Genomic DNA, 144,179 nt, shown 5'->3' on the forward strand with positions numbered 1-144,179 from the left:
AGAAAGGATCAAGCCATGACGGGGACTTACAACGTCAGCTGGGACAATGGATCAGCCGCCTATCCACAACCAGACGCCCTTTCCGCGAACCAACGACGCGCGAAAGAAAAGGGATCAGCCGCCTACCTTGATCAACACTCCGTGGGTTGCCCCTGCGGAGGCAGGCTCGTGAAAGGTCCCCGGGTGAGTGGGTGCCGCTGCCAAGCACCGTGGGACTCAGTGCATATCACGTGACGTTGACGTCAGCAAGATCCGGCCTAAAATTGTAATGGGCCTATTTAAAGGGCCCCGCCATGTACCTTTTATGCGTTGCATATTGCAATCACTCAGTTCAGCCCTTGGGCGCGGCCGGGCAGCCACCATTGAGGGTATGAGACATTGTTCATTGCTGCGCGTCTCATATGTGGGTCTATTCTCTTTTAAGTTTGCTATGTTTGTTATTAAGTTGCTTCTATTTTTATGCGTTGCATATTGCAATCACTCAGTTCAGCCCTTGGGCGCGGCCGGGCAGCCACCATTGACCTTTAGCGCAACCACGTGACGTGACGTCACGACAGCCGGAGGAAAAGCTGGGCCCCAACTCGCGCAATATGTAACGCATTCTTGGCTTAACCAAGCTAAGCCTGACCATTTTTTTATACTTCGTTCTCTTCTTCTAATCGTTCACCAATCATTGAATTAACCGTGCAAGTTTCGCACTAGAAGTCGTCTCGTCATTACCTGGTCGCCATGGTCTACCGGATGCCTGCAGCCCGCCGACAACGCCACGCTACCGAATAGTAACGTCGGTCGAGCTTCGATAATCAGGCGCCGCAACAACTCGGCAGCGGTGGGGTACGCAACCCTGGAGAACGCAACAGCAGCCGACGAGACATCACCAGAGACGCCGCAGAATGAAGAATAAAAAGCAAACGGCGGCGATGAAGCATATCAGGCCTCCGATAGTCCTGCAGCGGGCTCCTCAGGCGGTGGGAAAAGTAAGCATCGTTCGAATAGAAAAAGAAGACACCCGCGCATTGGCTTCCACCGACTGGGCGACGCGATGCCAACAGTATACGACAGGCGGTGCCGGGTAGCACCCGCGCAGCATTGTTTGGCACGGGCATCCGGAGGAGTGCACCTGATCGCAGCCAGCCGAGCTTCCGGCGCCGTCCTCCCAGGCCAGAGCCTTTGTTCTCACACGGCCCCGGCGCCGCGCATTGACACGTTTCTGCAGTGTCCCACCGTGGATGAACAAAACCCTGCACAGGTGAGCCGAGTCGTGGTCGGAACCCGAATGGCGGACACCTCGGAAACGAAGTCGGCAACTCCGCCTGATCGCCGCGCCAACCCGGGTCCCAAACCAGACCCTGTGCCTCCGGAAGAGATGCGCAGCCAGGGACACGTTGTGACCGAGCCGAAAGAGGAGCCGCCCACGCCGCCCAATACGCCAACAGGTATGGCGAGGAGCCCTCCCCCTCAACCTCTTTCTTCTCAACCAGCCGGCGCTACACCCCCCCCCCCCCTAGGGGAAAGAGCACGCCTATTTTTAATAGGTTCTTAGGTACATGCAAGCGTTTCCCTGTTCAGTAGCATTCTTATTGCATGACTACACCGATTTCGCGACGAGTTTCACTACGCCACAGCTACAGCAAAGCATGATGGTAGTGCTAGTCATTAGGTGGCTGAAAGGCTACTATAGGGTTAGAAGCGCGCTGTGTTTGTGCTATGACAAACCCGCTTGCCCTTTGACATCAAAAGGTAGAGAGGTGAGAACAAAAATATTCTACGATAGAAAGCGGGGCTTCGCAGACACACTCCCCAACGTCGCCCTAAAGTACCAACGGCATCATCTTTCACATTTCCCTCGATGTTGTCTTGAACACAAGTGCAGCGGAAAAGCGTCGATTATTATACTGTCACCATGGCCCCAACAAGGCCGCGGCGGTTGCCCTCTGAACGCCGTCTGCGGCGAGAGGTTTTTCGGTATTCACTGCGAGACCGGTATTCACCGCGTCATGCTGACGGGACGCAAGCTCTTAAAGCGGCCCTGAAGCACCCCTCGGGTTTGGTGAAGTAACATAGTCCGCGGGTAGCATACGCTGCTGTGAACGTCTCAGCCATGTTTTGCTGTTGTACGCGGTGCAAGCGGACTCGCAAGCGGATTCGCGAAGTCACCTTTCTATCAAACGTTCTCTCTTCAACAGAATACCCTGTCACTATGTTCTATATGCACTGTTGCGTCATCAGATGCACTATTTCGTCATCCCCTTTAACAGCTGCTATTGGCCGACAGCTGACATCAAGCTGCGGTCGGCTACATGGCGTAGATACCGCGACCGCCACAGGGGTGCCGCCACGAGTACACTGGCTAAGCGCACTGCGGCTTGCTGAGGGCAACTGCGTGTGGCTTATATTTAGCTCATCCTAGTCACCAAAGACGGAAGTCGTGGCGTCTACGCTAACATCCAAAATGAAGTTTGAACTGCGCGCCACTATGACGTTTAGAAGGCGCAACGTTGTGGGCCCGCCCCACTGCCCTGTAGCCTTCGTAGTGTGAGGCATTGAAGAAAGAACGAGGGCACAGCGGAGGCCGTGTTTGATTGCCAATAACACCGCTTTTGCTGAATGCATTGAAGTGTTTTTACGGCAAAGTGTTTTTGAAATAGCGTGTTTTCACTTAAACTGCCTTTGTCCACTTGGATGAAAAGTCGTTCAGAGCCCTTTTAAGGTGTGGTGTCTCCGTGGTCTCGACGGCATATGAACACAAAGAAAGGAAGAAACGACCAAACAATGTTGCTAGGAATCCGATAGCGGGAGATTGCCGACACCACGCCTAACTGGAAGTGATTCAAATTTTTTATTTCTCTCACACTTTGCCTCTCCACCTTTTTGCGAGAGTTACTCTGTGGGCATTAGTGTCCCTGCAAAAGTTTACCATACAGGGACACTACTGAGGATTATTATTGTTATTTCTGCAGCTACGTTCGCTCGCATTCTTCTAAAAAGAGTGCTGCAGATGTATGTCTCGTTGATGAAAATGGCGATGTTGTCTCGAACACTGCGGATGCCCTTGACGAAAATATCGCTCCTGTATTTGGCCTAAAAGGTGCTACTACTTTAATTACCCTTCATTCTCAGTTTGGTATGCTGTGTACGCTATCGGCCAATGAAGACCGTGTTGTAAAGCGTATAAAGCGCCTCAAACCATCCCTTTCTTGTGGCGCTGATGGTATCACTCCCGCACTGCTTATTACGTATGGAAGCATATTTGTCCCTGTTTTAATAATAAGTAGTAATGTGTATTGCAACTAATGTGGTGAGTACCGTTATCGTCTGCGATTGCAAGAAGGCTCATCCTATACCCGTTTCGGTAATGCAGCATTAAAGCTTCCATAGAACTAACTTCTTCCTCGGAACTTGCGCGACGACGCCCGACGACACTAATGCGCGGAAGAACACCGCCAGTCGCACGCAGGCCCAATTATGGGGTGCTATTTCGGATTTGCGAGACGGAGCGGTTGTGTCCCGGCGGCAACTTTCATTTACAGCGTTATTCGCTGCTGTAAGGTGCAACCAGCGGTGTGGACTGTACGGCTCCTCTGTCAAAGGATTGCACGGTAAGTTCGAATGAAATTGAAATCTTTGTTGTGTCGAAAAGCTGTTCATCTGCGAGTCACGGACGCCCGTGCGCCTGCCTTTCTATAATGGCACGCTTCCTTGCTATAAGTTAGCTTTCTAGGCCTCATGCGAGTGCTTTTGTGACGTTCAATCGTAGACATACTTTCTGGGCATGCAACTGAACGGCTTAGCTTGCGCTGTCGCCCTGGAAATTAAAATGTGTCGCCGAATCGCCGGCCAGTGCTGCTCATTACGAGCTACAACCCGCGACGGCTTCGCCACGCGCTTGAGCGTAGTAGCTCGTACTGAGCGCGATAGTATGTAGTTGAGGTGCCTTTAGCCCTGTGCGGGGGTGACTTACGTAGTGTGTTGTTGCACGATATTGTATCGGAAATGACGGTGTGCTCATGTCTCCTGCGTATACCTCGCCATTGCTAATAACGCGCGCCAGCGCGGCTAGGGGCGTCTTGCGCTGGAGTTTGAGATGTAGTAGCGGCGCCTGGTGGCGGCGCGCGAAACGTTATCTGGGTAGTACCAGCTTGGGTAGTATTGAGCCTTAGCTGTGGCGAAGCACGTTTCTAGCCCGAGTTCTGCATCGATTCGGGCTTTTTTCTGCCCTGTTGCGAGTGCGAAAAAGCTCGTCACTTCTCACAGACCGCGCCGACCACGCTGCGAGCTCGCCGCAGCCTATTGGCCTCGAGCTCCACCACTGGAAAAGCTGGCGCCACCGTCGGCGTGACGTGCTAGGAGGGATCACGTGGACATAGCGGCCGCGTCGGCTGCTTCGGGCGCGCCGAAGCGAGCTGAAAACGAAATTAAATTCCCTCGTACGCTGCGGTTTTAATTTAGTGGCGAAATTTTTACGCTTGGAGTGTCTCCTTTACAACGCTTGAAAGCACTACAATAGGTAGTGGCTGCCTTTGAAGGCGCGCAACATGGTAGGCTACTGCTCGGTGCCGCAGGGCCGGACGCACGTAACGTAGGTTGGTGTCAGCCTTATTCACACGTAGCCGCAGGACAAGAAGCTGCGTGAAGCTTGGCTCGCCAAACATAAAACCGGCAAACAGCCATCGGCTACAGCTCGGGTATGCAGCAACCACAGACGCGAGGAAGATTTCTGCTACGGCGCCCGGTCTGCGATGTTCTGGAAACGCGCACTGAGACGCTCGCCCCGAGTCCGCTGCCCGACTAATGTCATGACGGTTTGGTCTATGAACTTGTCGATGCTATAGATACTGGCAAGTTCAGTGGAGTGGAAAGGCAGCGGTAGGAAGCACATTTAAAGAAAGCATGGCATATGGTCATGTTTGTGTTATGAATTAATGCACTGGATTACAAAAAAGGAGCAGCGGGAAATTGCACGCTGAGAATGCCGATAAACATACAGTGCGACGCAACTCGAGAAATAGTATTGAAAGGTTAAAGAATTTAGAAGAAAAAAAGATTGAATCGTCGCGACGGCACATCACAGTCCCGTAGGCGTCGAAGTCTCTACAATGAAATTATTTTTGAACAGCTCTGATAGCGCCCACGCAACAATGGTTGCTTGTATACTGTCAAATGCTCATATTCTGCGGCCTTAAGCTCACGGCACGGTGCGAAAACGCGCGCGCGCAGAAAGCGAAACAGTGCGCGGACAAGCATGCAGACGCGCAGTCGGTCGCTGCGAATCTGCGCGATCGCTGCATTGAGGCTTCATTCTATTACGCTCCATTTAGTTATACAAACACTATAAGAACATATTTCACATAGTTTGCTCTCAGCGTTTACCTACCTTTCACGCAAGAAGCCGGCGTATGTTTTGGCACCGCAGCCGATATCTTCTAGATTACGGAGAATGGCTTCATGGCTCACGTTATCAAAGGCGCCCTTTACGTCTAGCGCTAGAATGGAAGACTTGCTGTGTTTGCTCAAATGGTCAAGAATATCTTCTTTTAGCTGGAAGAGGACGTCCTGCGTGGAGAGCATCTGGCGGAAGCCGAACATGGTGTGCGGATAGCGATCGCTTCCCTCGAGATGTGTGGTGAGCCGCTCGTTGACCATGTGTTCAAACAGTTTCCCGGCGCAGGACGTAAGGGAGATGGGGCGGAGGTTTGCGATGGAGATGGGTTTGTTTGGCTTGGGTACCATGGTTACCTCCGAGTGTTTCTAGGCTGTTGGTAGCTCGCCCTTAATCCAGCAGTCCTTATAATACCGAAGGAGAGCCGTCAACGCCCGAGGGGGTAGCTGTCGAAGGTGCTTGTGGGTTACTCTGTCTTTGCCCGGGCTCGTATTGCGTGTTATCCTAGAGAGGGCCGCCTGCAACTCTGCCTGTGTGAAAGGCTGATCTAGCTCTTCGTTCGGCGCTCCTTGGTACTCCCTGGAGGTGGAAAGGTTGGTGGCAGTGGTTTGCGGGTTAGCTGAGCCATGTAGCTTCGTCTGAAGTTCTTGGAGTAGCTGATCCTCTGTGCCGCCATAGTTGTGGATTAGTTGGTGAATTGTATGTCTTTGTTGGGTTTTGGTGTGGGTGTCGTCGACCAGGCATCGAAGTATATGCCAAGTCTTCTTTGTGCTGAGGGTTCCTTGAAGTTGGTCGCAGAAGGATCGCCAGTTCTGACTCGCTAGCTGTTCAGCGTACTCCTGTGCCTGCATGCTTAATAGGGCAATTCGGCGCTGGAGCTTGCGGTTGAGCTTTTGGCGTCGCCATCGTTTGAGGAGCGATCGCCGAGCCTCCCATAAGTGCAGTAGGTGGTTATCGACCGCCGGATTGTCCTCGTCTAGTTGAATCGTCCTGGTGTGGCCGTCAGCCGCACTTACGATACCGTTTAGCCAAGATTCGACGTCTTCGATGTTCGAATCGTTATCAAGGTCATTCCTATACGCATTCCAGTCAGTGAGTCGCGCCTTTCCTGTCTTGTGTGCGCGGTGAGATTGTTCAACCTCGATTTGAATTATGTGGTGATCGCTCCCTAGCGTGTCCGGGAGTCGGGTCCACGTGGCCTTTCGCACGTCTCGAGTGAACGTGAGATCAGGATTGGTGTCCCGGGACGCGCTGTTGCCCACTCGGGTGGGTTGGAGCAGGTCATTCCATAACGTAAGACCGTGCTGCTGTGCGGCATCGTGAACCCGTGCCCCTTTCTTGGGGGTATTGGGGTAGCCCCAGGCCGCGTGTGGGGCGTTAAAGTCCCCTGCTACAACAAGCCGGTTGCCGTTTACGTTCTTGCGAAGGTCCCGGACGAAGTGGTCGTAGTGGAGTAGCTGCTCCCGCGGCGGGCTGTAGAGATTGGCCAGGTATAGGTTCTGTTGATTCTTGCGAGTCGGCAACACCTCCACTATGGTGTGTTCGATTTCAGTGTCTTCAATTTCGTGAGGCTGTGCGGTTAGTGTCTTCTTGACAAGAATTGCGGTGCGGGCAGTCTGTGCCATAGTGTTGTAGCCGGGGAGCTTTACTTTCATGGTGTTGGTTTCCTGTAGCGCGATTATGTCAGGATTGTTTGCTTTGAGATATTCTTGCAGGTTGGCCGAGCGGGGTCTATAGGATCTGCAATTCCAGTGCCAAATGCGGAGGGTGGGAAGCGGCTCGGTATGTCTACGTTTGGGAGCCGCCATGTTGGTGGTTATTCTCCACCTGGAGTAGGTGGTTTGGCGTTGTCGAGCTAGAATCCTCCGCGGATTCCCCTCGTACTGTCCTTCGTCCTTTTCGTTTGGTTCCTAACTGCTCCGCCAGACGTTCATGAGTAACGAAATTCTTGTAAGCATAGGTCATGAAGCTGTGTCGTTGTGCCATGAAGCCATCCAGTTTGGCGTCGAGTGTGCTGACCGTACGGGTTAGTGGCTCTACCTTTTCCATGATTTTAGTTATCACTGTCTGTACGGTCCTGTCTACTGATGCGAGAAGTTTTGTAGTGAGGGTTTCCTCGAAGACTTGAAGGCATCGTTCCACAAGGTCAAGAATCTTCGCTTCATGTGCTTGCAGCCGTTCGTCTACCCGCTTCATTATTCTGGTTTCTACATGTTTTAGTATGCTTTCTTCTACTCTCTTCGCTACTCTTTACTCGAGTTCTGACATGTTGCACTCGGCTACCGGTTGTTGTTGTATCGTCCTCTCTAGATCCTGCACTTTATGTTCGAGAGTCCGTATCGTCGCTGTCTTACCCGAACTGCTCGGGTTGCGTGAGGAATTCGAGGCGCTGCTTCCGTTCGCCGCGGCGACGTAAGTGATTCGCCTAACGGAGCGAGACCGTGACCGAGAGCGGGATGTAGAGCGCGATCTTGGGATAGAGCGAGAGCGACTCCGGCCAGGTCTTTGTCGAGGCGAGGGCCCCCGTGAGCTATCTGGTGTGGTAGCCAGCGCGGGGAAGTCTTCGGTGCTCGAACTCCAGTGATTCTCTCGGGCGTGAGCGTTGTCAAGTTGCTGTCTTCTTACTTGGTAGGGAGGAGGGTTGTTACGGAGTTTCTTCTTACATTCCTTGCCTGCCGTTTCGTGGTCTCCGCCGCAAATTTTGCACTTCGGGTGACAATGGTGTTCTTCCGTGACCCCATCGCGCCCGCATGTGTAGCAGAAGTTGGCTCTCGGCTGAGGACATATATCCTGTCTGTGTCCGATGGCGCCGCAGGTTCTGCAGTATTGGACGGATTTTCGGTAGGGCTTGCATCTGTAGTCACCGCTCTGGTACGTTACGTAATAAGGGACGTGCTGTCCGTCGAAGGTGATAACCGCGGCTGTTGAAGATCCTAGCATGCGCGCGCCGAGAACCGTGTATCTTGAGTCCACTCGAAGGCCGGCAACAATCTCCGCGGGACTTGTACCCGGTTCGAGGCCGTATATCACTCCGCGGCACACATCGTCTGGGTGCCGGATGTGGGGATTTACTTGATAGACGCTTCCGCCGAGTTGTATGGTGTTGATATGCTGCAGTTTGGAAGCTCGTTCCGTACTTGCCGTGCTCGCGATGATCACATTCTCTAGTTTCTGCACTTGTATTCGGACATTATCGTGAAAGTCTTGCTGGACCAAACCACTGGATCTTCCGATGGCATGTGTCACTGCAATCAGTGTGTGTTTCGAGAGGTCAAGGCCTGCTTGAGGGCGGAAGACGATCTCAAAGTCGTCAGTAGGGAAGGGGCGCATCTTCGGAATGCGTTGACGCTGCGGCAGTGGTTGTGCTTGAGGTTTGGGGTGGGTTTCAGGACTTCCATGGCGCTTTCCTCGGTAGATTTATTGTCTTCTTTTGCTGATCTGCCTTTACGACCAACTTGTAGCCACTCGATGTGGGCTTTACCCGTCGTTTTTCCGCTATTCGCGTCGTATGTCCACTGTGGTATGGTATCGGTGTTAGCCCCGCTCACCTCCATTCGCGCCGTTGTCGGCTCTTCTTGTGAAGCGTTCGCCATCTCTGTTTCCAGAAAAGCGGGCGCGCTTCGCCCCAGATGCTGGTTCTGCGCGATTCACTCCTACTGCGAGAGCGCCGTGCGCGTGCACCGCGGGCATGCAGGCGCGAGCCGCTGCTCTCCCGCTCGTGCCACGGGTGCCCCGGCGTTAGGGTTATACTGGAGCGCAGGGTCACACAATGTTCAGGGTTCTATAATTCGAGTAAAGGTCCACTCACTGCGTCGTGGCTGGTGTCAAACGATGCCTTGCAACTTCAGGAATCCGAGGTTACCAAATTCGCTGAGTTTCCAAGCAATGTTCCGCACAAGATAGCGAGAAAAGCAGAAGCCCATGTGAGGTACGACTGTGCTCCTCGCCCCCTGGCGGTTTCTCCCCTCTTTAATTAAGAAAAACACAGAAATATATATACTACAATATCATTTTCTGAAAACTGAGAAAACTGACATAGTTTCTTTCATTGCACCCAGCAATTTGCAGGTATAGCTGTACCCTGTGCTTTGAAGTAATTTGATGAGAAATAATTTAAATATGCACTCTTATGGAACATTTTGTGTGAAGCATGTGCATTAAAGTGCTATAAAGCCTTTCAAGTGTTACTTTGGGTGTTTGCTTTCATAGTGCTCGAGTAGGTACATAGTTGAAGGAAAAAACCAGTCAAAAAACACAAAGGACAAGAGGAGAGGTTCACACTACAACGACTCGACTATCAACTGAGGTTTATTAGAAACGGCATAATCCCAATCCCAAGATGGTGAACGTAATGGACATGGGTGGCATTGCATTTAAGAATATATTTACTATGTACATTTATGATGTTGCAGAAAACTAAAAATACAGTAAAAATGTTAGTTGTACTATTGCACTAGGTTGCAGTCTGGCAAATGGCACAGTGGTTGCAACACAAAAGTCAAGAGGGAAACCCTGTGTTGAACCTCTCCCCCACCCCTCTATAGGCTTCCCCAATGAGTATATTCTGTTACCAAATTATGAGCTGCGAGGCAATTGAGAGCGTGGCATGATAATACAATGCTGCTGCTTGGTGATAGCAAGTCATGGGGATCTCGAGAGTTTTGGGCCTTACTCGACAGATGTACGTTAAGAAATCAATTCATTAGAGATAATATGAAAACAGGATTGATCTGTCAAACTTGATATTTTCAGCCGTAGACATATACAAGAAATTAACAAGAATATATCTGTTTGTAGGACATTGATCTGAACAATTAAGCATAACTAAAGGCTCCCACATTTAAAGCCCTCAAATCCATTTGCCCCCCTTTTTCTCGCTACAAAGAAACTTCCAACACTGGATACAGCAGTTATGTCGTATAAACTAGATGTAGTTTGCCTGCAAGGTTTGAAGGTGGCCTTCGTCTCAATCTCGTCTACATAGAATAATGACAAGCCGAGCCTGATGTTTCAAGCCAGTAAACACCATGTTTAGTCCGTTAACATTTTGTGTGTAGCCAGTAGGGTTGGGCGTCGATTGATTAAAAATGTTGGATATTAGCCAGCCACTAATCAACCAAAATGGTCCGGCTTGTTGATGTGCACAAAACCTAAAAAAAGATTATTCCACATTTATACATTGCATTAGATAGTTGTTTTTCCTCTTACAGACGTGCAACATGCATTTCACACAATTACAGAATAGGAGTTCAGTTGCAGTGGCAAATTTTGCTAGTATTTTCCTCCTATAAAAAGCTTCATATGCCAGAGCACATTTGAGTTGCACCAGAAAAGTTGGCAATGCGTTGAAATTCTTCGAATGTACATCTGTTTGGGCACTGGCTCTATGCATGAAAGAGTGAGATTGTGCTTAGTACACCCTGCAAAGTGTTGTATCATCACCACTGTGGTTTGAAATCAAACACCACCTGACAAGTTGTCTGCCTTCTCACTTTCAGCAGAATACATATATATAGCTGCGCTCGAAATCCTGCTGTGACGAAAAGATGGTGATTTCAACGCAGAAATTAAACTTGCATGTATAAAGAATTGCATGTATAGCTTTAAGAGGACATGCTTGACTAATTAATCACGGATGACTTGCACCGATTAACCTGATGCAAATCTAATAATGAATAAAGCGTTAGCCAATAATATGATGGGGCATCAATAAGTCACCTAGCCCACATAGTCAGCAGGCCCAAGCAGGCTTCTCATTGCAATGCAGAATTATTGTGGGGCTGTTCCTTTTCTAATTTCGTCATTCTTTGACGACATATCTTTTGGGGGAGGACAAGCTCCCGGTAATATCGGTAGAATGAAATAAGCCATCCTGGTTTGTCAAACAAATGTGTAGCTTGAATTAGGGCTTAACTTTTCGTTACGAAGGTAAAATACATATGTTGCTGATTGGTTACAAGTATGAACCCACGTTTTCAACCAACAAGGACGCAGCACCACCATTGCTCATGTACAGTACCGACAAGGGGCTAACAATATTACATGTGTGCAATCCTTTCAACATTATTGCCTTAACCATCGTGAAAGAGGAACACTAGGAGAGCAGCTGCTTGCCGCCATGCCAAAGTGACATCCAGTGCAAAATTTCAATTTAATTGAGTTTGAAAGTTCCTTATGCGCTGACTTCATGCTGAGCTGGCTGATTGAAAATTCTACACCCAAGTGATGTCATTTAACAAAATGAAAAGCAATGCACACTTATTGCAGCTATAGGAATTGCAGTAGTATGCCTACTAAGCAAAAGAGCTTTTACAGCGAAGCTATATATGGCTAGGCAAAACCAAAATCTGTTCGTCCAATGGGCGCAGAAACTATCATCAGCAATAGCTCGAGCGCCGTTGTCTTCTTCCAGAGCTGGCACAATTCAGCGCAACTGCACGAACACACTCGTGCCAATTCTTGTGCGTTCGTCATCGTCTTCTTCCGCAGCTGGCTCCGTTGTGCAAAAAGCTATCAGCATCAGCAATGGCTCAAGCGTTGTCTTCTCTCACAGCTGGCTTCGTTGCCGCGCACCATTCCAGAGTAGAATTTCACTTCTGTTGTCGTGATGGGGAGGCCACGTTTACGGGGGTATGGGGATATGAGCCATTCATTGTCTTACGTGACGGACAGATTTAACAACAGAGGTGATATGCTAATGTATGTGCGCACCTATCGGCACGATGACCACCAGTCAGGACAATAAATATGTTCGTACTTTGGTAAAAATTATGTCACCTCTGTGTCGTGCGCTAAACAGCTTCGCTGGTCACCCACCTTCACAGATTGGAGTGGTTCACGATATTTTTTTTCTTGAAAGGCGGATTAACAGTAAGCCCACTTGTGTTTTTTGGCGGTGCAGCTGTAATTTTGCAGCTTAATTCAGGGGCAAGAAGGGCTGCTGCAGTTTCACAGTGCAATTAGTTGAAGTATCAATGAGCATACGTGGTCCAGTTGTACAGCTAGTTCCATATTTAATTAAATTGAAATAAGACATCTATTCAATTCTAACAAGTTGCTACAAAGACAACCCATACGGGTTTCTCCATAGTGGAGCTTCGTAGTTGAAAAATTCGCAAGGTGGAGTTCTACACCTACAATGTGAAGTAATCCACCTTCTTTCCACGTTGTTGGTTTCCACAATATTTCGTTGTCAATTTGCGTTGCTTTGAGCTTTTAATGAGTTCGAGTAAATGCTGCCATCTGCTATCCACCTAGTTAGTTTAAACGGTGAAGTGATTGCCCCGGAAAGAAAGTAGGTAGGCCTTTGTTTGAGTCCCAGAACAGGATGAATTTTTCCTCATCTGCAAAGTTTTACCTTCGAGGAACCTGTATGGGTCTCCTTTGTGGCAATTTCTTATAATTTCCACTTCAATATTTACTTCTCCACCTTGCATGTTTCACAGAATTCCTCTATCAAGTTCCACTCTCGTTTGACCAATTTAAGGCTCTTTTGACTACATTGCTTGTCGCCCTGGTATTGCATTCTTATTAAACAAGCAACTATGTATGTGTCTCTTTTTTTAAGATGGTTGTGAAACTATAGAGCAGTAATAACACCATCAAGAAACTCGCAGTTGTGAGCTCGCTTGATGCCGTAAAAAGGAAAGCTGTGGAAATTGGAATGTGTCGCAATGAGGACCTGAAGGTTTGTAAATGTACTTTGAGCTTATGCTCACGACTCTCAATATATTCTTAATTCCATGGCAAACTGGAAGATACATATAGGAAATGCATAGCATCTTTGGTTTTCGTATTTTCAGGCTGTAATTTGCTTCTGTGAGTGTAGTTGGTGTAGCTGGACTCATTGTTGCTTACAGCTGTCGAGGCTGTCATTGCATGCCTTTTTTCTTCATGGTCTGCCTTGGATAAGCAGCACTGTAATTTCGTTTTAATCCAATAAAAGCCATGTTACATGAAGAGTTGTACCGGGTATGGATTAGCATCAATTTATAGCACCAGGTGGCAGTCTGAAGGGGTCAGCTGAAGGTATTAAATGATGCCAAGTTTGGGATGGCCTGTCATGGCTGCTGCTCATTTTTAGAAGCATTGAATGTCGTTGGTGGCTGCTCCTAAGAAATGTGCCTTGTGTTAGTGTTAGTTTCTGTTACGTTTATTTATAATTTAGTGTTTGGTATACAAAGTGCAGACTACAAACGCAAATGATTTCATTTGAGCTCTCAGGGCTGTGCGATTGGTGTTTTTTGTGCAGGATAAGGAGGTTCATGTGCTCAACCCTTCGTAGATTTCTGAATGTGGCTAGAACTCACTTGGGGCAAAGCCTGAAAATTGTGTGCATTTCATTTCTGTGTAGAAGGTAATAAATAATCTATGCTGCTTGCAGGTCTATCTACTTGATGGAACAGAGGTTGATGAAGAGGCTTTCAGCTGCTTGGCTGAATCCGTTGAGAGTGGCACTCATACATTCACTGTGTGCAGTGGTGAATGGATTTCAGGCAAGTCTATTCAAGCATCACTACTTTTACTGAAAAGGCGCACAGGCTAATTTCAGGTACACTTTGTATACCAGACGTTATGGTGATGTTGTTATGGGGATGTTATGGCGATGATGAAGTCAGGTCGTCGAGCAGCAGAGACCTGGCACCATCTTTTGTTTCTAAGGTAGAGCTCTCTTGGAAAAACCTTAGCCAGGATGTGCTGGATGCCTTAGACAAAGGTGCATTTCTTCGGCCACCAGAAAAACAGGAAGTAGTGAGAATGATAGCAGCTGCATGCCGAAAAGTGAAAGACCGACCTTCTGCGAAAGAAATCAGGAACATCGCAAACTATGCTGTCGGCAAATTCCCACATTCACTTGGTGACCCTAACTCCAGTTCAAACTCAGTTTCCTTGGTGGGCCTAGCCTACAAGATTGAAGCAAGAATTGAGAACACCCGCAGAGACTGTAAGCATCTCGCAGAGGCACTCTCTCGTAGCACAAAGACAAAAAACAAACCTCGAATTCTTCGCATGGCTGCATTGATTGGCAGCCTGCTACTGTCACATTAACGCCTGATGAGCTAGAATCATCAAAGAAAGTTTTGACTGAGCAAGCATCGGAAGCACCATGTGAAGAGGACATCCCCCTCCAAAGGAAGGAAATGGGAGAATGCTACCCTTTGATCAGAGCCTTTATAAATTCTTCAGAGCCAGTACACTTAGCCAAGGAAATTAAGGAGATGTGGCCTTTACTGTTTAAGAAGGAACATCTTCTCGACCATTTCCAAAGGTATATGTTTCATTGAACTACTAGGGGACCTTTATTCATATTGTGTAACTATAGTAGTATTAGCAGCAGAAAAGAGAAACTGAAATGGTTGCTTAAATTGAACAAAAGTAAATTGAAAAATTGAGGAAGTTGGTAGTAAGTGATTTCACCATTTTTCTCTGATTGGTCCAATCTCAGCTTGAGAATACACAGCTTAACAGCTCTGCCCATGTGAGTTCCAGGAGCAAAGTGGAAGTGGCGAGCTGAGTGAGAAAGTAAGTAGAAACATGTCGCCGTCGGTTCCAGCAGAAGTGCAGTCGCCTTTCAGCCTCTCTTCCTGTGTTTGCTTCACACTAGCAGTACCCACAGTGACCTCTGTGGTTTCAAGCCGGGGTATTTTGAAGTAGTGCAGAGGCATTCTGTCAAGGCTGTTTGTGGGGCAGTGACTGCCATAACTGCTGTAACATAGCTCTGCAGTATACTTCAGCAACGTCGACTACAATAGTACTCTTTTACTGTCCATATGTTGTGAACAGCATTTGAAGCAACTGCATCTGATGCTGGGGCGAGCTTTTAGCTTTAATGTAGCTGGAAGCAGCTCAGAGTACCTTTATGGACAAAATAGCAGCAAAGAGGAATTTGCCTCGTTCTTTGGCCATGGCGACAATATTTCATCGCAGGCAAAGAAGTTAATTTAAGTGCACTTCAGCAAGATTGATTGATTGATTCTGGAGTTTTACGTGCCAAAACCAGTGCTGATTATGAGGTACACTGTAGTGGAGGGCTCCGGATTAATTTTGACCACCTGAGATTCTTTAACATCAGCAAGATCCAGACAGAAAGGCTGAAGTACATATAAGCTAAAGAATTTCAGGTTTTCTGTAACTTATATCAATTAGAAATTTTTGCACATATGCATACTCGAAACGAAAGAAGCATGTAAAATAAGGCAGTTAAAGTTGTACGGGGAAAATTGCCCTTGCATTAGTGTATGCAAAACCACGTATATATCAATGTTTATGCAGCGCAGTTAAAGCATGCTGAAGCATACAGAGTTTGGAAGCTGTAGGGCATAGAGAAAGCCACTTAGGTCTGGATGATGCAAGAATGTAGGTTATGTATACCCACAGTCTGCAAACCTGCCCTCTAGCTTGTGAATTGGTCGGTGATAGCAGGACTGGACTGTTTGGGACTGTTTGGGTTTTTGTAGGAAACGAAAATATGCACAGTTGCTTACTTGCAACTGAACTTTCAACCATGGATTGAACACAGTGCAGCAAAATCATGTGTTGATGCAGATAACACAAATGTGCTAAGATTAATATAACAGGCTTATGCCTCTACAAGTATTTCTTTGATGTACCAATGTGCCCAGCTCTTTATTCTTCCATATGTAAGAAATATATGAGTACATAATCACATTTTATTCTCTGCATCTCTTTTTTTAAAACTTATAGGGGTGCGAATGGATGGAAGGCTGAGCAACATACCCAGAGATGTAGTGCTGCTGCTTACACGGGGAATGACGCAGTGCTGGAGTGAAGCTTGAAGATAACGCAAGCTGAGACCAGTTTGAGTGACAAGGATGCTGCATCGGTCAGTCTTATACCCCTTGTGGTGTCCTACTTCAAAGATGACCTCAGCCAACTCGTACACGTACAAGAGGTAAGAGCCGGTGTTAACATGCATGCATTGTATGCAAGTCACATGTGCACAAGGTTTAGTCAGTTCTTGGGGTGTAATGTTGGCAGTAAGTGATTGGTTAGTGGTCATTCTTTGATTTCTGCTGCATAAGTGAAAGATTGATTATTTTTGCTTTTTTTACAGTTGTATGTGGCTGTACCTTGAATGTACAGCACAATGTGCAGCCTGTAGTTATGTTTTACAGTAGTTTCCAAATATATAGCACACGCAACAAATCTCACCCTTTCTTCCACTCCGGCAAACTCGCTGCCAAACAAACAAATTACAGATTTCACCTAAAAACTTACACTAGCTGCAATAAACACAGGAAAATCCCAGAAGACCTTAGAAATAAGGTTAGATATGCCCTCCGCTCTTTACTCTTCAGACTATTATTGAAGTGGAATGCTGTCTTAGAAAATGTGTAGCTCTCTTTAATTTATATTCTCAAACACTGCCGGGAACAACTTATGATAATTACTAATCAGCTTGACAGCGTAAATTAATCTGAACTGGAAAAAAGTGAACTTGAACAATTCGTAGAAACTAGGGAGGAAAACCTGCTAGATAAATACTAACACAAAGGTATTGGAACCACAGATCCACCCAAGAAAACTGCTATGACTTCTACAGCACATAGCTCCATCGATAGTGCTACGAGCGAGCATCCAGAGCACTGCAGCAATGTAGTAGACATATCACAGAGTTGAAATCCCGATGAAGGTAATCTCCTCAAACGTGGTCTAACATTTTGTCTCATGAACAACGCAGTGAATGAGTATGACCTCCACAAGGATATAACAGTTTTCAAGGTGCATGCACATCAAGGGATTCTTTTTCGATAGGCCAGACGTAGGAAAACAGGATAAAGACTCTTAGACCACCTAGCACGTGGACACCGGAAGTCGAACAGTGCCCTTACTTCGATTTGTGCATAAAGCTAATATCAAAGGACATCCTACAGTCAACGCGGCGTTGCCGCTAGAGCAAAAATTTGTCCCCCGCTCAACACCAAATTCTTAAAAAAACTTGTGGAAAGAATGGATATTGTAATAAAACCGGCAGACAAATGCGGCAGTATTGTAATCTGGCCTATAGAAAAGTACGAAAATGAGGCCTTAAAACTGCACAACCATGCCCATTACACAAAACTTGACTCTAACCCGACTTCAGTTTACAGCAACCTTGTGCAAAGTACAATAACGGAGCTCCTGTACCAGGCACTGATCACCCAGTCTGAATATAGCTTTATGATGCTCAAGAACAAAGAAGCAGGCCGCTTTTATCTTCTTCCTAAAATACATCAGGTTGCCGTAGAATAACTGTTCACAGCAGAAATCCCAGTTCGGCCTATAGTGTCTAATAACAACACACCTACCGAGTCACTATCTAAATTCTTAAATCACCAGTTGTCAAACATCCCGCCCACCCTCCCATTTTTCGTTCAAGACGCCTCACTTCCTTTGAATTATCGACGGCATTAACGTCAACCAAATCTTCTCAGACAGTGCTATTCTAGTAACTTTAGATGTTTGTACCCATTACACTAACATACCCATGAGTGAAGGAATTGAAGGTGTATCAAAGTCCCTCACAGTCAGTCCTCAAGCGCACGCTCCTGAAGTTTACCTGTCACTCCTTAGGTTAGTTCTCACACTAAACTATTTCGAATTTGTTTCTGCTCACTACCTGCAAACTTTCGGCTCAAGCATGGGAACACCATTCGCTCCCATGTATGCCAACATATTTTCATGCGGCAGCTTGAAGCAAACCTCATATAAATCATACCCTTTAAAACCCCACACCTATCTGCGTTACATTGACGACATATTTATAACATGGGAACATGGCATAAGCGCGCTAACCGACCTAATTAGCCATTTCAACCACTTTCACCCGAGTATTAACTTTACAGCTCGCCACTCTCCTAGTCAAATCAACTTGCTCGACACGACGGTCTACATAGAAAATGGAAAACTGATAACAACACTACCGGAAGCCTACGGATAGCCAGCAGTATCTGGGCTACACCAGTCATCATCCGTGACACTGCAAGCGAGGAATTTTTGGTGGACAAGCAAAACCAAGAAGAATATTTAGCAAATACAACGATTATATGCACCATCTAAATGACTTAAAGCAACGCTAGCAGAAACTATCCACACATTCCTCTCGACAGGACTTATGACGTCGCACCAAGATTGAACAGGCAGCCGGAATCAGCTACGAAACAGCCTACATCAGAATCTGAGAGCCCACCAGTTTTTATAACAAAATATTCTAATGCACTCCCGAACATAAACAACATCCTACAAAAATAGCACCCAATATTGTCAAGTAATGAGCATCTAAGAAAAGTGTTCCTGGTGATACCAAGAGTGACCTATCGCCGTGACGTTAATTTTAAAGAGATGTTGGTGCATGCAAAAGTCAGTCAACATCATTCCCTCGTAATAAAAGCATGCTCTCGCTTCAGGTGCAAATACTGCAGGCACCTTCAAAGTGACCTTAAAATTAAAAACACCGCAAATGGCTATGTACACGAAGTGAAAACTAGCTCTACTTGCACTAGTTCCGATATTGCATGCTTGAGTGTTCCTTCTGTAAGAAATAATATATCAATAAAACGGGAAAATCAAAGAACGTCAAGTTAAACAGACATCACACGGACACAGCTAAAGAGCTTCCCAAAGGCGTCACCGAACATTTCAACCAACCAGGTCATAACTGATGAACTTAAGCTCTATATCCTACAGTCAAATTTCCATTCTGCATGATACAGAAAATAGAACGAATCATACCTCATCCATAAATTCAAGACATTGCAACCGATTGGTGTAAACGTTTGAAAGGGAGATTTAGAATTTATTCGCTGTGCTAAATTTCAAAGTGTGTGGGCAACAGCGCTTATTTATCACTGGTTTGCCCTGTACCCCCTCACCCCCCCCTTTTCAATATACATGTACGTAGATATTTTGTTTTGGTTGTCAACAGTATTCCAGCCTCCCCTCCCCCTTTACGTATATTTATTCCCCACATTCGTTCATTTATTATTCATTACTTTTTCTTCCAAGAGCTACATTTTCTGCCACTAATTTTATTTTCTCTTTCACCGAAACGATAGTTCACTGACCTCCAGTGAAGCCGATAGTACCCCACCCGCCCTTGTTGTCCAGGCCCCTTCCACGAAAAATGGAACCTGCAATGACACGTCAATTGGCTCACACACGTTGCTTCCTCCACCGACGTTGAGAGCACAACTTTTTCCTGAATTCTACACCCTCGCCGCTAACCCACCTTCAGTAGTTGCCTTGCCAACCCGCCTTACCCTCTCTCCCCTTTAGAAGAAACAAGCCTATATATATACTGTGCCGAAGAAAGCATATGTCGCCTTGAAAAAGACAAGTCCACTTGGTTAAACATTGGCTCCGGCATTCACCTTGTTCTAGTGTTTCTCATCATCTTGAATTTCCATCTCCCGCATTCCCCTTGTTTTCCCAGCACTTTTCAAATGTAATTGAGCTAGATTAATCTAAGTATCTCTGTGCCACACTGCCGCATTATATTTCTCACTCTTTTTACATTATGATGCAGCTGATGCCTGATACTAGAAGCACTGTCATTCAGGCAAATATTTCCACTGTAAAACCAGTGGAACTGTCAGGCTAAAGCTTATACATTATTGATAAGGTTCAATTTTCAACACTTAAGCTGGAAAAACAGTCAATACATGCTTATGCAAGCAGGAAAGGTGGTGTTATTACTTGTTACTTGTGACGTCATTCTTTCAATTGGGTGTAGGCACCTAAGGTTGTACCATGTTCAACCATTATCTTTCTAACCGCAAATGATTGGATATATTTTACTACAGATTCCCAAGCAATATCACAAAGGGCCTTTTCGTGAATGTTAGCCAAACTAAACAAGTCAATCTCACAATTGTAAGGATTTAAGCACACAAGCTGATCAGTTCCCTAAAGCAGTGCAGTTATAATGAGCATGCGGCTCTGTTTTGAACCGATCAGAAGAAATGCTATGATATGTTTGCTTTGTTCCTCAATTGTTTTGCATTTCCAGCACACACAGACAGGCCTAGAGACAAAAGAAAGACCTAATCAGCAAGCTGCTTCTCTCGTATGTACTTCTTGGTTATAAAAATAAGACATGCATTTTTAGATTGTAAAAGAAGCAGACTTCTTGCCGCACTGACAAGGTTTCCTGGTCCAGACACTAAGGATAGATCTACAGCAAATGTGTTTCAGTTGGAACTAACCTACGTTTCACATATACAAAAATGTTTCATTCACTAAAATTTATGTGATTACTTTAAGCTGTGGTTGCACTCTTTCTTGTTTCAGGCATCAACAGAGATGTCTGGCAATTTTCTTGACACCCTGCCCGTTTGCCCAGTCATAGTTGCACTTAATGAGCTTTCTCAGCTCACATTTACCAATGTTTTAGAATACGTCCTATAACCAAAAGTCCGAAATGCACTCTTCATCATGAAGAAAAGCAAGTAACTGCAAAGGCCGTGAGGGAGTTTCTGAATGGCTAGATGGTGTATGTCACCAAATGCTACTTAACAAAATCATCGTAATCTATCTAATGCCTATTGCCACAGCTGTGGCTGCTTTATGGCCCAATGACAGCTGTTGACTTGCTTGGAAGCTGCTTACCAGTCCGACTGTCGATACCAAACTAAAAATAAATGTAATTGCAACAAAGTATAGAAAAATGGCCCCTGGAAAAAAGTTAAACCTGAGACTGTGATTAATTTCTTCTACAGAAAGCTAGATTAGCTTATTGCATTAAGATCAATCAGCATAAATGACTAGGTATGTTTGTGGCTTGCCTGTCACGCTCTTTGGTTTATGTTATGTTCCTAAACGAATAACTTTCCACAAAGCAGGCTTTATGCAGTTGGTAATGTTGAAGCACCTGTTGCTATACTCTTATATTTTTCAGCTGAATATGTTGAAACAAATAGTGAGCTGTCGCTTTTCTCAGGTGCCATTCCATCAGAGTTGAGAGGGTACTTATTTGTGACTAATTATGGCAATGTGCAGCCAGTAGTAAATTGATTTGATGTAGACATTGCTGCAGCAGTTGCTGGTACTTGGAATGGAGGCCCTTGTTAGGATAAGGATCTTCATCTAGAGTTGCCAGCTCTGTTCACCACCAGTGACTTACCAAGAGCCTTTCAGCTCATTCATCAATGCTGAAGCAAGGTGGAGGGCACAGAGGTCTCACACCTAAGTACTCTTGACAAAGCTGAGACTTGAGTGATCACCTTCGTAGTTACAAAAAACAAGCTGCATGATGGACTTTGTTCCTATCATTTAAACGATCTGGAACGTAACACTGCATCTCTGAATGTTGGGGTTGTTTAATGCAACATTTAACATTAACGTTGTTGCAGTTAAGCACGATTACTACAAAGTGACCTGAATAATCAGAAGAGCAGCAGGGTTTGGCTAGTGTTTTATTGTATTCATATATGCACTGTGAATTTTAGTATATGAAAACATTTTGCAATGACTAGCAAAATAAACTGTACATTCTTTATCACGTAAAGGGGTTCAGGACAAACACCAGAACACCCATATGCCCTTCTTGTTTTAACTTCGCATTGTCAATGAGCAAGCCAAGTGAGTCCGCCGGATACGATGAAAATACATGTGTATCATCTAGCGAAACACATCCCCAAAATTATAACCTATAATGCTTCAACTAGCTCAAAAATAAAACATTTTGTGTACCAAAGATTTCTCCAAACTAGTTTTTCAGTGGAAGCCCTAGTAATCTGCATGCAACCACTTATGTTAAATCAAGGAGTGAATGAGACAAGAACTTGTAGTTCCAGGATTTGCCTCACACAATAGAACCTTTATAGATACGCTATAATGTGGTTTTTCGTTTAGTTTCTTGGCCCTGATGTCACCGGTACACTGCTCAAGCACTCAACTGCCACAAACGTTTATCAAAGGAAATGTGAAATGTCTTCAAACTAACAGGATTTTGTTACACGAATAGAAGGCGTCGAAGAGACTTTGGTTGCAGCTTGGGACAGTGAGCAAACGAAATCAATGCAGCACAGGTGTTTCAGGAGATCACGAATAATGTCAGGTTCAGACGTAAGCTGCAGTTGAAGAACACCGTTCACACGGTTGACAAGTGCAGAGTGGACAGACAAGAAGTCCTGTCCAAGGACCACATCATGAGGACACTGCTTAAGAGCGACAAATAAAACAGTATCCTCATGAACACTGTTACTGACGGGAGTGGTGCACATTCTACCATAGGCATACTTTCATCCGTGGCTCGTGCGGTGCGCTGTATAACAGGCATGAGCGCTTTTCTCAACTGACTATTACGGTTATCGTTCTAGGCTGGTAGCTGAGTGGCAGTGTTGATGAGGGCAGATAAGTGGGAACTTGGAGAAGATTTTAAATGTTCTGAGCCCTTTTAGCTAAACAGTTGTATTCATTTTTTTTATTTGCACTCCCCCACTTCCAGATTGACTAATTTCTGATCAGCCTGTAATATGATACAGCCAGATTTTACTGAAATACCCTGGTTCAGGTCAACTCCTTTCTTTATATTTTTTATTTATTTAACAATACTGTAGGCCTTTGCACAGGCCCAAACAAAAAGTGGATTGTAAAAATACACATGAGCATGGGAAAAACAGGAAAAAAAGAAAAATATAGAAAGCAAGAAAAACACTGCCATACAACAGCACTGGTATTCAACACAAGACACTTTCTTTGTTTCTCATGAATCAAGGAATAACAAAAGTGCTCAAAACAATTGCAATATTAGTCGTATACATTCTTGTAGTTATCGTAGGTCTATAGAACACCACTATTCAGCACATTGCTATATTTACATTTGAAATCATAAGGCAGTATGCAATCACACGTGCACTTGTGCCCAATCACTCAACCAACGCATTACCTTCGAACTACGCACTCAAATACTTTCATGAACAACCAAATATAGCTCCAATTTTCCGACAAAGCCATCCACAGAATCTGATTCTAAGATTTCCTTTGGCAACGAATTCCAGATTTTGATTCCCCGCAGGGGCGTCTGCGTCAGCAGGCGTTTGGTGTGTTGCGACACCACGTACCCGAGCACACGAGGGTTGGGCCCTCCCGCGTTTAACCGTGCGTGGCTTAGCCGTGTCCGGGGAAAAGGGGATCCTGGGGGTTGAGCCGATGGCGGTTGTTTGGACCTTTACGGCCCCTCGGCGGAGGCAACACACCCCTTTGGCCTCGGCTTCATGTAGACGGCACCCCCGGACTGACCCACCCGGGGCAAATCGGTAGTTGCCTTTTCCTGTCTCTCTCTCCCTCCAACCTTCGTCTTTTTCTCACTTTCCCATCTTTCCTGTCTTCTCCTAGCTTCCCTTACTTCCAAGTTTCCAGGCAGCAAGGGTTAACCTTGTGTGAATAGCCAACCTAGGTTATTTCATATTTGGTTATAGTGATGACGTACAGCTGGGGTTTACAGGACCTGTTCATAGTCCCTGTAGCGTCCCCTCGTAGGGCTCCATGGTGGGTGGCTGGCGTTATTGCCGAAAACTACATTTTTCTATGGCAAGTTCTTTTCCTCCAATTCCTGATCGCCCTCAAAAAAGAGGGCGCACCGAAGATGTATTCCAGTTCTTTGGTCGTCAAAGACCGAACTACCCACGGTACAATGTCATCCACTCTGAAAAATCGGATAAACAAGTATGAAATATCTCCCCTTTTCTAGTTTCCAAGTCCTTAACTGATGTCCTTGGTCCAGGCTACAAGGTACCGAGGCTGGCAAGTGGTGATCTCCTGTTAAAACTGCATGATCAGAAACAATACGAAAAGTTGCCCAGTCTAGTGTCATTTGGGGATGTTCCATTGACAGTAACTCTTCACCGCACTCTGAACACCACCCGCAGCGTTTTTTCTGATGACGATTTGCTCCAGCTGACAGAGGCTGAGCTCTTGGAGGGCTTCAGTGAGCAGAACATTGTCAATGTCAGAAGAATTATGACAAGGGATGGCAAAGAAATTCAAACGAAGTACCTAACACTCCCATTCGGTTCAAGTATTCTGCCCGAGTCTGTAGAGGCCGGGTACATCAAGCTCCGTGTCATACCAAATGTGCCGAATCCCCTAAGGTGTTTCAAATGCCAGCGTTTCGGCCACAGCTTGCAGAGCTGCCGAGGCCGCCAAACATGTTCGAAATGTAGTGCCCTTGAACACGCCACTGAAGCATGTAATAACTCTCTCCACTGTGTAAACTGTGACGGGGATCACGCCGCGTACTCGCGGTCGTGCCCCTCATGGAAGAAGGAAAAAGAAATTGTAACTATAAAAGTAAAAGAGAATATATCGTTCAAAAAGGCACGAAGGCGGGTTGCATACCTGCCAAAGAAAAGCTTTGCCGAAGTGGCGCGTCAGGGGGCAGCGTCACAACGGCCTCGGGCGACTGTCCGACCCACAAATAGTGAGTCGGCAGTCACGCCATCTGCCCCCACAGTGGTCGCAGCTATCGCTGCTCTACTAACCGAGCAAAAGGGACTACCAACCCCGAAAATGGGCGCAGGCGAGACTGCCCCAACCTCCCCCGCCCCTTGCAGCGCTGGCAACAGCCGGCGCAGCCAAATCCCTCAGAAAGCCCCATCGACCTCCGGGCTGGTGGGCGCAGGGGTCTTGCCCTCCAAGGCGGGACTCTCTCGGGAAACATCTCGCTCGCAAGAGCACGTGTCCGGCGCCTCACAAGAGGCAATGGACACTACGCCTATTCTCAAGGTGCACCAAGTGCCTAAGGAGCGGCGAGGCTCCCTCAAACGCTCCAGAAAGGGCAGAACCCCCGTTACAGGGCCTCGAAAGAGCTCTGTAACCTAAGGCATAACCTCCGTTTCCGTAAACACAGCACCAATTTTTCTTTAAATATGGATACACAAATCATTCAATGGAATGTCAGAGGTCTTCTTAGGAATCTCGATGATGTGCAAGAACTTATCCATAAACACAATCCAAAGGTGCTGTGTTTACAGAAAACACACTTAAAATCAAAATACACAAACTTTCTTCGACAGTATGTTACTTTTCGCAAAGATCGCGATGATGCTGTCGCATCATCAGGCGGTGTTGCAATTGTAATTCAAAAAAGCATAGCCTGTCAACGTTTACAACTACGAACGGCTCTTGAGGCAGTGGCGGTTCGAGTTCTTCTGCTAAACAAACTTGTCACTATTTGCTCGCGTTATATACCCCCACACTACAAACTAAGCAAACATGAATTTCAGTGCTTTATAGATGAATTGCCAGAACATATGTTGTTCTTGGCGATTTCAATGCACATAACTTCCTGTGGGGCGACCCTCGTATAGATGCGTGAGGACGTCTTGTTAAACAGTTCCTTTTTTCTTCTGGTGCGTGCCTGTTGAGTAACAAGGAACACACATATTACTCTCTAGCAAACAGAACCTTTTCTTCAATAGATCTTAGCATAGTCTCCCCGTCTGTACTGCCTGAACTTGAATGGGAAGTTACCGACAACCCTTACGGCAGTGACCACTTCCCTATACTGCTAAGGTCACCTAAAGAAAACGAATATCCTCCACAAGCTCCTAGGTGAAAGATTGAGACAGCTGATTGGGAGAAATTTTGAACTCTCACTAGCATCTCATGGGCTGACATGTCTTCTTTAGAAATTGATGCTGCAGTGGAGTATCTTACAAAATTCATAATAGATGCTGCATCAAAATGCATATCCGAAGTGAGTGGTTTAGCATGGAAACGGCGCGTCCCATAGTGGAACGACGAATGTAGGACCGCCCGTAAGAAACAAAACAAAGCGTGGGGGTTGCTACGCGCCCCTCCCACTGCGGAGAATCTTATTAACTTTAAAAAAGCAAAATCCGAAGGCAGGAGAATGCGCCGACAGGCCAGAAGGGATAGTTGGCTGAAGTTTTTATCGAGTATTAACTCGTTTAGAGACGAGGCCAAAGCCTGGAACAGTGTTAATAGGATTAGAGGGCGCCAAACATATTTACTCCCTCTGGTAAACACACAAGGCGATACCCTGCAAGATCAGGCAGACTCACTTGGGGAACACTTTGAGAGCGTGTCGAGCTCAACCCATTATTCTCAGTCCTTTCTCAAACATAAACAAATAGAAGAACGTAAGCCAATAATTAGAAAATCAAGACACAATGAACCCTATAACCGGCCTTTCAGTATTGCCAAGTTGAGAGCTGCCTTGAACACATGCAAACGCACTGCACCGGGACCTGACAGAGTCATGTATGATATGATCAGAAACTTACATACTGATACACAAGTTACACTACTCACACTTTACAACAGTATTTTAGCTGCGGGATACCTCCCATCTGCATGGAAAGAGGCGATTGTGGTTCCTGTCCTGAAGCAGAGAAAAGACCCCTTCTTGGCAGCAAGTTATCATCCGATAGCTCTTACGAATTGTCTGTGTAAGCTCTTTGAAAAAATGATTAAACACAAACTCATACACTTCCTTGAATTCAACAATATACTTGATCCCTATCGGTGTGGCTTCAGACAAGGGCGGTCAACAACAGATCATCTTGTGCGCATTGAAGGATATATTCGTGATGCCTTTGTACACAAACAGTATTTCCTCTCCATATTCCTCGATATGGAGAAGGCATGTGATACAACATGGCGCTACGGGATCTTGCGAGATTTGTCGGGAATGGGCATCCGTGGAAATATGTTGAAAATAATTGAAAGCTATTTGTGCAATCGTACCTTCCGTGTAAAAGTCGGCAATGCACTGTCACGTCCCTTTACCCAGGAAACTGGTGTACCCCAGGGAGGCGTGCTCAGCTGCACTCTCTTTATCGTTAAGATGAACACACTACGTGCTTCACTACCACCTGCCATTTTTTATTCCGTATACGTAGACGATATACAAATAGGCTTCAAATCCTGCAACCTCACAGTACGCGAAAGACAGGTACAGCAGGGCTTAAACAAAGTTTCCAAATGGGCAGACCAAAACGGATTTAAGGTCAACCCCCACAAAAGTTCTTGTGTTCTCTTCACAAGAAAGAGAGGCCTGGTCCCAGATCCTTGTGTAGAACTGGGGGGACAACAAATTCCTGTCAACAAAGAACACAAATTTCTAGGTGTTATTCTTCACTCCAGGCTCACTTTCATTCCTCACATAAAACATCTTAAAGAAATATGCCTTAGAACAATGAACTTACTTAAAATCCTATCCCACACAACGTGGGGTAGCGACAGACAGTGTTTATTGAATATTTACAAGAGCCTAGTTCGATCACGGTTAGATTATGGTGCCGTAGTATATCACTCTGCCGCACCGAGCGCACTTAAGATGTTAGACCCCGTTCACCATCTGGGTATCCGTCTGGCCACTGGCGCATTTAGAACAAGCCCTGTTGAAAGTCTATATGTAGAGTCAGATGAGTGGCCACTCCATCTTCAGAGAACAAACATCAGCTTAACGTATTTTCTAAAGGTTCCCTCTAATAAGGAACATCCGTGTTTCGCAACTGCTAACGACTTGACGTGTGAAACACTTTTTCATAACAGACCCTCTATGAGACTTCCTTTCTCACTGCGTGGAAGAGAACTTAGCACGGAAATGGATGTCCCAGTTCTCGAACAACGCCTAATGCCTCCAGCTAAGCTAGTACCGCCCTCTGAGTGGCAACTGATAGAGTGTAACTCATCCTTTGTAGAGGTCACTAAACATGCGCCAGAGACATAAATCAAAATGCACTTCTTGTAGCTCCAGTACAAGTACTCGTGCACAGAGTTTTACTCAGGCACTTTTAAGTCGCATGCCGGGGTGTCCTACGCAGCCATTGGTCCATCCTTCTCGGAATCCGGTGTACTGCACCTTGAAACAAGCATATTTACGGCTGAGGCCCATGCACTATTGTCGGCTCTGAAACATATCAGAAAATCAAATATTCAAAAAACAATTTTATTTACAGACTCCTCAAGCATCGTAAAAGCCTTGAAGTCACACTGTAAACACAGAAACCCCGTAATTAATGAGCTCTATTCCATTCTCTGTAGAGCGTATATGTCTAACCAGCATGTCATTATATGCTGGGTGCCTGGACATAGGGGCATCGAGGGTAACGTTCTAGCGGACCAGATGGCCACATCAATTTGAATGCTTGCAGTTAATTCTACTGCTTCGGTCTCTGTCACAGACCTGAAGCTTTTCTTAAGAAGAAAACTGCGAAACTACTGGCAACGCTTGTGGGACCTGGAAACAAATAATAAACTGCATGTAATAAAGCCACAATTAGGTTTCTGGCCTCCTGTAACAAAATCCCGCCGGACAGATGTCCTATTCTTCCGTCTAAGAATAGGACACACTTTTGGCACACATAACTTTTTACTCACGGGAAACGAGCCTCCAACCTGTGTAGATGCGGGGAGAGGCTGACCGTCCTCCACGTCCTACTGGAGTGTCGGGAAGCCGAATCTGAAAGAAAGAAACATTTTCTCTTAGCATACCGGCAGCACATCCCCCTTCATCCTGTTATGTTACTTGGTCCAGAACCACTCTTTGACACCAACGCCGTCCTAGGTTTTTTAAAAGATGTTGTATTGCATGTTATTAGCCCCACACGTTCGTAGCGCTTCCTCTCTTCAGAGGATGCCGCTGTGATAATTATATTGAATAGCACATGCCTCTAGGCCCTTGTGGTTCAAGGGCTCTGGCGAGGCAGTAGCGCTGCAAGCAATTTAACATCTCGCATATTTTAAACAATGCATCATTCTTCTACGATGGATTTTAATGTTCATAGTATTCGTCATTAGTCATCGCCATAATTTTATAGCACGTAGATTTTACGCACTTTACAGCGACTATTTTTAGGCCACTTTACAGCCAAGTCACATCTTCCATAATACATCGTTTACACTACCACTTCTCATGGCGCTCTTTGGCCAAACCTCGCCCTTGCGCCGTAAAACACCACACATCATCATCCAGATTTCGATTGCCCATGGGAAATATGAATATCTAAACGTGTCGCACTGTGTCGGATACTGCCTGATGTGTTTATTATGACAAGTTCTGTTGGAGTGTCGGTGTGGTGGCTGCACGTAATCTCGCTTATCTATATTAATGTTGTCATTACATAGCATAAAAAGAAATTTCAAGACACCCACACGACGCCAACAAACAAGGGTAGGCAGTGCTGCCTGGCTTCTAAGAGCACTTACGCTTTCGTGTCGAGAATACTTATGGTATATAAATCGTAACGCTTTATTTTGAATACTTTCTAATTTCTGTGAGAGACCTTTCTGGTGCGGGTTCCACACTACGCTACCATACTCAAGAATTGGCCTTACTAAAGTTTTATATGCTGTTAGTTTCACATAGGATGGTGCTGCAGTTAATTTTCTTCGCAAGAAACCAAGTGTTCGGAAGGCCTTCGTATATGTATTATCGATATGGGTATTTCATTTTAATGCGCTTGTAAAGGTTATGCCTAAATATTTTACTGTGTCAGTTTGTATTAAATCGTTGCCCATTAATGTATAATTGAACCTAAAGATCCACTTTCTGTGAGTTATGGTCATATACTGTGTTTTCTTGAGATTAATTTCCATTCCCCAAATGTCACACCAGCGGGCTATATTGCTTAGTGTAGTATTTAGTCTAAGCTGGTCCTCGATTCCTTGCACGCTTGTATAAATTACCAAGTCATCGGCAAAGAGCGGCAATTTTACTCCATTTTCTGCACAATCAGCGATGTCGTTAACGTGGATGAGAAATAATAATGGCCCCAATACGGACCCCTGTGGTACCCATGAATAAACTTCGAGTTGGTCCGAGTCATAATTATTTATGGTAACATATTGAGTTCGGTTTGACAGATAGGCTGCTATCCATTCTACTACATTGTGTTCAATTCCAATAGACTATTTTCTCGATTAGTTTACAGTGCACGACGCGATCATAAGCCTTCGAAAAATCTATAAAAATAGCATCAGCTTGGAATTCGGATTTAATTATTGATGTGAAGTCATGTGTTATTTCTAATAATTGTCTTATAGTTGACAAGCCTTTTCTAAAACTGTGTTGCTTAGGATATAATATGTTATTTTCTTCTAAGTATGTCATGACGGCTTTACTTACTATGTGTTCCAATAATTTACAGCAGCAACTGGTTAGTGATATTGGTCTATATGTTTCCACGTGTAATTTATTGCCTTTTTTATGAATGGGGATTACTTTGGCACACAGCCACTCCTTGGGAAGAGAGGCTGTACTCAGCGATTCAGAAAATATATTCTGCAAAAAGGGAGACAGCTCCTGCGCGTATCGTTTCAAAAATATATTTGATATATTATCGGGCCCCAGCGCCTTCTTGGTATCTATTTCAAAAAGCAAGTTTAATATGCCCAACTCTGTTATCACAACTCCGCCCATCCGGGTGTCAGCGGCTGTCACGGGCGCACTCGAGATTGGCCAGCGTGTGAAAACGGATTGGAAATAGGTGTTAAATGTATTTGCTACAACGCGCATGTCTTCTACGACCAAACCTGCCACTTCTATTTTACTGCTCATGCCTTCTGGCTTCGACAAGTAGTGCCAAAACTTTTGCGGTTGATTCCTTATGAAATTTGGTAATTTGTTTGAAAAGACATCGTCTTTTGCAGCTTTTATTTCTAATTTCATTTGCATGCGAGCTCTATTATCACCGCAGAATTTATCTTTTTTCTTTGATGTCTCTTTAGTTTTCGTTTTAGGTGAATTATGCTCCGCGTGATTCACGGTGTTTTCCGCTCAGTTCTTTTGAATTTTGTAGGTATGAAATTATTTTCGCAATGCATTATAGCCCCTTTTAGTTTTATCGAAAGGCCATTAACGCCTCCGCAGGATTCAGCTGAGAAACCATCTAAGGTTTCCTCTAAGTAGTCAGTAACACTCTCATCATTAGCTCGGCTATAGTCCTTGAAAGCTATTCGAGATGGTTTGGTCTTGCACCCAGCGCTCATATGCAGAGTAAAAAATGTTAGAACCCGCATCTTATGATCTGAAATCCCTTCTTCAACGCGTATATGTAGTGTTATCGATTGCGATACCAAAGCAAGATCAAGTACTGAACAGGCATTTCCTTGGACACGCATAGGTTCTTTAACAATCTGTGATAAACAAAAACTAAACATTATGTCAAACAGGCGCTCGCAGTTCTTTGCATCTCTGTTGCCGATAGTTAACTTATTCCAATCTATCCCAGCTAGATTAAAATCCCCAGTTAATAACAGCTTTGTACGGTTATTAATTTTGCTGAGTAGGTAATCATGCACTTTCAAAAGGTATTCCTCGGGCGCTCCAGGGTGTCTGTAAGTAGCACCTATTAACAATGACGTATTATCAAACTGAATTGTGCACCAAGCACTTTCATGTTCAGCTAATCCAGGCTCTTCTTGAAATGTTAAACTGCTTTTTATCATAATAGCTACGCCGCCTCCGCGGCCATCACGATCTGTGCGTATCAATGAATATGAGGCAGGCGCAATTTCAGTATCATGTATATGGGCATGTAGCCATGTTTGGGTAATTATTACAATATCTGGACTATACAGTATGATTATCTCTTCTAATTTATCAATTTTATTAATGACACTTCGAGCATTCAGGGACAATATCGAAAGCAGCGCAGAAATCCGTTGTGTCTTGTTACCTTGTCATTTCTTTCTGCGTTCTTTCGTGCTACCCTGTGCCGATGACGAGGTGTGGGAATCACTGAGGGTATGTGTAATGTATCTTGTTATTTCTACTCTGGTGCGTTTATCGGTATCCCACGTGTAAATATGTCCATTTAGTCTTAGTTTGTCAAATGATAGTGAGGCTTTTGTACCGTTTGCCCGTTCAACTGCCGTTGAACGCCACAAGTTAGATCGGATGTCTCTTATTCTTTTTGAGAAATCTTCTGATACTGATATCTGTGTGCCCTTGAGTTTTTTACAGCAAGAAATAATTTTGGTTTTTTCCCTGCAATCGAAAAGTCGAAGAATGATTGGGCGTAGGCGCTGACCGTAACGATTGCCAATCCTATGAATTTTTTCAATAGATTTAACTTCAAGGCCGAGTATATCCTTGAATATACCTTCTTTTATTTTGTTTTCTAGTGTTCTCGCCTCCTCATCTGAGTCCTCAGTAACGCCATAAATTACTATGTTATTTCGGCGGCTTCTATTCTCCATATCATCCAATTTAATAACGAGTTCATGCATTTGTTTGTTCATGCTTTTGCAACAACTTTCACATTCTGATATTGTTTGTTCGCATTGTCTCAATCGAGATAGCTCATCCTCAATGGCCGTCATTCTTGTTTGTATGCCGGCTACTGTTTTTTCCACTTGCTTCAAGTTAGAGCCCAAATCCTTCTATGTCTTATTTGTTTTACTTTGTTCTTTTAGTATCTTCTTCAGTAAGTCAGTGTTCGTGCCTTCATCACCTTCTGAGTCAGAGTGTGGTCCTGGATTAAGTTCTACATCTCCTGACATTAGCAGTAACAGTCTTATAACATCACAACATTCACACACCAAACCAGCAAGAAATCGTGGACTCGGTAGCACCGTCAGGGTTATATCATCATCTCGAACAGAACGAAATACTTGTCACCAACCTGAGCAACAAGAAAGACGTGCATGAACATGTGTCCCGAGAGAGTGCCACCAAGTCCACTGAAGGGCTCGGCATGAAGATCTGCTTTTATATCCTGGGGTGGAAGTGGGTCTGCTGACGTCACTGGCTTCGGTAGTTGATAGGCGCATTCTTGAGCTGCGTCTGTGGTCAGTAAGTCCCGAAAATTTCCTTGGAATGGCCGCAAGGTGACAGCCATTGTTGACTGATTACTTCCCGGCGAGGCATGCGTGGTTGATCCGAGGGTAATACCGACTTGCCACCACGCAACCTGTGCAATAAGAAAGACGTGCATGAACATGTGTCCCGAGACGGTGCCACCAAGTCCACTTCTGATTAACCACTGGAGAATAAATGAATAATACTGCTCAGCATGTATTAACAAAGATATATGTTTCTCACTGTGTTTTTTTCCAGGCCAGTCCATCTTTCAATGCACCTGCCATCTGTTTGTGGATAGGGAGCTCATAATACCAAACATCGGCTTGAAGCTGGCTATTGAGCACCTGTTTACTGTCCACCACTGCTTGAACATCAAATATGATGCATGTGTAGGGGCAACTCTTGAATTTCTTCAGAGGTAAGTACCTCTTGCTTCTTGAGACATTTGGAGAAAAAAAATGTTCTAATAACAAAGCAGCTCTTTTCAAGACTCCACACAACCTTAGTCTAGAAAAGCACTAAAGACATTAGCATTCAACAAGGCGAAACACTTCTATGAGTGGTATAAACTGATATACATAAATCAAAGCTGAGCCTATTGAAAAAATGAAATGTGCATCTGCTTTGGATTGTATGGTAGTCATAATTAGCAGAGTTCAGTGCAATTAGTGAAAATTGAATTTTAAGCGCTCCAAATATTTGTAATCGGGTTTAAAACTGGCTATTGGTGTTGGTAATTTGTTTATTACGAGTATTTCTACTACTGTAGCATGTCCTTACAGGCTTACTTTCACGACTTAGAAATAAGACACGAAATTTTCGTTTTTTTGTAGAGTTCTTCCTCTCTTAACTGCAATATCGCCTGTACATTGCAAATGCGCCATTGCACATCCCGCATAAAACCATGTATCTGCCGCCTGCACATACTTCTTTGTACCCGAAATCCTTCGTTCAGACGGCCGCCGATCAAACTGCACCATTTCAAGGCCACTATAGAATAAATTTTTCTTTATCGAACAGAAGCCCGCCCGTCATGTAATACTCTGACAGAGTTGTTTGAGGAATTAACAAATTATTTGAACACAGCAGACAGTAGGTATTCCACAGAGCTAACATGGAACACAGCTATGTATCGCGATAGATAGACTTTATTAGCCTGTTTAATCGCCTTGCTTTTTATAACATGTGCTATTAGCACTAAAAAGAAGGGTGAATATAGGTGACCTACTTGCTGTAAAATGTCTGCTACAGTTGGCAGTTCTCAACTTTTTTTTCTGTAAAAGTTCCTTCTAGCCGAGACTGGCCAAGGTAACACTGCATGGTATTACCTTGTCTGTTATGCCCTGCCATATACACAGCTTAACCACAAAAAGCAGGTAATGATGGTCTGAGGGAAGCATGTGAGGCTAGGCAGTGTACTTTGCAAGTTGTATCTGCAAGTTACAGTGACATGTGACGTGTATTGGTGTGCTTCATCTCCCTTGCACTTGTACAGATAACATTGCCTGTCAACACTATTACTCAAGAAAATGAACACAAGGCAGATTTATTGGACTAGTGTCCTTGGGTTTTATTTCCATTATACTGATTTTAACTTCTCCATCAGGAAGACATGCCATCTTTCATTTCTGCATTGTGTTACATTGAAAGTATCGCTTTTTCTTTGCTGAGATTTGGCAGTTTTAAGCTAAAAGTTATCATATTATCACTTCTTGTATATATAAGAACAAAGGTTTCAGTTGGTCCATCACTGATTATGCCTGTTAAGGATGCAGGAACAGATATACATATACAAGCTGTTCATTACATGGATACTGTCATGGCTGCACATATTTCCATTGCAGCATGGGATAGCCTAGCATGAGTGCCCAAATTTGGATAGATGATTGTCTGTAGCTGCGGATATCTGTGTGTATCTACTGGTAGGGGCTGAAATTACGTGCCAAGCTTAGTAGAGGATGTAGCACCAACCTGGAAATTTAATTTAGTTACCACAATGGTTTTTTGCATAGCTGTTTTAATTGCATTTGTCACCTGCCTATCTCTTATTCACTCCGGATACCTCGTCGGCACATCAGAATAGGAGGGCACACGCCAGGAAATCAAAAGGTGCAAAGGTGCCCGTTCGAAAGCTCTGGCGGCGTGCGCAGAGATTGCGTCATTCAAGAAGAAATGGAGCTCTGTGAGTCTGTTATTATTGCTTGGTTGACTTCAGGTACTGACTTGCATTTCCTGCTGTTCGTTTCCAGCTCCTCTGATGGCCGAAGACAGGCTCATGTTCTGGCTGACGTGCATGTTTTTTGAATACACAATTGAAAATTGACCTTCTTGTGTCTGTCTTTTTTCCAAAAACTATCCTGAGTATTCATGTAACCTTTATGGAGTATCAATTATTACTCAATTTGAACCATCCGCGCCAAAACCGACTAGTTCACATAATGTCCACGTGACCTCGCTCTATGCCGCTCTCTGAATTAGCCAGTGATGACGTTTCTAAGGGTGCAGCGGTGGCGTAGAGGTAGAACACCCGCCTCGCGTGCAAGAGGTCCGTGGTTCGAATCCCGGTGCCGGCAATTTTCCACCAGATTAAAAAAAAAGAAATCCGCGTGTTGATAAAATTGCATAAACAGGCCTGGAGTGTGGCCTGATCCCGGTGACCAGAACCGGTAACGCACTCCCTGACCAGAGCAGGATTGGCCACCCTGGTGCAGTACTTGGCCACAACCTCCTATATGAACACAACAATCAAACCCCGGCCCTCAGTCCCCAGTAGCTGCGAAGCAACTGACCACGGCGGCGGTCAGACCTGCAACGCAGCAGAGGGTGCTAAGAATCACTGGCACCGGACAGGCCGCCATTGGAATATGAACCTGGCAACGTTTAACGCTAGAACGCTATCTAGTGAGGCGAGTCGAGCAGTGCTATTGGAGGAATTAGAGGGCAGTAAATGGAATATAATAGGGCTCAGTGAAGTTAGGAGAAAAAAAGAAGCATGTACAGTGCTAAAAACCGGGCACGTCCTGTGTTACCGGGGCTTAGCGGACAGACGAGAAGTAGGAGTCGGATTCCTGATTAATAAGGATATAGCTGGTAACATACAGGAATTCTACAGCATTAACGAGAGGGTGGCAGGTCTTGTTGTGAAACTTACTAAGAGGCACAAATTGAAGGTCGTACAGGTCTACGCCCCTACATCCAGTCATGATGACCACGAAGTCAAAACCTTCTATGAGGACGTGGAATCGGCGATGGATAAAGTCAAAACAAAATACACCATACTGATGGGCGACTTCAGTGCCAGGGTAGGCAAGAAGCAGGCTGGAGACAAGTCAGTGGGGGAATATGACATAGCCTCTAGGAACAGCAGGGGAGAGTTTTTAGTAGAGTTCGCAGAACAGAATATTATGTGGATAATGAATACCTTCTTCCACAAACGGGATAGCCGAAAGTGGACGTGGAGGAGCCCGAATAACGAGACTAGATATGAAATAGACTTTTTACTCTGCGCTAACCCTGGCATCATAGAAGATAGGGACGTGCTCGGCAAGGTGCGCTGCAGTGACCATAGGATGATAAGAACTCGAATTAGCCTAGACTTGAGGAGGGGACAGAAGACGCTTGTACATAAGAAGCCAATCAATGAGTTAGCGGTAAGAGGGAAACTAGATGAAATCCGGATCAAACAACAGAACAGGTATTCGGCCTTAACTCAGGAAGAGGACCTTAGTGTTGAAGGTATGAACGACAATCTGATGGGCATCATTAAGGAATGTGCAATAGAAGTAGTCAGTGGTAACTCCGTTAGACAGGATGCCTGTAAGCTATCACAGGAGACGAAAGATCTGATCAAGAAACGCCAATGTATGAGAGCCTCTAACCCTACAGCTAGAATAGAACTGGCAGAACTTTCCAAGTTAATCAACAAGCGTAACACAGCTGACATAAGGAAGTATAATATGGATACAATTAATAATGAAATAATAGTAATATGGATGGAATTAGAATTAATATGGATAGAAGGAACGGAAGGAGCCTAAAAGCAGTGAAGAAGAAACTAGGAGTAGGCAAGAATCAGATGTATGCGTTAAGACACAAAGCCGGCAATATCATTACTAATATGGATGAGATTGTTCAAGTGGCGGAGTTCTATAGAGAGTTATACAGTACCAGCGGCACCCACTATGATAATGGATGAGAGAATAGTCTAGAGGAATTTGAAATCCCACAACTAACACCGGAAGAAGTAAAGAAGGCCTTGGGAACTATGCAAAGGGGAAGGCAGCTGGGGAGGATCAGGTAACAGCAGATTTGTTGAAGGATGGTGGCCAGATTGTTCTAGAGAAACTGGCCATCCTGTATACGCAATGCATCATGACCTCGAGCGTACCGGAATCTTGGAAGAACGCTAACATAATCCTTATCCATAAGAAAAGGGACGCCAAAGACTTGAAAAATTATAGACCGATCAGCTTACTGTCCGTTGCCTACGAAGTATTTATTAAGGTAATTGCAAATAGAATCAGGAACACCTTAGACTTCCGTCAACCAAAGGACCAGGCAGGATTCCGTAAAGGCTACTCAATAATAGACCATATTCCCACTATCAATCAGGTGATAGATAAATGTACGGAATATAACCAACCCTTATATATAGCTTTCATTGATTACGAGAAAGCGTTTGATTCAGTCAAAACCTCAGAAGTCATGGATGCATTACGTAATCAGGGTGTAGACGAGCGATATGTAAAAATACGGAAAGATATCTATAGCGGCTCCACAGCCACCGTAGACCTCCATAAAAAAGCAACAAAATCCCAATAAAGAAAGGCGTCAGACAGGAAGATACGATCTCTCCAATGCTATTCACAGCGGGTTTACAGGAGGTATTGAGAGCCCTGGAGTGGGAAGAATTGGGGATAAAAGTTGATGGAGAATACCTTAGTAACTTGCGATTCGCTGATGATATTGCCTTGCTTAGTAACTCAGGAGACCAATTGCAATGCATGCTCACTGACCTGGAGAGGCAAAGCAGAAGGGTGGGTCTAAAAATTTATCTGCAGAAAACTAAAGTAGTGTTTAACAGTCTCGGAAGAGAACAGCAGTGTACGATAGGTAGCGAAGCACTGGAAGTGGTAAGGGAATACATCTACTTAGGGCAGGTAGTGAGCGCGGATCCGGATTATGAGACTGAAATAATCAGAAGAATAAGAATGGGCTGGGGTGCGTTTGGCAGGCATTCTCAGATCATGAACAGCGGGTTGCCATTATCCCTCTAGAGAAAAGTGTATAACAGCTGTGACTTACCAGTACTCACGTACGGGGCGGAAATCTGGAGGCTTAGGAAAAGGGTTCTGCTTAAATTGAGGATGACGCATCGAGCTATGGAAGGTTGAATGATGGGTGAACGTTAAGGGATAAGAAAAGAGCAGATTGGGTGAGGGAACAAACGCGGGTTAATGACATCTTAATTGAAATCAAGAAAAAGAAATGGACATGGGCAGGACATGTAATGAGGAGAGAAGATAACCGATGGTCATTAGGAGTTACGGACTGGATTCCAAGGGAAGGGAAGCGTAGCAGGGGGCGGCAGGAAGTTAGGTGGGCGGATGAGATTAAGAAGTTTGTAGGGACAACATGGCCACAATTAGTACACGACTGGTGTAGTTGGAGAAGTATGGGAGAGGCCTTTGCCCTGCAGTGGGCGTAACCAAGCTGATGATGATGAACGTCTCATTAGAGGTACAATAGTCCACAGTAAGTGGCAACACTCCTATTTTCCATTTTTAGTCATTTCCTCGCTTACAAAAGCTCTGTTCTCGCAACGAATGACTGATTCGTTGTTACAGAAACCTACTCTTTCATTCAAGCCCCACTGACTGTTTTCTTTTAGTGTCCATTTATGCTGATAGAGTGATGGTAACGGAACCCAAGTTTCTTGAGGCCCGCAGGCTTACGGCTGGTAAGGCGTCTGCAAGATCTTTTCATCGGGCGAGGAGGAAAGGTCTCAAACCAGTGTGCACGAATTCATTGCTATTTTCTGACTTGGGTTACGTTTTGCGTATAACAAGTCAGGCAGAAAGATTACTCGAAAGACCCTGCTCTACAGAAACGGTGGATGGATTCCTTATTTGTTATGGTTGTCTCGAATGGTTTCCGGTCTCGCGGACGCCCCGCAGTGTTTACAGGCCCCTTTGTGTGTGTGCATGAAAACCCTTTCCGCAAACTGTCCGACTCTAGGAGAGGCCCTTTTCCGCGAACCAACGTCGCCCAGAAGAAAGGATGATCCACCCATCCAGGTCTCGCGGGTTGCCGCCGGCTGGGGCAAGGAAGGGTAACGTCGCCTAGGAAAGTGAAAGCAGCCGCAAAGCAGCGACGTAGACGTGCAACATCGCCGAGGAAAGGGGGAGCAGCCGAAAAGCAACGAGGGGGACTCAGTGCCTGTCACGTAACGTTGACGTGGGCAAGATCCCGCCTACGATATTATTGGGCCTATTTTGGGGCCCCGCAATGTATCTTTCAATTCATTCATTCTCTTCTTATCTTTCACCAACCCATTAGAGACCGGTTTCTTTTTTTTCTTGCTATCTTGAAATAAATCTAATATATTAGCTTACCTTTATACTAATAATTCACACGCAAAAAATTATTACTCTTGCCTAATTAGTTTTCGAAATATAGCCCGTGACCATATGGTCACACTGGGCCCTTACGTTACAGCAAAATACGCGAAGTTATATACATTTATTTCAAGCCATGAAACATCACAAAAAACATACATGGCGAATAGTCGAGCACTTATTTAGTGTGATACGGCTTGAATCATGGAATACACATGCCGACGTCATACTTTGGGCATAGTGTGTGCACCACGCTGTTGCAATTATCTCATGCACACCTCCACCTCTTCTCATTAGGTATTGGTGCAACAAAGTGGGCCACTTGGTCGTACCGTGTACCATTCAGGACATCACCAGTCTTTGGGATTCTGCGTTGACCAGGTCCCCTAGGCTTATTGTCCCATGGCATCAGGTATAGCTTTGTGAAATTTGCCTGCGGAATTCCACCTGCGTGACGTTGAACCCTTGTCAAGAATGGCGAGCTTCGAAGCAAGATTGCCACCTTGCCACCCGATTACGACAAGGGGTGCAAGACGCGCACCTCTCCCTCTCCGTCGCTGCAGCTGGGAGGCGTTCAAAGAAGCGGCCTTTGCGTTGGAATCCGCCGCCTTCCTCCAGCCCCTTCGACATTGTGACGGAACTAGTTCGGTGCGTGAACAATGATTCCGGAGTTCCCCAACGCGGAGCTGATTTGAAACGCATGGACAAGCTGCCGTGGGGACGACGCATTTTGGAGCGTCTCACGCTTCGGCCTAGCACGGAACAACGAGCGACCCTCGATCGGCGCCGATAGTTTCCCGGAACGGCACCCCGCGCGGTTGCCTCTGTGTACAGAGCGCGGTTGCCTTTGTGTACGTAAACTGGTCTGCAGAGCAGCGGCGAGTTGGTGATGAGTAAACGAACAGTCGCCGCGTCGTAGGACCGGCGCATCGAGTGTATAAAAACTGTGGTTGTGCGAATGCTGAGGACACTTCTCTTGAGCAGTCATGTTAGACTGAGTCACTTCTCTCATGCAGTCCTGTTGGACTAATACTCTTTTTCTCAAGCAGTCATGTTAGACTGATTTAATTTCTGTAAATAAACCCTTTTCCTCGTTCTCGATGAGAAGCAGTTCTTCACTTCATCAACGATCTCAGCGTAAATAAGTTGGACGACGGCATGGGCCAGCTACCTCCGAATTCATGCCGTACTCCAATCTTGGCAAAGGACCACGGACGATGGGATTGAGCCCCCAATCCTGACAACTGGCTGACAGCGGTGAGATGGACTTTGCGACATGGTGCTGTATCTGCGGTGAGTGCTTGGTTTTTGCTTTGACTCTCTAGGCTTCATTGTGTGGCTGTTCTGTTTAGAACAGTAGGGAAGCTAGATTGTTGTGTGTTAGCTAGGCTGTGTTTTCCTAGCTAGATTTAGAGAGCAGAATCAAGGCAGTAAAGCAGCAGTCATGGAGTTAAGGACACTGCTGAGAGACGAGTTGTTGATTGTTGGTGAGGAACTGGGCCTAGATGTACGCAAGGAAATGCTCAAATCGGAATTATTGGAGCTAATTTCCGAAAAGGCCAGTGAGGAAGAAATTGAAATGGGGTTTGAACTTCTGAAAAAGAGAGAAGAACGAGAGAGAAAAGAACAAGAGAGAGAGGAACGCGATAAAGATCGCGAGTTAAGAAAAATGCAACTGGAACTTGAAAGCAAACGTTTGGAGATGTCTCAAGGAAGTGAAGGCGCTCTGGGACGATCAAGTGAGGCAGAATCGTACCGCATGGACAGGCTATTAAAGCCATTTGAGGTCGGGACCGACATAGGCTTGTTCCTAAGCAATTTTGAAAGGACTTGCGAGAAGATGAACTTCGGCCCGAGTACATGGCCACAGCGGTTGCTGTCTATGTTGCCGTGTGAGGCGGCGGAAGTAATCGCCAGACTAAGTGTGCAGGATGCATATGATTATGCAAAAGTTAAGGCTAGTCTCCTGAAGAAATACCGCCTTTCAGCCGAAGCTTTTCGGCAAAGGTTTAGGAGCACAGGCAAGAAAGATAGCGAGGGCTATCCGGAGTTTGCATATAGCTTAAAGGCCAACCTAGTCGAGTGGCTTAAAAGCGCGGAAGCGTACGACAGCAGAGACATGATCATTGAATGCATGTGTCTAGAGCAGTTTTACAAAACCATCCCCCAAGCTGTGAAACTGTGGGTGCAAGACAGAGGTAATGTAAACACTGTGGAAAGGGCGGCTGAATTAGCCGAAGAGTACGCAACCCGTAGAAAGTTGAACGCCGAGGAGGGAAACTGGGACGGTCGAAATGGACCGCGGAAACCATTTCCGTTCAAAAAGGGTGCGCAAACTAGACGATCCGAGCCTGTAGACATGGCGGAAAAGCCCGCAGAAAAGAGCGAGGAGAAACTTAACGGAAAAACCGCACAAAAAGAACAGAAAAGAAAATTCGAATCTGTTAGACCAATTCGCTGTTACAAATGCCACAAACTGGGACATATAGCTGTAAACTGCGAGAAGTCTAGCGTAGCTTTTTCCTACGTAGAGGAAAAAGATGAGAATATGGAACTTTTAAGTCCATATCTCCACGACCTGCAAGTTAATGGAAAACCATGCCGAGTGCTAAGAGACAGTGCCGCCACGCTGGACATTGTCCATCCGTCTTACGTGATGGTAGATGACTTCACCGGAGAAGTAGCATGGATAAAACAGGTTGTAGAAGAACACAGCGTGTGTCTGCCCATGGCCAAAGTCAAAATCAGTGGACCATTCGGGGAGCTAGAGACTGAGGCTGCAGTTTCCAAATTTTTGTCACTGCAGTATCCCTACATCTTTTCGAATCGTTCGAATCAGTTACTGCGTGACAGAGGGCTCAAACTGGGAGAGGGCATAGTACAGGCATTGACCAGAGGCCAAGCTCGTAAGATCGCGGCGCTTTCGGCTGAAAATGCTCAAGCTCCTCCAGCTGAAGCAGAAAAGGGGATAGCTTCAATACCCGAATCCGAGCTAGGCCCGAGGGACAAAAGAACAGTTGAGGAGAGCCTGCCAGCTGACCAGCTCAATGAGAGCGTAGCACTAGAGTGTCAGAGTTCTAGCCTGCAGGAAGAGCAAGCAGACGCGCTCACAAGCGAGACAGGGTCGTTATTATCACCGGCCTCAAAGAACTTTGATCAACTCTTACGCGTGGATAGAGAGTCACTGGCAGCTGAGCAAAAGAATGATGAGAGCTTAGATAAATTACGTGACACAGCTAAAGAAGGCATTGCTAGGCGCAACGTAACGATACATGAGAGAGGAGGATTGTTGTATCGGCACAACAGAGATCGAAAGGGTAGGATTTTAGATCAATTAGTCATACCTACTGTTACGAACATCCAACCGGTGCCACCAGTGTTATGACATCCAACCGGTGCCACCAGTGTTACGAACTTGTACCGCTGCACCACGATTACGGCTTTGTGGTCCCGTAGCGCTCGTCACCCGTTTCGTGACAGAGCGTTGGTAGCGATGACTCCGAGCCTGGCGTCGATGAGAATAACAAAAGGGACTTTATACATTATATACAGGTTATCATACAGGACATGAACGGGTCGGCACTGGGGCCGAGTGCTCACAACAAACGCGACTGTTCTCGCACGACGACGTCCGGCGAAAACGCGTTACACATCTCACCCCAGTCGGGAGCGACACTCTCTCCCGGTGGGGTCGGCAGATCCTGTTTCTCAGGCAGCGCGGTGCTGCTTTTATAATCCCCGAGCACCATTGTCACTGAAACGGCCCAATACAAAGTCAGCACACGACGGTCGTCCGAGGGGTCCAACCAGCGACCGCGCTGGCCACCCGGTTCAAAGTTCGCGCGCGCGGTGACCTCCAGGCAAGGGAGGTGCGGCGCCGGGCCGTCGGGCACACGCGGACACGTCAAAACACGCTGCTCCGCCGAGGCTTCTCCCGCACGAAGGCGCAGCATCTTGACTTGTGAAGCGAGAATTATGGCGCTCGCAGGATAGATTCCGCATCTTGCAGATTCGGAATCCGGGCTTGTGGTAGTGGCACAACAGCATCCCCGCCCTCAGATAAGGCGCCGGGAAGACGAGCTGCCTCCACGTGGCTCGGATGCCAGGCGCGCACGTTCGTCAGGCTCGTCCAAGTTCACGTCCAGTGTCGGGACGCCAGGTAACATCACGTGCCCAGGTCCGACTCGCCAGGACAGGAGCTCTGCTCACCACGTCGTCGCCAAGGCACCTTGACCAGCTCCGCTCGGGTCGTTCCTAAGACCTTGCTTCTCGCCACTGGTCCCGCTTGGTCGTTCTGCAGCTTGCAAAATCGACCGGCAAAAGGCAACACCCAACACGAACAAGTGCCCTCTGTCTCCCGTCAAACACCAGACAAGGCCATAATTCAAATCAACCTAACTAAATTGTTTTCCCCTTTTTTCTCCCGCTGCAACAAGAGGCAGGTGTACGATCTAGCACACAAGGCTCAAACAATCAGTTTTCAAATCAACAACACACCAAAACAGAAACAATTATTAATCAGCAATAATAATTACAAATAGAATGGTCCCCTTGAAATCGCTTTGGACCGAAAACATACTTCTGAGGAAGCAAATGAGGTCATTCATTTTTCCCGGCGATATTTTCGCGGAATCTGAAGCTGCTTATATTTGCGACCCTGCTTATCCGTGTAGCGGCGGTACAATAAGCCAGGTTCCTTGCCAAATGAAACCCCCTTTTTTTCCACTCCCCGTTTGACGCTCTTCCTCAGATCGGCTAATGAACAATCTTCCTGTTGCTCGCGAATCAGACTTTTTCTTTCAACTGCAGCCTGCTCCTGCCGGCTGGCGGAAACCGGAGCGAGTGCGGAGCCCGCGTCGCCTAATTGCGGCGTCGAGTCTATATCGCGGCTAGCACTGCACGCGTCACTCCCACTCACTTCCAGGACCCGCTCGTCTAGGCCAGCCTCCGAGCTCTGCCTCTCCCGTGACTGCTCGCCACTCAAGTTACCGTGATCGGTCCGTGTGCCGCACCGCCTTTCGCTCACCGACGCAAAGTCAAGTTCCCTCGACAGCGGGCGCGCTTTGGATCGCCTGGGGGCCATGTACGCCACGTCGGCAAAGAATGATTTGCCCTGATCCCTCAGCAGCTGCTCCGAGCTATTTGAGAAGAGGTAGGAAAATTGCTCCGGGAGGGCGGCTGACACAGCGGCTTCGGTGTTAAGTTTTCCAAACTCTCCTTCAATGATAACCGTTGCGATCGGTAAACAGACACTCTCCTTCTCGGCCACTTGCCGTATCCTAACGCACTCTCCCGTAAAATCACTCGAGGAGACGAAAGACGGGTGAACAACGTCCATAGTTGCTGCAGAGTCCCGCAGTGCTCGGCACTTCTTGCCGTTTACCTTAATTTCCTGCACATAGGGCTCCAATAGACGTATGTTTTTGTGAGTTTCCTGTATCGTTGCAAAAGCAATTCTCTCTGGGCAGCTTGCAGCGATGTGCCCTTGCTTTTTGCAATTGTAGCAGGTTAACGGTCTCCGTTTTTCAAAAGAACGCGTCATTTCGTTTCGCTGTTTCGGACCATCGTCATCATTCTGAGATGCATTCTGTCCATCCCTTACAGTTTCTTTGGGAAGGGACTCGTCTTTCCGAAACTCGCGACGCGTGATTTGCTTCCGTTCGTCGGACTTCCCGGAAAACACATCTCTTCTATCTGCTTTTTCTACACGCACTGCCTTGCTGTGTAAGCTGCGGCGGGTGTAATACTCTTCCGCTAACTCTGCTGCCTTGTTTAGCTTAACCTCCTTTAGCCTATCTTGCAGCCAGAGCCGGACATCCTCATCAATGCAACGGTAGAACTGCTCCAACGCGATGCATTCGACAATTTTGTCGCGGTCGTCGTAAACCTCTTCGCCCTTCAGCCATTCCACCAAGTCGGCTTTTAGACGAAACGCGAAGTCAACATTCGACTCCTTACCCTTTTTTGCATACCGGAACCTCTGCCGGAAAGCTTCGGGCGACAATTTGTACTTCCGCAGTAGCGCTTCCTTCACATCACTGTAGCTCTCAAACGCCTCTTTCGATAAGCAAGTTATTACGTCTGATGCCTCCCCAGGAAGCAACGCTAACAGATTCTGTGCCCAAAGGGATCGCTCAATGCTATTCCGTTCACACACGTGCTCAAATTTCACGAGGTATTTGGCCATATCCTCTCCGACGACAAAGGGTGGAAGTTGATCGCGTATTCTTGGAACATTAGAAGTGAGACTAGGCGCCGGCGAGTTATTTCGGATCTCCAACTCTTTCATTTTAAGCTCGTGCTCACGTCGCTGCCTCTCTCTCCTTTCCTCCTTTTCCTCCTCGCGAAGTTCCTTTTCCTCCTCGCGACGTTGCTGTTCTCTCCTTTCCTCCTTTTCCTCCTCGCGACGTTGCTTTTCCTCCTCGCGACGTTGCTGTTCTCTCCTTTCCTCCTTTTCCTCCTCGCGACGTTGCTGTTCTCTCCTTTCCTGCTCGCAACGTTCCTTCTCCTCCCTTTCCCGACGTTCATTGATACCCGCCAAGGCCTCAGCGGCTTCCTCAGCCGTTACGTCCCCAGTCCTCATGACCTCAAGGATCGCATTCTTTCTTTTGGTTGAGCCCAACTCAATGCCCAACTCCTCACAAATTTCGAGAAGTTCCTTCACCTTGTACTTCTCCATCGTTCACACTGTCCTCCTGCTGTTTACCCTTTTTGAATATACCTGTCGTACGCTACTATAACACTACTAGTAAGACATATGCAAGTATTTCACACACTGCCCTGTTTACCCTCTCAGCATCCCCTGGTTTTCAAAACACTCTTACTAGGCTTGAAACACACAAGGTTAAACACAATGCAACACCAAGTCAATCCCTGAGCTACTATAACCTGTGTCAGAGAAAGTCTGGTGTTTGAGGTAAACTTCAGGCACTCACCGCGCCGAGGTAGCTGATGCCGGTCAATCCCACCGCTGCCACCAGTGTTACGAACATCCAACCGGTGCCACCAGTGTTATGACATCCAACCGGTGCCACCAGTGTTACGAACTTGTACCGCTGCACCACGATTACGGCTTTGTGGTCCCGTAGCGCTCGTCACCCGTTTCGTGACAGAGCGTTGGTAGCGATGACTCCGAGCCTGGCGTCGATGAGAATAACAAAAGGGACTTTATACATTATATACAGGTTATCATACAGGACATGAACGGGTCGGCACTGGGGCCGAGTGCTCACAACAAACGCGACTGTTCTCGCACGACGACGTCCGGCGAAAACGCGTTACACATCTCACCCCAGTCGGGAGCGACACTCTCTCCCGGTGGGGTCGGCAGATCCTGTTTCTCAGGCAGCGCGGTGCTGCTTTTATAATCCCCGAGCACCATTGTCACTGAAACGGCCCAATACAAAGTCAGCACACGACGGTCGTCCGAGGGGTCCAACCAGCGACCGCGCTGGCCACCCGGTTCAAAGTTCGCGCGCGCGGTGACCTCCAGGCAAGGGAGGTGCGGCGCCGGGCCGTCGGGCACACGCGGACACGTCAAAACACGCTGCTCCGCCGAGGCTTCTCCCGCACGAAGGCGCAGCATCTTGACTTGTGAAGCGAGAATTATGGCGCTCGCAGGATAGATTCCGCATCTTGCAGATTCGGAATCCGGGCTTGTGGTAGTGGCACAACACTACTAAGTATAGGGAGGACCTTTTGAGTCTTTGTCATGGAAATGGGTGGTCCGGCCACCTGGGCATAAACAAATCAAAGGAAAGATTGCTTATGGAATACTACTGGCCTGGCTGTTTCAAAGATGTAGAAAACTTTGTAAGATCATGCGACGCCTGCCAGCGTTCTGGTAAACCAGGAGAGACTTGGAAAGCTCCACTGAAGGTAGTGCCCTTAATAACAGAGCCTTTCAGACGACTTGTAATAGACACGGTAGGGCCTCTTCCAAAAACAAAATCGGGCTACAGGTACTTGTTTACTATGCTGTGTCCGGCTACCAAGTTTCCAGAAGCAATCCCTTTGAAAGAGCTCAGCTCCACCGAAGTAGTAGACGCGCTTATGACAGTGTTTGTACAAGTTGGCTTTCCAGCCGAAATTCAGGCAGATCAAGGGTCAGTATTCACGAGCGCACTGACTTCCACATTCTTGCAGAAGTGCGGGGTAAAGTTAATACACAGTTCTGTCTATCACCCTCAGTCAAACAGTGTAGAGAGGGGGCATTCGGTGCTTAAGCGAGTTTTGCGTGCGCTCTGTTACGAGCACAAGGAGGACTGGGAGAACTGTCTGCCGGCAACTTTGTTTGCTTTGCGAACGGTTCCACATGAAGCGACAGGGTTCTCACCAGCAGAACTAGTGTATGGGAGGACACCCTGTTCTCCCCTGAGAATGTTAAGAGAGATGTGGGAGGAAAGAGGGGAGAGTCCAACAGTGGTTGAATACGTGCTAAATTTACTGGAACGGCTAAGCGCAACACAAGAACTAGTCGGAAAGAACATGGCAATAGCTCAAAAGAACGCCAAATTCTATTACGACAAGAATGCGAGGCTTCGTACGTCTAACGCTGGACACCAGGTAATGATCCTCAAACCTTCAAGAAAGAACAAGCTTGAAGTTCACTGGGACGGGCCCGTTAAAGTGTTGCACAAACTTTCAGAAACTAACTATGCTTTGAGAATGCCCGGTCGCAGGAAGGAAGTGAGGATATATCACTGTAATTTGATGAAGCCGTATGTAGAGCGGAGCGGAGTCGTTAACTATACCGTCAAAGAGCCGGATGGCACTAGTAACAAGTTTGACGAATATAGGACGACCTGAAACTCTGAAATCGGCCTAGAAGAAGTAGTAGAGCACTCGGTAAGCTCGCACGCTCTAAAACCCGAGCAGCTAGATGAGCTAAAAGGGGTGTTAGGGGAATATCTCGACAGATTCAGCGATCGGCCGGGTAGAACCGAGCTGATAACGCATGAAATTGAGCTGACCTCTGCCGAACCAGTAAGATCAAAACCTTACAGGGTGTCTCCAAGACAGAGAGAGATTATGGAGGCAGAGATACAGCGCATGCTAGAGTTGGGAGTTATTGAGCCCTCTGAGAGTGACTACACGTCACCGCTAATACTCGTAGAAACCCCTAACAAGGACCCTCGTCCGTGTGTTGACTACAGGAAGTTAAATGCGATCACTAGGGATCAGCTGTACCCGATACCCAACATTGAGGAACGAATTGAAAGAGTTAGCGCTGCAAAATACATTTCAACTATAGATCTCGTGCGGGGGTACTGGCAAGTTCCCCTTTCAGAAAGTGCCAGCCGCTATGCCGCATTCATCTCGCCTGTAGGCACTTTTCGCCCTCTCGCACTCAGCTTCGGGCTGAAGAACGCGCCGTTTAGCTTCTCTAGGTTAATGGATATTGTCCTAAAGGACTTGCAGGAGTTCGCCTTACCTTATCTTGATGATGTGGCCATTTTTTCGGACAGCTGGGAACAACACGTATCGCACCTCAAACAGGTGTTCTCACGGTTGAGGGAAGCCGGCTTAACGATGAAAGCGGAAAAGTGTAGGTTTGGTTGTTCGCAGGTTACTTATCTGGGCCATGTTGTCGGTCAGGGCATGAGACGGCCGGCTGAGCTGAAAATAGCGACGATTGGAGATTTTTCTCAGCCACGCACGAAAACGGACCTTCGTTCATTTTTGGGACTTGTGGGGTACTATCAACGGTACATTCCGAATTACTCGCAATTGGCAAGTCCATTAACAGACGCCCTCCGAAAGGGAGCACCGAGTAACGTACACTGGGATAAGGACAAAGAGAACGCTTTTCAAAGTTTGAAAACGCTATTGGTTTCTCGCCCTGTGCTTCGCGCGCCAGACTACACAAAGGAATTCATAGTTCAATGCGACGCAAGCGACAGAGGTATGGGCGTGGTACTTAGTCAGGTCGGCGACGATAACGAGGAGCATCCTATCCTCTACGCCAGCCGTAAACTAAATGTAAGAGAGGAAGCCTACAGCGCTTCAGAGAAGGAATGCGCTTGTTTGGTTTGGGCCGCCCAGAAGTTGTCGTGTTACTTGTACGGAGCGAAGTTCATCTTCGAGACCGACCACTGTCCTCTGACGTGGCTCAATCAAATGTCACACAAAAACGGCCGCTTGCTCCGATGGAGCCTCACTCTCCAAGAGTACAACTTCTCCGTTAGATATAAGAAGGGAAAGTTGCATAGCAATGCGGATGGTTTGAGCAGGCTAATTTGAATTCTGCGTTTGAGTGTCCCGCCTAAATTTTAGGGTTACTAGTGTTAGCTTTTCTTTAGGCGAAGAAAATCCCCTCTCATTCAGCAGAATTCTCTCCAATAATTGCTGAATTTGTCAGCAGGAATTTGCTTCAGAAATTGGCATAGTGAAATGTAGCATTTTTTTTTGTTTCTGCACTTATGTTGTTGTTTTTTTTTGAAGCCTAGCGAGTCTAAAGTGAGAGCCAATGCACGTCATCTCGGCGCAGAGCCGTGTTGTGGGGTTCATTTTGCAGTTGCCTGTCCTTGTTGGATGTTTTGGGGCGGTGACATCAATGCACAAGTGGTCGCTGCGAGCCAAGACATCAATCCCCCCCTGACCAGCAGCCGTTCTCTTCCTGCCTAGCGGTTGTCAGCGCTAGACAGTCGAGACTTTCCGGCCCATGGAGGCGCTGTCAAGAATGGCGAGCTTCGAAGCAAGATTGCCACCTTGCCACCCGATTACGACAAGGGGTGCAAGACGCGCACCTCTCCCTCTCCGTCGCTGCAGCTGGGAGGCGTTCAAAGAAGCGGCCTTTGCGTTGGAATCCGCCGCCTTCCTCCAGCCCCTTCGACATTGTGACGGAACTAGTTCGGTGCGTGAACAATGATTCCGGAGTTCCCCAACGCGGAGCTGATTTGAAACGCATGGACAAGCTGCCGTGGGGACGACGCATTTTGGAGCGTCTCACGCTTCGGCCTAGCACGGAACCACGAGCGACCCTCGATCGGCGCCGATAGTTTCCCGGAACGGCACCCCGCGCGGTTGCCTCTGTGTACAGAGCGCGGTTGCCTTTGTGTACGTAAACTGGTCTGCAGAGCAGCGGCGAGTTGGTGATGAGTAAACGAACAGTCGCCGCGTCGTAGGAACGGCGCATCGAGTGTATAAAAACTGTGGTTGTGCGAATGCTGAGGACACTTCTCTTGAGCAGTCATGTTATACTGAGTCACTTCTCTCATGCAGTCCTGTTGGACTAATACTCTTTTTCTCAAGCAGTCATGTTAGACTGATTTAATTTCTGTAAATAAACCCTTTTCCTCGTTCTCGATGAGAAGCAGTTCTTCACTTCATCAACGATCTCAGCGTAAATAAGTTGGACGACGGCATGGGCCAGCTACCTCCGAATTCATGCCGTACTCCAATCTTGGCAAAGGACCACGGACGATGGGATTGAGCCCCCAATCCTGACACCCTGTGCTCCGAATTAGCGCCCAAGCGTTGCTGATAGATACATAACAAAGTCAAGTGAAAATCGGCCACCACCACTTTTTGCCACGGATTGCAATCCAATAGGCGCCTACATTTGCATTCATCTGGTCCGTACCTCCTATAAAACTTGTGCTGAGCAACAGTGTTTGGATGGGCCACCTTGATTCGTTTCTTCTCAACACGAGAGTACCTGTCTGCAGATGACATTGGCTCTACGCCGTGAATGGTGCTTACGATCGGTACTACAGAACTGTCTATCCAGCGGACAACAATTATCCCATTGTCGCTCAGCACGCACGGGATCTTCGTGCCTGCGAGGTTGGTGCTTGACGAATTCTGGTCGAGCGATAGGGCACTCTTTGGAAACACGGTTCTTCTTCGCTGTGCCCGTTCCTTCGTAGCCCTGTGCCTTGAGATGCCTGAGTAGCTGAATGCTTGTGAATAAATTATCAAAATCGAAAAAGAAAAGAAAGTCGTGCGTCTCTGCTGCGAGTTCTTCCACCATCTGAAGAAGTGGCGCCGCTGCTTTTCCGAAGTCCTTTTCATATTTTTTCAGATGTTCCGGGATCCCCTGCTTGCCTTGATACACTTTGAAGTTTACAAGGTATCTGTTCTTGGCATTTAGGCACCATACTTTATAACTGAAGCTGATAGGCTTTCCGCGCATAAACTGTTTACAGCCATCACGACCATAATACTCGATCATACTTTCGTCATAGCTCAGGTGACGCACCGGTTGAAAATGCTCCAGAAACATTGCATTCAATAGTGTCATCAATGGACGCAACTTTGCCAACTTGTCACTAAATGCTAGGCTTGCATTTGGCACAGTGCAGGAATCGCATTCTCTGAACGAAGCGATTTCTTCGCACAGCTTTGTAGGCCATCATGTTTCGCATATCCGTGCCGCTATCCCAAAGCACTTTTTCCCTGGCAAGCGGTTATAGCCGGACAAAACGAGCACTCCAAGAAAACTTAATTCTTCTTTGGTAACCTCCGGATCGGGCATATTCAAAAATAACACATACGTTCTTGTTTGTTCGACTTGCAGCTCCACGACGGCTTTGTCAAAAAGTTCGAACAACTCAACAGGTGAAAAGTCCTTGTAAGCAGCAAAGTTTGGGTCGGGAAATATGCCAAGGCTTATCTGGAGATCACCCTTCGTCCATTAAGAAACAGTGGATAAATTTGCAGGAATGGCCGCATCAACTACAGAAGAAACGTCTGACGTACCGTCACCTTCCTCGCCGGGGTCATCACCGTCCGAGTCGCATCCACCATTGCGGCGTCCGTCAGAGAAAACAGTTTCAGTGCCGGCTCATAGGTGCCACCTGCTTAGATTGTCAATGAGCTCACCTGAGTCTTCATCGGCCGAGTCTTCATCCGAATAGGTGCTAGCCTCTGGCGGCTCGATATAAATCACTGACACGTCGACATCTTCCTCTACGACTATCTTCGCTATTTCTTCCAACATCAACCTATCCAGACAATAAAATAAAAAATAACCACTGCGAGAACGCGCCAGCAGCCGTGCAAGAGATGAGAATGCAGTAAAAAAAAAGTTAGGTAGCCTAAAAGCCTAGCGTGACCATATGGCAACGCGCAAGGTAACACGCTCGTTCATGGATAAATCAAACATTAATCTTTCACAAATGCTCATCGAAGGTCACATATTCAAAGAATAATACGGAGGTAAGGATATCTGACTATTGCTTAAAGAAGTAGTGAAAAAAAACACGCTTTCCCTTTGGAGCAATGCATGGCAACGCTACTCCCACAGTAACACTTATTCCTGCCTTTGCGAGGGGCTCCCACAACATGACTGACAGCTGCTGCCACTTGGTATCCATAAAGGCAACTCTAATCTGTCAAACGGCACGTCAAAGGTGATTTTGGTGCCGTTTTGTTAATCGTAATTAACTGAAACTCAGTGTGCAGACTACTGTGACCATATGGTCACGCTGGTCTTTAATGGGTTAAATAAACAGTGCAAGTTTCGCACTAGAAATCGTTTCGTTCCTGCCTGGTCGCTATGATCTACCGGACGCCTGCAGCCTGCCGACAACGCCACGCTGCCCAATAGTAACACCGGTCGAGCTTCGAGAAATGAACTGTGAACTGTGAACGAGAAATGAACTGTTGTGAACGTGAAAGCGCTGTGTTTGTCTCCCCCTCATTCTGGTCCTGTCGTTTAGCGCTGTTTGAATTTTATTGTTACCATGCAACACCAACTCGCCCAATCCGCTGCCCTTCTGGAGCTTCGAGAAACTGGCGTCGCAACAGTTGCGCACGTCGACGCGACAAGGTTAAAGCTTGCACGTGACCAGAAGTGATCTGTAGATGGTTTATCTCGTTCTGTGAAGCTGTTACGTGATGACAGCTTGCATATAAAGTCATAGGAGAACCACCTTTGCAGTCTTTGGTTGCAGCAATAACTACAGGAAGTAGAAACTCTTGGCTGCAGAAACGTGTGGCGTGCATCTCTGCTATGTATGGTGTGTGTGTGATTGTGAACTATTCCGGCTGTATCAATTCCCGCTTGACGAAAGAACAGTGGCGTCTATGGATTTATTCTATAATATGTACAGCGTGACCAGGCAAAAACGGCTCCATCACTTCGTGTGGAAACTTAAAGAACTGTGCTCATGTACGGTAAGTTCAGTGTAAACCTGCAACCTCTAAGCGCCAATCGTGCACATACTTGGGTCAGCCACCAGTATCGTTCTCGCGCATTTAAAATCTTCGGTGAAATACGTTGCCATTCCTGTATGAGGGCGACGGCGCAACTCAAGACAGCGGTCGCTAAACGGCTGGCAAACCAAGACTTAAGATGTGCTTCAGCACCGACCTTTGCCCTGCAGTGTAAGCCAGTAATGCCCAATAGGCGCTACCTCAAAATAATGTGAAGATTCTTTGTGATAACACGATCCCCGAAAACCGGGTGGGTGCGTCTAGGAGAGTGGATCAAATAGAAAGATAGGTTTCTTCTTTTTCTTTTAAATTGCCATGCGGTTTCTAGGGCGTGCTGGTAGATGAAACACTAGTTAAATTCTGGGATCCCACCTACCAAACTCGCGATCTGCGTATCAGCCACGCCGTAGTGGAGGACTCCGGATTTATTTTCATGCGCAAATGTTCTTTAACGTGGGCCTACATCTAAGTGCAAGGACATTTTTACATTCGCTCCCATAGAAAGAAATGCGGTCGTCGCGGCCTGGATCGAACCGGCGACATCGAGCTCAGCAGCGCGACGCCATAGGCTCCGTACAGTCGAGGATGGGATAGATGCATGCATAGGCGCGCTTTGTTTCGTCCCAGTCACCATGTCTTTCTCTAATGAGCAGAAGGAAAACATGATTCTTGCCTTCAGAGCTGCAAATGACAACAAGAGAAAGGCCGCAAATATAAATCAGTTATGGAAGTGTGGCGCTATACCAAACGCATCGACTACAAAAATTATGAAAACCTGAAACAAACCGGCAGCTTCCAGAAACAGCCGCGGAGGACTCTACCTTTCAGTTCTAGCCTACGCACGGATGTTCTAGCATATATTCGCACTTTCCAGCGCCTATAGGTGGCGCGGAGAACGTTCCAATATGGCGGGGATAGAGGTGATGGAGGCGATACGAAAGCGTCCGCATCTGCAGAAGCAGGCGGCTTACGGGCCTCTGGCATCTCTAAGCGCGATCCTTAACATTGCTAAGGAAGCGCAGAGATGTGTTGTAGAGGGAGAGGCTACGTTTAACGCTGGCCATATAATATGGTGTGAAATACGAAAGACGACAAGCGCGGGTGTTCAGGTCGAGTAACTCTGCCTGCAGACAAACGCCGTGAGAGGCCCGCCGCATACTATAAAAGTTCAAGTCTGCAGTGTAACCGGCGCCGTAAAGGTCACTATGTATCCTTACGTTTCGTAATCTATACGCGATGTACAAGAATTGACACCAAGCAGTTAATCGGTAGCGCTCAGATGTAAACAAAGCGCAGTATGCGCTTTATGCCGCTGCATAAGGTAAACGTTGGGTGCATTCACGATGAGATAAATGGCTCGACGCACCGGCTTATATACGGAATGCTTGTTAATGATGCCAGATAATACGTAAACATTTCAGTAGTGCCGATTTACAATATTTGAGTGACACTATGACGTGTGCCAGCGCGCCCCGTTTTACAGCACGATTAATGTTTTCGCGTGCTGTAGGGAAGCTCGCATGCGCATTCTTCATCAATGACCGCTTCAGGTACGTAGTCCTGGCCCTTGTTTCTTGCAACATTGTTATAGAAGAGATACTTTAAGACCAAACAAAACTACAAAATCAGAAACACGTGCGCTCGACCCCCGATCAGTACACACCTTTGAATACAGCAAAAGAAAAAAAAAAATTCTGCGAACGCCTTGTGCATGGACCGCCTGTTTCGTTCTCACACAAAACGACTACGAACAGTTGCGGAATAGGTTCTCTAGTTTGCAATGCTCGCAACGCAGCGTCAGGCACCGTCGCAGAGTATTTGCCGAAACAGCGCGAGTGCAGGCAGAAAACTTAGTAAGCGGTGACACTGGTGTACTTAAGTTTACTTTGGGAATCTGTAGAGGGCCTTCTTCGGCCAACGCTGGGTCTCAGTTACACCATGGTCTCAGTCTTGCTTCGTGGGACCGCAGCGGGATCTTTTGCGAAGGCACAGCGTTTCTCTTCAGCCGCTTTCGTAAGAGCTCGCCACAAAAATAAAATGAAATCATTGAGCAACAGTCAAGTACACTCACCAAGGTGGCCCAAAAGAAGTTTTTGTTGAAATTCTCGCTACATATGACTATTTCTTCGCTCACTTGCTTCCCGATGCGGAGCTTGATCACCCACAACTTCCTGTCTTTTTTTTTCTTTTGGAAAGTGGTGCTTTTCCCAATACTTTTCCCAATATTGCACGATTTGTGCATTGTGGCACACTGCACATGCGGTTGCTCTTCGCTCGTCTACTGTTTTTTTTTCCCATATCAAAGAGTACCAAAGCGCCAACACAGCTGCGGAAACCGCGTGGGCGGAAAATCCATCACCCCCTCCCGGGTTCCGAAAAAATCCGCGCGGCGGCGCTAGCGTATCTGGAAAGCGCGAATAGCCTCAAACCCCCATGCTAGCCTACGGGGCACGTGGCCGCCCAGGTACCAATTTCCAAGTCATCAATTTGGAGGATTCTAAATCACTCGGCCTTTCACTCGTACCACCTTCACCAGCGCCAGTGCTTAGAAGATAGGGTCCTGCAGAATCGTCTTGATTTCTTGAATTGCGTCCTCACAAAAGCCGATGAGTCAACGGAGTTTTCGAGCAACAGCATGTGTACAGATGATGCCAATCTTTGCAGAAACGCCCAGGTAAATTTGCATAATGCGCACTTTTGGAGTGACTCCAATCCACACTGGGTAAAGCGTACTCGGCACCAGTACTAGTAGGTGTTCAATGTGTGGTGCGGAAATTACTCCGCTGAAATAATCGGTCCCACCTTCTTCGAATACATACTGATTGGACAGCGTTACGTGGACGAATTCCTTGAAGGAGTAGTGGATGAGTTTCTTAACGAAGTCCCGCTGTCTTGTCTTCCACTGCTGTGGAATCAGCCTTATGGGACACGAGCACACAGCAGCAGCCGAGCACGAAACTGGCTGTATGCGTCTTCTCATGTGCAATAGATTGGAAAGCACAGGCCTGTAAATTGGCCGGCTAGGTCACCAGAGTTCTCTCCGCTCGATTTCTTTCTTTGGAGCTATGTGAAAGATCGTGCTTACATGATTGAGATGGACGTCAGCTTAGTTCAAGACAAGGATAACGGATGTGTGCCCTAGCATTCGAGCGTTGGTCGTTTAACACCACTGAAGATGTGATAAAGCGGACTCAGTACTGCTTAGCTGCAGGACACCTGTTCGAACAAGCCCTCTATGCAACAGCTGGTGTTTGACAGCGCTTACGCATTCACAGATATCAATGGCCACTGAAATCTCATGGTTTTATTATTATTATTTTATTTTTTGTGCAGACGTCCCGATTCCCAATTCAGCTCATCTAGAAGTGGTATATTTACTTTCTTGAACGCCATCGGTTTTGCCTCTTCTCTACACGTGGTTCGCTTCCTGGTCTTTTGATTTCGCTTTTATTTTTTGCCACGAGCTCGTTTTTGCAGCATGTAAACACTGTGATGAAAACTAAAACAGTCTCTTTAGTTTGCTTTTATTCCGAAGCAAATTTTTGGCGCAAAATATAGCTGCACGTGCACTCTGTCGATGTGGTGCAAGCAGAGCCGGGATTTTTAAACATTCTATGCCTATTACATTGCTTTCCACATTTCGTGCATGGTCAGAGCGGTGCTTCAGCCGCGTTATCAAGGGGCTTTTGTTATCAGTCGATCAGTCGACCTTGAGATACGGATAATAAGTGTGACATACAAATGAGAGGAATGAATATAGCTGCGAAGCTGCGAAACCTGCTGTTGCTGCTCCTTCCGTATCATTATGGAGGGGATGCTCTGTCTTTTCCTTCAGGTTTGAGACAGGCAAAGCAGTTGCTTTCAGTCAGCTTATATGATGGCGCATGCTTTATGATGCGGGTGAGAGCACAGTCATATGGTATTTTTTATAATTAGTGGGGTTTCTTTACCACTCGAAAAAATTAGTACGCAATTAGCACATCGCTGAAAATACCGCAGTTAGATGTCCCTTGGCATCGCTTTCAAATGGCTCATTAAAATTTTCATAATCAGGACAGTACTTCTTGAGTTATATAATGAACTGCAATACCCTAATTAAATCTCATTAACAAAGAATTACTGCCGGCTACTCCACTGTACTGCAAACCACATGCACTAGGTTTTCCTCGAGTAACGCAACTGTTCTTTCTTGAACACTTAGTGCATGATGGTAGGGACATCCTGCATTATTAACTAAATCGCCGAAATAATGCCAAGGCGGATTCACTCCAAATCAGAATCAACAGCACTCATGCGCAACAGCCCTTATACTCGGACTCACCGTAAAACAAAATGAGAGAGAGAAGTTGCAGTTTCTCCCGAAAGGCCAAGCTGTATTACTGATAGCGAAGTAAACGACAATTCCACGAAGGAAGATTACGCCACAGAGAGACGCAAGATGCTTGACGAGGCAAGAAGACTCGGGCTGTGAAAGTAAACTGCCTCTTACTACAAGGTCTTGTAAATGCGCATGTATTGTTGCTGTAAGGAGATTGCACTCGCGACAAATCAACAGTACATGTAAAAAAAAATAGCGATTGGGATGGTTGTAATGGGTTCGCACATGCAGGGTGTCCCACATAACTTGAGCCAATAATTTAAATATGAAAGGTGCATGGGAAGCGAATTGAACCGAACGCATACTATTCGCAACAGCCTATATAGTAAGTCAGACGTCTATTTTTTTGGTTTTCTCCATAACTAATCAATTAAGTTTAATTATCCACCTTCTTAATTATTGGCTGAGGACCCCAAGTATGATGTGCAGATTTGTAAAGCACCTTTAGAAACCACCGATCAAGTTGTTTTCTTTACTATACATCTCACGTAGTACTTTTCTCCGGATTGCAAAGAAAGCCCGCGAAATATAAAAAAAGCCACGTGACAGAGTGTTTGTACAGTGGTACTGTGCTGCCTCTCAAGCGTGCGACTCTTTTCTTGCGAAATAGCCTTGCAGAAGCAAAGCACATATGCAAGCGAAATCTGCCCTTGTGAAGAGGGCATAATGAACCTCAATTATTGCACATGATGAAAAACGAACATTTGCGTCACATAAATTCTGATCTTGGGGTCAGTAAATCTCATTTTTCAACTGCAGATGGCTCAGAATGGGTCACAAATGAATCAACCACGATATGGTCTAATCATTTCGTTAAAGGAGAAAAAAAGCACAATCGAAAGTCATTGCGACAACAGCCCAGTGCTTTTTCCGGACGTTTACAAAGTGCAGCAAGCTGACTAGAATAATTTGACAAATAAAACGATCTGATAAATAATCCAAGGTTAAAGACTGGGCGTGCTGGTATAGAATATAGCTAATATGCTATACAACACGCCCAGTCTTCAACCTTGGCAAGTTGTCACAAGCAAGTACGGTTCTTCAGAGACTGCCTCTTCTTACGTGTGCATGGGTCAGGTTCATCAAGAGGCGAGCGGGAATGGCATAGTTTTAGGAACCTGGAGGATGCGGCAGCTGAATTCATGTGGATGCAGACGCTTTTGCAGCTATGAGCGTCGATGAAACGAAAGACTGCCTCTTCAATGGCTCCCATCCACATACAAGGCAAGATGACACTACCGGAACTCATCCAGGACGTTATCTCGAAGGCACCAAAGTTTGCCGTCCAACCTAAGCTCTCACCGCCGGCCCTACTGGGTATCATCAAGCACGTCTCCAAGTTAGCACCGGATAGTGAAAATGACCGCTGTTTGTCCGAAGGCATCGACGATTTGGTGAGATGCAAGACACCTATCAACATTGTTCCTGTCAAAAAAGCGCTGTCCTTCCTTAAGGAGCAGTCGCTGGCATTAGTTCCCGCGGATAAAGATGGAAGGCTTTTGGTGTTACCTAGGGATTGTATTTATCTAAAGCAGGAGAAACCATAAGAGTGACTTTTGACTGCTGCACCAGTGTCTGCATATATAAAGTAAATAATGAAGCTAAGAAGTTGTGCGCCAGATGGAAATTAGATAGTCTGAATATGTCACTTGATAAAAAAAGAAAATTAAGCTTACAAATGTCCTTCACAACAAGGACCCATAAAGTTGACTGCCTGCTTAGGGTAATTGTTACTGCTCAAGACACCTGGCAGTTGCCGGTAGCCTCGCTCCTGCAGAGCAGGTTAAGATTACTGAAAGTTGACGACCCCACTATAATAAAAAAATTCTAAGCAAGCTATTGCATTCTTACAAGGAAATTCTGACAAGCGGTATTTGGCTTACTCTTTTGACGCTCAATACTTATATTACTTTATTTCTCACAAAGAGCTCTTGCTGTGTATTGAACAACGTATTGACAATTACGAAAACGTTGCTTTTCAATATGATTCACAGATGCATGTTGAAGCCTTTCTAGAGTTGTTGTCAATGTATTTAAGATCCATTTACGTGTTTTGGAACGAAGACATGTTCCTTCAGAAACAACAAGGAATATGTATACTGGTAGGTTTCTGAGGGACTTGTTCCCAGCCAACATTGACAGAACCCTGGAGGAGCGCCTCCTGAATTCACTGGTTGCTCGTGTATTCAGCTTTCTTCATGATTGCTTAAGCCGCGTTTGCATGAATGCGACAGTGTCGCATCGCATCGCATTTCTAGCGCATCACATTCATGTAAACAGCAGTAATGCGCTAGGAAGGCGCATCGCATTAATGCGCCAGGCGAGTGTAGATTTACGGGCGCGAGTCTACTTTCACGGAGCATGTAAACGCAGGATCGTCGCATTAGGAATTATGGGAAGGAATTAGCCACCAACATGGCAGCGGTCCCAGCTGCCCGCTTCGAATTGAATTTGGCGTTGCTTTTGTAAAATGCACTTCGTTCGCAGCAAATGATTGTGCAAACGGCTTTCGCTTAGTCTCAGGCCGCTTCGACGACAGAGTATTATGGATAACCTTGTGGTGTTTTCGAGATCGCTTCTCGTTTTGAACGAGTCGAACCCTAACGAAAGAAACATTCGAAGTGTCAGTACTACCTGTCGCTAGAGTCGGGAAATAGCCGCAACGACGGCATATGGCCTCTGAGGTCCAAAGATCTCGCTGGCCACCGAAAAGTGTAAAAAAACGTGCGCTGCTTCTCGTGCGCTACACTATAGCGTATAGCGTACGCTATAAGTTGCGTACGCTAAACTAAAAAAATTGGAGGACGCTTAAGCTTCGCCTTCAAGAGTGGAACGCGACAGCGTTCCCGTCGACCCGCCAAGGGGTGTAAGACAATGGGCTACGGCACAGCGACTACGCGCCCCGCATCGGACGCGGTGAGCGTCGAGCCATATGGTCGAGCAACGTGGCGTTCGGCGCAGCAACGAAACGTGCGCCTGAGCAAGCGGAACGAACCGAAGAACTCGGTATCTCGGAGGGGGAAATGATGCATGCCAGCCAAACGTCGTGATCGGCACGGGCAGAGAGATAGACAGATAGCGATCTAAAGAAAGGAAGGACGCTTGATTCTGCGGAGGGAGCAAGGCGAAGCGTTGTCAGGGGAGAGAGAGTCCGGGCAACGAACCCCCTCGCACCAGTCCTTCCACAGCTCCCATAGAGTTAGTAGAACAACTCTAGAGGAAAAGCTGGGCCGGAAAAGTGGGAACCTCTAGGGCGCCGCCCTGTTGCTACTGGTCAATGTGGCCAGCGCAATTACTATTGAAAGAGCTGAGAACAAGTACAGGTCACCTTATGCTTTGTCACCTAAAAACGCATACCTGATGGCTTTATGAAGGTGGTACGTTAATATTAAGTTTACAGAAAGCGATCGCTAAGTCCATGATTTATGTAAATCACGATGTACGCATTCATGCAATAAAGGATGACGCGAATTTCAGTTTCGAATCTGTTTTTTGGATGCGTAGTAGTTTTGTTTGACATGCGATCGCGCGTCGACATCGGACGCTATGACACACTCGTGCCTTATGTGCCACCGAAGCCCCGAAGTGGTCTGGCATATACCTTCACATGTAAGTAAACGAATTTATCTCCTTGTTGAGAATATCACGCGAATAGGCAGCTCTTGTGGTACATCACAATCGTTCGAGAAGCGTCACAGTAGAGCATTTTTCTGCATGCGGAGCGGTGTTTTTATTTGCAGGTTTCCCTTCAGTAGGAAATTGCTGGACAGGCGGACCAGCGCACCGGAATTGTACTGGCGAAGCCACAAGCAACTCAAAGAATCTGTTTAATTGTTGCACTTTGAACAATCATGCTTCTACAAAGGCCACAGCAGAAAAACAGCCTGATGACCGAGTATTTCTGTGCCACGAAGTAATCAAGAGGCGAGTGCCTAATGCGGACGAAATAGAGTGCATCGAGACTTAGAACGACAGAAAGCTGAGCTAGTTCGTAAGGATTCATTATGCAAAACAGAGGTGAGGCGTGCAGACAGGACACAAGAGTAGAGAAGTGGGCGGCGCGCGTGTTGTTTGCTTGTAAATACTCTACTCTTGTTTCCTGTCTGCACGCCTCACCTCCATTTTGCATAACGAGTGCATCAAGCCACATATTAATAGCTTAGGCGTTTTATTAACTGTGCAATATTTTCAACACTTCCTTGCATGCCATTTCATGTGGCATATCTTTTCTGGTCACAAATTTGTGCAGCGAATCTATTTGCATGATCGACTCCGGGCCTGTGGGACCGTTCACTTGCACTTGATGCTGAGTCTTTTACATGTACCCATAAACTGCAGATATGCACATCAGATCCCTGCGAGCACTTTCAAAATTCAATTATTTTCGACAACAGGCACATATGCAATACTGACATAATCCGGAATACCACTAAGCAGCTGGGACACATTTTTGTTGACCATACTCGCAGGTAAAATAAGTACATCATGTGGACAGCTCCAGCTCATTTTCCTTAAGTCAGTGTGTACAAGGGTTATGCAAAAATAATTTTTTTCTCGCGCACCGATTATTTTGCTTTATAAGCAAGAGAACCCACCACGTTAGTGTAAGGTATCTTGTGCATCACACTAATATGTGCTTTCATTTACCAAGTGAGATGAGTTACTTTTATGGCTCATTCAGTCATATCACACTGCAAGCTGCATTCATCAATCTTCAATGGGATTTTGCAAATGTTTAATGAAACATGTTTCCCTTTTATGCAGATATGCAATGGCAAGCCCTTCCGTCTGTTCCAAAGGTAAAATTTAAGCTCTAAATTAAAGAAGACATTTCTAGTCAGAAACAAGCAAAAATAGTGAATGCAGAGTATCAGAAGCCCAAGGTACAGAAATTATGAGAAGTGTCGAATGATTTTAAGGAAAGAGTCGTATTTAAAAATGCAAGACCCTTTAGTGGAGGTCAAACAAGTCAATATAGGTAGAATACTCTGCAAAATTATGCGAGTGAGGGGATGTCAAACAATGGGTCAGGAAATGCATTGTTTTTCTGCAAAACAAAAGCTGATTACCATTACATAAGTCATGATAAATTCAGAAATAAACCAAAAAACAAGACACGCAAAAATAAACAAAACATTTAATGATATTTCTGCAGAACGTTTTGTTGGGCTAGTTGGTGCATATTACTGAACTACTATAGCGCCAAACAGACGACACAAGAAGAAGAGACACGGACATAAGCGCTCGTCCGTGTCTCTTCTTGTGTCGTCTGTTTGGCGCTATAGTACTTCAGCCATTTAATGATGCTCTCTCCACACTGGGATAAATAAAAACAAACACATCACATCTAATGTGGACATATCAGATGCCTTGTGAAACATAAAGGAACAATTCAGTTTCGAGCTATGGCACTTGCCGCATAGATGTGGGGGGGCCTTGCACCAATAGTGATAGTTACCACTGCATTTAGAAATTGAAAGCATTCGTGCAGACAAGGATGATTCTTTATATTTTTGGCTACCACTTCAAATGCCTCCACCAAGTGTTACAATGCTGCACGCAGCCATACTAAGGATCTCGCAACAACACCTGCAGGTAAAAAGCAGAAGCAGTCAAAGTGCTCTTTTAGGCAAGAAGAGTGCAAGAAGCAGACATAACTGCATTTATTTCCATAATTCCCCATTTAAATGGCCTTTTCTTTTTGCTTAGACAATGCCTACGCCTAGCCACAGCAGCTCCCTCATACAGACTCCGCAAACCAAGAGGCCGTGGAGGCAAATGCAGGTAAGAGGCAATAAACAATAGCACTGGTATCGACATTCATCTAATTTCTTTTTATTTCGTTTAGGCAGCCAGCACACCTCGAACAGCCACCTTGACTGCGGGTGTGTCACCCTAGTCGCCAAGGAAACATTTGAGGGAAAGTGACAGGCAATGTGAACAGCCACTCCTCCATGTAAACAATACTCTTTCTCTCGGATGACTCCTACGCCTCACCACGCCAGCACACTTGTGCACAAAGATGCCGCAGAGGCACGTGCAGGTCAGAGGCAAGAAGCAGTGGCACTGGTGTCGACATTTACCCAATTTCTTTTTCTTACACTGAGGCAGCCAGCACACCTCGAACAGCCACTTCGACTGCGGGTGTGTTAGTTGATCCCTGTTGTACATATCCTCATAATAAACTTCAGTAAACTTGAACTTCATAATAAACTTGAAGGCAAATGGTACATTGATACATTGTATTTTTGAACATTTATTGTACACATACAATATATGTTATACTTTGCAGTGCTACAGAGCGTATTTTGAAGCTTCCCCCTATATTTTGCACCTTTAATTACGTATGTGTTGTGTGGCCCTCAATGCAGTTCATGTTGTAGCAGCTGCTTTGTCTGTGTATCGCACATTGGCTTAAGCTCGTGATATCCACATACTTCTCTCACATATACAAAATAAAGTTCTATGTAGTCCTCAGTGTTACAACAAAAAATGAAAGTAAACAATCCGATCGTGGAATTATGTTTATTACAGTGATTCCTACGACAGTTACTGACAAGTTGACAACTTGAACTGGTCAATCGGTCCATAGCCTCCTCTATTTTTCAAAAATAAAGGAGGCTATGATCCGTCATGGCAAGGAATTGTATGTATACATAAAAAAAGGGGGTATGTGTGTGTTTGTAGTGGGGGTATAGGATTAGGGCGGTACGAAAAAATGTACCAACACCGTCCTCTAGACCTATTCCGTTGAGGTACCGTAACAAAACGTATTATGCATAAAGTTCATACAACCAACTCTGATATTACTACAGACGCCAGGCGACGCGAGCTACATTTGTCATGATGCATTCGCGACTGCACCGGATGCCCTCCACATTATTCTCGTTAATCGTGCTCACTGCGCCGAGGCAAAGGAAAGACCATGGGCGCAGGTGCCTTTAAAGTATCTCGACCTTGCGAGGCACGGCTGCGCGTGCCAGGGGAGCTGTCCGTGCGAACACTCCCTGGCACACACCTGCCTCGGCGGCCCCAACCTACGTACCGTTCTGCTTCGAGCTTTGATCCCCCCACTGTCCCTCGGGTGCCCTGGAGTTCCTGCGCCGCCTGCTCTACTACTATCTCAGGTGCTCTCCTGAGACTTCCGTTTGTCGGTTACATGTGCCCTACAGCTGGATAATTACTTATAATAATAAAAAACCCGATCTATCGTCACGACGATAGATCGCGAAAGCGGCTTTTGCAACATACAGCGCCCGTGCGAAGATAATTACGGAACGCCAACGAGGAATCTGACCACAGCTTCGAGCTCGTAACGTCGTCGAGTGACACTCCTGCAACAGGCGTGACCGCTGAAAACCGCATACCGCCAGAAGCTTGAACAGGATCATCCCTCGGTTGCATAACTGCCAGCTCTACGGCCAACATGGACCACACCCACACCATTCCGCAACATAGAATAAAGAACCGACTTATGAAGCCCAAACACACGGCTGCACGCACACATCACAACACTTCAAGCGAGACGCCATGCTGCCACGCTGCTACTGTTGCCGTATTAAAACTGACTACTGTCACCAAGTCTAGCAAGCGTCTCAGGAGCTGGCAACCTCGGCGCGTAGCAACATGGCGGCGCTCTTGAGGTTCCCGATTTTAATGCATGGGCCCTATGGGTAGCTTGTCCTCTAGAGTCAGTATAGTAACTCTATGACAGCTCCAATGCGCGCATGGCGCGCCATCTGTCGAGGCAGCGCCCTACATGGAGAGGAGGGGGTCTTCTGTGTTTGCCGCAAGATGGCTCTGCGTGTGCGGAAAGCGCAGAAGAAATGCAGCGGAAACGCACTTCGCTACTCGTTTAATTGCGACTTCTGGAAGTTATATGTTCATAATTACCGATATACACTGCAGTATAACTTTCCGCGGCTCGTTTCGAAGGCAACACCGCATTCACTAGAGCCGCGTTTGTACCGCTTGGAAGCATCACACTCGTGGCTGATTGGTAGCGTCTCCGTCTCACACTCCGGAGACCCTGGTTCGATTCCCACCCAGCCCATCTTGGAAGTTGCTTTTTATTTATGAAGTGCCTGCCGTGATTTATCGCTCATGGTCAACGCCGCCGACGCCGACGACACCGGCTTTTCTGCGACACGAGCTCCTTAACGCTATCGCGTTAAAACTGTCTGTTTCTCGGCACTCAGCCACCAACGTGCGCTCGGCCCACTACCGGAAACCAGTTACACCGGAATTCGGCTGCACTTCCCTTATACGACACCACGTGGCGCTATGTTCTCGCGAGAGTTAATGCGCTACATGTCAACCGCGTCGCATCTCCTTTCCCAAATGCGCTTGGAAATACAATGCGCCACTGTCGCATTCATGTAAACGGGGCTTTAGTTTTAGTGGAAAATGTTGAAAACAAGACTCAGTTGCCGTTGACACACCTAGAATTGTCAGAGACAGTCTAGAGCCACTGGTGATTACAAGTGAAGAGCCAGACAGTGGATCAATGAGGTTTGTCGACTTAAAGCTAGGTCTGGGCTTGGGTCATTGTGATGGCAATATGAACCACGCCCAAATAAGCCTCTTTTGCATTCAAATCTGCGCATTCTAAAGTCGTAAAACGAGCCATAGTTAAGTTTTGCTACACAAACGCATTACAAAAATCGTAACTACGAGTCGGCCTAGTTGGAACAGATTCATTATTTAAAAATGTTTTGTGGCCAAACAAACAGGGACAAAGAAGAAAGCGCTCGTACAAGAAAGCTTACAAGAAAGCCCGTAGACAAGCGCACAAGAAAACCCGTACAAGAAAGCGCTCGACCTTGTGTTGCTCCTCTTCTTTGTCCTTGTTTGTTTGCGCACAAAACGTTTTTAATTAACAAAAATCCTGCCATTATAGGATTGCTGACAGCTTTCGGGAGCAAACATGCAGGCTCATGGCGGCTGGTTATCCTTTCCATGTATTAGTATCTGTGGCACAATGATTGCTCAAGGAAATCGGAACCAGGGATCGTCATCGGGGAGGGAGCCTTGCGGTCCAAGCACTCATTGAAAAACAGTGGTGATGCCGTACATTCATTCGATCGCGCACCGTATAAAGAAAATTGGTAAAAGATGCAATGTAAAAGTGGTGTTTTCCGCACCGGGAAAATTGCTGAGCATGTGTGCGAAAGTAAACTCAGGTGCCACGCAGAAACGAAGTTGTGAAATACAACACAGAAAGAAGTTCGTCGACTGCACTAAAGGAGTGGTATTATTCTATTCCACTTCAGTGCGGAAGAAAGTACATCGGACAGACTGGACGATGTTTGAACGAAAGATTAAAGGAGCATGATTATAATGTTTCAAAAGCAGTTGCAGGACATATTGCGATACATTGTAGAGATTGCGGATGTCGGCCATTCTTTAAGAAATGCAAGATTGTGGGCAACGATGGCAGCCAATTGACGCAAGAGATAATTGAAGCCGCTGAGATTGCATGTGTGGGAAGCATGTGCGTAAGAATGCCTTCCGTCTCCCTTAGTGCAAAAGAAATAGATTTCCTCACGCGCTAATCTGAAATTTTTTATCCTTGTTCGTTTTTTTTTGCGATGTCGAGTGCAGCAAAATTGACCATGTGACAAAGCCAGCTTGGCAATGGTGGATGGCCCTGTTTGTGATGATTTTTTCGCTCTCCCCCTTTGAGTATTTTTCTGTATTTATTCGACTGACTAGGGAATAAAACTATTGTTGCAAGTAGCGCTCTGTGGTGTGTGTTTCTCTTCTGTGTCTCGCCAAAATGTTGCACAATCCAGCCTCTAATATGATAAATAAGGGCGCGTTTGTCTCACTAGCCGCGTGAAGGGACTTGTAGTTGCACCAGTTACGTAGGCAAGTAGGTCCCGGTTCTGTGTTCAGCAGTGAGCCATGACAGACCGTTTACAACTGCTTCAAAACCGCAAAAGCTTTCGTTTGGTGCCATGCCAGACGATGAAACACAAAACGTTAGATTACCGTGGTCTCACACAGTCAATTTCAATCAAGATCATGCCTGACCGAATCAAATTTTTCAATTTCGATCAAGCAGGATCACTGCTACATGGTCCAATAATGCAAATCAAGTTAGTTTAGCTCACTTGGCAGGACGGTGTTGGCGACAGCCTACGATCGCGATCACCAAGCTCGAACTCCAAGCGCGGATCGCGATCGACTGAACGCATATCGAGCAAAATCGCTATCCAATATGACGGTGTAGCTGTACCCGGTCTAGGTCGAGCTGTATGACGATCTAAGGTTTCAATGTGACATGGGCATCTAATGATAGGCCGCAGTTTACAATGCGCCGGTGTGTAATGAGGCATGCATCACCAAAAGCGGGGCGTTGATTAAAAATTGCTCAGCCTATTAGAAACACAACGTTTTCAGGGTGCCAGTTTAGTAATTTCAACGTTAGTATCACAGTAGGCTTTACTGATGCGGATGGCCTTGTACAGTTGTTTTCTCTGCTGCGAACGGCTCTTCGTCGGAATGTCCAGGCCGGCCACTTCTTTCGTGGAGAGAACATGTGAATTAGCGTGCAGCTTGTCTCCGCTGGTTAACGCAGCAGCATTAAAGTACTTTCCGATTCTTTTATTATACCTAAACTGGAAAAAAGTATTTGCAACATCACCGAGGACTCCGCTAGCACCTTCATGTACACAAAGAAATCGGCGAATCACAGATATACGTGCGACTTTCAGAGACATGTGCGCGAAGTGTAAATTTCGCAGTCTTCACACCTTCCCAGTGTCACGCCGCTCGCCATAGGCGGCGTTGAGCAGCGCAGCACCGCGGCTGCTCAGTGGCACCGCCTGTTCACTGGATGGAGCATATAGCTACTATAAGCTACCGCAGCGGGTTGGCATGCTGCTATTACCAATCGTGACTGTTTTATTCGGAGACAAGAAAAAAACACATCTTTCTAACGAAACAGTCACGCAACGTATCCACAAACAATAACTTGGACGCTTGTTGAAGCAAACAGCAGAACGACACCTACACTGTTACCATCATCTCGTATATGTTTCTTCAACTACTCCGGCTCTAGACGGAACACAGCCAAGACGAACAAAGGGCGAATGTTGCAATAAGGGCGCATTCTTAAAACGAATGTTTCTGAATAGACACCTGATATCCGCGGAGGTTAAAACACGCGCACGTATCGCACTGGGTCCGCCTCGATAGCAGCACAAACTCGGGCCATGTCGAGTCAAGTCCCTTCAATACGTTTTACAGAATCCTGTCCAACGTAGAGACGCCAGGCCATACTGAGCAGACTGCGCCAGCCCGAAAACAATCACCTGCAACTGCTGCCGCGCGCACCTGGCGTACGACACAGATCATTCGCTCAAGACAGCATGATGATGATGACGATGCACGTAGTGTTTTGTGGCGCAAGGGCCATGTATGATCAAAGAGCGCCAGGCCAAGGGTAACTAGTTCAAAATGAAGCGATAAATTACGAGCAATGGATGGGACAGGGCTGTAAAGTGGCCTAAAAGATGGTCGCTTTAAAGTGTGTAAGAGCTACATGTAATAAAGCTACGGCAATAGCTATGAAGCGGTGCCAAGGACACGTAAAATGCATTGTGAAAAAATTACAATGTACTAATATTGGTCACAGGCTAAAAATTCCAAAAAAGCACTACTGCCGTTACAGAGCCCTTGAAGCGCAAGGACCTGAAGGCATGTGCTATGCAAGGACAGCTATCACAGTTGCATCCTCTGGAGAGAGGATGCGCTACGAAACTATTGGGCTATCAACATTCAAGACCACATCGTTGCAAAAACCTAGGACAGCTTTGGCGGTAAAAAGGGGTTGTTCACCAAGAAACATAGTGGGACAGAGAGGGAGACAATAGCGGTATGCTAGAGGAAAATGTTTCCTTCTTTCTCTTTCGGCTTCCCCACACTCCACGAGGACGTGGAGGACGGTGAGCTTCACACATCTACCACAGGTTGGAGGCTCATTTCCAGTCAATAGAAAATTGGGAGTACCGTGTGTCTTATTCTGAGTTGACAGACTAGGACCTAGGACTAGGACTAGGACAGACTGTTTTTGTAACGGTGGGACAGAAACCTAACTTAGGCTTAATCATGTGGAGCTTAATATTTGTTTCATTTTCCGACAAGCGTTACCAGTGACTTCGTAGTTTCATTCGCAAAAAAGGCTTGAGATCTGTGGTAGGAATAGCAGCGGTAGGATTAGTAGCTTGCGATGCAATTGATGTGGCCATTTAGTCTGCCATCACACTGCCCTCGAGGGATCTATGGCCAGGAACCCAGCATATTGTCACACGTCCATGAGATGAATAAGTAATGCACAAGTAAGAGTGAAGCTAAATGAAAACAGGATTTTTGTGTTTCCTTAAGGATATTAGTGCTTTTACAACACTTAATGAGTTCGTGAATATTATTGCGTTCTTTGTCAAAAGTGTCAAAAAGTTCTTGGTCAAAATCTTTGTCAGTCAGGCATTTCGCGACAACAAAAGGTGATACTGTTCTTATGGTCTTGTCGGGGGATTTGCTGTGAGTCACCTGGAAACATGGGAAAATTTCAGTGGGCTTAGTAAAGAAGTCGAAGAATTCATCGATGCGCCAGCTCTTTTTGTGAGAGAGCGATCAGGGAGCCTGGGGAAAGAGAAAGTCATACAAATGGGCGGCTGGCGGTGATACCAGCCGCCCACCGCAGAGACCTACAAGTGGATGCGACAGGCCTTGTAAAAAAACAAGGCCTGCCAAAGCCAGCTGTACACAACCACTATAACGTAGGTTGGTTATTGCACACAAGGTTAACCCTAGCTGCCTGGAGGATCAGAAATTCATAAGTGAGAAGTCAGGAAAGGTGAAGTGAAAGAAAGATGAAGGTTAAAGGAAGAGATATACAGGAAAAGGCAACTACCGATCTCCCTCGGGTGAGTCAGTCCGGGGGTGCCGTATACGTGAAGCAGAAGCCAAAGAGTATTGCCTCCACCGGAGGGCCTTAACGGTCCGAACACCCAGGATCGGTTCAACCCCTGCAGGATACCCTTTTCCCCGGACACGGCTAAACCAAGCACGGTTAGGCGCTGGAGGATATAACCATCGTGTGCTCGGCCCACTGAAAATTCCTATGTATTGTCACGTGGTCGTGACGTCAAGGAACACAGTAGCAATACTGTGAAAGGCAAAAACTAGCTTTTATTGGGCGAACCTGTGCCCACAAAACAGGCTACACTTAAAGCACAACGAGAGCGGCGAACACAGTCGGCGATCGTCGTAAATCTGATCAGCGGGTCAAGCGCGTCAGCTTTTATACAGGAGTCATCGAATGTTCCAGACTAAACGTTGCGACCCGCATGCCTTCTACAAAGTTCTACACCATTCGTGTCAAGCGATGAAATCAGATAATACAAGGTTCGGCGACAACAGACAGCGGATAGAAGCATCGATGACTTTTCAGAAACTTCTTTTACATGCATGCGCCTCCTGCGCTGCACGATAACATTTGCTAGGCGGCCAAACGTGGTCGCCCGATAAAGATAAGTACACGTGTCATTACCCCCCTCTTAAAAAGCATCGACCCGATGCTGCAAACAAACGAAAGTAATAAATAAGCACTCGTAGCAAAGAAAACAACAAAATAAGGGAAGTTCGTTAGCGTCGTCCGGAAAACTAAAAGCAGCAACCGATGGAGGTGCGGTTGCTGTTCGTCGAACTGACGAAGATCCTCCGCCGCCGACGAAGACGACGAAGAAACCATCTCGACGACCTAATGACGACACGCCGCCGTCCCGACGAAGTCTGGAAGCCAAAACTACACCGACGAAAGACGACTTGACGACGCGACGTTCCAACTTCAGTTCAACACGACGCAGCCGAGATCCGACGCCAAGACCCAACTGCAACGCCAGACAAAGAACCACCGACCTCGACGTACTTCTCGACGGCCACGCAGTCACTGCCTTAGTCGACACAGGGGCCGATTACTCCGTAATGGGTGGACACATCGCCGCCCAGTTGAAGAAGGTTAAGACTGCATGGGAGGGCCCCCAAATTTGGACCCCCAATTCTTCTTGGTCTTCTCAGGTAGAAGTCCGTGCTCCAAGGGCAGCTGTGGAAGACGGCGGCTTGCTCGATGCTCCGCGACTACGTTGGTGTTCTCTTTTCGGTCCGGGCTTGGATCACGGCTTGCCGGGGGCGTCCGGTACATGGACGAAAAGCACCTCCACCAGATGTCACGTGGTCGTGACGTCAAGGAACACAGTAGCAATACTGTGAAAGGCAAAAACTAGCTTTTATTGGGCGAACCTGTGCCCACAAAACAGGCTACACTTAAAGCACAACGAGAGCGGCGAACACAGTCGGCGATCGTCGTAAATCTGATCAGCGGGTCAAGCGCGTCAGCTTTTATACAGCAGTCATCGAATGTTCCAGACTAAACGTTGCGACCCGCATGCCTTCTACAAAGTTCTACACCATTCGTGTCAAGCGATGAAATCAGATAATACAAGGTTCGGCGACAACAGACAGCGGATAGAAGCATCGATAACTTTCCAGAAACTTCTTTTACATGCATGCGCGTCCTGCGCTGCACGATAACATTTGCTAGGCGGCCAAACGTGGTCGCCCGATAAAGATAAGTACACGTGTCAGTATATTGGACTCCTACATACGACGTTATTGGATATGGGAGCATATGGGTGGTATAGGGGCATACGGGTGATGCGGGGGCATACGAGCAATATGGGGATGCGGGTTTTTTTGTGGAGAGGGGTTATGGGCAACGTGTAATATACAGAAATGTGAGTTCTAATCGTGTGTTCATGTGTGCAGAACAGAGTGTAGATGTCTGCAAAAATAATTGTGCACCATATAGAAGAGGCCTAAATTATTTCGCCTGAGCACTATTTATTTAAATCAATAATCTTCTCTGTGATAAATCAGTTCACTATCTTTCGCAGTCAGTTTGCTGCTGGCACTTCCGAGGCTTTCTTGTCGACGTAGGCTGTAAAGCCATCTGTTGAGAAATAGGAACGTGCAGCACGTTTTCAATATTTAAGTCAGTTGCTCATCTATCAAACAAAGTAATACAGCAAAATATGCTAGGTGTAAAATACTCACTCGCAATAGCCTGCAGTTTTCTCTTTCTTGTCTATGTACTTACATGCCATGAGAGCCATATGCATATTTATGGATATGCCTAAATGCACACAGTAACATCTGACCCAAATGCAAATGCACTTTTGCTTTACAAAGCAACAGCGCTAGTTGACTTCATCTCAAGCTTGCTCAAAGATTTCAAAGCCACAGGTCATTTCAAACCCGAGGAACATGATCCAGAAGAATGGCTTGTCCATTGTCTACACTCCCATGAACATCAGTTCAATTAAAAAACTAAATGGATGCAATCATTGCACAATAGAAGATATGCTTCCGTTGGCATTCATGCAGTTTATTAATGGTTGGATATTGAAACCTGCAGTTTTAATTGAACTGCAAAGCACCTGTTTTGTAAGACAAAATACAAAAAAACAGAACTTCATTTCTCAGGTTCTAAATGGCTCAAGCACCATTGGATTATGAGGCACACCGTAGTAAGGAGCTCTGGGTTAATTCTGACCACCTGCTGTTCCTTAATGTGGATCTAAATCAAGATAGACTACATTTACTACATAAGTTCAGCTAAATAAAGATTGTATTGACACAGTGCGTTCAAGGTATGCTGCATAGAACCATGTGTCACATTGAACAATGCTTGCCTTCAAAATATTTGACTGCCTGACTATCAAGGGAACACTAAACATATGCTTACTACATTAACACATTTTTAATTACTAAATGAATCCACAAATCATGTATTTATTTTGCACAAATGAAGTGTGGGGCTACAATTACCGTCATTTGCGATTAATTAGCATTTGCAGCATCGAGCATCTCACGGACTCCTTTGCGAAGAGTCCACAGTGCAAAACGGCCACACCTTCATCTGAGAGGTGCTTCCTTACAGCGTGCACATTCCTATGATGTTTTTGTTAATGACCTGGTCGGAAACGGATTGTGTGTCCATAGCAATGTAGCTGGCAGAATGGAAGCCAGCGTGCAGGCCACGGTAGAATAAGGGCCGTATAACGTAAAACTACAATATATTTTTATTCCAATCTCCTGATGTCCAATTTGCGTAACCGCCGACGCAAGCATCGGGCGGTCACCCGCAGGGTTGTCTAAACAAACCAATCAAATGCCCCCCTCGTTCGTAGGGGGTCACTTTTGTTTGCTTGAAAAACGAATAACATTGCCTGCACCGAGTGGCTTATCTTATCTAATTGGCTGACAATAAGCGAGGAGCATGCTCAAGTGGAGAGGGATTCGATGGGGCTGAGCCACTGCAGTGAATATTGATAACCGGATGAAGAGGGTGGTGCCGGCGTCTGCGATTGGTCCGCTTTCTCTTACTTAACTTGCGGTGGCTCGTCGGCAATCACGGCGGCATGCAACGGAAGATTGAGAATGACGCTAAGACGGATCCCCAGCAAAAAAGAGTTGGCAGAACGTGGTCGTAAACATGCCGAAAGTTCGCAAAAATGTTACACGGCCATGCAAAAAGTTTTATTACACGCAAATAAACCCATGCTCTCCGGCAGGGGCGAGTAGCTAGTGCCGAAGCGATTGGCAGCAGCCATCTTTTATTCCTTTCGGAACGGGGCAGCCTGCGGCTATTCAGAAGAAAATTCACTTTTGTTCGGCATATTAATGCATCTTTAATGTGTGCACGTCACTTTGACGCGGTAAGCTTTTGCGGTTTTGTGACGTCGCGTGAGAGGCAGGTGAAGTGGGTGCTGTTACGACTTTGCACCGCTGCCACCACTATTACGACTTTGAGGTGGTCCCGTAGCGTCGTCACCCGTTTCGTGACAGAGCGTTGGTAGCGAAGACTCCGAGTCAGGCGTCGGTGAGAATAACGAAAGGGACTTTATACATTATATACAGGTCATTATACAGGACAAGGTCGGGTTGGCACTGGGGCCGAGAGCTCACAGCAAACGCGACTGTTCCCTCACGGCGACGTCTGGCGAAAACGCGTGACACATCTCACTCCACTCGAGAGCGGCACTCTGCTCCCGGTGGGTCGGCGGATCCGGTTTTCCAGGCGACGGCGTCGGCTTATAATGCCCCGAGAAACCATTGTCACTCAAACGGCCCAATAGGGGTGGTTTCTGTGGCAGCGTAGGTTGTAGTGCCGGCATCTCCTCTGGCAGTTGCTCGTGGGACTGTGGAAGCAGGAGTGGTTTTTGTGGCGGCAATGGGTGTGGTACCGGCCTCTGCTCTGGCAGTCGCTTGTGTGGCAATGGCACATCTTGGCAATGGCTGTCAGACTGATACAAACATAATCAGCAATACCTAAGTACAACCTTAATTATGAAATCATAAAAAAGCGGAAGAAAATGCGTTATAAAACTTAAAACATATTGAAAAAATACACACAAATAGCAGAAAAAATGGTAGTCAGTAATGGAACAAACTAGAGTGCTATCCTTTAAATCACTTGTTGATGTGACAAATATAAAAACAAATTAATATGTAAATGACTACGTGCAATATTGTCGACTTACCGTTTTACAGTCATGAATTGCAAGAGAACAATGGGGGGGATTCTGCTACACACAAAGTGTTGTACATGTGGTCAGCACACCATATTTAGGACTGAACAATTACGCCAGAACATTTAGAAATTTGTTGGCCTGTTGGCCATGCCCTTTCCCTCGTTAAGTGTGTACTTGTCAATCACACAAGTGCGATATGTGCAGAACAGTTTTCTACACCCTAATGGCATGGCGAATTGCGTGCTGTCAGTCCCCCCTAGTATATACACACTCGATAGCCTATTAGTCTCCATCCGTTAATTCAACTCATCTTAATTTGATATTTCATTTAATTCTATCCCAATGAAGCCCATACATTTATATCCGGGCAAACTTTCGTTATATTGTTAGTGAAATTAGTCTTTGCTGGATAATTTGAACATTGCTGGATAATTTGAACTGGTCATTACGCACGCACCTGGCCATAGTGGTGACTGCAATGGTGATGACAATAGTGGCAGCATCCGTCTTGGCGGTGCTTATGGTGCAAGCCATGCATCAAACAGGCATCATCTCCCTATGAAGACACCTACTTTTCGTGTGACTCTTCAATCACCTGAAACTAGTTGCAAGAAGCAAATTTGTTATTACTGGAGGTTGCTGAGAATTCACTAAACAAATTGGGGCCCATTTTTTATACGGTATTCCTCACCAATTTTGTTGGCCGAATGGTGGCAGTAGGTGAACAAAACAGATGAACAGTCTAAATACGGTATACAGCCCCAGTCGCTTCAATGCATGGTCAAGTGGGGCCAACACACTTAAGTGAATTATGGCACATGTTGAGGCACTGACCAGTCAGCGCTATGCACATTTGACCAAATATACACATGGTCACAGGAACAGACTCAATTAAATTATGGGGTTTTACGTGTCAAAACCACGATTTCATTATGAGGCACGCCACAGTGAATTAATTTTGACCAGCTATGGTTCTTTAACGTGCACCTAAATCTAAGAACATGGGCGTTTTTGCATTTTGCCCTAACAGATCACCATATTTCACTCAAAGTACCGGTATGCTCGTCCGACTTGTCCGTGCATTACCAAGACGAGGCTTCGTGTTGGATTAGGATTGTTGATCTGTTTTCTTCCACAATGAAAAACTCACCAGTCAAATCAGTGAGGCATACGACATAAACAGCAAGATATATGTGAGTGACACTATTAATGCATGATGAAAAGGCATCCTTTCTAGATCACAAGGAATCGAAATCAGTCTGTGCCTATTTTCTACAGCAGTAACTGCAGCATAGTAAATATTGACCTTCATATTCATTTTCAAGAAATTCAAGCTATTCAAATGTGTATTTGCCAGTGGCTATTATTCTGGAAACAAGGCAGAAATAACTGTAAAGATAGCAACGGTAAACAAAGGTGTGCACGCTGCATGCTTAGACCTGTGATATATTTGGCGCACTAGACTCTGAATTGTTACATGCACAGAAAACTGCACAAGCATGCAGCACAGAAAATACAGAAATAAAATCGCAAATCGTGTGTGCACAAGATGCAGCTTGCCTTTGACAATCAGATTTCCCGTCTTAAGACGGCAGGGTTCCCTGACTCGATGGTAACGCCAGTGGTGGAAACCCTCCTGCAGAAGGTAAAAGGATCTAGGGGCAAAGCAAGGGTGAGAACGACTTCTATGGCCATAAGACCTGAAGTAGTGCCGTATATTCACAGGGTCGCTCACAACCTAAGGAAGGTGGCAGGCAGGTTTGGAGTCCCCCTTGTCTTTTCAGCCCCTTTTAAGCTGGCGCGGCTCTGCCCCCGCACCTCCCGTGATCCTAAAGGAAGGCAAGGTTGTGGTAAGAACCACACCAAGCCGTATGCCAAATGCAATGTAGGAGTTGTGTATGAAATCCCCCTGCCGTGTGGCAAGTCCTACATAGGGCAGACTGGACGGTGCCTAAAGGATCGAGCCAGGGAGCATGAACAAAAGTTAACGAAAGATGAATTGGCGCACTTACCTGCGCACTGCAATGCCTGTCGCTGGACCCCTCTTTTTGAGGAGATAAAGATTCTGGGGAGAAGCCATGACCAGACTGCACGTGAACTGATGGAGGCTTACCACATAAAAAAGAAAGGCCAAGATTGTGTTAGCGATACCTCGATTAGGTTGTTTCAAGCGGAAATAGATTTTTTTGATAATTGGTTGCCACGCTAAGCTGATGTGCATTCTTGTTTGCTGCGATCTGCGCATGTTCTTTTTGCCTATATATGCCCACTGGCTGCTATGAATAAAACAGTTGAAAGTTACCGCCCGTGCTGTTTATGTGTTTTCTTCCTCTGTCCCCGTCTTATTTGCCGTCATTATGATTTGCAGTAAATACCACCTAGGCCAAACTGAAGTTCTGAAACTACAAAATGCGTTCTGTGTTAACTAATAGTGGCGCGATAACGCTGTCATATCGTGAACACATGCAAGGAGTACCCAAAAATAGTCCCGAAGACAATGTCTGCACTACTGCAGAGTGGCAAGAGAGCAAAAGGTCGAAATCATTGAATAACATGACAACAGGGACCTCTTCACCGAAGTAATATTTTGGACACGCCGCAGCAGCACATTATGATGTTATGTGTCTTTTTTTTTCATTACTTATTTTAAGCAACATTCCCTTGTCACAGGCACGTACCCAGGGGGGCCCGGGCCCCCCCCCGATATCATGTGGCATACCCCCCCCCCACCCCCCCTCCCCACCCACGCCACCACTCCTCACACATTCCTAAAGCGCCGCCAGTTTAATGTTGAGACATGGCAGCTGTTCATCGGTCAGCCTTATGCTGCCTTTTTCACTCCTTTTAGATGGCGGTAGTTATCGACATTTCTTGTAATGTGAAGGACAGTTTTCTCATAGATTCCGCACCCGCGCGATTAACTCGAGATGCGCTCAGTTGTCACCATCTATTCAACCGTCACGCGCATAGCTGTGGCTTTTGTTAGTTCAACCTTCTTTGTTTAGGCTGATTCTGGGACCAGGAGAGGGATGCCGCTGTTACTCAGCTGGTCTGTACTCTCATGGAACGAGTTGCGGCTGGAGAAAACACCAATGACGTTTAACTTTTCCCTTTGCTTCATTATTTTCTTGAGTTACGGCTCGCCGCGACGCTGACAGATGCCCGGAACCACATACACGTGATATGGGTTAGATAAGGTGGGAAATAAAATGATGTGAAAGAGCGTCCATCATGAAACCCTGCAATAACCCTTAAACCCATAAGCAAGATGACTGTCGCCAGTTACCTCGTCTGTTTTTCCTTAATTGTATAGCACTTTTCCTGCAAAATTGGAAACCAGAAACAAAAATCGCAAGGAGTTGAGAAATTAAGCGATCTACTAAGGGAGAGAGCCAAAGCAACAACCAAACTGCAAGCAAAAGCGAATAAAAATGTTAACCGTTGTTTATGAGAATATTTATGGATCAACAGCTTTTTATTTAAGAAGGAAGTAGAGAAAACGCCACCGGAAGTGGAGAATAATTACTTGCTTTGAATGACGCTTCTACAGTTATCGGTCGAACCGCCTCACGTAGCCACTTCTCTGCTGTGCTTATGTGGGTGTTTTTCTAACCTTTCTCTGTGAGCGCAGTACGTCTAGAATCGCAGAGTCCTGCGCTCTACGTGGTTGTATGGGACTGGTGGCCGCACAGCGTTACGCAATTCGCGGAACTGTCAAAACTGATCCACAAGGCGAAAATAACTGATATTCAAAACTATAACATGTGAAAGACTGAAGAAGCCGTAAAAAAATGAACGCAGCCTGAAATCAGTAAAAAAGAAACCTGGCATAGGACAAACCATGATGTATGCACTAAAAGATAAGAGGGATAATATCATAAGCAATCTCGAAGATACAGTAAAAGCAGCGGGAAAATTCTAAGCTGACCTGTATACAGTACCCAGAGGAGTCACGATACCTCACTTAGAAACAGTAATGAACAGGATACAGAAACTCTCTTATAACTAGCGATGAGGTCAGAAGGGCGCTGCAAGACATGAAACGATGAAGAGCGGGAGGAGAAGGTGGAATAACAGTCCATTTAATCAAAGATGGAGGAGACATAATGCTTAGAAAACTGGCGGCTCTTTATACGAAGTGTATATCGACTGCAAGGCTCCCAGAAAACTGGAAGAATGCAGACATTATACTAATCCACAAAAAAGGAGACGTTAAAGCATTGAAAAATTATAGGACCATTAGCTTTCTCCCAGTATTTTATAAGATATTTACGAAAATAATCTCCAATAGAATAAGGGTAACACTGGATTTTGTCAACCAAGGGAACAGGCTGGCTTCTAGAAGAGATACCTTACAATGGATCACATCCATGTCATCGATCAGGTTATCGCGAAATCTGCAGAGTACAATAAGCCTCTCTATGTGCCTTATATACATTACGAAAATGCATTTGATTCAGTAGAGATACCAGCAGTCTAGAGGCACTACGTAATCAAGGACTACAGAACGCTTACGTAAAAAGCTTGAAAAATATTTCTACATGCGTGTGGTATTTGTTTGTTTGAACGAGGTGCGTGGGCGCCATCACTCCAGAAAAGAGGAGGAAGAACGAACTGGGCTAGCGCTGTGAATCTAACCGGTCAGCGCTGCAACCGTTGTTGTAAATATAATCTGTAAATAGTTTCTCGTCTTACTGGCTCGTCCTTCACGTAGGAATATGTAAAGAGGTTCTACAGCTACCTTAATTCTACACAAGAAATGCAGGGAGATACCTATAGGGAAATGGGTCACACAGGGAGACACAATTTCTCCAAAGCTATTCACTGCGTGCTTAGAAGAAGTCAAGCTATTAAACTGGGAAGGCTTAGGAGTAAAGATCGACGGCAAATATCTCAGCAACCTTCGGTTTGCCGATGACATTGTTCTATTCATCAACAATGCAGACGAGTTACAACAAATGATTGGAGACCTTAACAGAGAGAGTGTAAGAGCGGGGTTGAATATTATTATGCAGAAGATGACGATAATGATAAATAGCCGGGCAAAGGAACAAGAGATCAGGATCGCCAGTCGGCCACTAGAAACTGTGAAGGAGTACGTTTACCTAGGTCAATTAATCATAGGGAACCCTGACCATGAGAAGGAAATTCACAGAAGAATAAAAATAGGTTGGATCGCATACGGCAGACATTGCCAGCTCCTGACTGGAAGCTTACCATTATTATTGAAAAGTAAGGTGTGCAATCAGTGCATTTTGCCAGTGCTGACATATGGGGCAGAGACTTGAGAATGAGTTAAGGACCGCGCCAAGAGCGATCGAACGAAGATTGCTAGGCATAACGTTAAGAGAGAGAAAGAGAGCGGTTTGGATCAGAGAGCGAACGGGTATAGACGATATTCTAATTGACATCGAGAGGACAAACTGTGGCTGGGCAGGTCATGTAATGCGCCGATTAGATAACCGTTGGACCATTAGGGTTACAGAATGGGTACCAAGAGAAGGAAAACGCAATCGAGGACGACAAAACACTAAGTGGACCGATGAAATTAGGAAATTCGCGGGCGTGAGTTGGAATCGGTTGGCGCAGGACAGGGGTAAATGGAGATCGCAGGGATAGGCCTTCGTCCTGCAGTGGACATAAAACATGATGATGATGATGATGATGATGATGGAGGTGGTGGGCCCCCCCCCGAAAAAAATCCTGGGTACGTGCCTGCCTTGTCATGTTTAGTTATGTCAAAGTTATGTCAACACACCTTGTCTTGAAGCTGTACTAGTAGCAAGCTGTGATTGGCTAAAGATTTTTTCCCTAGAACTGCTCGTAAAGCGAAAATCTCGTAAGCAAAGATTATCCACAACGCCGAAGCATGTACAATTGAGAAGACGTCCTTGAAGAACGAATCGGGAAAGAGGCAGGTGGGTCGCTACTTAGCAAATTCAGCACAAAAGCGGGAGCTCAAGCACAGGTGCACAAGACTAACACAATTATTTCCGAACGTAATCTTTATCAATTCTGCATTGTGACAATAAATTTGCATAACTGAATTCTGACAACAACCAGCATGCAGCCAGCATCAGCACAGGTTTCACTGTTGTCATGGGTGTTCTATTTTCTACGTTCGCAAGGCACTCTAAGCCACGGTCTACGCACACATGAGAAGCACGCACAACATGCGTGTAGTCCGCAAACACGTTTACTTACCTTCTTAACAGCACGACGAGGTGGAAAGGCGTTCTCCAAGTTGTCAGGGCTGCGTCGACGATGTTACTCCCAGCATATATACCGTTGCGTAGTCGACGAGTTGAGGCACGCTAATAATACACGTCATTTCTTTGCGACGCCCATCAAACTTTCCACGACAACCTGAGACAAAGGGAACGCACTCCAAGGCATAAAAATCGTTGGACCGCATTTGCCTGGCGCGCCACGCATACGGCGAGTTTCTAACGAGACGCCAGCTATCTTGTGGCACTTTCGCGCACGCGAACTTCGTCACATTTCAGAACGAACACATCGACGCAGCTCGCACTACCGTGGTTACCGCCGGACACATTGAAGACGGATTAATAACATAGAATAAACAACACGCCGTATTTTACCAGTGCCTTGCGCGGCCGTTGTGGCCTCCGTGGTGCATCCAATAATAACAGCAGCACGTTTTCTGCCATTTTATGCCCAATTACGCATGTGTGATGTGAGACGACCAGAACCATTGACCAGTCTTTATTTTACGCTATATTTCAGCACATAAAGAAACGCCATTACGTATTCCGGTTTTTGAATCGCTTATGCTGTTTGCAGCCTGTAAAAGCATGGCCTTCAAGATCCGGGTAAATATATTCTGACTAAGCCGTCGCTGGGGCGTCATTTCAACGTTTTGAACTTCGGTCACCTGCCTTAAAGCCCCAAGATGACGTTTTCCGTAGCCATGACCTGCGCTACCTGTGCCGTGACTTGATTTAAATAATTCGAGCTTTCGACTTCATTAAGTGTAGCCCAGAAATTGTTGACCCGACCTCGGAGGTAAACATGTGCAACTTTTCGATGTTTTCGTGCGCCTAACTTTGCCTGCTGCAAAGCAAGATGTCTACTATATAGTTTTTAATTTTGCTCGTGTGTCGCGCAGGTTACACCTCACCATGTCGTCGCCCAGGTGAAAATTTGCAATTGGGATTGCAACTGGTTCCAGTTCAACTGGTTTATAGAACCATTCCCAGTTGGTCTCCATTGCAACTGGTCCCAGTTGATCCCCATTGCAACTGGTCCCAGTTGATTTCCATTGCAACTGGTCCCAGTTGGCCCCTTTGTATCTGGTCCCAGTTGGTCCACACCGGAACAGGTTCCAGTTCCTGTTGCAACTGGCATCGATTGTGCAATAGGGATAGTGAGCCATGGCCAGCAGGGACCACAGGTAAACGTTTACATACAAATGGGATTCAAGCTGGCCATAGCTTGTATGTGCTTTTTGTGGTTGCCATCGCGCGTCGCAATGAACCAGCCAGTTCAGTGAACCTTATGCAGCTGAAGCAGCTTGGTGTTGAAACTTCACATTTATTGAAACACTTGAGCTTGTGTTTAGCGATGAAACGTCTTGAATGCTCCCTTGATGACCTTGCACACGTTTGCACATCACCATCTGAAAGAAATATTTATGTGCATTCACTAAAAAAAGCAACCACTACTTCATACAAGCAATTCTACTTATACATCATACAGACGTGTATCAGTAGTTCTGATACACATAATACAGTGTGGCTTGATGTAAAGTCAGAACTGCCCTTGAATAGAAGCTATTGGCCACATAAAGAGTGTGCAATGACAAATAACTCCTGTTTAATAATAACTACGGCTCTTAGTATGAGTAGATCATGACACAACTGACCACTGAGATAGCAGTGTTATATATAAAAACCTCGCAAGAGACGTTTTTCTGATGAAGTATTCAGAAGTGCGAAATCCTATTTCATGTGCCCTTGTATGCGGTAAATGTTTTGCGCAAATTGGAATGCCTACGTCAAAAAAAAAAGAAGTTTCATTATGAGGACGACTTGATCGAGTGTGCCTGTAACAGTGGGCAGAGCTGCATGTACACACAAGTGTCGATTAACTGTCATTTTTACGACTGGAGCGAAAATCTTGCACCGAAATCTTTTTAATTCAGATAATGTTTTCTCCAAAGCTCGTGCTTCTGAATTCTGCATCGCTAACACTATCAGCAGAGTTTGTGCTCTGACCTTCCCTAATAAAAAAAAATAGATGTATACCGTATGAGCTGTCTCATATCTTTTAGCTCTTGTACATCATCTAATCTTTATGCCTACACAGGGCTGTATTATGCCAGAGCTTTTTATTTTCTTGCCTTAATATAGCCTACATAGGCAGCAAGTATGGGAATACGCACTTGCTGTGCAAGCATGCCCTGTATGCGCTTCTGTTTCACGTTAGGCAGAGCTGCAAGTGCGCGCTAGTATACGCTTAATACTTCTATGTGCCATTCAAAGCACAAGTCTTGCACGACACTGGTTCGTATTGACACATGAACTTTTCTGGGTAACTGCACTCACCCACAGGCTACTTAAGTTTATCGCTCTGCGCAAGACGCGCCTGCATGGCTGGAACTTACTCGAATGTTATCGTTGATTCTATTTGTTGTGTATATATGTTATAACCTAACCTAGAGTAATCAGATTGTGTGCGCGACTCGAATTGCATAGTACTTTCTGAAAGTAATGCGGGCACCATCGATTACGCCGGAACCTTTGGCAAGTTACGTGAAAAAGAAAACGACGTGTTTGACTGGCAGATAATGGGGCTCAAAAACAAGCACCAAACTCGCAAGCATTGATGTGTACAAACGTCACGTAGTAGAACACTTGAGTCAACGACACTGTGCTGCAGTATTGACACCGTTGTGATAAAGAACCATTTGCTTGTCTTTCTAAGAACCACTTTCCCTGGTCTTGATTCTGCCAAATGGCAGAATCAAGACCAGGGAAAAGTGCGCACGTCAAACCACACACGATGGGTCCACAAAGCCGCATAGTCGGTGTTAAGAACAGGTGCCATCCGTTGGCCTGTAATCATGCCGTCTTCCAAAGGTGAAAATGTCCAACACTAATACTACATAAATGAGGTTACGCAGCCAATGACACCACAGGTTCCACTTGAAAAATCTTCACAACCGCGCACGCCTCGCTCCATGCCTCGCTAGAATAGCTTGCTGTTAATATGGCTGCCGAACTACGCCATCACGTTTCCACAGTTTCATATTTGTGATGCAGTTTCTCGCTGTTAATAAATATTACGCTATCTATGTGAGGTAACAATTTTATTTCACTTTTATTTGACATAATTTAATTTTATTTCTGTATCATTATTATTGTTTGAGCCATAGAGGTTTCAGCCCATCATGAGAAGATACGCAACTAATTTCTTTTCTTCAAAATGGCGGTTGTTGTTGTCATGGTAGAGCACGGTCGGTGTAAGCATCATAATATTATTTCACCGTGTGGAAGAGTGTACTAGACTAGCCATGGACGCGTAGTAAGCATGCGTTGTGTAGCTCTATGCGCTGCGGAGCATTTTCTTTTCTTTTTTTGTCGTATGGAAGTAATCGCTGTGCTGCAAACCCCAGTTGTTTCCACCAAATGCCACACAGCTCACTAGCGCTCAGCTAGACAGTGACGTCAGCGGCACAAATTTGGTGCAACATTACCATAACACCGCGGTGTCGGTCAGGCACGCAGCGGTAACGTCATGAGACGAACCAATGCCTCATTGGACAACTAAAGATTAGGGCCAACATTCACAAATTTAGTGCGCTGAAACTATAGAGCACATGCACGTGTCAAGGCAATGTGTTCCACATTTAAGCAACAGGATCCTGCGTGATTCAGTTATCCATATAAATAAATCTTCTGTCGGATAAAACCCATCTCTAATGTCGCACTCGTTGCAGCATTATATCACTTAAATTTTTATGTTAACAGTTGTACGAGTACAGATCCCAACTACTACCAGTTGCTACTATACAACTGGTCAAAGTTCCAGTTGAAATTCAAATGGAACCACTTGCTTCCAGTACAGCTGGTTTAGGTTCCAGTTGCGAACCTGAACCAGCTGTACTGGAAGCAAGTGGTTCCATTTGGATTCCAACTGGAACAATTAACCAGCATGCAGCCAGCATCAGCACAGGCTTCACTGTTGTCATGGGTGTTCTATTTTCTACGGTCGCAAGGCACTCTAAGCCACGGTCTACGCACACATGAGAAGCACGCACAACATGCGTGTAGTCCGCAAACACGTTTACTTACCTTCTTAACAGCACGACGAGGTGGAAAGGCGTTCTCCAAGTTGTCAGGGCTGCGTCGACGATGTTACTCCCAGCATATATACCGTTGCGTAGTCGACGAGTTGAGGCACGCTAATAATACACGTCATTTCTTTGCGACGCCCATCAAACTTTTCACAACCAGAGACAAAGGGAACGCACTCCAAGGCATAAAAATCGTTGGACCGCATTTGCCTGGCGCGCCACGCATACGGCGAGTTTCTAACGAGACGCCAGCTATCTTGTGGCACTTTCGCGCACGCGAACTACGTCATATTTCATTAAAGCAAATCTAGTAAAAACACACAACCAAACGAACACATCGACGCAGCTCGCACTACCGCGGCTACCGCCGGACACATTGAAGACGGATTAATAACATAGAATAAACAACACGCCGTATTTTACCAGTGCCTTGCGCGGCCGTTGTGGCCTCCGTGGTGCATCCAATAATAACAGCAGCACGTTTTCTGCCATTTTATGCCCAATTACGCATGTGTGATGTGAGACGACCAGAACCATTGACCAGTCTTTATTTTACGCTATATTTCAGCACATAAAGAAACGCCATTACGTATTCCGGTTTTTGAATCGCTTATGCTGTTTGCAGCCTGTAAAAGCATGGCCTTCAAGATCCGGGTAAATATATTCTGACTAAGCCGTCGCTGGGGCGTCATTTCAACGTTTTGAACTTCGGTCACCTGCCTTAAAGCCCCAAGATGACGTTTTCCGTAGCCATGACCTGCGCTACCTGTGCCGTGACTTGATTTAAATAATTCCAGCTTTCGACTTCATTAAGTGCAGCCCAGAAATTGTTGACCCGACCTCGGAGGTAAACATGTGCAACTTTTCGATGTTTCCGTGCGCTTAACTTTGCCTGTTGCGAAGCAAGATGTCTACTATATAGTTCTTAATTTTGCTCGTGTGTCGCGCAGGTTACACCTTACCATGTATCTTGCTTTCGTGTCGGTAGGTGTGTTTATTGTGCGCAGATTTTACTCATGTCGTCTGTGCCTTTTGTGTCGATCGTGCAACCCGCGAAAATTCCTCTAGAAAAACCGCATGTCTCTGCAGCGTGCATTTGTCGCATTTGTATGGTATGTGCCCAGTGGCGTAGCAACAGGGGGGGCCGGGGGCCGTGGGCCCCGGGTGCAAGGGACCAATTGGGGGGTGTCATATACGCCTGAAGACACCCCTCTTTCCGCCGGCTTGACTGGGTGCAAATTGCAAAGAATAATGCTCCGGTATCCAGTAGCCCGAGCTCATGCACCCGATGCGTTGCGCCGCAGAATTGTCGGCTGCAGCTCTATCAACACCCCACGAAATAATTGCACGAATGTGCGGGCTAAAAAAAATGTATTTCGCGAAATGGTCGCTAAACTATTCGCCTTAGCGGAACGTTTCATGTGGGGTGCGCTCGTGATGTGCGTTCATGCTGGGAGCAGGAGTCGCTAAGCATACAGTGAGGCGTTGTAAGGCGTTGGGGCTCTTGGGTCCCACTTCCGTTCAGAACGCGCAGCGAAGACGAACAAGGACAGCAGCAAGAGGGCGTTCAACCAGCGCGCCCGGCGCTCGCGTTTACGGCGAAGCGTTCGTTGAGAGCGACGTTGCCTAAGTGGGGCCGTCAAAAGTCGCGAATGGGATTCTCTGGATCGTCTTCAGACTCGGTTCGGCCGAAGAGTTAGGCGGCGTATGACTCGACAGGCTGTATAGTCGCGGGCCCGCCGCGATATCCGGCTCGCTTTTACTTCCTCTCTCCCGCTCGCTCCGAGAAGCCGCTGCGAAACCTGCCGTTATTTTCACGCTCTCCTTCTTACTCTCGAAAGTTTCAGAAAACTGTTGTTGTTGTGTGACTTAATGTCACAAGTACAGTGTCCGTATCAGCTGCACAGAATTTAAAAAAAAAAGGTTAATTTTGTAAGGATATTTCTCGACCAAAATTCTCTGAAGTTAAAGGGAAGCTGAAGAGTCTGTCGAATTCAATAAGACGCTCATATACGGATGCGGGAACCTTATAAACCATGTAGGTAAAATTTGGGGGTTTTTTTTCAATTAGGAGCGACGTAATCGTCGGTTGAAATTGCGCTGTAGCTCCGCCCCCCGTTGAGTGAGCGAGCGGAGCGGAGACCGGAAACCGCGGTGTTGTGACGTCAACTCTACTGTTTCGTTCCTTCGCAGCGTCCGCGACCGTGCCTGACCTCGCTTGTTTCTGCGTGCGTGCCATCGTAATCTGCTTCGATCGACCCTGCAATCCTTTGTTGGTGCGTCTGAGTGTATGTAGAGTGGTAGTCAACGTGCGTAGTAGTCAACGTGCGTGGTAATCAACGTGAGTGGTAGTCAACGTGAGTGGTAGTCAACAGATGAAGGTCACTACACGTACTGCATGAACCGGGAAGCTTTTCACGCGTTTAAACCGTCTTTGTAGATTGCCGACAGCTTTGGACAACGCACAAATGCCGACTATCGCATCACCGCTTACGTTCCACGAGGAGGCATCCAGGAACACAACACTGCAGTTGTTTGACCGGAAACGAGCTCACTAGATCGGCGAAAGATCGGCGAGATCACTAGATCGCTTTGCAAAAAACATACTTACCAAAGAGCATTTCCAACACGAGGAGATCCCAAGACTTTGCTTTCGTTCGCGTCGAAAGCACTGCTCGCACCAGCATCGTTTGCTTCTTCGAGAGGCCGGCTCTTCGCAATCGGCTCGTACATGTAGGGAGTAACGCCGAACTCCTCAGAGAAACGCAGTCTCTCTAAGTTTTCCATTACCGTCTCAGAAAAACAGCACCAAACTACCTGGCACCGCGCTTCATGTGTAGCGGCAGCGGTCGGTTACTAGAGTTGACGTCACGAGGCGCACCGACCAATCACAGGCGGAAACGAGACGCGCGAGCTGGGCGTGTCCGCTGCTGCACTTTTCGTCGAAATAAAATATATTTGCGCTTTCTTTCGCTCAATTTCGATACGATATTCGAATTCGGAGGGTTGAAAACCATTATGTACAGATGTTCACTCATTTTTTCTGGAAAACCTTTCAGCTCGGTAGCGCTGAAATGTTTTCTCGGTAGCGCGAAAAATATGGCAGATAAGTAATAACCATATCCTTAATAATCCCGTAATTAGTACTTATAGAGGAAGCACTTCAATTCGAGAATTGAGGACTCAAAGTCATATTATTACCTCAACAAAAACTTCTTAAACAAAATGTTTTTGGGTGCTACAATCTACAGTACTTTGGCACTGCGGGCGGCGCCCAGTATATGGCAGCAGCGAAAGAAATATGAAATAGTGGACCAGTGACGTTGATCCCTCAATCCTCTCCATTGCGAGTGCAGACCAACAGTAGTGCAAGCTTTCACTGGCGCGGGCTTCATCGCGGCCTTTTCTTCCTTTATGGTGACTCCAAGAATCGACGCGAAGCGTGCTCTATTCTGTTCCCAATCTTGCGGTGGTACCGCAGCTCGGATAATCACGTTTGTCCGTATGGCAGCAAATGAAAACAAGGCTTTATTGATCAGAATGAAGAGAACTTGTAATTGTCGTAGCATTGACGCCCGCGCAGCGGGGAGGCAGGTAGCGTTTTCTAATAGGTTGGGGAGATCAGTGTCACTGACAAACAATTTAATTTTCGTTTTCGTTCAGGTCTGCCCACAGACAAAATACTGCGTGCCATACTGCCTACGACGATTTTTGTGGAGTTGTTGTTGGGCAAGATATGAATGTCGGGCTTCAGTTTTGCAAATGCAATATTGCCGCTAAAATTGGTAATTAAAACTTTATTATAAAGATATATTTTGTTACTTGTGACGTGAGCCATATTTTCCACGATGCCGCATTTGTATTGGCTGCCAAGCCTTACAGTCTGACAAAAGATGTGCACGTGGGCTTATCACACGTTATCAGTGCAGCACCCTGTGTTATTTGGCGCAGGAAAAAGAGCGTGTATATTTGCTGCATTCGCGATCTCTGGGAAAGAAGGCGAAGGAGAGAGTGACCCGGGGAACGTGCGCGGTATCCAAGGCGTCTGTACTGGTGCTGAAACCCGGAAATTGTCGATATCCTCGCCTTCCTCGACTACATCAGAAGGGGGGGGGGGGTTGACAAAAGACCTATGGGCCCCGGGTGCCAGACGACCTAGCTACGCCACTGTATGTGCCAGCGGATTCGATATCGATATTGCAGCCCAACAAGTTCTGCAATCACGTACTACCTTGTAGCAATTGGACGCGGCTGCTTAGCGGGAGACACGTGATCCGATTCGGTGTTGCAATCCGTCGTCCGACGCGCCGGGACAGCAGCCGGATTCGAAGTACTTTGCCGTGCCAAAGCGCCGGATCGGACGCGCGGCGTGCGACAGACAAAGAAGTTCTTCAACGTCCGATGCGGCCGACAACCGCACCGTAGTTTGGCCGCAGCCAATGACAGCGCGGCTGGCATGTGACGTTCCCTCCACAGAGGCGGGGCCACAGCAGTCCATCCGTAGCAGTACCCAAGGGGATACGCTTGGGTGAGAACTACTCGGCTACACTTCTTAAATTGCAATATGTGCCGGAAAGTCCAAATTAAAACGTTAATTAGTGATTATTTATTAATTAAGTCAGATATGGGTTTCGATTTCTCATGGAAGTAACGTCCGCCGCTTCGTATAATTCAGCTCCAGTACTAAAATTACGCTGTCGATTTTTAAAAATTTAAGCGATTTTTAAAAATTCTGCATGATCGAAAAAAAAAACATATATCGGTCCACGACCTACTGTATAAGGGGTACACGACCTTTATAGAGTAGGTCGTGTATCGGTCCTAGAGCTCCCATTGGAGTCCTATATTACTCCTATACTCGGCGATATGGGTCCTATACATACTATAATCGGCGATATTGCTCCTATGCACTAAGCCATATGGGTCCTATATTCAGGCATACGAGTACTGTATGGGCTTCTGCTCAGCCATATCGGTCCTATATTTCAGCCATATGGGTCCTATATGTTTCCTATATTAATCCTTTATGAATTCATATTGGTCCTGTATGAAAGCATATCGGCCCTGTATGAAATCGTATGGGTCCTATACGAAATCGTATAGGTTTCTTCAGAAGGGCGGGTACGTGGTGTCACAACACACGAAATGCCTGCTGACGCAGACGCCCCTGCGGGGAAAGCAAGCCTGGCGGCGACACGTACCTGCTGCTCTTATAGATGGCGCCTCTGCGTAAGAAATATGTTGCAATGCCCCACATTTCATTTGGCACAGGGCAGTGCCTTGCTATTTGAGGCTCGAGCTGCTTGCGGAAACGTACGTGAGCGAATAATCGCAACGAGATCAGGCATGCGTATGCTGCATAAAAAAATCGGAGACCTCGGCACATCCTAATGTAATGCCAAAGGATTTACCCAGTGAGGCCCCTAAGTAACGTACACCCTCCAGAAGCGCTTGCATTTAAAGTGGACTGAAGCATCAACCGGTCAGCAGCCGAGATAAGCAAGAGACATTTAGAGCATTCGTAGAAAAAACAAGCAGGGAACAGATTGATACGGCTGGATCTGTTACCGGCGTAGCGGTACAAGGTACAGGAAGATAAGTTTTGAGGAAGGTAACAAAGATCAAGGAGATCTATATAAAATGCTAGAATAAAAAACATGTATAGCATATACCTGATTTAACTCAAGCAGGCCAGGTAACTTGTTGTCATCGCCCCGTTTTAAAGGTGATGCCATTAAACCATTATCATCATCATATGGCGTCGCGCAGGATAAAACAATATATACAAAAATAGTCTATAATCGAAGGAACAGGCTTCGATCACTACAAAACTGCTTCGCGCCGAAAGTCTGACTAGACATCTCTTTACGCAGCCGACAGCTTCACGGAGGCGCCCCGGGCAGTGCCAGCGCGACGCGAGCCTCCTCCTGCCGTGGCCGATTCCACCGCAGATCAACCGGTGAGGCATGGCAGAGCCTGGAGCAGCGCCGGCAAGCCTCACGCGTGTCACATCTGCAGGCGCCGCTACTGCTCCGTGGAGTGGCTGCGCCGTCACGTGGTCACCCACGAGCGAGGGAAACCGCTGAAGTGCGATCGCTGCGGTCGCTCGTACATGATGCGACCGGCGCTCGCAAAGCACAAGGCAAACGTACATGACATGTAATGCCCCCAGTGCGGAAATTTTTTTTTTGCTTCAATAAACAGTTTGTGTGACCATCTCTGCAGCGTGTCAGCGCAACACTTCAAAAAACTTAGTGTCCTTCCACTCTGTGATGAAGGATGACCAGGGAAGCTATGTATGTGGGCTCCTTAAAGGGCCCCTCACCAGGCCCTATAGCATATTTTGGTTATACGCTGGAAGTTGTTACGTGTCCTCTAGGGAGCGTTCTGCCGCGAGAGAGAGAGAGAGAAACAACTTCATGTAGTCGCCTGCAGAACGACACCATGACTAAATGGCGCCGTGACGCGGGCCCTGACGTCTTCTCAGCGGGTGGTCTCTACTCAACTCCAGCGCGTACTACTCCCGCGGTCGGTCGTCCTGAGGGGCAACCTTCCGTCGGTTTCGCTCGGCCTTTGTCTTTCAAGAGCCGCCGAGACCTGCTGGACCGCCCAGGTTTGGCTTTCGTGGTCGTAGCATTTCGCCGCAGCCGCGAGTCGCGGCGGAATCGTTGTACTTGTCCAAGCTTCGTCGGGGAACTTGGTGCAATCCCATGGGATGTGCGTCAGGGTGGCCCTCTCGCGCTGGCACACGCGGCACACATCACTCACATATAATTTCGGGTATAGATGAGTCATTAACACTGGGGTGGGTAAGGAACCAGTTTGCAATTGTCATAACAGCCCCGGGTGCGGGGGTGGGAAAGTCCTTCGAGCCAGGCGGTGGAACTGTGTAAGCTCGTTAAACGTCGTCATGCGGTCCTTGGCACTACACCACGTTGGACGGTAGGTTGCAGCGGCGCGGTTGGTTAGCGCTCGCGCCACTGCGTGTGCCGTCTCGTTGTGGTTATCGTGCTCGCATCATTGCCCGCGTGCGTGGGGAACCATTTGATTCTAATATATCGATTCTCTCGTTGAAGGTCAGCCGAGCACAGAACGCGCACAGCCTCACCACGCACTTTGCCCTTTGCATAACTCCGCACTGCACTTCGCGAATCGCACAACACCGCCTGGCACCCGGGGTCGGCAATGGCCAGGGAAATGGCCACCTCCTCCGCCTGACTCGCCTCGCGGACCCGTAAGCTCGCCGCTGCCCTCGTCGCGCCGGACGACGCCTCGATAACGGTAGCCACGAACGCCGCGCAGTCTCCCTGGTATTGTGCCGCATCCACGAACCTTGCGTGCTCGTCCTTGGCGTGAAAGTCGATGAGGGCCTTGGCCCTCGCCGCTCTTCTCTCCTTGTTAAACTCCGGGTTCATGTTTCTCGGGATGAGGTCTACCCGAATCCGGCGCCGGGTCCCGTCCGGGACAGAAACGTCGCTACTCGACATTTTCGCCCCGGGCGTGAAGCCTAAGTATTAAAGTATGCGCCTGCCGGCTTCGGTCATAGAGAGCCGCTCCAGCTGGACGGTCCGTTGCACTTCCGCAACTTCCTCGAGGGTATTGTGTACCCCCAGGCTCAGGAGCTTGTTGGTGTTCGTACACTCGAATAGTCCGAGCGCCGCCTTGTAAGGTCGGCGTATCAGGGCGTTGATCTTATTCTGTTCACACTGCATCCAGTTGTGGAAGGCTGCAACGTAGGTGACGTGGCTGATTACGAAGGAGTGCACAAGCCGAATCAAGCTTTCCTCCTTCATCCCGGCCTTGCGGTTGGCGACCCGTCTGATGAGCCATATTGGGTTGGTAATCTTGGCTGTAAGGCGGAAAATGGTCTCGCCGTTGCCCCGTCGCTTGTCTATAATCATGCCGAGCACCCGGATTTTGTCGACCTCCGGGATCACTTGGCCGTTCCTCGTCACGATCTTGATGGCCTCGTAATCCCTCGCTGCGCTCTTGTTACGTCTGACGTACTTCGGTGTTAACACCAGCAGTTCTGACTTGCTCGGTGAGCAGATCAAACCGGAACCGTTCAGCTGGTCTTCGATCGCGTCGACGGCTTCTTGCAGCGTGCTCTCAATGTGACCATCGCTGCCTCCCGGAACCCACAGCGTGATGTCATCGGCGTAGATGGTGTGCCGGACGCCGTCGACGCGAGAGAGTCGCTTGGCCACCCCGATCATAACGAGGTTGAATAACAACGGCGAGATGACCGAGCCCTGGGGGGTCCCGACACTGCCGAGCCTCTTCGCTTGGAGCCGTAGATCGCCGGCGCAGAGCTCGGTAGTCCGCTCCGTCAGGAAGTCCTTGATGTAATTGTACGCTCTTGCGCCCATGTTGAGTCTGGGCACCTTGGCTAGGATCGCAGAGTGCTTCACCTTGTCGAAGGCGCTCTGCAGGTCCAGCCCCAGAATGGCCTTGTCTTTCGTTAGGGTGTCATCGTCAGTGATATCTTTCTTCAACAGAATCATCGTGTCTTGGGTGCCGATGGAACGCCGAAACCCTATGATCGTGATAGGGTATAGTCCCGACTCCTCCAGGTAATCCTGCCACCTACACATGAGGACGTGCTCCAACACCTTGCCCACGCAGGACGTGAGCGAGATGGGCCGGAGGTTGTCTGTGTTCGGCGGCTTGCCTGGTTTGGGGATGAGGATGGTCTTGGCAGCCTTCCACTGCTGGGGCAGTGACCCCGACCTCCAGCACTTGTTGTACTAACCGGTGAGGTTTTCGATGGCCACATCGCTGAGGTTCTTGAGCGCTCTGTTCGACATTTGATCCGGGCCCGCCGCCGACTTGCTGTTTAGTTCTAGCAGGGCCGCTCGCACCTCCTCGACGCTGATGTCGCGGTCGAGCTTCTCGTTGGCTTGACTGCCGTACTCGGGATGCCTTTCCGTGGGTGTAACCGGAAGGTACTTGCTCTCTATGCGCCTGATTACTTCGGTTTCCCCGTTTTCCTTGACTGCTCTCTGAATGATCTTTGTGAGGCGGTCGCGTTGGTGGGATTTTGTTTTAGTCTCGTCGAGCAGATGCCGCATCAAGTTCCAGGTTTTGCCGCAATGCATCTGCCCGTCCGCAGCGTTAAAGATTTCGTTCCACTGTTGCGTGCAGAGCAGCCGACAATGGGCTTCGATGACGCGATTCAGCTCCGCCACCTTCTTCCTTAGGCGCCGATTTAGTCGTTGCTTCTTCCACCTGTTTAGGATAGATTGCTTTGCTTCGAATAAGTGCGCGAAGCGGCCGTCAACCTTGTCGACCTGCTCATCCGTTTCTATGATTTTGGTCGCTTCCTTGACCTTCCCCGTGATGTGGGCTGACCATTCTTTTATGTTCTCGATTTCCTCCATCTCCGTTGGTAACAGGCTACGGAAGGCATCCCAATCCGTAAAATTATGTTTTGTGGTATCCTACGAGGCCTTGACCTCCTCCGGTATCATGACTTCTACAATGTAGAGGTCGCTGCCGAGCTCTGACCCCGTGTTGCGCCAGGAGATATTTCCCTTCTTGTCGTTCTTCACTAACGTGAGGTCCAGCGTCGTATCCCTGGACACAGAGTTCCCAATCCTTGTAGGATCAGTCGGGTCTGTGATGAGGGTGAAGCCCAGGTCTAATGTGTCTTGGAACAGGTCTCGCCCCTTGGCCAGTTGCTTGTTATATCCCCATGCAGGGTGCGCCGCGTTGAAGTCCCCGCAGGCGATGAGCCTGTGAGTCCCCGCCACGGTGCTGGCTCTGTGAAGGAGCGTCTTGAATTTCGTCATCGTCATCAGCGTCGTCATCAGTCTCCCACTCTCGTTCCACCTCTCGCGGCCGTTCGAGCTCGAGACGCCGGGCAACCGACTCCAACCAGAACGCCAGTCACGTGGAGGCGGGTAAAGAACAAGGGAAGGAGAAGGGGCGCTGAAGAAGACGTCCTCGGGTCAGCCCTCAGATTCGAAGGCGAGCTTCGCAGAGTGGCCTCCCGTCCCTTCGTTCTCCCCGGAGAATAACACGCAGTTGGCAGCACTCAAAAAAGAGATAGAAAGACTTAAAAAACAAGTCAGCGCTTTAACAACCCAAAACCAAGAGCTTAAGCGAGCCACTACTAATGCAATAACGGCGGTAACTAAGCCGACTCCTCAAAACCAAACACAGCAGGTACCCAGTTCCCAACCTGCCTTAGGCGAGGTCTACCAACAAATTATCCAAGAACTGCGATCCTTCAAGGAGGAGCTTCGAGTATTTCCAATTTACGTGAACGCCCAATTCTAAGAAATACACGGAGACGGCAATTTCTGCACTTCAGAAGGAACATGCGGATAAAAGACATAAGATTCGATCGTACAATGCAAGTGGATGAGCCCTCCGATACGGATTCAGCATGCCAGCCAAACCTAGAGTAAAGAAGTGGCAGTGGAACTGCCAGGGATACACAAGAAAGCAGACGGCTCTTAATCTCCTTCTATCTCAGGAATCTGACCCACCGGCAGCTATCCTGATTCAAGAACCCCACCTAATACCTATTAAACTTTAAGACTACGTGACTTATCAGCACGACCAGTTATTGCCACGTTAGTGCACAAACTATACACTACCATACTGCACGACCCTTTCGAGCCGGATATTGCTCACTGCTATATTACTATTCTTCCTCTCAAAGAGGAGCGGCAAGCACGCATGTACTGAATGTTTACAGCCCTCCTAAAGACAGGCACGCAAGATTGGGTTCCCTCATAAGGAAATTTCTGAGCTTAGCGGGCCATGCCCCCTGCGTGATCGGGACGACTTCAACGCACCGCACCCTTCATGGGAATACCCGGCGGCGACACCAAAAGGCAGAAAACTGGGAGTAGTGACGCGAGAAGGGCTATCGATCCTCACCGATCCCACTTACCCTACGAGGCTGGGAAACAGTGTTAGGAGAGATACGTGTCCGGACCTGACGTTCACCAAGAACACAAACAGCGCCATTTGTAAGAATACCGAACACCACCTGGGAAGTGATCACTTCATCCTCTCTGGAGATAAACACAAACGCGTGCAAACGCAAAATAGGTCTCGCAAGAATTACGAACTGGGATAGGTGGAGACAAGCCCAGGTATCTACTGCAAACCGTATTACAGACCTAGAGGAATGGGTTAAGGGTGAGGTGCAAACTTTGAAAGCCTTTGCGAAATAGGTCTGCACGACAGAAGATTGCCCAGCGGTTGATCCGCACCTTCTACATTTAGGGGAAGCAAGACACTCATTGACAAAGATATGGCGAAGACAACGGCTTAACCGCAAACTAAGGAAAAAAATGGAGGAGATAAACAAAAAGGCAGAATCCTACGCCATATCCTTGGCCAATTAGAACTGGAATACGCTCTGCGATGGTATTAAGGGGAAGCTAGGTGTGTCAAAAACTTGGAAGCTCCTGCATGTTTTAATCGACCCCAACAGCAGCAAGTCGGCCACTAAAGACAGGCTCACGAAGAATGTACACACCATCCCGGATACGGACACACAGTTGATGGAAAATCTCAAGACCAGGTATCTGTGCACGGACTAAGTCGTGGAACAACCGGAGTATTCTGGCCTGCCAAATGCCAAACTGGACATCCCACTCGCGAAAGAAGAAATCAAAGCAGAAATCACAGCCATGAGAAAAAATGCAGCTCCAGGTCCAGATCAAATAACAGCAAAGCTCTTATTTATAACCTCAGCGATGACACCATCACCTCGCTGGTGGAATGCTTCAACGAGCAGCAGTGGGCTACAAGAACACTACCAATATCCTGGAAGACGGCCGAGGTTCGGTTCATTCCGAAGCCGAACAAACCCCCTAAACTGGATAATCTAAGACCGATATCGCTGACCGTGTGTTTGGGGAAGCTCATAGAGAAGGTCATCAACACAAGCCTGAGTAGATACTTAGAAGAGAATAACCTCCTACCTAACATTCAATTCGGCTTTCGCCCTCATCTATCGACGCAGCACGCCCTCTTGCACCTGTACAAAGACCTCCTTGAGACACCTCCCAGGTCACAGACAAGGGCCATCCTGGCACTTGATTTGAAAAAAGCATTTGATAAAGTTCTGCATAAAAATATTCTGCAAAGCCTCGCCGACACCAACTGTGGCGCCAGAACCTACAACAATATGAAAAACTTCTTATCAGCAAGGCAAGCCACTATAAACTTCGGTGGAATCAAATCAGATCCCATCACTCTAGCCCCGAGAGGAACTCCGCAAGGGGCGGTACTGTCACTCCTTTTGTTCAATTTGGCTATGAAAGATCTACCAGGCTTCCTCTCCGAAATCCCGGGTATCAAACACACATTGTATGCGGATGATATCACTGTCTGGTGCAACTCGGGGAGTGACGCCGAGATCGAGGAGCGTCTTCAAGCAGCAGCGGACACTGTGGACCAGTACGCCAGGGAGAGAGGCCTCCAGTGTGCGCCGGAAAAGTCCGAGTTGCTCATACTGAAGAACCCGAGGACACCCCTGGCGCAAAACATCACGGTGTACATAGACAACCACTCAGTACCGAAACCCACGGAGATCAAGATCCTAGGGCTGCATATCCCTCAGGAGCGACAAAACACCACCACTATGAAAAAGCTTACATCCACCGAGCAAATCCTCCAGATGATGCATCGTATCAGAAATAAGCACCATGGCATGATGGAAAGATACCATCCGCTTAGTGCAAGCTTTCGTGATCTCTCGGATAATGTACGGGACGGCATTCCTTAACGTCTCCTGGTCGGAAATTGAAAAGTTGGAGACACTGATCAGGAAAGCCTACAAGACGGCACTGGGGCTTCCAAACTCCACGCCAGCGGCAAAGCATGGCTCTAGGAGTACATAATACCCTCAAAGAGATGTGGGAAGCACAATGCCTCTCACAACTCAATAGGCTCACACTCACAAAACCAGGTAGAGACCTGCTCGAAAGGATCCATATTAATCTGCCTATATGATAGACCAAAGGGAAGAGGTACCACGTGATGTGAGGGGACGCATCAAGGTGTATCCCATTCCGCGGAACATGCATCCCGCATATAACATCGAAAGGAGAAAAGCAAGAGGGGAAGCCCTGCAGAAGAAATGGGACGAGCAACCTAACACCCTTTACGTGGACGCCGCAAGACCAAACAATGGAGTGATGACTATTGTGGTCTCAACGCCTTCAGGATCGATGGTGAACTGCGCCTCGATGAAAACATCCAACCCCACTCACGCAGAGCAAGCAGCTATTGCATTAGCTATAGCATCAAACCCTAACGCCGATGTGCTCACTGCTTCTCAGAACGCCTGTCACAACTTCAATAATGGATTAATTCACAGGTCAGGGTTGTCATTGCTGATTAAGCATCCACCCAGCCAAGCCTCAGTCATCTGGTTTCCCGGTCACCTGGAACTGTCAGGAGGAAACGAAGCCGCTCACAGGCATATCCGAGCTCTTCCATACCGGGCGCGTCTCCCCCTGATGACCTTGAAGGGTACTGCGACCTAACTGCTTTAGCAGTGTATGCTGACAATCTCGCACCATGCAGAACAGCCAGGAAGGAGTACCCAACACCACATAAATCTGCCAATAAGTTAGAAGAGAACACCCTTAGGAGACTACAAATCAATACATACCCAACGCCAGCTAAGTTACACCAGTGGTACCCTACATTATACTCCCCGCAATACCCACACTGTGGAGGTAGCTAACCTCTACCACATGGTCAGGGCATGCCAATCTAATCCCATCATCATCATCATCAGCCTGGTAACGCCCACTGCAGGGCAAAGGCCTCTCCCATACTTCTCAAACAACCCCGGTCATGTACTAATTGTGGCCACGCTGTCCCTGCAAACTTCTTAATCTCATCCGCCCACCTAACTTTCTGCCGTCCCCTGCTACGCTTCCTTTCCCTTGGAATCCAGTCCGTAACCCTTAATGACCATCGGTTATCTTCCCCCTCATTACATGTCCTGCCGATGCCCATTTCTTTTCCTTGATTTCAACTAAGATGTCATTAACCCGCGTTTGTTCCCTCACCCAATCTGCTCTTTTCTTATCCCTTAACGTTACACCCATCATTTTTCTTTCCATAGCTCGTTGCGTCGTCCTCAATTTAAGCAGAATTCTTTTCGTAAGCCTCCAGATTTATGCCCCGTACGTGAGTACTGGTAAACCACAGCCATTATACACTTTCCTTTGAGGGATAGTGGCAACATGCTGCTCATGATTTGAGAATGCCTGCCAAACGCACCCCAGCCGATTCTTATTCTTCTGGTTATTTCAGTCTCATGATCAGGATCCGTGGTCACTACCTGCCCTAAGTAGATGTATTCCCTTACCACTTCCAGTGCCTGGCTGCCTATTGTAAATTGCTGTTCTCTTCCGAGACTGTTAAACACTACTTTAGTTTTCTGCAGATAAATTTTTAGACCCACCCTTCTGCTTTGCCTCTCCAGGTCAGTGAGCATGCATTGCAATTGGTCTCCTGAGTTACTAAGCAAGGCAATATCATCAGCGAATCGCAAGTTAGTAAGGTATTCTCCATCAACTTTTATCCCCAATTCTTCCCACTCCATGTCTCTGAATACCTCTTGTAAACACGCTGTGAATAGCATTGGAGAGATCGTATCTCCCTGTCTGACGCCTTTCTTTATTGAGATTTTGTTGCTTTCTTTATGGAGGTCTACGGTGGCTGTGGAGCTGCTATAGATACCTTTCAGTATTTTTACATATGGCTCGTCTACACCCTGATTCCATAATTCGTCCATGACTGCCGAGGTTTCGGCTGAATGAAACGCTTTCTCGTATTCAATTAAAGCTATATATAAGGGTTGGTTATATTCCGTACATTTATCCATCACCTGATTGATAGTGTGAATATGGTCTATTGTTGAGTAGCCTTTACGGAATCCTTCCTGGTCCTTTGGTTGACAGAAGTCTAAGGTGTTCCTGATTTTACTTGCGATTACCTTAGTAAATACTTTGTAGGCAACGCACAGTAAGCTGATCGTTCTATAATTTTTCAAGTCTTTGGCGCCCCCTTTCTTATGGATTAGGATTATGTTAGCGTTCTTCCAAGATTCCACAATGCTCGAGGTCACGAGGCATTGTGTATATAGGATGGCCAGTCTTTCTAGAACAATGTTCCCACCATCCTTACAAATCTGCTGTTACCTGATCCTCCCCAGCTGCTTTCCGCCCTTGCATAGCTCCCAAGGCGTTCTTTACTTCTTCTGGCGTTACTTGTGGGATTTCAAATTCCTCTAGACCATTCCCTCTGCCATTATCATTGTGAGTGCCACTGGTATTGTATAAATCTCTATAGAACTCCTCAGCCACTTGAACTATCTCATCCATATTAGTAATGATATTGCCGGCTTTGTCTCTTAACGCATACATCTGATTCTTGCCTATTCCTAGTTTCTTCTTCACTGCTTTTAGGTTTCCTCCGTTCCTGAGAGCAAGTTCAATTCTATCCATATTATAGTTCCTTATGTCAGCTGCCTTGCGCTTGTTGATTAACTTAAATAGTTCTGCCAGTTCTATTCTAGCTGTAGGGTTAGAGGCTTTCATAGATTGGCGTTTCTTGATCAGATCTTTCGTCTCCTGCGATAGCTTACTGGTATCCTGTCTAACGGAGTTACCACCGACTTCTATTGCACACTCCTTAATGATGCCCATAAGATTGTCGTTCATTGCTTCAACACCAAGGTTCTCCTCCTGAGTTAAAGCCGAATACCGGTTCTGTAGCTTGATCCGGAATTCCTCTAGTACCCCTCTTAAGAAAAAGAAATTAAATCGAGGGTTCGACGGAAGCCCGTCTGGTCGGGATGAAGCATTGAAGAAATAAAACGAAGGACACCGACCAACAGAAGTGCTAAAAATGAATAAATCTAATAGACGTTTCGGCTTCGCTACGGAAGCCTTGTTCACAATTGGATGATGGAAGGTTCATGGAAGCTTATGTATACTTCAGAACGTCACGTAAGCAGCGCGTGTATGAAGGGGGCAGGGTTCCCTCATTTCGATTGAGCGTGTGACGTGCTTTTTGTATGTCCAGTGATTCCAGATACAGCCCCGATTTTAGGTTTCTTTCTTGGCCGATAATTCTCGAGCGATCCCAGTCGATCTTGTGGCCCGTTGTATCCGTGTGCTCGGCAAGGGCATTCGACACTGTACGTTTCTTTTTGACATCTTTCTGATGCTGCCTCAGTCTCTGTTTGAAGTTGCCCGATTCACCGATGTATGCGTAGTCACAATCTGCGCAGGGTATCTTATAGACCACGGCGGGAAACGATTCTCTCGGAAGTCTGTCCTTGCCGCCGACGAGCGCTTGCCTCAGCTTACACACGGGCACGTGCGCCACCTCAACGTCATAACTGCGTAGAACGCGAGACAAGGTTTCGCTTATCCCTGGAACGTAAGGTATGGCAGCACGCTTTCTTGGTCGGGGATTGGCCGGACGAGCTGGATTGGACAGATGGCGTTCCACAGCACTCAAAAAGGATGTGGGATAGCCGCTTGCCGAGAGATCACCTCGCACGTGGTCCAAGTCAGTGGAATGACTTTCTGCTGTGGTGCGAATGCGGTTCGTACGGTTGAGCAGTGAGGCAGCAACCGACCTTTTGTGAGCGTCTGGATGAACGGATTGAAAGTTCAGGTAGCGGCCAGTGTGTGTGTCCTTACGGTATACGCTCAACGAGAGCCGTCCATCGCGTCTGGTGACAAGTACATCTAAAAAAGGGAGTCTGCTGTCGACCTCTGTCTCAACTGTGAATTGGATGGCCTTTTCCTGACTGTTTAGGTGCGCAGTGAAGGAATCCGAAGCGCTGCGCCGGATCAGACAGAAACAGTCGTCCACATAGCGCAGAGAGAAAGAGAGAGAAACAACATGCAGTCGCCTGCAGAACGACACCATGACTAAATGGCGCCGTGACGCGGGCCCTGACGTCTCCTCAGCGGGTGGTCTCTACTCAACTCCAGCGCGTGTTACTCCCGCGGTCGGTCGCCCTGAGGGGCAGCGTTCCGTCGGTTTCGCTCGGCCTTTGTCTTTCAAGAAAAACTTTTGGCCTAGGACTGAAGGACGCGAGAGCACGCCTTTCCAAACATTCCATCGTAAGATTGGCAGCAGTAACAGAGACGGATGCACCCACTGCCGTACCGTGGACTTGCCTGTAGAAGACCTTGTCGAAACAGAAGTACGTGTTTCCAAGGCAAAAACAGAGGAGCCTCTTGAGGTCGGGAACGTCAATGGGCGACCTGTCTGGCAAAGTCCTGTCAGATTCCAGAGCAGAAGTGCATGCTTCCACAGCCAAGTCAGTCGGAATTGAGGTAAACAGCGACACCACGTCGAACGAAACCATCACCTCGTCGTCGTCTAGAGACACGTCACGAACTTTTTCAGTAAAGTCACAGGAGTTGCTCACGTGCGTGGAGCTCTTCCCGATGAGTGGAGACAGAAGCTGGTGCAGGTATGCGGACAATTTGTAGAGAGGGGAGCTAGTGTAGTCGACGATTGGACGTAGGGGGACGTTAGGCTTATGAACCTTTGGCAGGCCATAAAGTGCAGGTGCAGCGCCGTTATGACATAGAAGCTTGAAATACAAAGACTTGTGCTCGGGAGCTACGAAACGGAACACGTCAGCCAGGAGAGTCTGGAAGTCCCTCTGAACCTTCAAGGTCGGGTCCCGAGTGAGCCGGACGAAAGTGTCCTGGTCATTAAGCAGAGCCAACATCTTGTTTTTGTAGACAGCCGTGTCAATTAGCACTGTTGCATCCCCCTTGTCGGTGGGAAGGATCACGATTGCGGTGTTCGCCTGAAGTCGCTTGACAGCTTTTCGTTCCTCAGCGGAAAGAGGGGAAACAAACTTCCTCCGGTGCAGACCAGAAAGGACACCAATGGCGCGGGTGCGAGCCTCGTCACGGCGGGACGGGTCAACTTGGTTAACCGCGCACTCCACCGCACACACAACCTTTCGGACGTCAGGTGCAGGTGCAACATCGAAATTCAGACCTAGCTCCAGGACCGAGGCCTCGGCTGGGTCGACGCTCCGCGAAGAAAGGTTGTATACCGTAGTTCGTTGGTTGTACGGCCGGTATGGTCTGGTAGATTCCGAAAGTCTGTCAAGCTTGACACTGTGCACCAACCCCGTATGACGGGCACGTATGTTGGCTTCAAAGTTGGCGTGTAGCTGGATGCTTGCAAAATGATGCGTACAGTGGTCCTCCAGGCGGCGACGTGCAAAAAATGCCTCGTTTTCAAGTTTCCTAATACTGTCGCGACAGTCCTGTATCCTTGCTTGAAGCAACAGCCTCTCCGTCTTTGCAACGACGCTGTAGCCAAACTTGGAAGGCACTGGCCTGTTAAGGTGCACTGAGCGCGGGATCGGGCCCCGTACTTTGCAGGCAAGGACAGCAGTGTACCGCAGTGCACTCCGTGCACTGCTGTACGGAGCGGAGCACTGCTCCGCTCTGCTCTGCACTGCTGTACGGAGCGGGCAGTGCACGGAGTGCAGCAGCGAGCACGGCTATGAGCACGTTTTTCTGGTCGCTGCTCGGAGCGGTTGAAGGGCCGTGAGATGGCTCAGAAACAGCTGTTTGGGCGCTGTGGCCACGCAGGGCGTCGCTGTAAGACCGGCTTTGCGAGACGCCCGCAGACGGAGTAGGAGCGGCTGTCTGCGGCTCGGTCGATGCGGCGTGGGCTCCGGCCAGCTCAAGCGCTTTTTGGGGGGAAAGGGACCGCTCTGAGGACAACAGCACGGCCGCCTTTCTTTCGAGCTGCCACTCGGGACAGCACGGCTCAGTCGATGAGTGACGGCCGCCGCAGTTGATGCAGCGTGGCATCTCTGCAGGACAGTCTTTCTTGTTGCAACAGAAGCAGATCTCCGGGCCTCGAACGCGCGCTTTACGTCTTGCCTTAGCTTTAGCGGCCCCAGCCGACTGGGCTGTCTCTGCTAGCCCTTCCCTCGCCACCTCAACCTTAATCGATACTCCCTTGATGAATTCGTCGTTCGCGGATGATTTCTTATTTGGCAAAACTGGGTTGCGAGGAGAAAACCGCTTTACAGAATAGTCTTTTTTTTTTCTAGCCTATCTTCCTGAATCGGTTTTTCTTGGAAGTTTCGGCGCGTGTAATATTCCTCCGCGAGCTGCGTGGCCTTCTCTAGGTCTACCTCTGGGAGCGTGTCCTGCAGCCAAAGTCTAACTTTTGGAAGAAGTCCATAAAACTGCTCCAGTGCTATGCATTCAAGCAGCTTGTCGTGGTTGCCCTACACTTCTGTACTTTTGAGCCATTCTTTTAAGTTAGACTTTAACTCATGCGCGAACTCAGTGTCCGGCTCGCTGCCACTTTTTGCCTGTCTAAACCGATGTCGAAATGCTTCGGCAGACAGGTGGTATTTGCGAACAAGCGCGGCTTTTACCTTTCCATAGTTCTCGTAGTCTTCTTTAGACAAGCGTGCAAGAATTTCCGTGGCCTCTCCTGGGACAACTGAAAAAAGTTTTTGAGACGTACGTTCGAAATTCACGAGAAAAAGTGCGATGTCACCGCCTATTCTGTACGGTAGCATCAAGTCCTGTATTCTCAATTTAGGCGTATCATCTCCTCCGGAAAGGAGACTTGAACGCGCCGAGCTGACTCGAATTTGCTCTATTTCCAGTTCTCTAAATTTAAGAGCATGATCTCGCTCTTCGCGCCTTTCTTTCTCCTCTGCCTCCTCGCGACTTTATTTCTCCTCTGCCTCGTCGCGCATTTTTTTCTCCCTTCTCCTCTCAAAAATTTCTCCCCAAACCTCTTCGACTTCATCCTCAGTTACCTCTTCTGCCCTAATAACGTCCAGAATGGCTTTCTTTCGCCTTGCCGCGGCAATAGAAATGCCCATCTCCTGACAACCGTCCATAAGGTCCTGTATCCTGAGCTTCTCCATCGCGATCTGACGGCTCGTTCCGGTTTTGCCTCTAAATTAGCTTTCCTTCCGAAGCCGGAAATCTATGCAAGGTCTGAAGCGAACTAAGACAAAACCATTACAACCCATTCAGAATACTTGAGCAACGGTCCTTACCATTTACGTGCGCGACAAAGGTCTGGCGATGCGAAAGGCAAACTTCAGGCACTAACCTCTCCAAAGTAGCTGACGCCGGTCGACCTCGTGGCTGCCGTTGAGTGGTTGCCGGTAGCGGGCGTTATCTGTCTTCGAATCCCACAGCATGCCCAGCATCCACTGCTGTGACTTCGGGGTGGAGGACGAGAGACGGACTCTTTCCGCAGACGAAGAAACTAAAAAATTGGAGGACGCTTAAGCTTCGCCTTCAAGAGTGGGACGCGACAGCGTTCCCGTCGACCCGTCAAGGGGTATAAGACAATGCGCTACGGCACAGCGGTCACTTACGATGCACCCCGCATCGGACTTAGCGCCCACCTATCACGCGGTGAGCGTCGAGCAACGCAGCGTTCGGCGCGGCAACGAAACGTGCGCCTGAGCGAACGGAACGAACCAAAGAACTCGGTGTCTCGGAGGGGAAACGATCTACGCCAGCCAAACGTCGTGATCGGCACGGGCAGAGAGATAGATAGTAATCTAAAGAAAGGAACGGCGCTTGATTCTGCAACCGGGAGCACGGCGAAGCGTCGTCAGGAGAGAGGGAGTCGGGACCGCGACGCGCCTGGCAGCGGTCCCAATGCGCGCGCGGCGCGCCTCCTGTCGGGGCAGCGCCGTACATTGAGAGGAGGGGGTCTTCTGTGTTTGCCGCAAGATGGCTCTGCGTGTGCGGAAAGCGCAGAAGAAATGCAGCGGAAACGCACTTCGCAACTCGTGTAATTGTGACTTCTGTACGTTACATGTTCATAATTACCGATATAATAATAATAATAATATATGTGGTTTTACGTGCCAAACCCACTTTCTGATTATGAGGCACGCCGTAGTGGGGGACTTCGGAAATTTTGACCACCTGGGGTTCTTTAACGTGCACCTAAATCTAAGTACACGGGTGTTTTCGCATTTCGCCCCCATCGAAATGCGTCGCCGTGGCCAGGATTCGATCCCGCGACCTCGTGCTCAGCAGCCTAACACCATAGCCACTGAGCAACCACGGCGGGTAATTACCGATATACACCGCAGTATAACTTTCCACGGCTCGTTTCGAAGGCAACACCGCATTCACTAGAGGCGCGTTTGCACCGCTTGGAAGCATCGAACTCGTGGCTGAGTGGTAGCGTCTCCGTCTCACACTCCGGAGACCCTGGTTCGATTCCCACCGGGCCAATCTTGGAAGTTGCTTTTTATTTATGAAGCACCTGCCGTGATTTATCGCTCATGGTCAACGCCGCAAACGCCGACACCGGCTTTTCTGCGACACGAGCTCCTTAACGCTATCGCGTTAAAAGGGCGACGGGAGGAGAGCTAGCAGACGATCAAGACGACGACGCGGGAAAAGAGCGCGCTTTCCAGTCTTCTCTGGTGTGACGTGACTGTCCCCTTCTGTCTCTGCTCGTTAGGGTACTCCCTCAACGCCTCCTCTCTCTACATTCCAGGACAACCGCAGTGAGAAAACGCGCGCAGTGTGAGCGTCATTCGGAGGAGCTGCGGTGCAGCGGCGACGTTGACGCTGTGCCGCTGCTGGAAGTCTCCCGCTAGTGTGAGCGCGCCTTTATACATTATTCGCAGATAGTGGATGATAGCGCACATGTAGCTGCAAGAGCGCAATTGACCGACTGGTCGGCTAGAGGTGACTCTCCGTGCTCACAATCGGCCGGTTCTCCCTTAAGTCCCTTTGGCGACATCTCGTCGGCAGGAACCAGTTTGGCAGGTGCTGACGTCAATCGCGTCTAATTCTTGATTCGTCGCGGAGACGGCTGGGTGCATCTTGAAGTCCCCCTCATCGAATTTTTCATTCGTCGCGGTGAAGTAGGGGCTCCCGTCGCCTCGCTGATATGCACGTGGTGCACGTAGTATGGCAGCTCCCGTCACCTCGATGATAGGCATGTGGTAACGCACAACAACGTATGGGGAGTGCTTAAGTTAGCGCCTGCTTCATCTACGCTGCGAGTCGCCGGCATTTCTCATATTCGGGATCGGCCCACGTATGGTGAGTGCTTAACGCCTGCTTCACCTCCCCCGCGGGTGGGCCTGGCATCGCTCTATCTTCGGGATCGGCCCACATATGGGGAGGGCTTAACGCCTGCTTCACCTCTGCCGCGGGTCGGCCCGGCATTGCACTATCTCTGGGATCGGCCCCCGTATCATCATCAGCAGCAGCCTGGCTACGCCCACTGCAGGGCAACGGCCTCTCCCATACTTCTCCAACTACCCCAGTCATGTGCTAATTGTGGCCATGTTGTCCCTTCAAACTTCTTAACCTCATTCGTCCACCTAACTTTCTGCCGCCCCGTGATACGCTTCCATTCTCTTGGAATCCAGTCAGTAACCTTTAATGACCACCGATTATCTTCCCTCCTCATTACATGCCTTGCCCATGTCCATTTCTTCTTCGTTACTTCAACTAAGATGTCATTAACTCGCGTTTGTTCCCTCACCCAATCTGCTCTCTTCTTATCCCTTAACGTTACTTTAAGCCAAACTGGGTTTCAGCCAAACTGTCCCAGTTATTTGGTAGCGCTGTCATCGCTGCCGGCCGCTGTGGACATGACGAGATACTAACTGAAGTTCGGAGCGTGACGTGTCCAGTTCCCCGCCGGCGGGCAGGGTCTGTCTGGTGTAGTGAATGATTGTCGAGAAAAATAACTTCCAGCTCATTCCTAAAACATTCCTTTAATCGTATCCGTTTGTTTCATCGTGTGCGACCTCTATAGTTATCATTGTTGAGTGCTTTGTTTTCTTTTCGAGTCAAATAAAGACTGAGCACGTTGCGCGCACATCTTGGTGCGTCTTGTCGCTGCTTATTACGGTAGCACACACAGTGAATAAATATACGTGCACGCGCTCAGTACCCCGGCCTTTCGAAAGAAAAAACCAAGCATGCTGTCAAAAGAAGTTTGTGGAACTCCATTATCGCCAACGAAGGCTCAGAGTTTGGCGTCGCACAACGTTTAGCAAAGAATACCAGCTCAGTTTCCGCAGTACCTATTAAATCGGTGTACTGCTCTGACAGTAGCACGCTTCCCGACAATGCGGCCAGCGCGCGCCGCCGTAGCAGACGACGCAGATCACGACACCGCCCCTCAAGCGTCTGCGCCTGCTGGAGCTGCTGCCGCCGCACGACTCCATTGCTTGCCACGTCGCAATACAATAAGTTCCGAGTTTTCCCATAAGCGTGAAACAGACTGTACACGCTTCTATTTGCCTTTAAGTAGATCGGTACGCTTGACGATTATATTTATGGCTGCAATGCGGCGAAAGGGCAGCGTCTGCTTAGCCATGTAAGTGACGCTGAGCAGGTAATTGGAAACGACATCGTATGTGCCGCCGGAAAATCATCAGCACATACTATGCGGCACATACATACGGCACATACGAGCCAAAGTCATTTTTGCAGTTTCTCACAATGTGTTTGCTACGAATCCGTGTTGTCTCTGATGGCGACAACTGACTTCCATCAACACTGCGGAAACAAACAAAATACATCGCTGCATAGCACGAGTACGACATGCGCGCACAACTTTAACTACTACGTCCCCTACAATAAGGAATAGAGGCAGCAATGTAGACAGCTTGGCCATTTTTTAACATTGCTCAATAGACGGAAGTTGAAAGTATTAGTAATCGTTCATGCTTCAGCAATGCCGGCGCGACCAAGACGCGGGCGTGTATAGTCCAGTAACTCGATCGATCGGTGCAGTGGTGAAGTGGGAATGAAGTCCGGTCATGTTCAATGCATCGTGCACATATTCAATTTCTCGGCATGCGTGAACTTCGGCCACTGCTAGCGCATACAACAGAAGTGGTTTCCATTCTTGGGCAGCGCACACACAAACGAAACACGAGAAAGAAGACAGGACAACCGCTCGTCGAACAACTGAAAGTTTTTATATGAATAAAAGGATTATGTACCGAGTAATTCTTAAATTCATGTGGGTTACATATAAAAACCGTAATACCCTCAGGAGTGATCAATGAACGAGCTCGCTTCGTTTGCCAGTTGTTTACTTCGCTCAGCGCACCGCAGTAATCCAAGTCTGTCGTCTGCTTTTTTCGTGCCGTTTTCTTGTGAATCGGCAGAATTTCACTGGTGGCCTCAACCCTTTCGTGCTTACATTGCTGTCGTGACAGTAACAACACAATAATAATTTCCAGTCATGCGAAGAGGCGCCGTTGCAAACAAGAGACGTTTCGCGTGCAGCGCGAACTGAACGTGGGCGCGACCGTGAAGGGCATAGAGTTTCCCACAAAATTACTAGAGGGAAGTCTGGCGCTAGTGTCTACGTGAGCTACAATGGGAGCGGTTGTCCCAGCATGGGAATTATGGGAAGTACATGGATTTGCCTAAACTTCGTCTTTTTGGCTTCAAACGGCTTTGTGGCTTTGTAAACTCGTCATTTTCAACAGTTTATTGCGTAATAAATAATTAAATAAACATCATTAAAATTGCCCGACGGCAGGATTCGAACACAGGGACTCTAGTACAGAGGCCTGATATTGAAACCATTAAGCCACGGATGCATGTATCGACAAGCGAATGAAACGCACTTATGAATTTATCGCGGGCATGCCAGTGCTTTGAGACGCTTGGCGCGTTTCGATTTGGGCACATAGACAAGCTCAATCGTTGCAGTTTATAGCAACTGTACGCGTTCCCGGCGTCTTCTGCACATCGAAGAATATAGATTGCACTGAAATATACGACAATAAGATTTCTATAGCGTAATATACAAAGCCACAAGAACGTTTGAATCCATAAGCACGAAGATCAGACAAATCCATGTACTTCCCATCATTCCCATGGTAGGACAACGACTGCAGCGCCAGAGTTCCCTCTAGTAATTTTGTAGGAAACTCTATGGTGAAGGGAGGCGACGGCGGAAACCTACACCCGTTGGAGATTAAATCGTTCCGCTAGGGGAGAAACGAGCGCTGGCGTCTAGGATGAAACTTGGCGTGCGGGCGTCCATACGCTATTGGCGGCGAGGAGTTACGGAGTCGCCATCTATCGGAAGCGCCTCGCTGGCGTAGTATGAGGGATCACGCGGCACGCTCCTTATAGGTTTTGCTGTCAGCGCTCACTGAAAACACCACGCACGAGCTCTCTCGGACATTTCTGTAAGTACTTTCGAAACGAGAGACGTTTTTTGCTGTCTAAATAATATTCTTGGGCAAACTGAAAGCACACAATCGTTTACAGACGCTATCGCTTTACCGGATACGTACAGTGAAGGCCACTGCTCGCGGTCGCCGCGATGAAGTCTGCCGAACCGGCTTCTTAGGTGAAAGGTAGGTAAACGCTGAGAGCAAACTATGTGAAATATGTTCTTATAGTGTTTGTATAACTAAATGGAGCGTAATAGAACGAAGCCTCAATGCAGCGATCGCGCAGATTCGCAGCGACCGACTGCGCGTCTGCATGCTTGTCCGCGCACTGTTTCGCTTTCTCTGCGCGCGCGTTTTCGTACCGTGCCACGAGCTTTAGGCCGCAGAATATGAGCATTTGACAGTATACAAGCAACCATTGTTGCGTGGGCGCTATCAGAGCTGTTGAAAAATAATTTCATTGTAGAGACTTCGATGCCTACAGGGACTGTGATGTGCCGTCGCGAGGATTCAAATTTCTTTTTTCTTCTAACTTCTTTGACCTTTCAATATCATTTGTCGAGTTGCGTCGCACTGTATGCTTATCGGTGTTCTCAGCGTGCAATTTCCCGCTGCTCCTTTTTTTGTAATCCAGTGCATTAATTCATAACACAATCATGACCATATTCCATGCTTTCTTTTAATGTGCTTCTTACCGCTGCCTTTCCACTCCACTGAACTTGCCAGTATCTATAGCATCGACAAGTTCATAGACCAAACCGTCATGACATTAGTCGGGCAGCGGACTTGGGCGACCGTCTCTGTGCGCGTTTTCGGAACATCGCAGACCGGGCGCCATAGCAGAAATCTTCCTCGCGTCTGTGCTTGCTGCATATCCGAGTTGTAGCCGATGACTGTTTGCGGGTTTTATGTTTCGCGAGCCAAGCTTCACGCAGCTTCTTGTCCTGCGGCTACGTATGAATAAGGCTGACACCGGGCTCCGTTGCGTACGTCCGGCAGTGCGGCACCGAGCAGTAGCTTACCCTGTTGCGCACCTTCAAAGGTAGCCACTACCTATTCTAGTGCTTTCAATCATTGTAAAGGAGACACTCGAAGCGAGAAAATCCCGCCAATAAATGAGGACCGCAGCGTACGAGGGAACTTAAACTTTCATTTTCAGCTCGCTTCGGCACTCCCGAAGCAGCCGATGCGGCCGCTATGTCCACGTGATCCCTAATAGCACGTCGCGCCGACGGTGGCGCCAGCTTTTCTAGTGGTGGAGCTCGAGGCCAATAGTGTAGCGGACGCGAAGCAGCGCACGTTTTTGCAGCTTTAGTTGGCCAGCGAGATCTTCAAATCTCAGAGGCCATGTGCCGTCGTTGCGGCTATTTTTCGACTCTAGCGATAGGTAGCGCTGACATCTCGAATGTTTCGTTAGGCTTCGACTGGTTTGAAACGAGAAGCGATCTCGAAAACACCACAAGGTTATTCATAGTACTCTGTCGTCGAAGCGGCCTGAGACTAAGCGAAAGTCGTTTACACAATCATTTACTGCGAACGAAGTGCATTTTACAAAAGCAACGCCAAATTCAGTTCGAAGCGGGCAGCCGGGACCGCCGCCATGTTGGTGGCTAATTCCTTCCCATCATTCCTAGTGCGACGATCCTGCGTTTACATGCTCCGCGAGAGTCGACTCGTGCCCATAAATCCACCCTCGCCTGGCGCATTAATGCGATGCGCCTTCCTAGCGCATTACTGCTGTTTACATGAATGCGCTAGAAATGCGATGCGATGCGACACTGTCGCATTCATGTAAACGCGGCTCGTGAGCTGGCGGCCGCTTCCGTCGTTGAAGCCGTGCAGCCGCGAGGACACCCAAGCCGTGCACGTAGTCATGTGCCCGAAGCGGGCACCATGTGGGGATGAATGCTGCCTCCACGTTCGAGACCCCACAGCACTGGCCTCCCGTTAGGTAAATCCCGAGGCACAAACATAACACCTCCTCCGCCGACGTGGAAGATCTCGTACCGTGAGAAGTCTCAGCTGCTCGACGGAAGAGATCTGCTTCGCCTCCCGTCTCTTGATTTTCTCCTAAATCACGTAGAACGAAACCACTGGCACGGCAGCGCCAGCCATACTCCCCAAGCGACCAAGCTGACATTGACAGTGAAAACTCCTATACTTCATTAAGTCCTGGCACTCACACAAGGGTTATCGCTTCTTCACAAGGCAAATAAGCAAAAGCATACAGTTGCAACCAAAAGAAATTTAGTACAAGCTGGCAAGATAAACTAAAAGGCGAGGCTTAAACCATCAGCATTGACATTGGCTGCTCCCTTTCGATAGCGCACGCTGAAACTCAGCTCTTGAAGTGCTAGACTCCACCTTAACAATCGGGGATTCTTGCCTGACATTTGAGCCAGCCACTTTAGCGGGCAATGATCAGTCACAAAGACAAATGTCGTTCCGTAAATGTAGCAGGCTAGGTTTTGAGATGCCCAAACAAGGCATGCACCTTCTTTTTCTGATGAGCTACAGGCCTCCTCTCGTACCGTGAGCTTTCGGCTCGCGTATAAAACTGGGTGCTCTTCACCATTGCCATCCTCCTGACACAACACAACCCCAAACCCACGATTGCTTGCCTCGCACTGTACAATGAAGGGTTGGTCGTAGTTCGGTGCACGCAGCACGCGAGAAGCCGAGAGAGTAGCTTTGAGCCCCTGAAACGCGTCCTCCTTGGCGTCATCCCAAATTTCTCTTTCAGAAGCCGATTTTCTTAGGGCATCGGTCAGTGGAACCGCTAGTTCTGAATATTGGGGAACGAGACACAGCTGATCTTTGGTTATCGCATTCGGCTTCCTATAATCAATGCAAGGTGGTGGGTCTTTACCCGAGACCTCTACAAGAATGAGCGAAGAAGAATAGAAGCTCTCGCAAGGCTCGATTATTTTAATTTCAAGCATCCGCTCAGCTTCTCTTTTGAACATTTCCTGCTGTCTCGGTGCCGTCCTGTAAGCTCGTGATTTCACTGGAGTCTCGGATGTGAGTTCTATGTCGTGAGCCATCAGCTCCGTCTTTCCTGGATTTTGAGAAAACAAATCCATGTTCTCTTCTATCAAGTTATTTAGATACGCCAATCGCATGTCTGTCAAAGCTTCCTGAGGCGCAGCGACCCTCATCACATCTTCCGCACCCGTAATTTCGTTCATTCCACTTAGGCACGGAATTTCTGTCGCCATGTTGAGAGCCAAATTAACTGTTTGCTCTTTAATGAGGACCTCCTCTCGTCACTTTTGCTAGCATGCTATGTAGTGAGCTAGAGCACAGCAGGACAAATAACCCGTTGACACATTCGGCGTCCTTCATCAATGTGCTCTCGAACTTGGTTTGCCTGGTATTAGGATTCGTCGACCGATCTCGCTGCTGCCACCATTTGTTAGAGTTGTCGGACGATCTACGAGCTGTAGGCCGATCTCACCGATGCTATTCAGATGTAAGATTTGGCAGTCGTAGCTGTAGGGATGAACTTGGGAGGAACTAGGTGAACAGGATTTATTTACATTATTTACATCTTAGACAAGACTTGCATCGACAGTCTAGCGTGACTCCCATATGGAGCCCGCAAGACTAACATACAGCAAACACCTTACGAGCACACAGCTCACGAGTACATTTCGAGCACGACAACGAGCACGCAGCTCACTAGTACATCTCGAGCACGAAAACGAGCACACAACGAGCACGCACTAGAAGCCGACAATCGCTGCTTATAAGCACTTGGTCCCCCTTGATTCCAAGCGGACGGAAACGTTCGTCCAGTCATCGTTCGACGTCACCGAAGATGACCCGCCCTTTTGGAGGTGGAGGAGTGCTCACATACACGTGCCGCACACACACACTGGTGTAAAGGTCCGGAGCCGACGTCAGAGGGGCTTCGTAGAACTCTGCTCTGTCCCGGTTGGCACGCCGGGTAGCACATTGTCTGTTGTCTCGAAAAGCTCATGGGGAGGTTCCGCCAATTACCTCCCCTCGAGAACTCCCCTGAGCTGGTCCCGCGCCACATGGCTGCCGGTTATTCGCAGTTCTCTGATGTGCGCCCCGTCCGGTTGGATTGCACCACGTGCAGCGGGCTGAAATAGCTGGCACGTTGTCACCCCGTACGGCCATTCCTAACACTGGTTGTTCTGCCTGACTGCCCAACAGCCTTTACCTCTGTATTTTCTGCAATCTCTCTCTCATGCTTAACAGTCTCTCCTCACAGATATTGAAGGGTTTTCTGGCTCAATTTCGCACTCATCGCCGAGTGGATTGCTCACTTCCACCTCGATATCCCGTTCTTCCATTTCCAGTTTAGCAGCCAAGGCACGCGCTTTAAATGTCTGTAGAGCCTGAACGCTACCCTCCACCCAATCTTTACCCTGGTCCCTCAGTAGGCGATCGGTGCGGTTAGAAAACAAGTAAGTGCACTGCGGCGGCAGCTTGTTAGAAACAGCCGCCTCAGTAGACACTTCACCGAATGGCCCGCTGAGCACCACATCTGCGACCGGAAGGCAGACACTCGTGTCCTCTAACACAGGCTTTATCCAAGCGCATTTGCCATTGTGCTGCTCCTGCTTCACATAATCTGGGTGCACCAAGTCAATGGTTGCTCCACTGTCCCGCAACACGTTACAGTTTTCCCCATTCACCTGCAGTTTAGACAGGTGCGGTTTGAGCAGCTCATCATTAGTCTGCGAGTCAGAAACGTACGCGAACACAACTTTTGGTTTGCGGCAGCCGACAGCTATGTGACCGGTTTCGTTGCAGTTAAAGCACGTCACCGGCCTCCATTCTTCGAACCAGCTCTTCTGTGAACGTTTCTCACGAATCTCTCTCTCTCTTGTTCCTCCACCGGCTGCTCGTGAATCTTCGGCTCCACTTCTTTCGCAGCACCTTTCCTATAACCGGGCTCAGCTGTACCCTTCCAGCCTCTCTTTTCCACCGCACCAGCGATCGTAGCCTCCTCTTTAATTCCTCTGCGTGAGGCATACTGATCCGCCAGGTCAGCGGCTGACTGCACCGACTCGACACGATCCCTGTCTTGGGTCTAAAGTTTCATTGCCTCCGGCACCTTTGAATAAAACTGATCCAAGGCAAACACTTCTAACGCCTTTTTGAAGCTGCCAAAAGCTTTGGCGCCCTTTAACCAATCGGCCAAATTTACCTTTATAACTCATAAGCAAACTCAGAAAAAGTGGCGCCCTGCCTTTTGTTCAGACTTCGAAATTTCTGCCTGAATGTCTCTGCTGACAAATGAAACCTCTTCAATAGGCTCTGTTTCACCCGATCATAGTCATCAGAATCATCCACAGGCAACCTTGCAAGCACATCTGCTGCATCGCAGGGCAACAAACTAAGCAAGCGCCGCGCCCAAGTGCTGCGAACAAATTTTGACTTTTCGCAAGTTATCTCGAAATTTACTAGATACAGGCCTATGTCTTGCCCAACCTTGAAGGGCTGCATAAGCTTAGATAGATCATAAAGGTCATGTCTACCTGCTCCCTCTGATTCCGGAACCACACCGATCTTTCTCAACTCGACTTCAAGTCGAAGTTTCTCTACGTGAAGCTCTATTAGCTTCTGCTCGTCCGCCTTGCGCCTTAGGATCTCGTTCCATTTCTCCATTTCTCCGATTTCCTCTTTCGAAAAGTCCGTGCTCTCAATCGCTTCAATGATACTTGCTTTCGCCATTTGAGGCTGAACTTCAACGCCTAGCTCCTCGCAAAGGGATACGAGCTGAGTTCTAAGCAACCGTTTCAGATCCATCGCGGAACACTGGTGTGACAATGCCTCGACCTCTACCCAGAAGTACCAAAACACACGCTTCTGCGGCAGGTCCCTACCGGCGACTAGGATTACACCTATATCCAGTCAGCCTGGTCACTCAATAGAGCAAAGCCAACACTCACCAGCCTTGAGCTGTCCGTCCCCGTGATGTCGGTGTGCTGTCGTCCGTCATACTTCAGGCTCGATCCCACCGCTCGCCATCCAGTTGTTGCGTGTGCCGAGGTATGCGTGGCCGGCAGGAGGTCTGGACCCCGCTTCACGCAGAGTCAGAGACGAGGAGAGCTTTCTCGGCGAGAGAGAGAGAGAAACTTTATTGCCATTGTAAAGATTTGAAGGAGGGGTGGTCGGAGCCTCTAGTCCAAGGCCCTACTGGCCTCTGCCGCCTGCCTGACCTGGCTAATTAAGGACTTTTGTCCTGCCAGGTCGGAGCGGGCGAGCTGTGCCTCCCACTGCTCCATTGTCCTACTGGTATTTGGCCTATGAGGGTGGTTAGTGCACTCCCAGGTTATGTGTATTAGGGTAGGTATGCCACCGCACCAAGGACAGTTGGCCCTATAACGAGTGGGATACATGGCGTTTAGCAATTTTAAATGGGCGAACACCCCGATCTGTATTTTACGCCAATTGGCGGCCTCTTCCCCGTTAAGTTGTGGGTGAGGCGGTGTGTATCTTCTGCGGACTCCACGCTGATGAGCAAGGGTGTCTTTCGCATTTAAATTGGTAGAATTTTGTGAGGGATAGTGCGGGTGGTTGGGGTTAGAAGAGGACGCCGTCGCTCGGTTAGTGAACCCTCGAGCTAACGCGTTAGCCTTTTCGTTCCCCTGTACCCCCGCGTGGCCCGGGCACCAGAGTAGGCGATGATGGTGGTTGAAGGATTTGGGAATTATCACGAGGCTAGCCGCAGTCACGTGCCCCTTGAGAAACATGCGACATGTCTCCTGGGAGTCCGTGACCACGACCGAGTCCCTTTGCGAACGCTCCGCGTGAGCGAGTGCGATCGCCACTGCTAAAATTTCTGCCGAGGTGGGAGATCACGCCGTGGCCGACGCGGTAATTTGCTCTTGGCTGATAGTGTTCACGACTGCCAGGAGCCGCGGACAGGGGGCCGAAATGAAATAAATGTTTCTCTCTCTCTCTCTCTCTCCTTTGGTAGCGCTGCCAGGTCGCCTCTGCATACAGCGCTGCGACCGTGTAGTACGTGTTGTACCTATGGTTATTAGAGACATCATCATCATCATCATCAGCCTAGTTACGCCCACTGCAGGGCAAAGGCCTCTCCCGTACTTCTCCAACTACCCCGGTCATGTACTAATTGTGCCATGTTGTCTCTGCAAACGTCTTAATGTCATCCGCCCACCTAACTTTCTGCCGCCCCCTGCTACGCTTCCCTTCCCTTGGAATCAAGTCCGTAACCCTTAGTGACCATCGGTTATCTTCCCTCCTCATTACATGCCCGCGGCCCATGCCCATTTCTTTTTCTTGATTTCAACTAAGATGTCGTTTACCCGCGTTTGTTGCCCACCCAATCTGCTCTTTTCTTATCCCTTAACGTTACACCCATCATTCTTCTTTCCATAGCTCGTTGCGTCGTCCTCAATTTCAGCAGAACCCTTTTCGTAAGCCTCCAGGTTTCTGCCCCATACGTGAGTACTGGTAACACACAGCTGTTATACACTTTCCTTTTGAGGGATAGTGGCAACATGCTGTTCGTGATTTGAGAATGCCTGCCAAACGCACCCCAGCCGATTCTTATTCTTCTGGTTATTTCAGTCTCATGATCCGGATCCGTGGTCACTACCTGCCCTAAGTAGATGTATTCCCTTACCACTTCCAGTGCTTCGCTACCTATCGTACACTGCTGTTCTCTTCCGAGACTGTTAAACACTACTTTAGTTTTCTGCAGATAAATTTTTAGACCCACCCTTCTGCTTTGCCTCTCCAGGTCAGTGAGCATGCATTGCAATTGGTCTCCTGAGTTACTAAGCAAGGCAATATCATCAGCGAATCGCAAGTTAGTAAGGTATTCTCCATCAACTTTTATCCCCAATTCTTCCCACTCCAGGCCTCTGAATACCTCCTGTAAACATGCTGTGAATAGCATTGGAGAGATCGTATCTCCCTGTCTGACACCTTTCTTTATAGGGATTTTGTTCCTTTCTTTGTGGAGGACTACGGTGGCTGTGGAGCCGCTATAGATATCTTCCAGTATTTTATGCGAAGCATATTACGAGAGCTCAACCCAGCTCCTCAGGCGCGGCGGTGTCGCCTTGAAACCACGTGACACCGTGACGTCACGACAGAGGAGAAGTGGCTTTGGCTCAACTCTTGCAAGACGGGCTGGGTGGGAATCGAACCAGGGTCTCCGGAGTGTGGGACGGAGACGCTACCACTGAGCCGCGAGTACGATGCTTCAAAGCGGTACAAAAGCGCCTCTAGTGAATGCGGTGTTGCCTTAGAAACGAGCTGTTTCTAAGGCGTGCGTCTCTTGCTCAGGCGCACATTTCGTTGCCGCGCCGAACGCTGCTTTGCTCGACGCTCACCGCGTCCAATGCGGGGCGCGTAGTCGCTGCCCTGTAGCCCATTGTCTTACACCCCTTGGCGGGTCGACGGGAACGCTGTCGCGTTCCACTCTTGAAGGCGAAGCAGTAATGCATGAGTTGTTTCTTCGTCTAGCCGAACCAAATATAGCCAAGCAACAGCAGTTCACCAGGCTAAACAGTGGTTCAACAACTAAAATAAAGGCTAGTATGCTTCGCATCCTGGGCTTAACCTTACCTAAGCCACAGCCATTTTTTTACATATGGCTCATCTACACCCTGATTCCGTAATGCCTCCATGACTGCTGAGGTTTCGACTGAATCAAATGCTTTCTCGTAATCAATGAAAGCTATAGGGGTTGGTTATATTCTGCACATTTCTCTATATTGCTTGATTTATAGTAGGAATATGGTCTATTGTTGAGTAGCCTTTACGGAATCCTGCCTGGTCCTTTGGTTGACAGAAGTCTAAGGTGTTCCTGATTCTATTTGCGATAACCTTAGTAAATACTTTGTAGGCAACGGACAGTAAGCTGATCGGTCTATAATTTTTCAAGTCTTTGGCGTCCCCTTTCTTATGGATTAGGATTATGTTAGCATTCTTCCAAGATTCCGGTACGCTCGAGGTTATGAGGCATTGCGTATACAGGGTGGCCAGTTTCTCTAGAACAATCTAACCACCATCCTTCAACAAATCGGCTGTTACCTGATCCTCCCCAGCCGCCTTCCCCCTTTGCGTATCTCCCAAGGCTTTCTTTACTTCTTCCGGCGTTACCTGTGGTATTTCGAATTCCTCTAGACTATTTTCTCTTCCATTATTGTCGTGTGTGCCACTGGTACTGTATAAATCTCTATAGAACTCATCAGCCACTTGAACTATCTCATGCATATTAGTAATGATATTGCCGGCTTTGTCTCTTAACGCATACATCTGATTTTTGCCAATTCCTAGTTTCTTCTTCACTGTTTTTAGGCTTCCTCCGTTTCTGAGGGCATGTTCAATTCTATCCATATTATACTTCCTTATGTCCGCTGTCTTACGCTTGTTGATTAACTTAGAAAGTTCTGCCAGTTCTATTCGAGCTGTGGGGTTAGAGGCTTTCATACATTGGCGTTTCTTGATCAGATCTTTCGTCTCCTGCGATAGCTTACCGGTTTCCTGTCTAACGGCGTTACCACCGACTTCTATTGCGCACTCCTTAATGATGCCCATGAGATTGTCGTTCATTGCTTCAACACTAAGGTCCTCTTCCTGAGTTAAAGCCGAATACCTGTTCTGTCACTTGATCCGGAATTGCTCTAGTTTCCCTCTTACCGCTAACTCATTGAATGGCTTCTTGTGTACCAGTTTCTTCCGTTCCCTCCTCAAGTCTAGGCTAATTCGAGTTCTTACCATCCTATGGTCACTGCAGCGTACCTTGCCGAGCACGTCTACATCTTGTATGATGCCAGGGTTCGCGCAGAGTATGAAGTCGATTTCATTTCCAGTCTCACCATTCGGGCTCCTCCACGTCCCCTTTCGACTAACCCGCTTGCGGAAAAAGGTATTCATTATCCGCATATTATTCTGTTCTGCAAACTCTACTAATAACTCTCCTCTGCTATTCCTAGAGCCTATGCCATATTCCCCCACTGACTTGTCTCCAGCCTGCTTCTTGCCTACCCTGGCATTGAAGTCGCCCATCAGTATAGTGTATTTTGTTTTGACTTTACCCATCGCCGATTCCACGTCTTCATAAAAGCTTTCGACTTCCTGGTCATCATGACTGCATGTAGGGGCATAGACTTGTACCACCTTCAATATGTACCTCTTATTAAGTTTCACAACAAGACCTGCCACCCTCTCGTTAATGCTATAGAATTCCTGTATGTTACCAGCTATTTCCTTATTAATCAGGAATCCGACTCCTAGTTCTCGTCTCTCCGCTAAGCCCCGGTAACACAGTACGTGCCCACTTTTTAGCACTGTATATGCTTCTTTTGTCCTCCTAACCTCACTGAGCCCTATTATATCCCATTTACTACCCTCTAATTTCTCCAATAACACTGCTAGACTCGCCTCACTAGATAGCGTTCTAACGTTAAACGTTGCCAGGTCCAGATTTCAATGGCGGCCTGTCCGGAGCCAGGTATTTTTAGCACCCTCTGCAGCGTCACAGATCTGACCGCCGCCGTGGTCAGTTGCTTCGCGGCTGCTGGGGACTGAGGGCCGGGGTTTGATTGTTGTATTCATATAGGAGGTTGTGGCCAAGTACTGCACCAGGGTGGCCAATCCTGCTCTGGTGAGAGAGTGCGGTACCGGTTCTGGTCACCGGGATCAGGCCGCACTCCAGGCCTGTTTGTGCAATTTTCTCAACACACGTTTTTTTTTGTATTTTCCGGTGGAGAATTGCGCGGCACCGGGATTTGAATCACGGTCCTCTTGCACGGGAGACGGATACTCTACCGTCCCAGCAGGAGTTAAATTAAAAATTAAATTATGGGGTTTTACGTGACAAAACCACTTTCTGATTATACGGCACGCCGTAGTGGAGGACTCCGAAAATTTCGACCACCTGGGGTTCTTTAACGTGCACCTAATTCTAAGTACACGGGTGTTTTCGCATTTCGCCCCCATCGAAATGCGGCCGCCGTGGCCGGGATTCGATCCCGCGACCTTGTGCTCAGCAGCCTAACACCATTAGCCCCGAGAATTAGGAGTGGCGCCCTCTCGCGAGTGACGTCACGGCCAGGACGCCGCTCGCTCCGGCTCGCTCGGCTGCCGCGCGCGCTCGTTCCCTTCGTGTATGCTTGGGGTATGGGTGGCTCGAGCCGTACGTATTGAAGAGTACGTCGGCTTCTTTCAGCTGCCATACCTTAACCACAGTTTCTTCTTCAAAAGCATGTGAGTCGAGAAACTTTGCGGCATGGATATTGCAAGCTAAGTAGCGTTAAAGGGGTCTACTAGGTTTTGCAATGCATATATGCGCCGTGTCTATCGGCAAATTTTGACTAAAAAAAGAATATCTGCAAATTCAACGCGCGAAGTTGTGTATGATGCTTCGCTAAACACTTAACATTCCTTTAGTATTTAGTTATGAGAGGCATTGCATTTTACGTGGAAGAAAAATTTGGTAATTGGCGTCAACATGTTATCTGATTTTAGAAAGACACTGCCCAGCGAAGCTCTCATCATGATTCCTATTACTCTGGTGTGTTGTTCTATTCAAATATGGCCATTCATTAATGCGTAAAAAAATAGTTAGGCGCGCATTTCTTATGAAAAAGTTTGCTGCTACTTTCATCCCCCTCTGAAACAGGCCTCCAAAAAACGAATTGCTAATGGCTGCTAACACGACGGCGCGTCATGTAGAGTATTTACATAGTTAATTCACAAACACCATAGTAGCAATCACCTGAGAGAAAAGTTTCGTTGTTAAGATCGAGAGCCACTCCATTGAAAGTGATGAAATGTTTCATAGTGGCCCTTAGTAGCCTTTATCGACAATATGGCACACCCCCGATCACGTAACGGTAGCAATCGACTGTCCGTACGGCGAGGCACGCTATGTTCGCGAAACCCATCAGTTCACTACAACTTCGAATTAAAACCATAAAGCATTTTTTTTTACAGCGCCAACTAGAATGGCTAAAGTATTCTCGAGCTACTACACCGCAGCTTAGATTTCCTGTATACAAAAGGAAAATTCAAGCACCTTCTGTCTCACCATGTCTCGATCCAGCGTTATTCAATTATACAAACGGATAACTATTCGCTTCGTCGGTACATAAAAGAGAACCTTGCAGGCAAATTAAGTTTGCTCCAATCCAATCGCAAACATTCCTAAAGAAAGCACCACAAGCCTTGCATATACTTTCACTTGATTTCTGACCCTCCACCGGGGGAATTTCTATATCTTCAATATGTCCCATACTACTAATCATTGACGCTTCGACTTCTTTCTGGCTGCAGCTATGCGGTCCAGCAGGCATACTTCACTAAAAAAATTGGGCCGAGCAGCCTGTGTCAGTTCGCCAAACAGATTCGTCATGTATATTCCTCAAGCAGCAAGCACCAGTAAATTTCTCAAGTGAGTTTGATTTGATTTATTAATTTCCATTTACACACACACATGTACAGAGGAGTGGTAAGTTGAGGTGGATGAGGGAAAAAAGTCGCACAGACGCGGCTTGAGGTAACCTCACCCCCTTAGGTACAATATGGCTGCACGGGGTAACACATCAAGCGCCATATAAATTACATTTATATAGTGGCCATAAAACATTGCAGTTATACAATATATGAAAGAACAGTGAAATATTTCCACAATAACAATGCAAAACACACTGCGGTATTGAAATAAATAAATGATATACACTTGGTAATATAGACAAAAAAAGAGGAACTTAACTTACATTATTAATCATTAACAAACGCGCCCTAAAGAGGTGAGTTGAACGTGTAGCACGGAAAAGGAAATATATATTGGTACATTCCTATTTGTACTCTGTAAATAGCTGTAAGCCTTCATTAACTTTACTTCAAATTTCTGCCGCTTAAAAAAAAAATAAACACGTGAAGAACCGCCTAATGTTGACAAGCAGTTAAAGAAGCAAGTGAGGCGTGTAGAATCTAAGCTCCAGTATAATTCAAATCCCCGTGCTACTGCCGAGCGTTTATGTAAGGAAATGCAAAAATTCGGTATTATACCATGAACTACTCGTCGTGAGCAAACCTATTTTAGCGGAATAAAATCAACGTAACTGCTGTACAAGTCATATATAGCCAGCTTTGTGACATACTTGTTGCACCGCGGCAGGTATGGTATCATAACTGGATTCCTATAGGCTATGCTTTTGCGATTGTCTATCCGCGCATGAAAAACCCGCAATGGGCGGGTCTGCGTCGCTTCGGCTGGCACTGTAGCGTTGCCTTCGAGAGCTGCATTGTTGTCTAAGAAATTAGCTCTTTGAATAAATGTTCGCAAAGGAAGACGTCGTAAAAATATATTTGAGACGACCACCATAAGTATACAAGCAGAGAGAACGAGGGCGAACAAACGAAAACACAGCAGAAAGCGCCCGGACAACGCCCGAACTGTAGCAGACGACAGGCGCGAGTACTTGCCCTGACGTCACGCGAGCGGCGCTCGCAGCGCCGCCCGTGTTCGTTCTCGGGGCTAATAGCCCCTGAGCAACCACGGCGGGTCCCGCAGGAGTTGTACGCCTCATTTAACTTACAGTGGTGCCCTATTTGATCAGTCAAGGTGGACAAATGAGAGCTCGGTTATACCGCACGGATGGCACTCGGCTAGAGAACCTGGTATTTATGACCGGCACATGTGTGGCCATACATAATTGAGGATATATATAATTTTTTTAGGAGGGTTTCCGTACAGTGATAAAATGAAGGAAAAGACATTTAAAAAAAAGGGGGGGGGGGAAGGATCATAACATGTGATTTGAACTGGTGACCCTTGAATGTTGCCCGGAAAGATAGCTCAGTCGGTTGGTTCGTCAAGCCACAGGTTACATTCAAGCGCCATAGCTCCTGCTCCGAGCCTCATACTTACGTAGAAAGGGACTGATGATGTCCGCGACAGTCGAACGAAGCCTCCCTTCTCCTCCAGCCAAAAGGGGAAAACGCGCTTTCCGATCGCTCAAGGTTGCGCGGACATATAGAATACTAACTCTAGCGTCTAGGAAAGCTTAAACAGGTGCGAGGGCGGCACGCATAGCGTGGGAAGCTAGGCGCCAGAATAGCTATCTCAAGGACTGCTGCTGACGAGGGCGGAATACCTTCGTGTAATTATAATAACCCTAATAGGACTACTTTCAAAGAAAAAAAAGGAAACGGCCCAGAAGGCTATACTGCGAGAGCTATGACTGATACTTTTCTATATATATATGTATTCATCTCATCTATGGGATCGCATGCGCGCGCTGTTGCTTTGTCTTCGCGTGTAGTAGTTAAGAGAGCCAGTTTAAGGGCGGAGAAGAAGGAAGGAAAGGAATATTGCAGCGCCGTGGTTTTAAAGCACAACCGTGGTAGAGAAACGGAAGGCGATATGAGCATGCGTGGCCATGGATGATACAGTGGTTGGAAGGCATAATTTCTTGGAAAAATGGCCGCCAGAGGAGAAGAGTGAACTTGAGCGGCTTTAGAGACTAGGAAAACTGCCTTAAAATATTTAGACTTGAGGGAAAGCTTCGTTAACAAACTATAACACGGCAATCAGCACTCGAATATAATTATAACCCTAATAAAAATTGTAAATATTCATCTGATCTATAGGATCTAATGCGCGCGCTGTTGCTTTGTCTCTGCGTGTAGTAGTTAAGAGATCCAGTTTAAGGACGGAGAATAAGGAAGGAAAGGAAAGTCTCTGAAGCAAACTTGCAGCGCCGTGGTTTTAAAGCGCAACCGTGGTAGAGAAACGGAAGGCGATATAAGCGTGCGTGGCCATTATGCGCACACGACAAACTGCCTTAAAATATTTAGACTTGAGGGAAAACTTCGTTAACAAACTATAACACGGCAATCAGCACTCGAGTACGACGAGAGAAATTATTGAGACGTGGAAAATTCCCTTGAAATAAATATGGTTTGCGGGACAAATGCTTGTTTGTATTGAACCTCTTAAAAGATGAGGGGGGAAATATGCGCTCACCGAGAAGGCATCGTCGGCATGAGACCACCACCAGGCATCTTACTATTATTAGAGTACGCTGATTGAATGTGTTGTGCGCGTGCTTTGCGCCTTTCTTTGTTGTACTCGGGATGCATATTCTTTGGAATTGGGGCTACTGTAATTTTGTATCTCATCGAAGGAGGGAGAGGCACGGCCTGCTCTGTGAGATAAATGGGGTATGCTGGGATATTCAGTCTAGCCAATATTGCCCTACCAGTTTTTGTGAAGCTGAGGCGCTCCCTCTGTCGCATCACGGTGGCTTGCCTCAGTTCGTCGAAAGTTTTGTGCACTCCCAAAGCTAACATGCGCTCCGTTGAAGTACATTTAGGCAGGCCCAGAGCAGCTTTGAAAGCGGTTCGGATTATTGTGTTAGCCTGCTTTTCCTCCTCCCTGTTCAGGATTTGGTACGGTAAGCCATACGTGATTCGACTAACCACTAAGGCCTGTACGAGCCTTAGGGTATCGTCTTCTCGCATTCCCGCTTTTCGATACGTCACGCGACGTATCATTTGGGCTATGTTGTTGGCTGTGGATTTGAAGGTCTTGAATGTCTGTACTGCTCTCCCGTCGCTCTGCAGCCACAAACCCAGGACTCGCATCGTGGGTACCTCTCGGGCTGATTGGCCCTCAACCACGATGTTAAGTATCCTCTGGATTTGTAGCCTTTCGCGTGTATCCGGATAACCTCAGATTTTTCGGGTGCGCACTTCAGGCCACTCCATCTAGAAAACTTCTCCACCGCTAATACTGCGCTTTGGAGCGTATATTCCTTATCCCCTAGTGAACCTCTGCTCGTCCACAGCGCGATGTCGTCCGCGTAGATCGTGTAACCTAGGTCGGGTATCCGATCTAGATCGCGCGCGAGGCGACACATCGCCATGTTGAAGAGAAGAGGAGATAATGTAGCTCCTTGAGGTGTTCCTTTGTCAGGCATTTTAAATAAATCCGAAGTGATTTGGCCAATACTGATGCTCGCTTCGCGGTTGGAAAGAAACGCTCTTAAGTAATTGTATGTGCGCTCACCACAACCCGCGAGTTCGAGTTCCTCCAGCGTGAGAGACGTTGTCGAAGGCTCCTTTCAGGTCTAGTGCTACTCTCGTCGCCGTACGGTATATTAGTTAGAATTTCGTCTCTAAGTAGGAGGAACGCGTCCTGGCAAGATAAACCCGTGCGAAATCCTATCATGGAGTCCGGGAACCAGCTCCGCTCTTCCAGGTATCGTTCCAATCTGCTATGGATCACCCTTTCATAGAGCTTACCTAGGCAGGACGTGAGCGACACCAGCCGTAGTGTATCAATCGAGGGATTTTTTTTTGGTTTGGGGATCATGATTATTTTAACCAATTTCCACTCTTGGGGCAAGTCTCCCTTGGCCCAGCACTCGCTATTAAACGTCTTTGTGATTTTCGCTAGGGCTACCGAATCCATGTTTCGAATCATTGCATTTGTGATCGAGTCTGGGCCCGGTGCCGAGTTTTTAACTGCAGATTGTGCCGCCTCATACACTTCCGCGTACGTTATATCTTCGTCTGATTTAGGGTTCGCCTCCCCCGCGTATTGTCTCCTCGCGTACGACGATCCCGTGGCAGGTGAGGGTCCTATGTACTTTTTCTGAAGCGCATGGACGAGATCTTGGTCTGTACCCTCGAAGTTGTCTGCTATAATTTGGAGCTTCTTGTTATTCTCAGTACGCGTGCTCATCGGGTCTAGCATGCTTCGTAGTATTCGCCACGTACTGGTCGTTCCAAGAGTTCCTGACAGGGTTCCACAGAACGTCGCCCACTCGTTTTTAGCGAGCTCGGTGGCATGGCCTTGGGCTTGCTCTGCCAAGAGAGCGATGCGTTGTCTCGGGTGTTTGTTTAGACGTTGCCTTTTCCACCTCTTGGCCAGTTTCCGCCTCTCTTCCCATAGGCTGACCAGGTGAGAGTCTATCACCGGCACCTCCGCTGTACGCTCAATGGCTTTAGTGGTGTCCCCGTGTGCTTGTCGAAGGAATTCAGTCCATTCTCGCATGTTGGTCGGGGCTGTATCAGACTCCTCCAGCGCTCTCTGGAGTTCTCTATAACGAGGCCAGTCAGTTAATTTAGTCATTCCTAATCTTCTCCGTATGTTGGGCGTGGAGAGCGCTACTCGGATTATGTCGTGATCGCTTCCCAAATTTTCGTCAAAGGAAACCCATTGTGCGTCTCTGATGTTAATTGTAAAGGCACGGTCGGGCGCCGTGTCTCTGCTGACGCTGTTACCTGTGCGCGTCGGTTTGCCGATCTGATTGATTGCCCGTAAGCCCAAGGCCTTTGCGGTGCGCTCGAGTAGGAACCCTTTGGGCGACGTTTTCGCGTATCCCCATAGTATGTGGGGTGCATTGAAGTCACCCACTATCACAGCCTTATCCCTCGTGCCCGCTAAATCTTTTGTTGCTGAGAGAATGTGGGGTAGGTCGTTCCCCTCTGCTTTTGGGAGGACTGTACAGATTTGTGATAAGTGTGTGTGCCTTACTTCGTTTCTTTGGCATCACACTGATAACTATGGACTTAGTCTCTCCCTCAGTTTGCGGAAGTGTTAATAATTGAGCGTTTATCGACTTGCTCACCAGCGTGGCGACCTTCGAATTTTGAGGATCGCTCAGAGTGTAGTATCCCTGCAGTTTGGCCGACTTGGCCCCGACCTCCTGTAGGCATATCACGTCCGGAGCGATTCCGGAGTTTTTTGATAAACTGGTGGAACTCTGCTGCTTTCCTGGAGAAGTAGCGGCAGTTCCATTGCCATATCTCTAATTGGTCTGAATTTTGTATTCGTTGTGATTTCTTAGCGTGATTAGCCATGTTGCCCACTCTTATTTTAAGCCCGTGACGTTTCCGCGTCCGAGCCGTCGGATTCTGTTACGCAGTGGCTTATTTTAGTTTTTGCCGAACCCGCTCCTATCGCAATTGCGCGTTTTTTTGGTGGGAACAGCCTTCGAGACTGCCTTAAGCTGTTCCGCCACAAATACTTTGTGTTTCTCGAAGTCCTTCTTGCATAGTTGTTGAAATTCCGTTAACCTTTGGGTAACTAACGTCATCATTTCATGCATAAATATTTTCAAGTTTTTCGCGATCATTGTCTGGATCTGCGCTGCCGTTATCTGCGTGTTTTTTTTGAGATTTGGGTTTTCGGAGACTGCGCGGAGACGGAGTTTATATCTGCCGCCGCTTTCGCTTTGGCTATTTCTTCAGACTGACGCGGTGTTTCCAGCTGTTGTATTGTGCTATTGAAGCGCGCCTCTAACTCTGACAGTTGTTTCTCAAGTGATTGTCGTTTGCGTTCTTCTCCTGAGAGCTGTTCTCTTAGTTTCGCGTAATTTCCTTTTCCAATTTTTGAATACGCTTATCATTTTCACCAGTATTCTGTTTTGGAGCAGTGGGAGAAACAACCCTCGCCCAGCTCACGTGCTGTTTTTTAGGCAGTGGCGAATTTGACCGCTGCGAAGCCCTGGAGCTGGAGGGGTCCCTTGAGGGGGTAGTGCTCTTCGCTCTTCTTCCGTGTGGAGATCTGGATCTCGATCGGTGCCGGTTGAAGTCCTCATCTTCCATGGACTCGAACCAGCGCTCCGGTGCCTTTTTTGGTGTTCTGTCCCGACCGCTCCCGCGATCGAGACTGGCGAGTCGTCTTCACGCGCTTGGCGGCAATCAGTTTGTTCGGGCACCGACGCGTCTCGTGCCCCGCAGCCCTGCACACGGCGCACTTCACTTCACATTCGTGTCCTTGTGGGGGTGGCTTTTAGATACCGCAGCCACGACATATGTTCTTGGGGTTCGGACAAACGTTCGAGCGGTGTCCCTCTTGCATGCACTTCAGGCACATTTGGATTGTTGTCCTGTACTCCGTACACCGCATCTCTACTCCCAAGTAGTACACGCATTTGGGGCGCGTGCCTCCCGAGAATGTGAGGAGAGCGGCGAAGAATTCTTTATATGTACAATGTTTACAAGTTGGCGTGGTTATCTGGAGAGAGGAACAGAGCAGCTGCAAGCTGCTTAAATAACACCTCCCCGTTCCCAGATTCCCCAGACAGTCCCTAAGGACGAACAAGGTCGAGAGAGAGAGGGTCCGGGCAGCCTCCGGGTCCCAACGCCGCTTTCAGTTGCCGGCGCCTCCGGGCACCGCGCTCCGTCGTCAGGCCAATCTCGCGGTCGGTTGGAATGGTGCGGCGGGCAAGTTCAGTGGCCCGGCATAGGACAAAGGGAACAATCTGCAAGGTACGGTGTCGAAACATAGTCCTTGGGTGGTCGGTGAAAGGGTCGCCCCTGGGCGCCGCCGCACAAAGGAGGGGGGGGGGGGGGGGCTGCATTGCTGCCGGCACGAGGAGGGGCCGAATAGCAGTCCGTGAGCTGGCGGCCGCTTCCGTCGTTGACGCCGTGCAGCGGCGAGGACACCCAAGCCGTGCACGTAGTCATGTGCCCGAAGCGGGCACCATGTGGGGATGAATGCTGCCTCCACGTTCGACACACCACAGCACTGGCCTCCCGTCAGGCAAATCCCAAGGCACAAACATAACACGCTACAGATGTATTTCAATAGTTTTACATACGGCTCGTCTACACCCTGATTCCGTAATGTCTGCATGACTGCTGAGGTTTCGACTGAATCAAACGCTTTCTTGTAAGCAATGAAAGCTATATATAAGGGTTGGTTATATTCCGCACATTTCTCTATCACCTGATTGATAGTGTGAATATGATCTATTGTTGAGTAGCCTTTACGGAATCCTGCCTGGTCCTTTGGTTGACAGAAGTCTAAGGTGTTCCTGATTCTACTTGCGGTTACCTTAGTAAATACTTTGTAGACAACGGACAGATAAGCTGATCGTTCTATAATTTTTCAAGTCTTTGGCGTCCCCTTTCTTATGGATTAATATTATGTTGGCGTTCCTTCAAGATTCCGGTACGCTCGAGGTCATGAGGCATGATGTATATAGGGTGGCCAGTCTTTCTAGAACAATGTTCCCACCATCCTTCAACAAATCTGCCTTAACCTGATCCTCCCCAGCTGCATTTCCCCTTTGCATAGCTTCCAAAGCTTTCGTGTCTTCCGGCGTTACTTGTGGGATGTCAAATTCCTCTAGACTATTCCCTCTTCCATTATATTCGTGGGTGCCACTGGTACTGTACAAATCTCTATAGAACTCGTCAGCCACTTGAACTATCTTATCCATATAAGTAATGAAATTACAGCCGTCTTTGTCTGCTTACGCATACATCTGATTCCTGCCTATTCCTAGTTTCTTCTTGACTGCTTTCAGGCTTCCTCCGTTCCTGACAGCATGCTCAATTCTATCCATATTATACTTCCTTATGTCAGCTGTCTTATGCTTGTTGATTACCTTGGAAAGTTCTGCTCAGTTCTATTCTAGCTGCAGGGTTAGAGGCTTTCATGCATTGGCGTTTCTTAGATCTTTCGTTACCTGCGATAGCTTATTAGTATCCTGTCTAACGAAGTTACCACCGACTTGTATTGCACACTCTTTAATGATGCCTATAAGATTGTCGTTCACTGCTTCAACACTAAGGTCCTCTTCCTAAGTTAAAGCCGAATACCAGTTCTGTAGCTTTATCAGGAATTCCTCTATTTTCCCTCTTATCGCTAACTCATTGATCGGCTTCGTATGTACCAGTTTCCTCCATTCCCTCCTCAAGTCTAGGCTAATTCGACATCTTACGATCCTATGTTCACTGCAGAGCACCTTGCCGAGCACGTCCACATCTTTTATGATGCCAGGGTTAGCGCAGAGTATAAGGTCTATTTCATTTCTAGTCTCGCCATTCGGGCTCCTCCACATCCACTTTCGGTTGTCCCACTTGCGAAAGAAGGTATTCATTATCCGCAAATTATTACGTTCTGCAAACTCTACTAATAACTCTCCCCTGCTGTTCTTATAACCTATGCCACATTCCCCCACTGACTTTTCTCCAGCCTGATTCTTGCCTACCCTGGCATTGAAGTCACCCATCAGGATAGTGTGTTTTGTTTTGTCTTTACCCATCGCCGATTCCACGTCTTCATAGAAGATTTTGACTTCCTGGTCATCATGACTGGATGTAGGGGCGTAGACCTGTATGACCTTCAATTTGTACCTCTCATTAGGTTTCACAACAAGACCTGCCACCCTCTCTTTAATGCTATAAGAATTCTTGTATGTTACCAGCTATATCCTTAGGAATCAGGAATCCGACTCGTAGTTCTCGTCTCTCCGCTAAGCGCCGGTAGCACAGGACGTGACCGCTTTTTAGCACTGTATATGCTTCTATTGTCCTCCTAACCTCACTGATATCTATTATATGCCATTTACTGCCCGATAATTCCTCCAACAACACTGCTAGACTCACCTCACTATAGATAGCGTTCTAGCGTTAAACGTTGCCATGTTCAGATTCCAATGGCGGCCTGTCCAGAACCAGAGTTTCTCAGAACCCTCTGCTGCGTCACAGGTCTGACCGCCGCCATGGTCAGTTGCTTCGCAGCTACGTAGGCCACGTATAGTGGCCTTCGGCCCGGCATTTCTCTATCTTCGGGATCTGCCCACGTATGGGGTGTGCTTAAAATGCTTCACGTCCGCAGTGGGCCGGCCCGGCATTACTCTATCTTCGGGATCGGCCCACCTAAGGGGAGTGCTTATAATGCCTGCTTCACCTCCGCCGCGGGTCGGCCGGACTCGACTCACTTAAGGTCCCTTAGACTCACTCGCTCCTCCACGCTCCCTTACGGCTTTTGCAATGATGGATGCTGCCGCCTGCCGCCGCAGCTCTGTGGTGGCGCTGTCAGCTCACCGTTGCTAAGGTCCCTCTATAATTTTCAAGGTAGCGACATTAAAGCCCCTGAAACTTCGTTTAAGGGGTTTTAAGCGACATCTGCCGCACGCGCCACCTAGGAAGTTCCTGTAGCAGGCGGTGCCCACGCTAAACCGTGGCGCCGCGGCATTCGTGAGGTGAAAAAATATCTGCATACGCGTGGAAATAAAACCTACTGGTGCCTAACTGTGGCGAAAAACGAAAGAACTGCTAAATTTAGTCCTTTAATTTCAAATGAGCGCTCCAAGAAAATAACTCAAGAGAGCGTAATGAGGGCTTGATCGCCTCGATTCCGCGTGTTTACATTTCGTTCGTTTGCGCTCAATCACCGCGCGAGCCTTGGTGATTGCTTGCGCTTAATCCCGTAGGCTCTGTGAAATCTTTTGCATGTAAGTGTGCTGCGTACACATAGCGGTTGCATTTAACGAAGAAGCCGTGTAAAAGTGAAGGCTGACAGTCGCTTGGACCGAAAAACTTTGCACATAACGTCGCTCAAACGTGCGATTCTCAAAGCGCGCGACCCTCACGGCAACTAAACAACATCCTGTGTGTGTGTGTGGAAACGAGTGCGCCAACAGTTGTTGCCGCTGAGTGTGTCTGTCGTGTAGCAATTACACGACGACTGCTGTGTCTTGTGGTTTAATGCTACGAGCCAGTGCAACTGTCATGACATGATGAAGAGGCGGTATGGATCGTATCAGCGTGTCTCCTCGATCGTGTTCGGGATGCCAGCGCGATCTGATCTCGCGGCACACCAATATCAAGCGTAATGTGTGCGCGTGTGTGAATGTGGTTGACTGTTCTCGTGGACCGTGCGACGTCGCCGCGTATACTCGAATCATGACGCGCATTGTTGTGTTTATCCCTTTTCGCCTCCGTGCACCGCTAAAGCCCCGTAAGAATTAGAGGGCCCTTATACGAAACGCAGGCGGATTGGCCCAGCTATTACTGCACTGTGTTTTGCTGGCAATCCGTGTATCGCTTGTGGCGTTTTTCTTATGTTCATTTGCAGTTGTGTGTTTTTCATCAGTAAAATGGCATTGCCGATTACTGAAACATCTTCGAGTACGTGTAAGGGAAACTTGGAAGGAACGAGCTCGCAGCTGTGTGTAATGTACAATGATATACTGTATTACGCTTTATTATTTGACGGCCAGTAGCTGTGGCTATGCAGTATTCGTTTTTAAAAACAGAGTAATGCAGGCACTAAGCAATATATTTATTCACATATGCAATGCACAAAATACGATTAGGATATTGGAAATTACATTTTGGACGTGTTGTAAAGCGCAGTTAACAACGCGCGCACAAACACAGGAAAGTGTAAAAGTAGAATTCGCTGCTGAATTTTATATTTCATCGCACGTAACGCAATGCAGATATTTGTCAGCGAGTTAATGCGTTTCTGCCCCACTATTTACTTGTATGCTATAGGTCATACTGCACTTGCTAAGTCAACGGGCTCGTAATGCACTAAAATCAGTAATCTCCACAAACTTCGGCCGTCAACATTCATGCGCGCGAATGAAATAATACTGCAGCTCTGCACACACAGGTGTATACTTTCTCTCGCACCTTCGTATCGCTCTACGTTACTTTCCTCGCATAGTCGTGCAGTTACCGACGGTTCAGTCATTTCGTCCATTTCTATGCAACCAGAATTACCTTCTGGTTAGGTTTTGTTTGCTGCGCGGGATGCAAAATAACTTCTTGTCCTCCGTCTGATCTCGGCACCCATCCGCACAGCAACAGGGCATTTCGGTCCTTCGCATCCTAGGTCGTACCGATCTATTCAGCGTGCTCACAGCGAACTAAAATAAATAATCTCCACAAACTTCGGCCCTCAACATTCATGCACGCGAGTGAAATACTATCACCGCTCGGCACACGCACGTGTATACTTTCTATCGCACCTTTGTATCGTTGTATGTTACTTGCCTCGGATAGTCGTGCTGTTACCGACGGTTCAAAGTCCGTCCGTGCAATTCTATGTAACCATACTTTTCGTCTGGTTAGGTTCTGGTTGCCGCGCGCGATGCAAAATAACTTCTTGCCATCCTTCGTCCGGTTTCGGCACCCAACCGCACAGCAACAAGGCATTTCGGACCTCCCGGAACGAAATTATCGCAGCGATGTGAAAAGCACAACAGGCGAAACGCGCGCTCTTCGCCCGGCGCGCAGGAACTTTCATGGCGGCAAAGGGGCGGAGCAAAGTCACATGTCACCGATCAGCCTATCGCAGGCGTTGTCGGCTGGATCAAAGCCTGGCGGTACTTTTAAATGATTGAGGGTCTTTAACCGTTGCTAAAGTCCCTTGATAGTTTGTTAACCATTGCTAAACCGTTGCAACCGTTGCTATAACCGTTGCCGCCTCCACATAGCACATTCACAGATGCGCTCCGGCTGGCAGCATACGAGTAACATCTGCGTAACGTCGGCTGCCGGACTAATCACTATTTTCAGTGCCTGTAGTCAACGTCATAGCTTCATATGTGAATGAAACTGCTCACAGCTTCTGCTTGAAGCCGTAAGCCTGTAGCAGACGACGCTGGAAAGATTAAAGGGGAAGGTGAAGCCAACACCCACAATTAATGAATACACATGTCGTTGCTTAGGGCAAATGATTATTTCAGTACAAGAACTTCAATTATAAGAGAGGTACAGATACTGTGAGGCTACAACTAAAATAAAAAAATTCATATGTACAAAGTATTTATTTACTGATCAATACAGTACACTCTTCTACGTTTTGGTACCAACAACCTTCACATCATATACATTACAGGCTAAAATATTTTCTTGGTGGATTATGTACATAAGCAACTGGTTTCTCTTTTTTTTCGTTGTCCTCTTTGTGTAATTTACTAGAAGTAGTCGTACAAACTTGCCTGCAATCACACCAGGTGTGCGTCTCGTGTGACCAATGCCGACATCTTCTGGGCACTTGAAGATGGGCGATTGTTCAAGGTATGGTGTAACCAGAAGTTGCAGCTATAGTGTACTAAAATAATGTCCTAGTGGCGCGAGCAAGAGGGAGAGGCAAGGGGCCGGTTGAAGCAAACGCCAGTAGCCGCCGCCGGTGGCGCTGCTGCGCCTTTTTCTAGCTGCCGGTGCGCCGTCGGGCTGGCTCAGACACGCTCTGCGGCTGTTTGCTCCATGTGTTTTCCGAGCCGTGTTACGTTGAACGTGTTCGCTCTGTTGAAAAACAGTGGATGTGTTGAAGAAGAAGGCGTCTCTCTGCATCTACTTCACCACAGGAGGCACGATGCCAAAAAGAAAAACGGACTCCCATTGCTACGCTCCGGGCTGTCACAGTGGTTATCCGGGTGCTCCGAAAGCGTCACTGTTCGCCGCACCAACGGAAGAAGAACTTCGGAAGAAGTGGGAGCGCAATCTGCGAAGATCAGACAAGCCTCTCACTGAATCTTCAGCGGTATGTGAGCGCCACTTTGAGAGACGATATATTTTGAGGGATTATGTCCACATTATCAATGGCACCGAAGTGCGACTTCCACGTGGGAAGCCGTCGCTGGCGCCTGGCGCGGTGCCTACCCTTTTGCCCGACTGTGCGTCCTACCTTTCTGTCGCACCTGTCAAAGAGAGGCCGGAAAGGAAGAGGCCAGCCGCAGCAAGTGCACCGGCGGTAAGCACCAAGCCACGCAAGAGTGCACGGACTGCACAAGATGAACGTGCGGCAGACGGCCAGCTCCGCCAACCACTTCACGAGATCCAGGCCGAGAGTGCGCAAGACGAAAACGGACATTTCACGGAGAATGAACCGTTCGCAATCAGGTCGCTCCAATCAGTGAAAGTTCCCACAGAACTCTGGTGCCGCTTTAACTGTGGCAGTGACTCAACCGTAGTTTTCGCGACAACGTCGGTACGAAAGCAAGAAAAGCTCGAGCTTTGGCACGAAAAAGTTGTGCATTTCAGTGGGCATGGAGGCGAAGTGTCTGCTCAAGTGTATTTTAGAGGTGTGCTGTGCAAAGACATAGTTGTACGCTCCCTTGACGCTGCGAACCATTTGCTACAAGACTCTGACAGCAGCATGGTCTGTCAGGGAATCATGTCTGAAAGCGACTTTCGTGACCTGTCACATATTTTGACCCCGAGGTTGCAGTCTGCTGCTGTGGTATTTGGGGGCGCTGCCTCCAGCACTAAGTGCCTAGGAAATGTTTCTTCACAAGGTAATTTATCTCCTTTAACATGTATTGCTTTGCACATTGGTGTGCCATAATTTCAAATGTTATTCTCACGTGTGCCTTGCTTTTTTTTTATTTCCAGGTGCTGTTTGTGCGGAATGCAAGGCAACACAAAGGCTGCTTCTGACGAGGAAGTCGCGTGCTTCACGTACTGCGGTACAGCTGTCTAGGAGTCGAGCCCTAGCTCAACGATTAAAGCTAGTAAAGCAAAAGGCAGTGCGTCTCAGCAACCGCACCGCAAGCTTGAAAACCAAACTTTCTGCTATGGTGGCCAAGAATGCAAGTATTCGTGAAGATGAGCTTGTAGCTAAAATAGCAGGCCTTCCACGCAAACAGCGTGAGGCAGTTCATCACATGTTTAAGGCATCTTCACGTCGGAGCACTAAGGGGATGAAATACTCGAATGAGTGGGTGCTAGAATGCTTGATGATGAAGATGAAGAGCCCAAAGCTTTATGAGCACCTCCGCAAGGAATCCATACTTACGATACCATGCAAAACTACACTGCGAAAATACCTGAAGTCTTATAAGACGGGCTATGGTTTCAGCACAAAAGTTCTCGATGTGCTCAGTGAAAAGACAAAATCAATGGACTTATTCCAATGCCATGGAGGTCTTATTGTTGATGAGATGAAGTTGTCCGAGCACCTTTCCGTCACCACCGCTGGCCACATAGAAGGCTTTGTTGACCTTGGTCCGTTTACATCAGAAGGTGACAAGCACACTGTCTGTGATCATGGCATGGTCATAATGTTCGTCCCATTTGTTGCCAAGTGGACGCAAGTAGTTGCAGTATTTGCCACGAAAGGAAACATTAAAGGAGCCCTCTTAACTAAGATTATGCTGGAAGCAGTGATCTTGGTGGAAAAGGCCGGCCTGAAGGTTGATTTTATCACATCTGATGGAGCACCGTGGAACCGAAGAATGTGGAAAATACTTGGTGTAGGGGCATCTGCGACTAGCATACAGTGCAGTGCGCGACATCCCGTAGATCCTGAGCGGCGACTTTATTTTTTGTCCGATTTCCCCCATTTGATAAAGTGCTTACGCAATGGACTACTTGGATCTGGCTACCTGCTGCCTGATGGTCGCGTAAGTCTTTCGTGTGCATATAATCGCAACCATTGCAACCGTATTCATAGTACACTTGGGGTGCGATCTTGTACGCGTTCCAAAATCGAACGGAGGCGGTCCGTTCTTTATATCACGAAATAGGTGGTCTGTTCCGTTGTGTTTGTCCGATAGCAGACGACACGGAAAGATTGACAGCAGATATCAGGTCACAATTGACGTCATGCCGTTAGCCACGATTAAAACTGACCAATCCTGTGCGGCTCGGTGGAACGCGCCGCCTCCGTTCTATTTTGGAACGCATACAAGATCGCACCCTTGGTAAACATGGTAACACTACTTGTTTTTATTGCTGCAGGTGACGCTTCAACCAGTACGCACAGGTATTGCCAGGGATGGCAACAACGTGGCATTGCAGGCTCTGCACGGCATCACGTCAAGCCACACTAACCCCAATAGTTTTGAAGTTCAGAGAGTGTCGCTAGCCTTCCAGCTGTTCAGCGACAAAGTGACTCAAGGACTGCGACTGCACAGGGCGGCAATTGAGGATACCTGCGGTGACATTTCTGCGACACTGCATTTCTTTGAGTGAGTAGCAGAACTTCTTTCTTAGCATGCGTACTACAAACATGGTATGACTTTGACAACAGCCTGGATATGGGATTTGTACGACATGTGCTCAAGAACTCTTTCCTGTTTCAGGACAATTCGCGACCTCATCCAAGTGATGACTTCTCGCTTTGCTGCCGAAGCTCTGCGCCCAAGATCGACATCTGTCAACAAGCTGCATTCTTTTTTGGAACTACTGACAAGTTGGGAGCTCCATACCAAAGGAAAGCAGGGCTTCTTAAGCCAATCAACAAGTACAGGGTTGCGGGTGACTTTGTCAAGTGTGCTGTCACTTTTGGACTACCTAAAAGAAAGTGTAGGCTTTAAGTACCTCATGACGAGTCGACTAAGCCAGGATCCCGTTGAGCACCTGTTTGGGATCGTGCGTCAGTCCTCTGGCTGCAATTCTCATCCCACACCTCAACAATTCGTCGTTACTGTAAACTGCCTTTCTTTCAGTAACCTCGCCCATTCTGTCTCCAAGGGAAATTGTGAACCCAGTGTCCTTAGTTCCCTGTTAGATGCAGATGCCAGCCAGCAAGCTTCTCTAAGTGGAAGGCAGGAAATCATCAACAAGTTCTTGGATGCTGGCAACATTGATGCAGCAGAAGCAGTGATTCTGAAAACACTGCCAGACCACTCTCCCTGCACTACAGCATCCAGTGACAGCCGCCTAATTTTCTATATTGCTGGTTATGTGGCGAGAAGGTGTATTTTAAAGACAGGCTGCGAAGCCTGCCTGAACTTGCTACTGATCACCAAGGAGGCAGCAGGAAATTTGAGGCTTGCAGAGTTTACCCATATGAAAGACAACGGTGGTTTGTTATATCCTGCCTCCCCTCTGTACCAGTTTGTGGTCAACCTGGAGAAAGACTTCACAACTTGTTTTAGTCTTCTTGAGTTGCACACAGACAGTGTTTTAGATGTTTTAGATGTTGTTAAAGCAAGGCGGCAGCATCAACTTGGCTGCCCTTATCACTGCGAATCTATGACAGCAGAACTCACTGCCTTCTACATAACAACCAGGCTACATTTCTTCACAAAGAGCGTGAATAAGTGTAATGAAAGAAGGCGCCAGGCATCGAAATATATTAAGCTCAGTCGATGTACCTAGAACTCCATGCTGCAAGGTGTGTTTGGTTGTGTGGTAACAGTAATAGTTACTTATACTGTGATTAGATGCTCTGTGTCTAGGGAAGGTGCACTTTAGGTTTCCCTTATAGCTGTGCCATTTTCATTGTGAATAAAAAAATGCACTAACCTGGCTTTCTTCAAGATTCTCTAATACTATGTGCTGACGATGCGGCGGACGGCGCGTCTTTAGCTCAAATTTTGGGGAACATTTTGAGTTTGTATGTGCGCAATTGTATAGTCAAAAATAAATTCCGGGGTTTAATGCGCGAACCACACTACAATCTAATTACTGAACATGCAGTAAAGGGCGGAGGGGCACTTGAATAATTGTGACCACGTAGGATTTATAACCGGCAACAACACGGATATTTTTGCATTTTGCCACCATTAAAATGCAGCCAACGAGACCGTTATTTAATTCAACGCCCTCGTGCTTAGCAGCGCAATGCCGAAGCCGCTACGCACTTTCGTGTCACTCGTGATGAGCATGCGACTTAAATGGAGTAAATATAGCTGCATAGAAGCAAAGCAGGCTCAGATATACTGGCTTTCAAGCAGTAGATGAGCAAAAATAAGCTCGGTAAATTGCCAGCTGGCACAGGCGATGTCACGAGCGTAATCAAAGCGCCGGACTTCGCTAGCAGACGAAGTTGTCAATGCTACAGTATCGATGTGGCCTTCAAAAACTCCCTTTACACAATAATTTGTTAAATACAATCCTTGTATATCATAATGAAAGAATTATATGTCCGTAAGAAACGCTTAGAAACACGGACCGCCTCAAAAGTAGCGATTATGAGAGCAGCCGGTCTGCTAGAAAAGGTCGCAGTGGCGACACCTGGTGGCGTATACGGAAAGAGGCACGCGCGCTCCTCCTCGGTCGCGTCACTAGGACATTATTCTAGTACACTATAGTTGCAGCACTTCGTGCACTTTCGTTCGCGGAAGGTGCTTCGCAGCCGTTTCGAAGAAAGCCACAATTTTGTCCAAAAGTGTCAAGAACATGCGATTTGAATAGTGCCGTCCACTTTTTTCCTGTTCGTGCAATAGGGTGAACAAAGGATCCCCTTCTTTGTAGGCAACCTGAGTCGGAAGCCTTTTGATCATGACAAGGTAGCGACTAGCTCGGTGAGCGTCGTTACTGTTGGTTTGTGCTGAAGCACTTTGTCTCTGCTCGATTACCTCGTTCCGGGCACCAAAATCTTCATGAGCAGGCAACGGTGACTGTGCTTTTCGCTTTGATGAATTTCTAGGAGCTCGGGGGTCACGACATGCACGGTCCTTACGCGGTATCTTTGTAGCTGGCACCATGTAGGATAGTTCGAAAGTGGTGGGTACAGCTCCCGCAAGGAACTTCCGTGTTCGACATCCGGGAACATAATCGCTTTCATTGAAGTGTTTGCTACACACTACAGTTGATGCGGACTTTCGTTGATGACGAGATGTTTTTTCGCCACTTAGAACACAGTTCCGCATCGCTAGGAAATTCGTCAATGGAAACGCTGGGAGTCTTCCCCTGCTGAGAGTTGCAAGATGGCACGCAACAGTACACCATGGCTACAGTGATAGCGTTTGAGGCTGTAGGAAGAAAACGATTTCACGCTTGCAACGATCCCTTGGAGAAAGCTCACAAATTCAGCTGCAAAAGCTGGCACATAATAGGAACCCCGTGAGAGATCGGCGGCATAGGCATGCTGCTTCAGACGCCGCCGTCAAGCATAGAAGTGGTGACCTAACGCCAACCAAATCAGACCAGGGTTGCAGGGAGGAAGCCAACACTCATATCGTGGGCATCGGCGGACAAGTCTTATGAAAGTTGTATGCAGAAGAAAGTCACCAATCGGGACAGGAGCTACTCAAGAAAATGATATGTATAACCAGTGCGGGTGCCTTCCCGCCGCGGTAACGGTGAGCCATCGAGCTACTCGTCAAGAAAATGTTCCGTGTACTCCCGTCGCGTTGCGAAGGCCGTAAGGGAGTGCGGAGGAGAGTGTCGTCCGGCCATAGAATCCCGCCGGGGCCTGGGCCGCATATTGGGGGCGAGCTCCACCACTGGAAAAGCGGGTGCCACCGTCGGCGTGACGGGGCATGAGGGATCACGCGTAATCACGCGGACACACGCGTACCCTGCGCCACAGGTACAGGACAAAGGGTGTCAGAAGTGCGGAGGAGAAAGTCGAGTCCGATCGTGTGTTTTATTGAAGATCCAGATGACGCCACCGTCGCTTTCTTCTGGACGCCACGCCCCCGCGCGCGGCGGAGGCCGCGGAGGCATCCGCCGGCATCGTCGGAGCACGGCCGTGGTCGGAGCATTCCGAAAAGAAGCGCGGCCGCGGTCGAATGCAGCTTTGCAGTTGCGTTCGAGGATGACCGTGCCTGGATTAGTCGGAGCCATGCAGTCCGATGGATCGCGTTTGTAGTTTGCTTTCCTTTTTAAATCTTGAGTGTTTCACTGTGTCATGAGATAACGAAATGCAGAGCTCATATTCCGAAGAAATGGGGATCATGTGCAGTAATGGGATGAGGTACAGGAATAAATAAACTGCGTGGCATAATTAGGAGTTAACTAAAAATCGGTAAACCTTTGTTTTCTTCCTTTCTCAAGGCGATATATTGAATGCTAACAAAATTTCCCCGATGCCCCAATAACTGCAGCAATTTGACATTTAATTAAGGGAGAATGTGGGTCACGTGCATTATTCGTTACGTGCAGCACATTTTCTTTTCGTAGGTTAATTGTGTGCTTTTAAAATATTTACGGAATAGCCGTTTTCTTCCCTATTTTTTATGCGTCGTATGCCTGATATGTAGTTGGTTTTCCAGATCCCCAAGGTGAATAAATCAAAACAAATTGTTTATATTTGCTTGGATTAGGAAGCATGTTATCGGTTGTCTACGTCTTCGAGCTCGCGCAGGTTTCCATAGTCACATGCTTCCAATATGAATGACGGTTCAACTGAGAGCGGGAGTGTTCTCTTTGATGACCGGCCTTCAAATGTTACATATGAGGTCGTTCTCTCTCGCGTGGGCTGCCATAGAGTTTCTCACTATGTAGTGAGAAACTCTATGTGGGCCGATCGGGTGTAATCTGCTCGTACAGATACTCCGGAAGATACGGCTAAAGATTGTGGGTACCGCATCAGACCGAAGCGCAGGCTTTCCACGCTATGTAGATACTTCCTGGCCTTCGATGATATGCAGCCTCAGTATGTACTTTGCATCAAAGTGCAGCTCACAAATAGAGTCGATGACTTCCAAAGGGCCGATCGGTGCAGTGAAAATTAAGCTCCCGCACGCGTCGCCTTTCTTCATCTTTAGGGACTCCGAAGAGCGAGAGCTTCGCCTGACCTTTCAATCTACTGTATACGGTTTTGTAACCTACTACACAACAGTACTTTCGCCGAGGTATGCTCATCTTCTCATTCTTCGAACACTCTGCCAAGTCGCCGAGTTAGGAGACAGACTATAGACATATGCGAGGGCCGTCTACGCGCTTAAACATCGTGCAGACGGCATTGTTTGACAAAAGCGAGGAACCTCAATTCATGGCAAAGCAGTAATCTTATGGTATTCTTTTTTTTCGCACATACTAGGAACAAAAATTGACGAAACAAACTCAAGCACGACGGTGTGTCGAGCAGACGACAGCTCGGCGCCGCCGTAACCACCGTCGGTAGGCGTGCTTCCGCAGAACCACCGAGGTATGGTAACCGAGGCACCGGATTTGCCTGAACGTCAGAAGGAGGAGCTTTAAGAAGAAGGCGCCTGGAGCGCCGCCGCAAATTTCAACCTTTTTTGTTTCACTCTCGCAAGGCCGGACTCGACTCTCTCCTCCGCACTGTGGGGCGAGTGAGTCGAGTCCGGCCGTGACTTTCGCTGCTTGCC

At 47.5% G+C, this 144,179-nt stretch overlaps 2 protein-coding genes and 1 long non-coding RNA gene across 4 annotated transcripts; 2 read left to right on the forward strand and 1 right to left on the reverse strand.

Annotated features, from left to right (window-relative positions):
* The first annotated feature begins 1,039 nt into the window (after positions 1-1,039).
* Positions 1,040-92,446, forward strand: LOC135896815 (zinc finger protein 787-like). Of its 2 annotated transcripts, XM_065425302.1 has the most exons (3): positions 1,040-1,436; positions 83,040-83,324; positions 92,102-92,446. In XM_065425302.1, exons 1-3 carry the CDS (start codon positions 1,043-1,045, stop codon positions 92,389-92,391), a joined length of 969 nt encoding a protein of 322 aa, XP_065281374.1. In that variant the 5' UTR covers positions 1,040-1,042; the 3' UTR covers positions 92,392-92,446. The 2 variants fall into 2 exon arrangements, with proteins under 2 accessions (XP_065281374.1, XP_065281375.1); XM_065425303.1 differs by lacking the exon at positions 83,040-83,324.
* Positions 35,241-35,478, forward strand: LOC135896803 (uncharacterized). The gene is made up of 2 exons (XR_010562811.2): positions 35,241-35,337; positions 35,405-35,478. It is a non-coding gene; the product is annotated as an uncharacterized lncRNA (long non-coding RNA).
* A 1,296-nt stretch (positions 92,447-93,742) lies between the features above and the next one.
* Positions 93,743-95,608, reverse strand: LOC135896806 (uncharacterized). Its single transcript, XM_065425295.1, has 3 exons — positions 94,981-95,608; positions 94,436-94,899; positions 93,743-94,261 (listed from the first exon to the last, which is right to left on the reverse strand). Exons 1-3 carry the CDS (start codon positions 95,606-95,608, stop codon positions 93,743-93,745), a joined length of 1,611 nt encoding a protein of 536 aa, XP_065281367.1.
* Positions 95,609-144,179: the final 48,571 nt, after the last annotated feature.

The sequence above is a fragment of the Dermacentor albipictus genome, unplaced genomic scaffold, assembly GCF_038994185.2.
Source record: "Dermacentor albipictus isolate Rhodes 1998 colony unplaced genomic scaffold, USDA_Dalb.pri_finalv2 scaffold_11, whole genome shotgun sequence".
Lineage (NCBI taxonomy): Eukaryota > Metazoa > Arthropoda > Arachnida > Ixodida > Ixodidae > Dermacentor > Dermacentor albipictus.

What these genes read in the sequence shown, in the direction of transcription:
- LOC135896815 (XM_065425302.1), top strand. Translation starts at nt 1,043, where the DNA reads ATGCCAACAGTATACGACAGGCGGTGCCGGGTAGCACCCGCGCAGCAT. An exon ending in GCCGCCCAATACGCCAACAG is followed by an intron (nt 1,437 to 83,039) that starts GTATGGCGAGGA and finishes TGTGTCGCGCAG; the next exon opens with GTTACACCTCACCATGTCGT. An exon ending in ATGGCCAGCAGGGACCACAG is followed by an intron (nt 83,325 to 92,101) that starts GTAAACGTTTAC and finishes CTCTTTACGCAG; the next exon opens with CCGACAGCTTCACGGAGGCG.
- LOC135896806 (XM_065425295.1), bottom strand. Translation starts at nt 95,608, where the DNA reads ATGGAGGAAATCGAGAACATAAAAGAATGGTCAGCCCACATCACGGGG. An exon ending in GGCCATCGAAAACCTCACCG is followed by an intron (nt 94,900 to 94,980) that starts GTTAGTACAACA and finishes TCCCCAAACCAG; the next exon opens with GCAAGCCGCCGAACACAGAC. An exon ending in TCAACCTCGTTATGATCGGG is followed by an intron (nt 94,262 to 94,435) that starts GTGGCCAAGCGA and finishes TCACCGAGCAAG; the next exon opens with TCAGAACTGCTGGTGTTAAC.